The 124,343-nt window shown below is 41.7% G+C and overlaps 6 protein-coding genes, 1 long non-coding RNA gene and 1 pseudogene across 12 annotated transcripts; 5 read left to right on the forward strand and 3 right to left on the reverse strand.

The window, feature by feature from the left end:
* Positions 1-3,060: 3,060 nt before the first annotated feature.
* On the reverse strand, positions 3,061-18,263 carry LOC122614849 (annotated as a pseudogene).
* Positions 6,617-7,695, reverse strand: LOC122614850. Its single transcript, XM_043789523.1, has one exon. It carries the CDS (start codon positions 7,536-7,538, stop codon positions 6,855-6,857), a length of 684 nt encoding a protein of 227 aa, XP_043645458.1. The 5' UTR covers positions 7,539-7,695; the 3' UTR covers positions 6,617-6,854.
* Positions 18,264-18,409: 146 nt separating the features above from the next.
* Positions 18,410-19,094, forward strand: LOC122614851. Its single transcript, XR_006325770.1, has 3 exons — positions 18,410-18,654; positions 18,722-18,846; positions 18,916-19,094. It is a non-coding gene; the product is annotated as an uncharacterized LOC122614851 (long non-coding RNA).
* A 23,246-nt stretch (positions 19,095-42,340) lies between these two features.
* On the forward strand, positions 42,341-96,060 carry LOC122612188 (broad-complex core protein isoforms 1/2/3/4/5). Of its 3 annotated transcripts, XM_043785633.1 has the most exons (11): positions 42,342-43,010; positions 46,148-46,456; positions 46,533-46,697; positions 89,382-90,344; positions 90,504-90,642; positions 90,735-91,274; positions 91,625-91,819; positions 91,874-92,263; positions 92,679-92,781; positions 92,854-93,037; positions 93,423-96,060. In XM_043785633.1, the coding sequence occupies exons 2-11, from the start codon at positions 46,307-46,309 to the stop codon at positions 93,717-93,719; spliced, it is 3,126 nt and encodes a 1,041-aa protein (XP_043641568.1). In that variant the 5' UTR covers positions 42,342-43,010; positions 46,148-46,306; the 3' UTR covers positions 93,720-96,060. The 3 variants fall into 3 exon arrangements, with proteins under 3 accessions (XP_043641567.1, XP_043641568.1, XP_043641566.1); XM_043785632.1 differs by having other exon boundaries at positions 42,341-43,010; positions 91,625-92,263; positions 93,438-96,060; XM_043785631.1 differs by having other exon boundaries at positions 91,625-92,263.
* Positions 96,061-96,567: 507 nt separating this feature from the next.
* Positions 96,568-106,284, forward strand: LOC122613308 (mannosylglucosyl-3-phosphoglycerate phosphatase). Of its 4 annotated transcripts, none has more exons than XM_043787426.1 (10): positions 96,568-96,727; positions 98,744-98,852; positions 102,273-102,879; positions 102,942-103,028; positions 103,089-103,652; positions 103,952-104,466; positions 104,531-104,770; positions 104,835-104,930; positions 104,994-105,064; positions 105,145-106,282. In XM_043787426.1, exons 3-10 carry the CDS (start codon positions 102,315-102,317, stop codon positions 105,203-105,205), a joined length of 2,199 nt encoding a protein of 732 aa, XP_043643361.1. In that variant the 5' UTR covers positions 96,568-96,727; positions 98,744-98,852; positions 102,273-102,314; the 3' UTR covers positions 105,206-106,282. The 4 variants fall into 4 exon arrangements, with proteins under 4 accessions (XP_043643361.1, XP_043643362.1, XP_043643360.1 ...); XM_043787425.1 differs by lacking the exons at positions 96,568-96,727; positions 98,744-98,852 and adding exons at positions 101,083-101,201; positions 101,832-102,042 and having other exon boundaries at positions 105,145-106,284; XM_043787427.1 differs by lacking the exon at positions 98,744-98,852.
* A 16-nt stretch (positions 106,285-106,300) lies between these two features.
* LOC122613310 (ARF GTPase-activating protein Git) lies at positions 106,301-109,946 on the reverse strand. The gene is made up of 8 exons (XM_043787429.1): positions 109,838-109,946; positions 108,756-109,655; positions 108,396-108,552; positions 108,246-108,331; positions 107,894-108,178; positions 107,332-107,522; positions 106,863-107,259; positions 106,301-106,667 (listed from the first exon to the last, which is right to left on the reverse strand). Exons 2-8 carry the CDS (start codon positions 109,629-109,631, stop codon positions 106,464-106,466), a joined length of 2,196 nt encoding a protein of 731 aa, XP_043643364.1. The 5' UTR covers positions 109,632-109,655; positions 109,838-109,946; the 3' UTR covers positions 106,301-106,463.
* Positions 109,947-110,265: 319 nt separating this feature from the next.
* LOC122613391 (probable elongator complex protein 2) lies at positions 110,266-113,146 on the forward strand. The gene is made up of 6 exons (XM_043787543.1): positions 110,266-110,482; positions 110,535-111,318; positions 111,374-111,931; positions 112,003-112,306; positions 112,435-112,932; positions 112,990-113,146. The coding sequence occupies exons 1-6, from the start codon at positions 110,360-110,362 to the stop codon at positions 113,102-113,104; spliced, it is 2,382 nt and encodes a 793-aa protein (XP_043643478.1). The 5' UTR covers positions 110,266-110,359; the 3' UTR covers positions 113,105-113,146.
* A 137-nt stretch (positions 113,147-113,283) lies between these two features.
* On the forward strand, positions 113,284-114,221 carry LOC122614557 (early nodulin-75). The gene has a single exon (XM_043789121.1). The coding sequence runs from the start codon at positions 113,422-113,424 to the stop codon at positions 114,217-114,219; it is 798 nt and encodes a 265-aa protein (XP_043645056.1). The 5' UTR covers positions 113,284-113,421; the 3' UTR covers positions 114,220-114,221.
* Positions 114,222-124,343: the final 10,122 nt, after the last annotated feature.

Here is a 124,343-nt window from a genome sequence, read left to right on the forward strand (position 1 = left end):
ACAAAATATATAGTAACTGCTTAAGACTTGGGCTTTAAGTTATTCCTTTCTTCTTTGACTGCTCTGTAAATATATGCTTGTTATACATTTGAACTATGTGTTTGCGGCTGTTTAGTTAATAGTTTTAGTTAATTGTTTGTTGTACTTGTACTGTTGGTTGCGTTTCATTTGTATTCATTTGAGATCCTTGTCTGTTATCCTATCTGTTAGTCATAATCCTAGCTAGCAAAGGAACTTAGATTTTATGAACTTAATCCACAAAAGTTTAGTGTTAATTGATTTTCGTTTTTTAAATTGGAATTTCGCTGATTTGGCATGGCCTCTCTTAACTACAAACTAGACTATATCTTTTCGTTTTTGGTTTTGGTTTTTTTGGTTTCTTTTCTTAGGAATGCAAAGTGTGCGGGTCGCCGACCCCGAACTACTCTCAGTAGTTCATCCCCTCCCTGACTTAGTTTCGTTCACGTTTTCTCTTTGGACTTTTTGGCTTAGTGGACTATCAACTAAAGACTACCAATTTGAAACTTAAATTAACTTAGGAAAAAGCCAGACTAGCTGAAGCATAAGTTATGATTGCGAAAATTTCTGCGCTTAACTTAAGTCTAAACTACGAATGTTAAATAAGAACCCACACAAGTCGACTGCAATGATTTGAATTTTAAGCAGGCAGGTTGCTTGGTTTGTTGGTTGGTCGCTTGGTTGCTGCCCGCCTTTGTATGCCATCTACATAAATTAACCAAATTTATGCAAATCGTGTTTACCATACATAAAAAACAAAGTGAAAGCTGAAATAAGTTTTTTCCGCTGCCGTTCGATAAGCAAATGAGCTCCTGGGCGAGCTCAGTAGATCATTGCAGTCTGTCCTGGTTGGTTGGTTGGTTGGGCTTTGTTATAAGAACTGAATTTGTATGGAACTGAACTTCAAGGACTGGATTAGAGATGCAGATAATATGGTGTTTGGGGACCATCATCCCCCTATGCGGTGGCCTCCCATTTGGTGGCTATTCCCGTGGAGGCCTGCATCTGAAAGGCCAGCGGCAGGAAGTCCTTTTTCATTTTGGCAAAGTGGGTCTTGATGTGCTTGGTTAGGTTGTCGCTCCTCTTGGCCGCATAATTGCAGCTGGGGCACTGGAAGATGGGTCTTTCGGTGGTGAAGCGGCACTCGAACCGTCGATGGCGACTGAGACTCTTGCGGGTCTTGTACGACTTGCCGCACTGATCGCAGGCGTGCTGATACCAGGTTAGTACGAAATCTGCAATGTAGATGTGGGTGCGGGGCGGAGAGAGGGGCACACGAAGACGGATGGGTAAGTGAGTGGGTGAAAGTGATCGAGTTGAATTGGTTGATTGGTTGATTGCTTGATAGTTGATATAGAATGATACGTTTCCTGATCGTGTATGACTGGACTGTGACTGTATATTTTTGATATCTGTATCTGTATTGGATGGACTCTTCTTTACACATTTCGGATTTCTGTACTTTTTGAGCAAGTCAAATTTGCTAAGCTACAAAAAAATCAGGAAAAAATCATATGTAAATATTAAATAAAAAACTCATAATAATTACGACTTAAAAAACATGTCAAGCATTCCAAAAACAAAAGGTTTATAACTATTTTGACGGGAAAATAAAAAAAATATATATGTAAACATCGAGATTTCTTAGAATTAGAAAAGTTTAGCCCATAATTAATATATATTCGTAAAAAAAAAAAACCCCAAGTTGAACCGTCTTAGATACTAGAAAAAAGTCTGTGTGAGAAAAAACATCAAGTGTTAAGTAATTTATTTTGGTTTTGCAAAACATTTCATTGAAGGAGACACAAATATATTATCAAATAGAGAAAGATTAAGACTAGGAATTGGAATTGGAAAAACCACACAAAAAGCTCCAAGGACGCACACGCCCATACACTCGCCAAAAAAACGCACACGCATTTGAGACAACAAAAAGCAGACACATGAGAGAACCCAAGCAAGAAAGTGGAAAATAGACACGAACTATGCTGAGAACATGCTTATAGGGCGATATAGTGCGCATCGGAACTTCAAAACAATCAAAAGGCATTGCAATTGAAATTGACACAATTCAGCTATATTTTACTTTAGTACCATCCCGAAACGCACTGTATCGCACCGTATGTACGTGTAGATCAAGTTGAAACCCAGACAAAAACAATTCGAGGCAAGATTTTACACAGAACTAAGATATATATCATAGAGTATATATATAAGAAAATATGTATGGTATATAATACTGTGACAGACTTTGTTTCTTGCAGATCGTTGCGCTGCAGCAGACAGTCGAGTTTTCCAGGACAAGATACGGTTCGGTCGGCTTCATAGATAGTAGTATGTGATAGTAGGTAGTAGATATTGGAGTAGTAGTGGTAGATGGAGTAGTGGGGGTAGTACAACAGTTTTGTTTGTAGAGACATCTAAAAGAAATTTAGTAATAAAAATAGGTTAGTGAAAATTCGCACAATTTCCGGGAGCAAAAAAAGATGACAACACTGAACACATGGGGGGATGGAAACAAAAACATACACGAAAACAAAAACATTGATGGATCGTGGGGTATGAACAAAGGATGAAGTGGTGGCGATGGTAAATTGGGAATGAGAAAAAGGCTATAAAAATAAAACTTTCGATTGCTGCAATTGAATTGAATACATAAATATAGTATATTTGGTGTATTTGGTGTTTTCGTAATTTATTCAATTAAAATATAATTCTCATTTTTGTTTCGTTTTGACTTTGGATAAATTAGGTTTTAAAATTAGGTATACATGCTAGAAATGTATAGTATAGCAATAACTTAACTAGGTCGTACATTTTGGTGGCATATCATTTGGAATAAGTGCGTTACATGTATAAATCAACCTCCATGGCTTCCTCTATTCGTAAGAGGAGAGTAGGTGGTCAGTTGAGTATTTTGCGTTTTTTGGATTAAATCAAATTGAAATTACTCAACTTGTAGTAAAAGATTTGATATTCTCTCTTGACTTTTTTGGTTACATCTTAAATGACTAACAAATAGTTTAGATGCTGGACTCTTTTGGCAAAGTAATCCCATCCCTGTCATGCTGAAAAAGCGTCTTATATGTATAGAAATTCGTGACGGTTCGAGTTAGTTATCGTTCGTCTTAGGAAAGATCCGTTGGATGATTCAACACTGTAATATTGACAAATTTTAAGACACATTTTGTCTAGGGGCGACTCACAAAAATACATAATTAAAATTATCTTCAAAATGGAATGTCTACGTTTGAGATTCTCGTACAGGGCAATACATAGAGTAAAAGGGGGCTTGGGGCAAAAACGTAAGAATACAGTATGCAAATACGCAGAGCCTTGGCTCTTGACAAATGAAAAAATTGAGAGATTCTTTTGGTTTCAATAAATAATATAAATAGCTAGAAAGAGCTTAGTTATTGTTATAAGCAAATGGCATCGTGTTCATCAATCGCTCCTTGAGCAATGAATTCGATATGATCTGTAGGCCCAGCTTCATGTTCCACTCCTCGTTCATCAGGTGCTGCACCTTGCTGGGCGTCACCGGTTCCGGCTTGATGCCAAGAGCTGCAGCAGCCTCGACTTGTGCGGCCAACGCTTCGTCATCATCTGCGTCCTCGGGTCGTCCTCCTCCGGATTCATTGTTGTTCTTGGCTTGGGCCTCAGCGATGGCGGCTGCTGCTGCTGCTGCGGCTGCTTGCTCCTCGACCACGGCTGCTGCGGCAGAAATGGCAGTGATGGCACCTGTCAACCCATACGTGGGTATCGGCATGATGTGCGGTGGCAGTGGCGAAGTGCATCGCGAGCCCGACAGATTCTCGTTTCGTAGTTCTCCTTGCGCAGCGAAAGGTTCTCTGGTATGGGACTCTCGCAGCCATTATGGGATCCAGCACTGCCCACACTAGCCCCACAGTCACCGGTGGAGCCTCCTCCGCCGCTACCACCCATCTGCTGAAGACCGGCTAGACCGCCGCCGGACTTTAGGTCTAGCGAGCAGCCGAGAGAGGAACGCGAACCACTGCCCGTTGTCATCTGTGCAATTGCCGGCGGAATGCCGTGCTTGGAGACCAAGTGGCGCACCATGTGGTACTTGCGACGGAATCGAGAGCTGCAAAACTCGCAATTGAATCGCGGCGGAATGCCGATGCATTCGTCGCGCATGTGGCGCTGCAGATGGCGCTTGCGGAGATAACTCTTGTTGCAGACAGCACAGTGGAAACGCTCCTTGTCTTGATCCTGATCCGCATCATCGCTGCCAAAAACGCTGTGCTTGTAGTCGTACTTCAGGTCTGTTGGGTTCGAACCAAATCGAATCCCGACGATCGGTGGTTAGTGGTGTGGTGTGATGTGATGTGAATGGTGTGTATTTGTGTGGTTTTGGTGATGATGTCGATTTGGGTTTGATTATTGTGATTTGGGAAGATTAAAGTCGTTTCGATTCGATTTGATTTGATTGGTTTTTGGTTTTGATGTTTTGTGGGGTTGTATGAAATGAAAATGAAAAGAAAATAAAAAGAAACATGTGTGAAAAATCATAAACAAGGTCCAGAATTATGCTTAATTGTAATTGCCATAAACAAGACTCAAATTTTCGCTTTCAATTTTGTTTATGAACTTAACTTAAACTAAACTTAAATGTTAACTTTTGTTGCTTTTGTTTTGAGAAGTTGAAGGAAAACTAATACAAATTATACAATTCAATGTCTAAATCAAGTTTACATAATGATACAAATTCTTTTTCAACATAAACTACTGGAGAAGCTACTCTAAACAATTGTCAAGAAAAACAATAATTAAAATAAATACATTTAAATACTTTCTATAACAAAAATACAAAAAATAAGATTAAAAGAACTATTTATAAGAATATCAAATACTTATTGGATAAAATGGTTAGCAATAGTAAACAAAACTTTTAATTTAAGGTTAAACCTTTTGAATTAACTAAAAACCTAAAAGTTTAAAACTTTGTTTTAAATTATTCAATTGAATTTTTATCAAACATTTTGATTTTTATATTTTTCCTAAAGGGGTTGTACTAAACACGGTAATAAATGTTTTCTGAGGTCTGGTGTGGTTGGTCTCCAAAGGTAATTCTGACATCATTGGCTCTAAAAAATACATTATTCAAAAATTTATATCGGTGATAAAAAATCAACTTTCATTTCAATAAATATTCGTACACATATATTTAACTTCAGATATTGACTTAGCAGAGACACAGAACAATAGAGCGAGATTAAACAACGTTTCTTAACTAGAATAAGGATGTTTTATGTAGATGTATTACAGCCAATTTGATCTCGATCTTGGAATCACATTCCGCCTAAATCCTAGACTTTCTTCAGCTGATGAATGCCGTGCTTCTGCCTAAGGTGTAGCTTCAAATCGTATCGCCACGAACAGCTAAAGTTGCAGAACTCGCAATGAAACTGAACACTGGTCTTTTTGGCCGCCAAGGATGAGCTGCTATTGCCGCTACTGTTGTTGTTGATGTTGGCGTTGCTGGGGCTGCTTGTGTTGCCGCCGCTGGCAGAAATGTGATTACGTTGCGGTTTGTTGGCAGACGACGAACGTATGCCGCTATTCAGCAGATTGGCCAACTGAAAGGAGGCTGCTGCTGCAGACATGTGACAACCACTGCAGTTGCTGACGTTGCAATGGAGCTGCTGGTGCTGTTGACCGGTCACTTGCAAGTGGTTTACAATGGCCTCCGCCTGGCCAGAGTTTCCGCATTTGTACATTCTGCGTATCGTTACTTCTGGCTCGCATATCTCAGCAGCAGCACCACAGTTGCTATGGTTGCTGCTGTTGCTGTGGTGGTGCAAGTTCTGGTGATTGAGGTTCTGGTGGTTTGCTGTGGTGGCTGCGGTCTGATGCTCCGCCGGCTTCTTGTTGGCCGCACTGGCCGCTGCTATAACTGCCGTGGCATAATTACAGTAAAGCGTCCTTAAATCTGTAAGAATTGTGATTGGGTTTTTGTCTAAGATTTGCTGAGACTGTTTAACGATTCTTACAGAGAGTACAGAGAGAGAGAGTCAAAGTAAGGAGTAGTTGAGTTGAGAAATAGAGATATGGCGGGTGGTGTTGTGTGGATATGTTCGTGTTGTGTCCTCGCTGTTCTATTATTTTTCTTTTTTTTTTACTTGATTTGATTGGTTTGGTTGGGTTTCATTTTTTACAGTGTGTTTTTGTTGCTTGGCTTATAACTAAGCTTTGTATTATGCAATATATAATGTGGATTAGGTTAACCGACGCCGCCATTACATGGATATACATTTTGCCGAAGTTAAAACTTAAGTTAAACTTAAAGGTAAACACAAAAATAATCAACTTTGGCACCAACAAAATGTTCGAGAAAATGTTATTTACCAAAAATTATCAAGAAATTAAATTACAATTGAAACTGGGTCTCAACTTGTTCCTATTTGTCTCATGCATCAATTGAAAAACGCATTTGTTGTGGTTTGGTTTATAAAAAACGTTGCATTTATTTTTAGTTAATAGCTTTCTCCTTCTTTATTTTATACAAAATATATATATATATATACTTTCTTTTAATATTATTAGATTAGTTCTCAACTTTTGATTTAGCGCTGGAAAAAGAAATACTCATATATTTTGGTTGTGCGACAGCCAAATAAATGTATAAAACATATAAATGCAGGAAAAATAAAGGATTTTGCAAGCCAAAAGGTCAAAGTTCAACCGCTGCTCTTTGGTTAATTCAGTTAGTAGTAGAGATTTTTCAGTGGACAGGATAGCGTTCGTTACGCGTCTTTTACTCGAAATGGAGGTAGAGAGGAGAACCCGCCCCTCAGTTCAAACCGCTATCCCTCCTACAATCCCTCCCCGTTAAGCAGTTCAGTGGAGGAAGTGGAGGTGCCGCTGGCCACCACTGCAGCTGCAGCTGCCACTTGCTGAAGAGCCTGCTGTAGAAGGGCCTGCTGCCGCAGTTGCTGGCGGTAAAAGTTACTGGTGGTCGATTCCTCCGTTAAGTGCGATTGCTGGTGCTGCAAGAGTTCCTCCTCATCGTCATCTTCGACTAGGTAGGCGTGCTGATGATCCTCATCCGCAGCGGCCACGGATCCATCGTCCAGCATGTCGACCAGATCTACTATTTCCGTCTCGGGCTTCTGATCCTCTCCTTCGACGGCAGAGGCTGCCGCAGCTGCAGCTCTTTGCTGGCGCTTAAACAGCGATCGCATGGCTATCTCCGGATGCTTTTTGCGTACGTGCTGGCGCAGATGATCTGCTCGCTTCGTGCGATGACCGCATACGGAGCACACCATGCTCTTTCCCTTGCCGCACTCTTGGCGCAGATGGCGCCGCAAGGTTCCGTGCCTTCGATAAGTTCTATAGCACTGCGGACACGTAAAGCTCTCCTCCTGACCCCCACTTCCTGCTCCGCCACCAATACCATTTCCGCCGGCTAATAATCCTTGGAAGTGATCGAATTGCGGCGCATGAAAGTGGTGCAACGATCCCGATCCCTGGTGATAGTCATCGCTGCTGCCATCCATCAGTTCCAGCTTGCTGCCGTTTAGATGATTCTGCTGACTTGAGGACGAGTCGTCGATCAGCTGCAGGCCTGAAATTTGTTTTTGTTTTTCGTTTGGTATTTTCAGATTTTCTCAGTTTCGAATTCATTTTCTATAATTTTCCTTGCGATTTTCTTTTACGTTTATATAACGTTAAACGTTAATTTTTGGTCAATCATGCGATTACTTCATTATCGAATGTTAAATTGGTTTCGTTTAGTTGTTTTTTTTTTCAAGGCAAAACAAGCAATTTGTTATGTTTAGTTTTTCAAAATGCCAGATTAGTTTCGAAAGCATTATTATTTTGGTTTCGTGGTAAATTAATAAATTAATTTCTGCTTGGCATTAAACAAAAACAAATTTCAAACAGGCATATATGTATAAAAAACAATTGCACAGCAGCATGGCAAATCAAAAGGAAGGAGCGGGCGTTAGGTTAAAGATTAATCTTAGGTGGAGAAAGACGTAGAAAGGTGGGGATTTTGACAGAGCAGACAGATACCTCGTCACGAGAAAGAAGTTTTCCTTTGTTGTTGTTTGTTTGGGTGTGTGATTTATGAAAAAGGAGCGTAAATGAAGGGCAAATGTAAGTGTGGATCTGTTTGTCGAGCAAGCAAAAATATAACATATACAGATATCATATGGCTTTATATGGTGGTTGATCATGGGACGCGCGAAACAGAAGTCGAAGAAACATTGAAGAAAAGAAGAGTTCCCAGGGTAATTCATAAATTGGCATCATTAGCTTAACGTTTTTAATGGCTCTTTTTGATCAGTCTAAAACAAATATTTGGTATTGTGCTTCTTGACCTTGCAATGCCGATTCAGCGAGTCCTTGCGCTTGAATCCCGCATCGCAAACCTGGCACCGGAAGTTCTCCAGCATCCCGCACTCGAACTCCAGGTGCCGTTTCAATGCGGATAACCTGGTGTATGCGTTCGGACACTGTGGACACTGGAGCTTGCCATCGTCCCGCATTTCCGCATTTCTCGCCAGATTCGCCGCCGAGCTGCTCCGCACCGTTGGCGGTGGAATGCTCTTCTTGGTGGTGCTGCTACTACTGTTTGCCGCCTTCCTCCTCCGCGATCGCAGCTTTCCTCGTCGCAGTTGCACCACAGGTGTAACCACTGCAAGTGGTGGCGAAACTGGCGGCGATTCAACGGCCACGGGCGGCGGTATCGGTGGCGGCGGCATTTCGCTGTCATAGTAAAACATTTGATTCAAACTCAATTCGAGCAGACCTGCAATTAAATGTTTGAGCAAAGAGGAGATAGAGCAACAAAACACACAAAGTCACGAAAACAGAGAACAGAATTCAAAAAGCGAGCAATCGACAGACAAAGCTTTATATTTCAAACACACAAACTTCGAAAATCACAGTGTTGCCAACTTCACTACCTTAGCGTCAGATGTCGAGTCTTTGTCTAGTAAGTACATATCGAACATAATGCATTTAGCAAATGAAGCTGTACAGAATAATAAACAGAAGTATACATAAACTGATAACTATCAGTTATATAGCGTTATTATTTCTTGATTGTTTCTGTTTAGTAATGGTTTTAAAATCACTTGAAAAAGCCGTCCAATTTTAGGAGTTTTTAAGTTAACTACACAACCTTAGTAAATGTTTTACAAATTTTAACAATTCTATATCAATCGCTAAAAGATACTCTCATTATCCCTGCTTTAAGTAATGTAGTTTCCAATGATCATAGAATGCTAAATACTCATCGAAGTCAAATAGCTAAACTACATCTAGCAGTCAGTCTATATCTACAAGTCATGAACACAGCATGCCTAATTTAAGCAATGTACTAAACAATTGTCTCTAAGTTAAGGATAAATGTACTTTTAAAATAATAGAAACTCTTGTATTTTCTACTTCAATTGATTGGCTTGTATAGTAAGTACGTAGAATAGTTTGCTGGCAACACTTGACTCCCTTCAATCACTCAATCGAATCCACTTCTAACCACTCCACCTGCTCCACTCAACTTCCACTTATTCGCGATGTGAGATACAGAAGAACCACAGGTTGAAAATCGAACCCAAGTTTATTGCAGTTTTCATGTGGGGTGGGGTGGGGTGTGTGTTGTGTTCTAATATGATGAGTGTAAAGTACGGGTGTTTTACATCGATTACACTTTTATCCTTATATAACGAACTATTCCCTCTTTTGGGCGCCCTTGTGTACATAGTAGTAGTGATCTTGCAGCTTGAAATTATAGTGGAATCGACGGTCGCACATACGGCACACATACTTCTTCGGCTGGTTGCACTCTTTACGCATGTGACGCCTCAAGGTGCCCAGGACCTGGTAGCGACGTCCGCACGTCTGGCACACGAAAGGAGCACTCGCCGCATCCGACGCTTTGCCTTTCGATTTCGATTTGGATATGGATGCGGTGGTGGCCGAAGCGGTTGTGGACGTGGAGGGAACACTTCCACCGCTGCTGGCATTTCTAGAGGAAATGGAAAATCGGGAGGAAGAACAGCGGTTCATCATCGGCTTTTGGGTCACAGATTGATCATGAAAGGATCCGAAATCCAAGCGCCAATCGCTAGTCAAAATTTACCTGCACGATAAAGAGTTGGTTGCCATCGCCGTGCGCTTACGCCTGGACATCATGTGCGTTGAAGTGGCGGAAGTGGCTATAGCCGCAGAGATGGCTAGGGTGGCCTTTCTTCTGGCCAGACGCTTTGAGCTACCGCGCACCGCGGTGATTCTGGGCACAACCATTGTGTCTGCAACCAATGGACCAATATTTCAAATGCGGAGTGGGGACAGAAAGAGTTTGAGATTGAATTGAGGCACAAAGAAATAGACTCCAAAACCAAAAACAAATGAAAGAACAAACTGTGTAAGCTAATCCTCTTGCTGACAAACAATAGTTTTTAGAAGATAATCCACTTATGTCCAAATTTGGCTATAATTTAGTCATTTTTTATTCTACTATTCTATTTAAAGAAAGTTTTTATATCTCTCTTAATTGTTCATTGATTTGTGACAAAATCGTTTTTGAAAAAATAAATACAAAGTAGCACAATAAATTACACGCACGAAACACAGATCCTAAACACAAATTACTTCATAAGCATAAACAATACAACAACCTTAAAAAACCATTTCTTAGCAAGTTTTTAAATAGGATGTTAAATATTTTCTAGATTAATCTTTTTGCTGTAGAAAAAAGCTCTTTTCTGTGCTTACCCCAATCTTTCAAAATATACAATCTAAATGCAAGTAGAACAACAAATGTGGAAAAGGAGTAAGCGCAAGTAAGGTAAAAAAAAGTCCAGAAAAGACACATAAACCAACTACAACCAACTTAAGATGAAAATAATTTCTTGTACATAAACTACATAAAAAGCTGGAGCTATGTGCACTACTCGAAGGACACATGTAGAAATATGTTTACATTTTCGCAAAAACATTCACACACAACAAACAAAAGGCAAGGACTGAAAGTAAATAATTTGTTTTTGCGCTTGTGGTTTGCGTGATGTGATAAAAGCTTTGGACTCATTGCAAGTTATACAAAAAAAAAACAATATTATTATCTGGCGACTGTGCCTGTTTTGCGTGTGTATGCCATGTATGTGCCTGTGTAAATTGGGTCAAGGCCATGTGAACAGCTTTCAACTGGGCCAAAACCAGAAATAGGGAGGGATATAGTGGGTGTTTGAAGCGAAGAACTTATTTCATTTATAAACATTTGGCAAAATCAGGCAATACGATTTCAAGACTATCTAATTTACGCAATTAAGTTAGATAATTGCCATTTCTAAACTAGTGATTCATACTGTTATAATACAAATTGTGCTAGACATTGTGCTAAGCAAAATAAGTTTCCTGCAACCCAACAATTTTGATTCAGCACTGAATCAAGTCAAATCAAATGTCTCTAATAACGACGTTCGATAGAACGGATACTTTGCTTATACAACCTGAAGTCATGCAAGATTATAAATTTCCGTCATAATGAAGCACTCTACCAAAAGCACCGCGAATAAAGGTTTTTCGATCACCAATCAGCAACTTTCTGCGTGTGGAGAAATTCTCATCGAAAAATCCCAAACTTGATTATTTATGCAACCATTCGATTTAATTGTCCCAGAGAATCGCATCGTATCATTATTGACTTTACACGGATGCAGAACGACATTATAAAAATAGCAACGGCGAAGAAAACGGCGAAAACAAACAAAGTCAAGCAAACGAGATACATTCACACAGATATGAACATTAATATTACTGCTTCAGTCGTCAGTCCTCATCACCACCACCAACCTCACTCCCCGCTCATGAGAACAATGCTGATTAAAGAAAAAATTCACAACCTCACACATAGAAACACATTATAATTTAGCCGACCTTGAACTTGAACGAATGCTTCGGGCATTGTTGTAGCATTTGTTGTTCTTGCTGATTAACAATTAACAGAACGGGCGTAGAGAGAGAGATCGGGGCGGTTGGAATAGGATATGGGAGCTGAACCGCAGTTTCATGTACATTAAAATTAGATATTACTTTTTGGATGCCTCACCCCGCTAACGAGCGAAACGAAGAGTTTATAAATTAATTGGGCAAACGAGATTGTCAAAGAACAACTAACCAAAGGAGGGACACACAGAGGGGAAAAAAGCTTTTAAAGCTTTAAGAATTACTTGCTTTTAATGACCACTAATAAAGCAATTGGGGAAAACCCAATGATTTTTTGCATCGAGAGTACTGATTTTGCTTTTGGATCAGTTGAAGAAAGCGGTTTAACACTAATAATATATAGTTAAACTTCGTTTTCCACAAGCCTGGATAGTGTAGAGCAGGACCAAAATCCACATTTCTTGCACAAATGGATCTTTCAACGAAAAACAAACGAATGTAGAGTTTCCTACTATGTTGAATATATTCACTCATCAGAAAAATCAAAACATCAAAGATGTTAATTATCTTCTCCTCTGGTTTTTCATTTTGCAAACAGAATACATGTAGAAACGCAACAAATCAGTGGTCCATATGGTTATGTATGTAGGGATTGGTGGAATTTCTTTCGAGAAATTGTGTTTTTCTGTGTTTGGTGTTTGTTTGGCAACGCTTCAAGCAACTTTGAAAAACAAACAAACGCCAAACGCAAAATTAAACTTTAAGAAAAATATATATACAGTGTAAATTTAAGGTGTACACTTAGAAATAAATCGGAAGAGTAGAAACTGGAGGTAACACTATAGCTTACCCTGGAAGTCCATCCACTCTTTATTGAAGAAATAAAGCGCTTGTAGATATTTTTTTTTTATAATAGACATTACCTGGAACGCTGTAAAATGATTTTGGTTTCTATGAGGTATGAATGTTGATCTGGGAAGGCGGATAAATTGGTATAACATGGAGGATTATTGGGAAGGGTTGAGGAGGATAGGATATTTCGGGAGTCGAACAAAAATGAACTTAAAATAAAAAATTTACTTCATTCTTGTTTTTCACTTCGCCCAACCGATACCGTTGGGCGGAGCATACTCACCTGAACACGCACCTGAGATTTCCGCGACGCAGTTGGATGCTTGACTACAGTTGGATCTCGTCGAGTTGCCCAAAGCTGCAAATGTACCTCACCATCTCGGATGGTTACTGCTTTGTTTTGGCAACGACTTGAGACCTTCGGCAGCTGATCCTCCTCCAAAGCGGCGATCCTTCAGTAGCAGGTTCCATCCGTTCAGTCATCGGGTTTAGTTTTTCACTTTTCACTTGACTTTAGTAAGGGGTTTTGAATGTTTTTAACAACGACGTACATCTCTAGTTATGGGAAAAAGAATCCCCAAACTTACGAAATGTAAACGCGTAGGAAAGTTTCGCGCGCGTATCTTGCATCGGAAAAACTTACAATCTAGCTTTAAAACTAAAAACAAATCCGTAAGGAAAATAAACAATCAATAAAAGTCCCGTCAACCAAAATAAAGCAAAATATATATGTATATATAGAGATAGTACTAAAATACAATTTAAAACTGCATGCGTATTTTCGTAATAATATGTAGAGTAAAAAAAAAAAAACATGTGTAAAAAACATTAGCACGCGCTGAGAGTTCTAGAGTAGACAATCAAAATGGAATGGCACAAAGTATAGTATGACAAATGAAAGATTGAATGTGTTCGTTTGCGAAAGTTCGTGGGTGTGGTGGGATATGCTTTGAAAATGCAAACAAAGTTAAGGCGAACAAACATAATCGAGTTTTGCTAGAAATGCTGGAAGTGTGGCCAAACTTTGCAGTCTTCTGACGCGACTGTACTGAGAGAGCTTTCTTTGTGAAGGGAAAACACATGTGGACGGAGCCCTGCACACTCACACACACGCACTATACACACAATGGTACACGCACACAAACAGCAGCTTACAGAGGGAAGTAGCGAGCGAGAGAGATCAAAACGCACACAAATAGAACACTGTTGATACGTAAATTTAAACACTAACTTAAAAGATAAGGGCATTTCTTTGAGATTTCTGCCTAAGTCAAAGCTGCAGTGTGGGTGGTTGTGTTTGTGGGTGAGTCAGTGTGACCATGGTTTATGAATTATTATGAAAGGTACTTTCAATTTATATTTCCTGTTTCATTACTCTGCAGCTAACGGCATAATGTCGGAAAGAGAGGATTACAGGTGGGGGGAGAGAGAGGAAGAAAGATAGGGCGAGCAACTAAAAATGTTGGGAATGTATAATTATGCGATTTATATATACGGTAAGGTAAAATAAGGCAAAATTAAGAGTTAATCAAACACCAATTGTAATAAAACGTATTACGAAAATTCAACAACAAATGATCATACATGGAATCATACATATATATATATAGATAATGATAAAATGAGAATGTTAGGGGATGTAGGTGGTTGGGTTTTGTGGTATATAGCAATTATATATGTTTGTGGTGTGTGAGTGGTAAATGTTTCTCATTTTCTTTTCAGAAGTGTGTGTGTGTGTTAAAAATTAATTATAATAGATATGTACAAAAAAAGATTACTAGTTATACGAATTATGTGTGTCATAATTAAAAAAATATTAGTTTTGTAAAAAATCATATTAAGTAAAGAAAGAGTTTTTAAGTAATACTTTCAACTTGCACAAATTATTCTTGTTTCGGGTTAATTTATCTGTGACGAATTGAGCGACGCAGGCAAAAACAAAATATTATCAAAACCAGCATTTCAAAATCTCTCATGAAAAAAACAACTTAAAAAAGAGTCGTAAATTCTTGCTCTACAATATACATTTTGCTGTTTTTCATATTGTTTTTTTTTTCTCTGCGCCAAACTCTCGTTCACAAATCTTGTTATTTTGGGTTTGTATTTGTACTTTTTCTTGTTGCTTGCTTTTTTCGTCTGCTATCTTGTTGAAAATTATATTTGAACAAATTCTACGTCTTTTGCATATTTTTTCTTCTTCAACGTTTTAGAGCTTTTTTCGGAGCACGACTTTTGTAGTGTACATTAAAATGGGCAAAAAATAAATTTGTATATTTAAATGTTTGTGTGATAAAAATGAAGTTGTGACCTTGAAAAGTTGGATTTCAATCTTTAATCTGCATTTGAATTTAAGCTTGTTGTTTGTCGTGCTCGCTAGTTCGAAAAAACATCTCGTCTAATACTTCTAGGCTAAGCTATACTTTTTGCTTTTTCATTTGTTCATAGCTCATATTATCGATTTCAGAGGCAACAAACACTCACCTTGGGGATCCCGTTGCTGCGCATCCTGTGCCATTAGTCCAAGTTCATCCTGAGATCTGTCGTGCTGCCATGTTGCATATGCTATTGGAGAAAAAAACACTCATCAGTTAAAAGGAAACAAGAAGAAAAGTCTAATGCAAACTCACTTTGACTAGATCCTTCGCCACCCTGGCTGGTGCCGGCTGTCTGGTCCAGCTCTTCCATTGTCATGTCCTCCTCGTCCAGTGTCAAATCCTCAACGTTCTCATCGTGCGCATCGTCATCGTATTCGGCTTTGGGTTCAATAACCATTTCGGAGCCCACTGATGACACGCTGTTGTCTTTGATCTTATGTTTGTGATTCGACGACGATTTGTCCACAACGCTGGCCAGCTGCTTTACCACAACTCCGGCATGGACGGCGGATGCAGAGGCGGAGGCGGGATTGGGTCCGCTGGCGGCGTTTGATCCGCCAACGGCACTACCCTCGTCAATGTCCTCGTCATCGCCTTGGACGCCTTGGGCGCCTCCTTGGCTCTGGGCTTGTACATTCTCGGTGTTAATGGCATCGCTTGTGGTCTGCGCCTGCTGCTGATGCAGATGGGCCTGTTGTACGGCGGCCGCTGACGCAGATGCTCCGCTCGCTGGGGCGGCTGTCGAGGATGTTAGTTTAGCGCTTTCAGTCTTTTTGGTAACGTTGGTGCTGGTCAATGGCTGCTGTTGCTGGGTCGACGACGCTTGGCTGCTGGTTCCGGCTGCAGGTCCGCTGGACAGCTGGGTGGTGACCAAAGCGGAGACGGCCAAACCGGCGCCTGTCTGCTGGAGGATTGACTGATTCGAGGCGGCGGCTTGTAACACGGACGAGTTGGAGTTGTCGTGGGCATCTGCAAAAAGAAGAACCAATGTGTATTAAATAACTTTGTACTTAGGAAGAAAGAAAGATTTTTATGTCTTGCAAAGTGACAGCTTTAACCATAGTTTTACAATATGTATAGTAAAGCCATTTAAATGTATTAATTGTACCAAAGTTAAGATTTTTGATAAGCACGAGTTTCGTTTGAAGAACGTTCCCATATTTGCATTTTTTTTATATTTAGCAATATGTAAGATAATCCTAATCGCTTGACAACTCACCATTCTCCATGCTGCGACGTCGGACTTTTCGACGACGACGCGACGGACTCGATGAGCCCTCGCGTGAACCGGACACATCGCCAGACGTGTCCATCGCTCCGCCGGTGGCCAGTCGAGCCCGCTTCGTCTGCTCCAGTGTGTAGGCACCGCTAAGCTTACCGCCGCGATGATGGCCGGAGGACTCAGGCTTGGGGGCTGCTCCGCCGCCAGTGCGATTGTCAGACAGGCCCTTGATCTGCAGCGACTCGGCGGCCTTGAGCAGGGCGGCGAGCTGATCCTGCGAGATATTGACCTCGCCGCGGTACATGTAGTCCATCATGGCGCGCAGCTCTTGGTACTTGACATCCTTGAGTATAAAGATGGGATGTTTGTCGTACTGTTCTTGTAGTAAGGTCTGCGGAAAGTATATTTTTAACGTTAACAGAGTTTTGGGATGAATGTAGTTTGCTAATACTTACAGCAAAGTAGGGACTGCATGCTGACAGCACCACCTTGTGGGCCTTGAGAAATTTGCCCTCGGCGGCTAGCGTGCAATCGACTAGAGTCTCGTTCTCCAGCAACGTGTCGAACACGCTGATCAGTGTGCTCTGGTGGTTGTTCCACCGCAAACAAAACTGCTGATCGTCATCCATTTTGGTTTCTTGGGTGGTTGGATGGGGTTGTTGGAAATGGATCCTGGGGGTTTGGGCCCACGACCTTGGGGCCGAACGTCGCGCGCTCTCTCTGACTTGCTTTTTTTTTCGCCACTCGTTTTTTGATGAATATTGGATCAAACTTAGGTGTCTAAACAAAAAGTCAGCTTTCGCCTTTGGTTCTTTTTGGAGTTTTGTGTGTCAGCAGTTATGCTGCAAAGAGAGAGAAGACAAAAAACAAAATTAGTAACGCAAAAAACTCGCAGTAATGCGGCCCAAGGTCAAGTTCATGTTTAATTTCAGCGCAGCAATAACAATATCTTTTATCTCTTTTGCGCGCTTGAAATTTCAGCTAGATTATTATTGTTGCTTAGCATTCGCACATACACATAAGCCCGCAAATAAACACCCACAGCGACATACTTGTATGCAAATTTTGCACAGCGAGATGCAGTTATTTTTTTAAATTTCCGAGCGAGTTTCTGCTTCTTGTTAATTTTTCAACTTTGCTCTTTCCCTAGACTACACACGCTCTCGCCTAAAGAGAGAGCTAACGGATTTGTGTTACAGTTGCTGCTGCTTCTGCTTCCCGACTGCGTGTGTTTTAGTGTTGGAGATCGATGGACACGATAAAAGCCGAAGAGACTTCGTGACGACCGAAAAAATGAAATGAAATAAAAAAAACGAAGCATGAAACATAAAGAGGGGAAGTTTCGCAGTCGGCGTCGCTGCAGCGCAAACACATATTTGTGTCTGGGTTTTTTTCTCGTTTCCTTTTTCTCCGTTGTGGAAAATTTCACAAGTAGACACAGACGAATATTTATGAAGATTTTCATTTTCCCCCCTATCATCATAAACACCAACACACTCGCACTCGCTGACTGATAATTTTTAAAGTTGAAGTGTGGAGCAATCGTTTCAGTTTTTTATGGTGTGCGCATTTAAAAATAGAATGTTTTTCATTAGAAGCTCACAAACACACACGCACACAAGCCAACAAAGGCACCCATCATATAGATATGGGCGCTATTTCACAACCTCTCCCGCTCGCGATTATGCTGCTTCATTTCCACAAACCACACACACTTACTGTTGTGTTGTAAATAATTAGCACTGCAAAGGTTGGTTTTCCTATTCTAGCTCCGCTTCGGCCGTCGGATGTTGAATGTGTGTATGTAGAATTTAGCCAGCAAACCGCACGCGTTGCCTCGCGATCTGCCGCACAAAGCAGAGAACCAAACAAAATCCCCGAGCGCACGAAACCGAATGAAACGACGCAAATGTGACGGCGACTGAGCGACCCTCGAAACGACGCCTCGCTGCTGGCGCTCGATTTACGCTCTCTTTATCTCTCGCCGACGGCACGGACGCTCTGCAAACGAAGTTGCTGCCAGAGCGAGAGGACGGGAGCGAGCGAGAGTTGAACGTCGAGCTCTCTCGCTCTCTCCTGTTTGGGGGCACGTTATAAAATTGCCAAGTAGGCAAAAGGAGCGAGCGAGAGAGGGTAGGCAGAGGTAGGCAGCGGCAGCGGCAGAGGGAAAAGGAGCTCACAAGGAAAAAGGAGAACTGCAGCGGTAATAATCGTGCCAAAGTGAAATAACGGGAAATACACACACACTTTCACGAACACAGACAGGTAACGAAAATTGGCTGGAAAACGTTTATACTTTGATTTTTATGCGTTCATTTATGTGTGCTTCTAGTTTATTAGTTGTGATTTAACATGACTGGATACAACCAACCAGGGAATATAACATTGAAATGTCTACTTATGGAGAAGTACATAAAATATTACTGAAAACTAACTGTTCTCTGCGGCAAAGAGCAAGTGAGATGGCCATACACAAATGTCTACGTGACTAGAGGCTCCCTTTTCACGACCCTTTGTGTTTTCCAGTTTCATTTTTTTTTTTACTTTTCGCCAGATCCAGGCAAAAAAGAAACTAGACAGACGTGGGGGAACGAGACAGAGAGAATCACCCCCAGGCTATGCGAAACCAGCCATTTACCGTTAGGCGGAGGGATCAGTTTTTCGAGATTCAGTTATACATACACACACACACACGAACACATGGCCCATATGGAAGGAAGGTGCAAGGCATGCGCACAAAATACACATAAAGAAAAACTATTAAGGATAATGATGATCAATTCCATTTGATTAGCCAACGATTTCGTGTCATAAATTTACATTGCCTATTAAACAATCATCAAAATACATTAACTCATGCTTTCATTTTGTAGGAACTCATATGGTGTAAGTGAAAATATCATTTGACCTGCTTTTTTTTTCTCCGCATGAATCACAGCAGAGAAACGGTGAAAAACGACATCCAGCCTTACCCCAATGATGATGCATTCGAGGGGTTTTCCACAGACACAAACACCAGTACGCAAAGAAATACATAAGTCGGACACAAACACAAAGAGAAGTAGGTAAAAACTGCAGGGAGGCGAAAAAGGATCTCTCTCGCTCTCCCGCTTCCTCTCCCTTTTTGGAAACGAATGACGCGCGCTCTTTGCACATTGCAAGGTTTTATTTTTGCGCAGATGGTGGAGGATTATGAATTGGGATCCTGTGACCGAACAGAGCGAGAGCGAGCTATGTAGCCAGTGAGTTTGTGTGCGTGTGCGGAAAAGTACAGTTGGACCCAAAGGCACCTCGCACTTCTTTGGGGTTCGGTTTTCCCACGAGAGAACCCACAACTGATGTACTAAATGGGGGTGGAGTAATGAGCACTTGGTGATTGGAGACCAAATCAAGAGAGTGAGAGACTGTGCTGAGGTCTACTATCAAACGATGTCCAAAACTGTGTTTTGCGGAGCATTGTTAGCGAAAATCTCAACTGGGTTTTCATCTGGCAACTGCATTTGAAAATGTCTGGCAAAAATAAGTCCAAGACACTGTGTCAACTGCTGTTGCAAATCGGTAATGTGTTGCAGGAGAAATTAAGATCATGGTTTCGGTTTAAAGCAAGTTGTGATAACAATGCCTTAAAGTGCTCCCAAAAAAAGTTGATTCTGAAAACCCTAAAATACCAGAAATTCTGTGTTGAGATCTACTATCAAACTACGTTCAAAATTATATTTTTACGAAACGTTGTTAGCGAAAAACTCAACTGGATCTTGGTTTAGCAACTGCCAGATTGTTTGAAGAATATTTAATGCATTTTTCACACTTTTTATGGGCGAGCTGCTGACAAATAATAATTTAAATCCCTTGCATAAACATGTATCTTGTGATGAGATCTACTATCAAACTACGTTCAAAATTTTTTATTTACGAAACGTTGTTAGCGAAAAACTCATCTAAACTTTGTTTTAGCAACTGCTGGATCGCAAGAAAAATGAATAGTTAATTTCCAACTTTATAAGCTAGTTGCGCTGAATGACCCAATCTATGCTTAATATTTGCTTGTGCTGAGATCTACTATCAAACTACGTTCAAAATTTTCATTTACGAAACGTTGTTAGCGAAAAACTCATCTAAATTTTGTTTTAGCAACTGCTGGATCGCAAGAAAAATGAATAGTTCATTTCACACTTTATAAGCTAGTTGCACTGAATGACCCAATCTATGCTTAATATTTGCTTGTGCTGAGATCTACTATCAAACTACGTTCAAAATTTTCATTTAAGAAACGTTGTTAGCGAAAAACTCAACTTTTGTTTTAGTCTTGCAACCGCTGTAGTACGAAAAACTGATGGTATATTTTCCGCAATTTGATTGGGTTGCTTTTACTATCGGCGATCAATGTCAGATGTTAGATTAATGTAGTTTCTAGCATGGAGCGTGAGCTGTTAAAAAAGCGTAGATCGGTATCGGTTTACGATGAATAAAGATAGGAATTGGAATCGGAATTGCTACCATATTACCATTTCCATCCTTTTGTCATAAACTTGTTTTAGAATTCAGCCATTTGGCTTGGCCCAGCTAGGCTTCATTAATTCTGGCTTCAATGCCGGCAGACTTTTCGAGTGCCAGATGGAAATGAAAATGGGATGCGGTGATGTCGGTGGGAGGGGTAGGGGGAGCGGGATAATAACAATATAAAGGATGTCGGGCGATGTCGGTCCCCTTTTTCTAAGCACGCGCCAGACGGCAAAAGGTGAGCCCCGGGAGAACCGAAGCGGACCGGTTTGCTTTGCGGGAAGGTAGGAGGATGAGGGAGAGGGTCCTGTAGGCCGGCCGGTCCGTGTTTTTTGGGGTTGCAATCAACCCCTAAACTAAGCCGATCCCCCCTCTCCACTCTGTGTGCAATGTGCGCTGGTGTTTGCAGCAGTCTCCCTCCATTTTGTCGTCCTGCCGGCAGATGTTGGATCACAACTGTCGTCCCCCGTCCCTGCTTTCGTTTTGGGCTCAGCACAGGAAGTGCCGCCAAAGTCTGGAGCCCTCTGCTTCAGAGTAATGAAAATTCTTGGCCAGCGACAGGGAGATGGAGAGAGCTCTGAACTTGGGAAGAACCATAATGGGGCTGCTTTCAAGACTTTTGTTCTGGGTAGTACAGCGGTACATGTATGCGTGTGTGTGTGTGTGTTCTGCTGTGCAAAAGTCAAAAGAAAAACCGGTTCGGCAGAATGTACAAGAACTGTGCCATTTCGAAAAACGAAACGGAGGAGCGGGTGGTCGCCCCGTTCTCGGCTGGCAAGTCGAGTTTTGTGTGTTGGTTTAGAGATCCGAGATCCGATCCGATCCGATCGTCGCTTGGCAGAAAAACCAGTTTAAGAAACTCATTTCATTTCATTTCACATCGCTGCCAGAAAAATTGCCAACACACACACTGGGCCGCCAGAAAAACAAATTTAAAATGGAAATAACTTAAGAATAAGGAGGGGGAGAAAGAGTGACAGAGAGAGAGCGAGGGCCACGGGAAAAAGAGTGTATGTGGAGGCCAAGAACAAATATAAAACTTCCCTCACAAGATTTGCATAAAGTGGAATCTTTTTCTGCTCGAACGCATACTCACACACGCACCTACACATGTGTGCGTTTGTGAGACATCAAATTTGTATATTTACGACGTAAAAATAAACTCGACGACGACTCGACGACTCTCGCACTGACTTTCAATAATTTAATTTCTGGCAGCTGAAAATGTTGCTGAATAGCAACGCAGAACCATCAACCAACACACACACACACACACACACCATTGAAACTCTGGCGGTTCGAAGCCCAAAAAACGCAAAACTGGGGGAAAAACACCTATGAAAACCCCACGTAGGCCAACGCTCGTCCGTCCGTCGCTCATTTTATTTTTATTTATTTGTACACCCTTTCTGCCCGTCGCCTTTCTGTTTTCCCCGCTCTGCACATGTAGCAGCAAGCAGGCTGCAAGCGAAGATTGAGAAAAGCCAAGTCAAGTGTGCAATGTGCGAGGTCTGAATCTGAGTCAACATCGGATCGTGCGGGTAACCACCGAAAATAGGATTAGTTATTATAATTTCATGGAAAGAAGCTGCGTTTTTTCCCAGCTGGAGTGCCAACGAATAGCACAATGTCTGCTTTTGAACGCATTGTTTATCATTGCACTACAATATAATGAAACGTGGATATTCTTATTTAATAAAAAAAACTATTACTAATAAATCTTGTGATCAAAGTTTTAGCCACTCTATACGTAATACTTGAAAACGAAGAATTGCAATGTATTGAAACATAGCGTTTTCCATTTCCACGCTTCTTTTCCTTTTCTTTCCTTTTCCGCTTCGCTCGGTTCTGTTCGGCCGCAGAAAATGTCGTTTTGCCATTAAAGCAGCGAAAAATGTATAAAAACAACCAAAGCAAAAAAAGTCAACCACAAAACTTGTTTTCTCGAAAAGCTATTTAAAGTGAATGTTAAGGGCTTGTTATGCGCGAATGTATCTGTATCTGTATCTGTGAACGTATCTGCGAGTATTATACATTCGTGTGGGAGCGGAGGAAGTCGGTGCTTTGGTGAGGCTATCTATATCTATCATGGGCACCAATGTAGATCTGCCCCGCTGATGATGTCGTTTATTCTTTTTTTTTCTAGATTTGTTGGGCACGCTGCTTTGGTTGGTTTTTTTTTTGGGGTTTGTTTGAAGGGCATTACAACGACTGGAAGTTATGGAAGTTAACGATAAAAAAAAAACGGATTGATTGTTCAACGGTGCCGTAAAACTAGAAAGGGGATCTTTCGAAAGACTACTTACTGAATAGTTATGTTACAAGCTTAATACTTCAATTTATTCAGCTTCAATAAACTTAAGACCTAAGCTATCACAATTAAATCCAACTATATATTATTTTAGTTATAGTTTGTAAAATCACAAATTAAGTTAATTAGTTTCTTCTTATAAAAGGCGTTCTTCCATATTTAGAAGTATTTAAAATGAAGCCAACTACGTGAAAAACTTCCTTTAGAAAAGCCATATTAGTTTAACAATTTGGATTTACCCACCCAAAACTTGTTAAATACACTGGCCAATTCAAGTGAAAGTGAAAAAAGTGAGCCACCGAAAATAATCAACAATAAACCGCGAAATAAAACGCACAAAAGTTCAATGAACTTTTTTGCTAATGGCCACAAAGCGAATAAGTAATCAAAACTAACAAAAATAAAAGTCGGCCAAAGAGCAGGCTACAAAAACGGCCGCTCATTATTTCCCTGCCTTCTTTTTATTTTTTTTTTTCTATATTTTTGCTGTTTACTGTAAGACAAGAACATTAAAAATAGTGGATGGATAATAAAAAAAGTGCGACACATATTTTATTTTTTTGCACGTGCGTGTGTAGGTCAGAAATTCGATGCAAGGTCACGGTGTTTTAGAACGAAAAAAATTGATGACTTGAAAGAAATGTACAAGTTTAAATTGTAAACAAAGAATTAAGGCAAGAAACCAAAGAGAAAAATACAGTTTCTGCTTTTCTACACTTGTTGCGCAAAAGCTTTTTTTATATCTCATTTATTATTGTTATTATTCTGCACATGTGCGTAGAATGTAAACAAATGAAACTTTTGCAAAAGTCGCAAGTGAAATTTGGCAACGCCGCTGCAGTCCCATATAAAAAGATTAGGCGACACGAAAATATGAAAAATGGAAATGTGTAAACGTGTCGAAAAGAAAACAACAAAAGCGGCGTAGCAGAAGTGTAGCACAAAGTGGAAACAAAAATATGTGGCGACTGCTCTCTCTCCCCTTCCCACTCCCCCACCGACATCTCTTGCTGAGCCGTCTGGCTCTCCCAATTTTCTAAGTGTGTGTAAAAAGTGCAGAGAGGAAATTTCACGCTTGTTGTTTTTGTTTTTCGTGAACAAACATAAAAACGGATGAGGGAGTATGACAAAATGAGCGGGAGAGAAAGAAAAGGGGAGCCAAAAGAGCGAGAGAGCCTAGCATTGAACAAAATATTTTATGTGTGGGGGAAAAACCAAGATGGCGGCCACCAAGACTTTGGGAATCTATCGAAATGAAAAACGTGCTTTTTTCTAGGAGTTTAGAATAGAAATCAATTAACTTAACTCGCTCTTGACAATCTTTGTGTTTACTAATCACAAATTTTAACAAGCTTCTCTTCTCCACAATCAGTAATGAAAAGCTTATATAACTTTCCAACACACACACACACACACTCACACACACATATGTACACGTGTATTTGTTGAAAACATTTTCACTGCAACACTTGACCTCATTTGCATGGAAAGTGAGCCACTGGCAGTGTGTGCGTGTGTGAAAATTAATGAAAACCGCCCGTCATTTACTTCAGCGTTGCATTTTGTGGGAAAGCTCTCCCTCTCCCGTTCTGTCTGTGCCTGTCTCTTTTCGTGCACTGGTGAAAAGCTTTCTCCCGAGAAGTCAGCATAGGGAAAAATCGATAGAATCACCACTGGAAGTATCGATTCGATATGCAAAAACACACACAATCTCAGCAAATAATTGCCAGGTACAGTTCAAATGCAAGTTCTTATTGTATATTATTAAGCGGTAGTTTCAACATTATTGATCAATTTTATATACACACCGAAATAGAATCACAGGCAGCACGTAGTCGTCAATAAACTTTGCACATATCAAATTTTGGTGTTGCTTTTCCAAGCCATATATATATGGTAAAATATATATAATACTAATACACACACACACGATAACGCGACGGGGGGAAAAGCAATAAAGTTGAATTTATTTTTACTGTATGTGATGGGGCCCTGTATGCATGTGTATGTATTTTCCTTTCCCGCTGCCGTGGAGAGCAGAAAGAAAAGAGTAGGCAGCAGCAACAACGCACCACACACTGAAAATTGCGGACGCGCGAAGCCACTGAAGAAAAACTGACGACTGACGCGACTTTCCGCTGGCGCTCGAAAAAACGAAAGGTGCCCAAAAGCAGAGACCCCGAAGAGCGCCGAGAGAGTTGGAAACGAAGCCGAAGCGAAACCCGAAGAGTGCGAATGAGAGTGTGAGTTCGAAAAATGAGTTGACGTCGCCTGTTTGCCTCCCCTCTTCATACGTGTGCTTTTTGTATGCTTGGCGCGCAGAGTTGCCAATTTACAGGAAAAGATCGACAAATTTGGGGGAGGTAAGGAAAAAGGACACATCATAGAAGATAATTATCTATTATCCATCCCTTAGTTCAGCAGTTTACAAAAACGTTTTAACTAACAGCTAAAATATTTGCAAAATCAACAAAGTATACATTGAACTATTGATATTAGGTAAAGAATTGAGTAAGTTTTACCTTTAAATTAGGTTTGTCATTTAAAATTCAAGATCACGCGGACGTTAAGTTCTCAAATAATATGCAAAGATTTTTTAATTCCACTATGCTTAAAGCCAGTCTAAAAAAATAAACCACCATGACATCTGTGCTATTTTAAAAATGACTAATGATGGAAACGATAATGTTAAATATAATTAGAGAAAGAAAATATTAAGTGAATATTAATAATACAGAATTTTGACTTGCTTAGTCTCTAGGTGGTAATTAGTATTTGGCATTACGACTTACACGTGAGTCGTACGTACTAATTAATAAAGTTGTTTGATAGAACCTTGTATGCTGCAAGTGACAACGAATGAGGCTGGCAACTCTGATTGCACATACATATGTGGCGGAGTTCGAAAATATCATTCGCAGTTGGTATTGTGTTTGTTTCCCACCAAGGGGCGAGATTTTGTTGTTGCTTTAGCTTTTGGTTGCTCGATTTTTGTTTTTTTTTTCGCAGCAAAGCGAAGCCATAATGTTCGAAATGGTAAAAATTACCGTTGCCGAGCAAGCTCTCTCTCTCTCTCTCCCGCTCCGACACCTCTCTTCCTTTCGCGCTGCAGCTGTTTAAGGGTGTGCGAGGGGGATGCAAGATGGTCTCGGCTTGTGTGTGTGCGTGTGCAATGCATTTCCCACTAAAAAGCGCAAATTATATTTTGTGCACTCTCCAAACGTTTTTATGATCGGCGTTGATTTATTTTTGGCTTCCAGCATGACTTCATCGCCGCGCGTTTTCTCTCTAATTTCTGTGTACAAATTATGTGTACCTAAATATGTACCTTAATTTTTAACGGTTTCATCGGGTTTTCGGCTGGAAAATTAACATTCCTGTGCGAAATTCTACACGCACGCCAAATGCTCTAACCAATACTAATTGATGCGAGGAGTGTCTCTGTGGCCAAAACATAAATTCTACAGATCTTTTCAGCGGCTACAGTGTGTACATGTGAAGTGAACGTATGGAGATGATAGTCCCCGCATAACATCACGTCGTTTGACAATCGCTCACCTGAATTTCCATTGGAGTTTTCATGGCAACTCGGTCACGTTCCCTTTCTCTCTCCCTCTCTCTCTTTCTCACACGTCGCACAGGAGAGGGGAAAACACTCACAAACACCTATGAATTATTATCTATTTCGTCTCTTTGCAAATGCAGTTGAACTTTAATTACAACAAATTATAGTTATGCACTCAACACAAAAACATATTTTACATCACATTGTAGTTTTTTCCGAATGTGTTTTTCCAATCAGTACTCCGCTTGAATTTATGCAATCCGCGCTGCTTTTTAAGCTACTAACAATTTTATCCTGATTTTTTATGTGGGTGGGAAAGCAACGAGAATTTAACGAGCGGAGCGACGACGATTTTATTCCTGAGAGTTGCCGTTTGTTACTGAAAAATCGCTGCAAAAAAGTTCGAATAAAAGTCGAAAAAAGAAATAGGCATTGCGTGTGTGTGTTTGTGTGAGCACGAAGTTTCTGCTTTTGTTGTTCTTTCTGCTGCATTCGAAAAACCGAAGATCGTTCGTGCGCTAGAACAAGTGAGTGCGAGCGGGATGGGGACACTCCACGATACAGTTGATTGCTTTTTGCAACTGTCTGCTTGGAAAAAAGCGTTTTACGGGGAAACGAGGGGAAGAAAAGAAAGAAGAAGGGGTGGTGGCAAAAGGAAGTCGCGCTAAATGAAAAGGCAAAGAAAATGTGGTTTTTTCGGTTGGTACATAAGAAAATATGGCATATGCATGGAGTTCTATGTACATACATACATATCTACGTACAAAGCTTTGTTGATCGCAAAATAAAACGTACAGTGTATGGAAAATGCTGGAAAAAGTTTTGTGATACTTACATACATATGTACATATTTTAATCATCGATAATTCGAGTTTTAAGTTATATGTCATATGTTTGTAATGACATATGTATGTATACCTTCATATGTATGTAAATCATTTCTCAATATTTAGGTTGATTAATCATAATCATATATAAATTTAGATGATATTGTAAATCATTACTTAAATAAATATGCACAAAAAATTTAACAAATTATGCAATTTCATGGTCGTAAGAAACACATATTTACATATGCACTTAATTAGTAATTAGAATTTAAAATATCAAGACCAACTCTTGGGGAAACAATATTTACATACATATTTTTCAATTTGTCTCTAAATAAACATTTTTTTAAGAAGCTCACTAGCTACGTAAAATGATCTCACCATGGATGCAGAAATTAAAATTTGTAAATACATAAAAGCTAAATTAGGTAATTTTACTACAAATGAAATAAATGCTATTAGCTGAAGAAGATAATTCACCAGACACCTGTCATTATTTTTAGCGAGGCAATTAAAATTCCCGGCTGGCCAGTAGAAAGGTGTCAAGAAAAGATTAAACTTTCAATTTATGGTTCCACTCCTTTTTTTTGCATTTTGCCATTTTGCATATCTGTTTGTTTTGCCAATTGCTACTTTCTAATAAAATCGTCAATGTACACGGCATACATACATACATTCGTATAAATCTTTGCCCATTTTTTTTTACCACCGTCTTGCATTAGCAATTGCCAAAACTTGATTTTGATGCTTAAATATAAATAATTACTTGATTTGAGCAAATATATGTACATACATACATATGTACATACATATGCATGTATAAAAAAGTCAGCACAAGACCATAATTACACGAAAAACAAGAACAACAATAATGCTTTTACACGGCGACAAATATGGGTTTTACTTAATAAAAATATTTTTACTAGGAAGTAGAATTTTAATTTTATTTCATTTCATTTTCATTTATTAAGTTAAGTATGTATGTACATACATATGTATGTACATTAATAAAAATAATGAAATATTTTGTAGGAAGATATGCACATAGTGTCATCGGACTTATTTGGGGATTCATGTAAATTAAAGATCAAACAACCGAATTCGAACGATGTATGTATATTTTATTGCTTTATTATCATTATTTTTAAAACATTTTTGGCAACATAAAAGTAACTTCTAGATCCATTTGTTTCTGATATCTATTAATTAATAGGCCATGAAAACAAACACAGAACTCGTTGGAACGGGAAAGGTGGTTTAAAAGATCTTTCATTAATTTTTTGTTGCAGTGTAGCGTTGCCGACGGCGACGCCCGCGCAGCAGCTTAAAAAGCTGCGCTCAAAGAAATTAACAATAAAAGTTGGAAATTTTGTTCAACGCTTTTTGTTTATTTTTTAATGCTTTTTTTGTTGCCTCTTGAATGACGAAGAAAATATTCGCCGAGCGAAGAAGAAGCAGAGGAACAAGAGTTCCAAAACTCGTTTGGCATTCGAAATTCCAGTGTTCGTGTGCATGTTTGTGTGTGTGCCTTGTATTTTTGGCAACACTTCTACGCTGCTGTTTTTGTTGTTGGTTTGCCGCCTGGCAAAGTGAAAATTTATGCCGCACCCCGCTCAAAAAAGTAAAACACGACAAAAAAACACAAAAAACTGGAGTCTGTGATTTCACACAACACACCAAAATTCGAAGCCATTTCCAAGCCAAGTCAAGCCGCCAGCAAATAACCAAAAGTCAATATGTAATTGAAATTTTTTCCGCCTTTGCTTTTGCTCAACAATTTTCGTCGAACACATTTTTGTGGCTTTTCTTTCCACACACTTCGTTGTTTGCCCATGTATGTGTGTTTGTTTGTCTGTGTGCGTTTGGTTGCTATTTTTGATTTCCATTATGATTTCGCGCCGCTCTTTTCACAGCTCCCAATTCCAATACCAATTCCAATTCTGATTCGAATTTTTGAGCTTCGCTTCGTTTTCATTTCGAACTCGAACTCGAAACAGAAAATAGAATTAGCATGTGTCCCTTTCTCTATCGCCCTCTATCTCTCTCGCTCACTCTCTTCAGAGCAATTTTCGCGCAGAGGAAAAAATTCCAAGATAAGCTTTTTTATGCTTTTAATGACTTTGATCGTGTTAGACCTTAACTAAAAAATGCAACATTTCTACAGCCCGAATTCAATGATATTTTGTACTTGGAGTTACGAATAAAATTACAAAGTTGTATATTAAAGCAGACTCATCACCCCGCTAAAAAAGTAATTCATCTTGCGGTTGGCCTATTGAACTTTTTCCCAGTGTATGGGTGATGGATGGCCTGTGCTTTTCTAAAAACGCTCGCTCGCAATCGGGAAAGAACCCCGTAAGCCCCCGTTGCTCAGCTTCCCGGTCCGAAAAAAACTGAGGGGAGCACAAAAATTGAGGCTGCCAAAAATATTTGTTGTTAATGGAACTTTCTGGTTTTCTTTCGCTTGCAAATCGAAATTCTTTTCTTCTTATGCTCATTACTTTTTGGGTCACAGAGAGCGAAGGAGATACGCAGATGGAATTGGCAACAATAGCGACTTAATCCGAGTGAAAGGAAGCCAAACTCCCCCTGAAAATACCCGACATCATCACCATCACCATCATCATCATCGCTATCGGATTGCCAACTGCGCACATTTCCACTCCCGATCCGCCCAAGACCATCGATTTTCCAACCCTACACGAAAACCCATCGACCCATAGAGAACTGGAGTGGAACGAAGCTTTCCATACCCCGCACATCTGATGCTTTTGCGTTGGCATTGTGCAGATATAATCCGAACTCGATGCTGCTGATAAACTTAGGGATTAGCCTGGGAATGTGAGACTGCAGCTTTTGAAACCATTTGTGGGCTCTTTGTCATATCATGATCATATAGTAGTTGCTTTAATCCTAAAGTTCCCACTCTTGGTACATCATATACTAGATGGTTTCATATAAAAACCCTGAAAATTGCTCATAACTATGTACATACATATGTATAACCAGGAACTATTTTCTTTCAAATCGGCAGTATAGTTCCAGAACAACATGACCTACAGATAAGATTATGGTGTTGCAGGTTATCTTACATTTCCTGGTGTTGTTTGCTTCAACGAAAACCGACAAATTTACAAGAATAAAGAACTATTTCATGAACTTTTGACTTCTCAATGTGAACTTATTTACTTATGTAAGGTATTTATCTTTTTATGTATTTAGTGAGTATATTTATATATTACCCTAACTAATTGAAACTCATGCTGCTGAGAAGATTAAGTAGCACATACATATGTATGTATGTGGACCAAATGCTTTGGCAAAACAAAGCAACCAAATTCGCTATACTTAAGCTAGGCCCGAAAATAGCCAAGTCCTGGGAAAACTCCCCCCTGCTCCTTTTTGTGGCAGCAAGGACGCGTTGTGAGGGGTGGGAGGATGCCCGAGGGGGTGCAGGCGAGGCGAAGGGAGGGTGGTAGGGTGGTCGGTTGGTCGTTTGGTCGGGTGGCTGTCTGGTAACGACAGGCGTTGCATAGCCCAGAAATCGAGCGGCAGCCAAGCATGATCCCCTCCGAGCACAGTTGCAACCCTATAGACCTCCATCCCTTCGAGCGGATGTTGCCGGCGCTCCCTCCCCGTCTGCGTCCCCCTCTCCGTCCGCTCCCCTTGTCCTTTTCCCATTTCCTTTGGGGGGTTGCTCGGAGCAAAGAGCTTTTTGAGCTCGCTGTCAGGACCAAAAACCAACCCCTAAAACCGCGAGCACGGTGACGGGGGGGGAGCGACCGTCAGATCACAAGCGGATGGTCGGCGGGTGGTCGGTCGGTCTCGAGTTCGGGAGGGTGCGAGGGTGGCACTGTCCTTTTTCCTTTCGGGGTGGAAATGCGAACGCACACACTCAGCAGATCCTGCCGCCAGGGGTTGGTGGTCCCACTTCGTCCCCCCTTTTTATTGCGTTTGTGCAAAAACGAAGCGAACCTAACCGAAGCTGAACTGAACGTCAGCTGCGATCTCACAGGGGACTTGCCACTTGGCGAAAAGAAAAAACTGTTGAGTTGCATTCATCCCCTACACGGCGAATTAATCATGTCCTTGAAAGCGAGAAAATGCTACAACTTCGTCTAATGCTCGGGATTAAATTGTTTATCCGGCAGCATGGATAAATATCAACAACAAACAAACAGTTTCCCTTACAAGTATTAAGTTTGTATTTAGACTGTTCAATGTACTAGTTGAGTTGTTTACATCTGTTTAATTATTTTCATTGTAGCAATCAAATATTTCATTAAAGGCAAATGTTATCTCATGAAGTTATTATGATAATAACATTTGCAAAAATCTATTTTTTTTTATATTTAGAACTTGCTAACGCGTACTTTCTATGGACCATTATGCTGAAGTTATATTCTTTAATTTTGTAAAACTTTCTAGGTGTAAAGCTAATATTCTTCCGATCTTTACGATGATTGCTGGCATAATGGAAAGCTGTTCACTTGGATATAAGCCACATGTGCATTTACAGGTTTCCAAGTTTTACGATCCGTGGAGGCAAAATGAAAACATCCACAGATGGGCACTAAAATAGGTTACCGATCGCCCCTTTTGTTGCTCAGTGTGGAAACCGGGTGCATTGGATCCAGCTGTAGGATCCAGTTCCCCAAGGGTTGCATTCGTCGATTTTCCCGCCCTCCCCAAGCAGAAAAAAAGGGACACAAAAAGGAAAAGGAAAAAAACAGTGAAACCCAACAGCTGCAGATCAGGATCTGGGATCTGGGATCTGGGAGAAAAACCACCCCTAAGTATGCATTATGCACACGATCGCTGCACGCTCCCCTGATCAACTTGATCGATCAATTCCATGCCCTTCCCTTTCCCTCCCTTCCCTTCCCTGCCCACATTCCCATTCCACCCTTGGCCGCACGAACGAGCACACACACAGATACTCACCCATACGGAGGCAATGGGGTCGCCACTCAACTCCATTAAATTCAATTGACAAAAGGAAATGAACATGAGCATGCAAAAAGCGAAAAGCAAAAAAAAAACACACACACAAACACATCCACGAGCAACGAAAAACAAATGCACGTATGATATACACGAAAAACAGATTAATGGAGGAACAGCACACAACACAACAATGGGCAGTAGGGGCGCATAGAATGGGAAAACTCAAGGCACTTTCGGGGGGTTCCTGCTCGCTTCTGGATGGGATCGGTGACGCGGGAGCCCAAACGCCGCACATCTGCTCTCGGCTTCGAGGCTTCTCCGCTCCTCGGCTCCTCGGTTTCCGATGGGTTGCATGTGCGGATGTGGATGTGGATGGGGATGCGGATGGGCATGGGGATGGAAATGGGGATGGGGTGAGTCTACTGTATGTTCTTGTGGCTTCTACTACACAAATTGTGGCCATGTTGCGCCCCCCCGCTGGCTTCGCCTTTTGCATCCGCAATTTGCATTCGCATGTGAATTTCATCCGTGGGGGAAGCAAACAAGGCGATTACGATCCAAAAGTGATCGATCTTGAGCTACCCTTAACATGGTAATAACATGGTATAATAACACATTTAGCTTACATTGTCCTTCAAATATTGGAATTTGTACAAGAATCTGACTGTTTGTCTTATTTTAGATATGCTATATAATACCATCAATCCATTTTATATAATTTCCAAGTGATCTTGGAAACCAATTATCAAGCGATCAAACCAAATACTATGTATATTATAAATCTTCATATGGGCACAAAAAGTGTGAACTTATAGCTCTAACAAAACAAAGACTTTGAAGTTCTGATCAATGATTGATTAGTGATTAAGTGTAGAAAAGTATGTATATATTAACAAGGAAGTGCATAGCCTTTTCCATGCTTTTCAAATAATAAATATCACTCTCAGTTTGGATTTCCCATTAATGACGAAAGCTCTATGAAAATGTAAGTAGATGATCGAAGTTGAGGGCTACTGTATGATGTATTTAGCTCTTTTGCAACATGCACATTTAAACCCAAATATTCTGGCTTTATTGTAAAAATGATTAAGGCATTTAGCTTATATATTTTCTGAAAGCTAGAGAAACTTTAGTTTCACATTTTTAGGCGTGATGACGCCATTTGCTGGGCACGTTTGCACCGCGACTCCTTCAAGGTTAGCCCTCTTTTTGTGGCCCGGGGTGTAGAGTTGGCGTCCCACGCATTTTGCTCGCTCCCCTTTGCATTTTCTTCGTCGGCTGTCTTGTTTGTCACTGTGTGTGTGTGTGAGTGGGTGTGTGTGTGTGTGTTTGCATGTAAATGAGTTTCGAGCACAATACGAAAATAAACATTTTTTGTTCTTGCACTTTTTGTTTTCCCCGTGCAATTTCTGTGGCTAAAATTAAACGCGAAAAAGGAATTTGTATGGAACAGCTGTATTCGCCATTCCGCGGAATGGAAGTGAAGTGGAAGCCCAAGAAAACGAGAAGATGGAGGTGGGAAAACAAGGTAAAAACCCAGCATACTCATGCACTCAATCAGTGACTCACACATATCTGCGTTTTAACATGGCTTATTCGAGAAAAGTGCCACGGAAATCGAGTTAAATGCTTGCTTAACCCTTTTTTGCATAGCAATGTATTGGAACTATAAACTTTCAATTGAATAGAAAAAATCGTGTTCAGAATAAAATGTTTGAGTAGTATTTATTGTCCTGTTCTTAAAGGATATTTAAATTAGTGTCAGAGTCTAAATAGATGTGTTTAAAAAGTAAATATAATAACTACAAATAATATCTCACTAATCTTTTTCATTGACTTTTTATGAGTATAATGCAAACTTTATATGGGTTAAAAGAAATTTGGTTAAGTCTAGAGATCTCCAGAGTTTGGCATTTAAAAAGATTGACAGACTTGAGGTGCGGCTCAAGTTTTCACTTCACCTCAGCTTCGGAAATGGAAAAAAATGTTGCCAAAAAAAGCAGCAGAAAACTGAAGGCAAACAAGTTTTTAGGTTTTTCGATCTTTGGCCACAGCTTCCAATTTTCATGATGTCAGCCAATTCTTCGCCAATTTTAGAGTATATCTAGAGTAAAGCTCCTTGCATGAAAACAACATTTATTAGAAAAATATACTTCATAAAGTAAAATACAAGAATTTAATTTATAGTGAAATTAAATCAATAGGTGCCAGAAAAACCTACTTACTTAAAATTATTTATTTAATTCAGCTAATGGCCAATTTCTCGCGTTTCTTCGTTCCGCTAATTATGCGAAGAATTTTGGGATGCGCAATTATAGTTTCCAAATTATGACTGTTGCGGCTGCGGTTTTTTGATGAAACACGGTTATCGTAAGCACTTATTTTCGTACATGCTGAAAATCAAGTTTTGGCAATTGTTTTGGTAACAAAGAAACACCAAAGGAAAAAAAACAAAAGCCGCGAATAAAAGTTAATTACATATAAAAAAGATTTATACACACATAGAAAGTTGCATGCAAAAGGAAAAAAACAGCATGTTTAAAAATTATTTTGATGTTGAGCTTTTGGCGATCCCGAGCTATGGGATACATGAACACGTACAGTGGAGCTACCATAAATAGGACTTGAAAAATTTGTTGAATAACCGTTAGGCAAAGATCAAATTGCCTAAATAAGATCGTGATCAAAACTTTGAAATACATTTTCTTTAAATTTTCTAAGTTGGGTTAGAAAAGTATTAGGTATTCAATTTAAACATTTTCGGGCTAACAATGAATACTGTTAAATAAGGGTAATTGCAATTATGATTCCAAAATATCAGAATAAATCAATTTTATTGAAGAAAATAAGCTCTTTGTCATAATATTTTCAAAGAAAGATCATGTATCGTATCGTCTCATAATAGAGAAACCTATTATAATGGATCACAAGATCTACATAAAAAGTTCGGTTTTCAGGGCGTTACGTTTAGGGGAGTTGGACTGCTGTCCAGACATGTGAGTGTGTGTTGTACATTTTTGGAGATGGGTGTGGGCGCCTCACCGATTCGCCCCGAGGGCGCATCAGCGAAAAGTAATGCTTTGAAATGGAATACACGGCCAGACAATAAAGTAAATTTCACGTTGTCATGTCGGCCCACAAAACCTACAAAGCAACAACAAGAGGCAGTGGTAGGAACAGCCAAATGGTGAAACCCAAACCCAAAAAGTTCACTTCGGTTCGTTACAATGCGCCGATGATGACGATGATGATGATGATGATCCCCGAAGCCGAGACCATTTCCACCCCAAAAGAGGTCACTTTCAGGGGGGTTTCAGGTTTTAGGGGTCGGGTGGCTGGTGGCGGGAGGGAACATCGATTGCGGCAAATAGAGCTTCAGGGCCAGCGAGCAGAAAACTACCCTGAAAATAACGTTAAATGAGAGGCGTACGCAATCCCGCTATTCCAATTCCACATTCCACGCAACAACAACAAGCGAGCCCCAGATCGAAGGGATAAATGCGTGCGCTCTCTCTAACGCTCTCTCTCTCTATCTCTCTAACCCCCCTACGGCGCCTCTCTTTTTTCGGGGGAGTGACACAGAGCACGAGATCCACACGAGCCAAAATCGTGCCAAATGGGGGAGAGAAAGCACGGGGGGATTGACAAAGAGAGTACCAGAGGGAGAGAGTAAACAAATGCGAGAGAGAGAGTCCGTGCCAAAGCGCCACGAAGTATGCTCATGTTTTGCGCTCTCATTTTCACCTTTTGCCTTGGAGCGTCTTTACTTTTCACTTGTGTTGCCAGGCGAGCTTTGCGCTTAAGAAGGTGGAAGGAGGGACGAGGATGGAGGCGAAGGTAAAGAGATGGAAAAGGAGAAGGATTTGTTTGAAGGAGCATTAGCTCATATGCTTAAAAATGGCTACTTTGTGGATGAAATGAACTCAGCTTTATAAATATTTAGAGTTTATGAATTATTATTATTATTTTATCTAGTACTAGCTTAAATGGATTAGGTTTATTGATCTACTAATATTATATTAACCAGAGTTATTGTATTTTATTTTTCATAATATTTTATTTTTTTCATTAGATTTTATAGTTATAGTTTTATACTTAATTTTAATAGGTATATTATCTTTTTGACCATAACTGTTTAAAGCACGTACATATGTATGTATAAGATTGAAATGGAGACTTTCGTATTCATAAACCAACTTTAAGGCACAGCTAATTTGTTGCCGCAATTAAATTGCACCGACTATTAAATCTGCAAAATTGCAAACTGTTGGTAACTCTTTACCAAAGTTTAAGCGTTATGTCATAGCCGAGGTAAAAAAAGGAATATGGAAATGGTGTCACTTTCATGACGAATCCACATGACATGACCTTGGAACTCTCATATTCAAGATGACAGGTTGTTCAAATTATAAAACACAAATTAATATTAACCTTTTTGACTCTTTACATCAGCATTTCTAAGATCTTGAATTAGTTTTATGATAGATATGGTTCTTATGATATAACGTCTTTCAAATCAGCACTGAATAACTAATTAATTAAGAAATCAAACTTTTAGGACTGCCTTCCCTAACAAAACCCCTTTTTCATTGTAGAATATTGGGAATCCAATGCTGATACGTTTCCGAACGATCTTCATTGGGTTGTAAGTGTTTCGATTGGCTTTTAATGCATCGATTGGGGATCACAGCTACTTAAGTTGAGCTGAATATCAAAAAAAGCACTAAAGTGCAACACCTATCGCCACAACTACATATGTACATATGTACTTAGACCCCCACTCATACAAACATACAGACATACATATAGTATGCACATATGCACGTGGATAGTTCTAGAGGCTAGCTCTCTACCTTTCAGTTAAACACACCTGGGCACTGCGGTGTGTGTGTGGGTGTGTGTGTGTGTGCATCCATTGAAGGGCTTCGCTGCGAAAATGAAACACGTCAACAAAAACTGCAACTGGAATCCAGATAGCAAATGCCCAACAAGTGTGGTTGCAATTATATGTCCGTCCATTGACAAAATGAATGAAATATTGCTTAATTACTACTTTTTGGAAAATTTATTCATTTGCTTCGGCTCACCTTTGTTACTTATATTATTAACATTTTTTAAGTACTCAAGACACACGAGGGAATCTGTAAGTTTTGTTTAGGTGAATATAAATTATAAATCTCAGCATATCATTATAATTGATAATTGATTATACGTCTAAATCATAAGTCGAATGCGATCTTACAGCCATTGCCACTCAAGTAGAAACACATTCTTTATTGGATTAGTTTTAAAGTTCATTTTTGGCACGCTTAAATATGTTAAATAATTTAAATATTCATGTGTCTTTGACGCCTCTATACAGGGATCATCCTACAATAAAAAGTATCTTTTATTTTTAATTTATTAATACATACTACTATTTTACTTTCTTTATAAAAGCTTAAACTTTTGACGTTGAGCACTTACAAAAAATACAACTGACTTTCCAAGTCAGCAATGAGTTCCCAACACAGTGCATCATATGTAATCTCAGTTGGCAGTGTTGCAACTACAAGGTGCTATTGCGTTGGCCACCACTGTACTTGCATACGAACTTTTTATCTACGCGTGTGTGCATAAGTTAGTAGGTAAAAAAGTTCTAGGGCAGGTTATAGTTTTAACTATTGCAGTTTTTTTTTGCAAAAACCTCTAAAGTGAACATTAGATAATGAGCGCTAGAGCGCCCACGAAAGAGATAGCGATAGCCGAGGGAGAGAGAGCGATAGGAAGAGAGAGAGAGAGAGAGCTCTACTGATAAATCTAATGTTTGTCATGTGAAGCGAACCGCTTTTCAGGGCCTTGCAATTTTTATGCACTTATGACATGAAATTGCTGTGCACACACTCATAAAAGCTCTTCGACTCCCTCTCCCTCGCGCGCTCTCTCCCTCGCTCCCTCGCTCTCTCGCTTTTCGGCGGAAGGGGTGTCGGCAGGGGTGGCAGAAGGGGCGGGAAAAGGGGTGGCCAAGGGGTGAGTGCATGCGCACCATTCAAGAAATGCATCGCACTTGTCGCCCAACACGCGCACTAATACAACCGCACACACACACACACACGCACACATGCACACACATTTTCTGCCCACAGACTTACATAAACTTTTCCATAGAAAAAAAAAATGTATAAACCTTCCAAATGACGTCAATCGCTCTGTAAATTGTGGCTTTTGTTAACTGGTTGTTGCTGCTGTTGTTGCTGATGCTGTTTTTGTTGTTGTTGCTTCCTTTCCATGCCAAAAACAGAAGTTTTTCGGCTCTTCGAGTGGGATGTTGTATGTATGCCCATTGGCAACGCTTTTATCTGCTTTGGGAGCCCAGTTTGTGGATCATCGACCGTGAAATCAGCGCTATTTATGTTTGTTCGCTCCACCGATCTTTCACAACTCAAATTTCCATCCAAATGCTCCAAAAGTGCTGAAGTAACACTATTGATTCTCACATCGAATGTATTTACTTATTCTTACATGTGCTGATCATCAATTGCATAAAACATTCCAGACCTATAATTCACATGTTTTCAAATAATTAGACATAAATGCGGTAACTAAAGCCCGTTATCAATAGAAAATTGTTTAACAATGCCTCAATTGTCTTTGCAATTTTTATTTGTTTTCAGTACAACTTACAAGTATTCACTTCCTTAACTAGAGTTATTTACTTAATGACACTCAATAATTTTGTTAACGTTACAAAAAAAAGTTTCAAAAACATAACTTTCTATGTGTTTCTGTGGTGAAACTTAGAAGATACGCTTGTCATCCCAGTTTTGATTTAGAACCACTGGCGCCACCTGTGGGCCGCACTTGGCGGTTTTTCTAAGCAGCGCAGAAGGGCAAAAAGCTGACCTTAATATGCATTAATTGTTGCAGCAGCGCGGTTCTAATGCGCTCACTCTCATTTTCCGGCTCCCTCTCTCTTTCTCTCTCTCTCTGCCACTCTCTCGCCTCCTTTCTCACCTTCTCTTTCTCTGTGCATTTTCCATTTACGTGCTTTATGCTTTTTTTGGAGCAGCGCGCCGTTTCCATTTCGATCCCAATTGCCGTTGTTATTGTTGTTGTTGTGGCCTCTTTGTTGTTGTCGCTGTTGCTGTTGATGTTGTTGGTGTGGGGGATCTTTTGTTTTGTTTGTTTGTCCTTCTCTAATTGTGGAACCTGTGCGTGTGTGTGTTTTAGAGATGGCACTGCAAGTCGATGGGACTTTTTTTTGGTGGGCTGTGGAAAGGGGGGGAAGGGGGGATATGTTAAATCAATACTGATTAACTTGGATTACTTTGGGGAGCACAGCGCCCACTTCAATATACATAAATATTTATAGGACCATTGAGTTAAAGCTATCTATGAAAGTTGTTAACGTTAATTGTTAAAGCTAACTTTGACAACAATACATTACAACATAAAAACAAATTAATATTTATATGAACTAGTAGTATTATAGGTTACATTTACATTTATTTTACACAACTTACTTTAACTTAAAGTTTACTTAATTTATAAGCTTTTTTTAATGTAATTTATGTCTTAAACCAATTGTATTTTCCCAATCAATTCATTAAATATGGAAACACTTTAAAGATCCTCTTCAAAAGTTAAAAAATTGTATGTTCTAATACACCGTAAAGTATTTAGCAGTAACGTAAGGATATAAATCATTGTTATGTATTATAAATATTAAATTGTAAGGGTGAGCCTATGTTTTTAATCTATTCTACAGTCTTTTAGATCTTCAGATCTCACGGATCGTCGCAAAAGATTCAGCCTCGTGACACGACAAGTTCACTTAATGCATTCAAAATATTTAAAAATTTGCAGGTGAAGCACATGTTTTGAATATCTTCGGGGCAACAATATTTTGGGATAAGTATACTTATTTATGTATCTTCAGATCTTACGGATCTTCGTGACACGACCAAGTTACACCCGAAACTTAATGCATTAAGAATATTTAAACATGTGAAGGTAAACTGGTCCTGAATATCTTTTACAATATTTTGGGATAAGTATACTTATATATCTCCAGATCTTACGGATCTTCGTGACACGACAAAGTTCCACGCGCCACTCAGTCCGCGGTGCAGGTATAGTGCCTAAGCAAGTGCGATGTGTATGTGTTTGGGTGCATGTAGCATGTTTCGTGGGGCTGGCGAGTGGGGTTATTCGAATGGAGTAGGGTGCGTTCGTGGGTTTGGCGGGGGGCGGGGGCGGGATTTCGGCGGCCTATGTGCGCCTATAATTATATGGCATACGTGTACATATGCAGTGTATGTACTTGTATATGTACTTGGGCATAGCATAGCTGCGTGTTTTTCGGCGGGTAAATAGGTGCACACGTCAATTGCTGGAACGACCTCAATGGGTTGCCCCTTCCAGCCCCCTCCCAGCCCCTTCCAGCCCCCTTGCAAGGCCCACATTCGATCGATTTTTCCGCACTGGAAAATGGGAAAAGCGGGGCAATTAATTTCCCACCCGATCATGCTACAATTATGTGTGTTTGCTGTTGTTGCCGATGTTGTGCTTCACTATTCTATGGCCGCGGAGCTAGAACATGCAATTATTTTAATGTATTCGGCCTTGGGACTCATGAATGTCAATTGGCACGTAAGTTCTCCATTAGCTATTAGCTTTTACCCGCGGCTCCACGCATCCAAATGCAAATCTGTACGTATACAGATACATATCTAGATACATATATAGATACATATGTAGATACATATATAGATACATAAGCTCTATAGTTTACGCTGCAAATCAGTCGTTTTGTATGCTAGCTTCGTTTTTATGGTTTTTTATGGGGGCTAGGCGACTCCCACCCACTCGCACACATTTATACAAATTGAGGCAGCGGAAAAAGTGCAACTCATTTGAATGGTTTCGCCTTCATTATGCAAATACGAGCACTGTTGGTGGCGAATATTTATTTGCTCATTATAAATACATCGAGTTTTCGGCATTTTAGCAATCATGACTTGCACGCACACGAGCATTAAACGGGTTTCTAAACCCCAGTGTAATGATCGAGTTTTTATTTTATACATTTAATTTGAATTCAAAGGAAGTGCGCGCCAACATATCGATCAAACTCAATGCCTATCGATAGTTTCATAGCAACCAGCTTCCGATGAGCTCACTATGTAACTAGGTGGCAGCTCTGCTATGTATGTTACATGTAAAATTTAATTTTAACAATTAAAAAATAATTACAAATGGTTGCAGAAACAGATTTTAGATAAGTACGTAACGCATCTGATTTCTTAACTTGTTTTTGGTGTAATGAAAAACGTTCAACTTTTTATTTCATATTTCAATATGTTTTAATATAACAATTCTACAACCTAAGCAACAAAATCTATTTAACACTGCGAGCTGAAATTGAGGATTTCACATTTCCAAGAATGTTTTAAATGTTTTAAGATACATTATTTAATTAACATAGTCTGTACAATTACCTTATTTTTTAAATATTCGCTTGTTGCGCGCCGAAATCAAAGTCCGTAGCAAAAAAATCAATATAGCAAATACAATAGGTGCAAGCGGGACGACTAGCTGACACAAGTGGCGAAGCAAAGAAGACCCGATAAGGCGATGCCACCTAGTTATAAACTTATCAGAAAATGCATAAATAAATCAGTTTTTAACACAATGGAACATGAAAAAGAATTCAAACTCAATTTAAAAGCAAATAACCCACGGCTTAAAAACAGTAGGCAAGTAGATTTCGGCCTTTAGGCACCTTTTGCTACCTTGCAGCACCTTGCGGCGGTCTGGCAGCGCCACACGAAAATGGCGAACACGAGCACTCCGATGAACGACGAGCTGAAAAAATAATTATTATTTTAAATTCCGTTTTGCCAGCGAAATTCGGTGCGTGCGCGAAAAAGAGTGCGGAAAAGCGCGGTTGGCAAATTTAATCGACGCATTATGAAGCGGTCAAAGTGCGGCGCCAATGCAAATGGTTAGCCAAATGGCAAAAATATGTAGCGACAGCGTGCCAGCCCAGTAAAATCAAATAGAATCAAATTGAAGTTTCTTGCTTTGCGAATTATGAAAAACCAATCGCAATGCGTGTGTGTGTGTACGTGTGGTGCGTGCGCGCGTGTGTTAGTGAGCGAGCGTAGAAGCAGAAGGCGTAGCGCGAAATAAAAATAAAAACCGAACAATAATTGATTTAAAAAAAAAGAAAGAAATAAACGGAAAAAGGCGAACAAACGAAAAACAGCAGAAGCAACAAAAAACACACGAGAAGCAGCTGCAAAAACAACACAAAACTGGCGGTCAATACGCATGCAGTACGATAAAAACACAAAAAAAAGAAACTAGAAGCAACAACAAAAACGCAACGTAACGGGAACTCTTTGACGTATTTCCTCTATTATTATGCAAAAAGGCAGGCGGCAAATTGCAGCAGCAGCGAAAATCAAATATAAATAGCGAAAAGGTAAGGACAGCGGCCCCACAAACTCAACTAAAAATAAGAGGCGAACATATTTGTTGTTTGCAGAGTGCAATAAAATGGGTGCAAATAAACGGGCAATGCAGAAGCTGCAAAATACTGCAAACCTTTCAATTGGTTTCAATTGGCAATGCAATTGTTCAGCATTGCATTTGCATTACACCGCTCTCCAACTCTCTCCCCCAGTCCCTCTCTCACTCTTGCTTACTTTGCGCTCCGTTCTTGCGCTCCCTTCGCCCCTTTTACTTTGCAAAGTTTTGCGACGAACAAGAACAATAATAATCAAAACAAAAATGTTTAAAATCCATTTTCTTTCGCCTCTCCTTCACCCACTCACTCATTTCACAGCGCGCTGTCATTTGTCTTGCGCCTTTGCCTCCCCTCTTCTTCTTCTTCTTCCCGGTGTGCCCCCGCCGTCGGTTGCTCCCCGCCACATGGCTGTCTCGCTCGCTCGCATGCACACCATGCACGGGCGAAGAGGAGACGTAACGAAAACGAAGTTGGTTTGCCTGGAATGCCACAGTGGTCATAAAAGGGTTTGCTAATGGTCACAGTAGGCACAGTGGGATACGTACCAAAAAAGACTGGATTATTTTGTATTATTTTTTATTAAATCAAGTAAAATCTGTAAAAGTTTACCATTTTAAATGTGCTACAGTTTTAGCCATGAAACTATGCAAGGTGCTTAAGCAATTGATTTTGTATTGAATTGTATAAATGTTTACTTGGTTTTCGATTACTAGATTGCTAATAAAATGAACAAAAGTATATTCATTCTTTTTTAAGGATGTCAGTTAAATACGATGCATTTATATTTAATTTAAACTGTTAAAATAATAGTATTATCATATTCATTAATGTTGTAGTATAGATCTAATTAGAACCAATAGGCCGCTCGTAGGTCAGGTAGGGTGTAGACACATAAAGTGCAGTAAAGAAATATTAAAGGGCAAGGAAAAGTGAAAAAGCAATTGCAGAGACTTACAAAAAATACGAACACACATTATCCATTTGCCAAATAAACATGCACAGAGGAAGAGGAAGACGGAAAGTGCAGAAGAAGAGACTCCAAAAGGCGGCAAACCGCTGCATGAGTGTTCGTGAGGGAGATGGCTACAATGGAACGAACAATAGCAGGAAAAAAACAACGTGGAATTGGTCTAGTAAAGTAAGAAGAAGAGCAACAGCAACGGGAACAAACGGACCGCATAATGCGCGATTAATGATAAGTCTCTCTGGGCGAAACGAGGAGAGAGAAAGAGAGCGGGAGAGAGGCCCGCCGATTTTCGAGTGGGTGGCAACACCTATTCTTCCTCTTTCTTACACACCTTTTCTTGCCGCGTTTTGTTTTGATTGCGACTCTTCTGCGAAAACGAAATGCAAATACAGTGGAGCAAAAACTTACAACTTACAACTGTCTATAAGTTAAGAAAAAAAGATGTTTGGAAAGTTCAGCTAATTATTATTTTACCATTTTTCTTAACTGGACTTTGAAAGTTGAAAATAGACATAAACTGTTTATTATAAACAACATTTATTTGAGTATCCACTGTAGTTGTAAATTTGTAATGCAAAAAAAAATCCCTTGAAAATCGGACTTATTGTTCGGCATAAAATTGTGGTTGCATTCTAGCCTCCGCATTGGAAGTTGCAAGCTAAAGTTGCCATCTCTTCTTTCTCCCCCTCTCCCGCTCTTCGCCACTCCATTGCCTCCCATTTTATTTGCACGGCAAGTTGCCTCTTCGAGCATCCTTTCAGCATTCCTATTATTCTTTTTTATGTTCCTTCCTTTTTTTTGACAATGCCCCAACTAGCAAAAACAACTTGCAGCACCACAACGTGCCATTGAAAACGAGAAAGGGAATTCAGTTCGAAAACACAGGTTCCAGATACTCTATCTACTAATTTGAAGTTTTGTTTGAATGCAGGATAGTTTAATAGTGCGATGTATCCAAGAATATGTACTTGTCCAATTAAAAATATATAATTCATAATTCTACCAAATTTCATAATTATTAGTTTCTATATCCTTAATATTGCACTTATTGCATTTTAAAGTTAAATTTTTTAACTGAAATACGTGTTTTATATTGAATACCTAGTGTATATAGAGCCTTTCATTTCTAAATGCCTCTTCATTTGGTTGTAAAATAGTTACTATGTTATCATACCCTTCAAAAGGGCATGCGAAAATGAAGTTTCACTGAAAACTGGTTTCAGTTTCGGTTTTCTTCCTTCGGGCCTGGCCCAACATTTTACATGGAAATGTGCAAAACAAAACAGGCGACATGACCAGCACTAAATAAAGTTCAAATAGTTGCCATTCGTCGAGCTCTCGAGGTTTAAACATAAATACAAATTACGATCGTAACGAATCAAATGTAGATAAAATGTTTATTTAAACCCAATAGTAATTTTGATCGTCGGGCATTGCATTATTATTACACTAATTAGATTGGAAAAGCATTATAAATTTGTACTTTTAAAGATTAAGTTAACAAAAATTCATGTATTTGATACTTAAAAAGCTTATTTTGTATATCAAGGCGTCAAATGCATTAGGATATTCTGATTCAAATCTCTTTAAAGTACCTAAATCTCGGTTTGAAAATCATTAAACATGTTTTTAAGACATGATCCTTTCAATCCTATAGAGATACAACTCAATTCAAACCTTGAACTTAATGGATTTCAAAACTATTTATACATAGTTCAGGGTGCTACATAATTATCATGTGTCTTGTAGGGCATTTACTATTCGACCACGACTCCCACAGCATATTTCTCCTACCTGTCTTCGGCATAGTTTATCCACCCCCCCCCTGCCCGCCCCTCCCCTCCCCTTCCGCCCTACTCCCCGCAACTCGTTGTAAGGCTGTAAGCCTTTAAGTCTGTGAGGCTGCGAGGCTGTAAGGCTCTCGAACACAATGGACCGACTGGCTGCGACTCCTTTTGTGGCGTCTTCAACATGTGGTTGCTGGCGGTTCAGTTGCATCGGGGACGGCAATTCGCCAGGAACTCAGATAGGAGGATGCAGCCAGTGGTCCTTAAAGTCTGTATTGATTGATTTGCCATCCCATCGCATTAAACTGGTGCTTTTCTCGCCTTTCTCGCTTTTCCAGCAGGATACTACTGGATACACACATTTGGCCAGCGTGTTGAGCACGCCAGAAGCATAAACAGAAGTCGGCAACAGGAATTTAGCCAGCAGGCTTCAATCGAATACGACCAGCAGAAACATCAGAAACATCAGAAGCAACAGAAACATCAGAAGCATCAAAATGGCAGCGGTTCGAGGACATCAGTACTTCAGCCTGCGCTGGAACAACTACCAGAACACGATGACGTCAGTGTTCCAGCAGCTGCGCGAGGATCTCTCCTTCGTGGACGTCACCCTGTCCTGCGAGCACGGATCCCTCAAGGCGCACAAGGTATAGTATCTCCATAAACTGGATATACTTCACTATAGAAGCTGAAGCTAATCTAACTCTGTGTTCCCAACTGCAGGTCGTCCTGTCCGCCTGTTCGACGTATTTCCAAAAACTACTGCTCGAGAACCCGTGCAAACATCCCACAATCATCCTGCCCGCCGACATTATCTTCACCGACCTGAAAACCATCATCGATTTTGTTTATCGTGGCGAGATCGACGTCACCGAATCGGAATTGCAGGTGAGTCGATACTAGATGTTTGTTTAGCCAGTGATTCTAAAATAACTTTAGCAAATAACATCACTAGCAAATAAGAACGATTTGTTAGAAGACGTGGAATACATATCAATGCAATACCAAATATGACTTCCAAAGTAATTTCATCTGAACTCAAGATCTCTGTCTAGATCTAAGACTAAGAAACTATATTTATGCATATATTTGTTAATATATTTCCAAATACGATACCATACGATGGAATACCCCTATTCATAAGAATTCGTCTTTTAGCAATGGCGAGCAATCTATATTTATGTATATATTTGTTGATATATTTCCAAATACGATACCATATAATAGTATTCATAGGCTTTTTATTTAGGGACTGCGTTTTGAAGGCGGTATTTATTTATATATTTCTCGCAATTGAAAGGTACCATATGCCATCTGATTTTTTCCGTTTTGTGGATAAGATAACTAAGGGGAAGACTATTTTTGGGAGCTTTCTTATCTGATAATCGTAGATCTTTATCTTTTGTTAAAACCCGAATAAATTGAAATACAAGCGTTAAATCGTACAAATATATCATCTGGAGTTAATATCAGTTGCTGAACAGTGCTACAATATATAAATTCAATTCAAATTGGCTGTTCCCCCGAATCGAGAAGGTAATATTGTTCAAATTCCAGTGGTCATCAGAAATACACTGCACCCACAATTACCACCTGCTAATCGGTTTGTCAACAAACAAAGCAACATCGAACTATCCAGACCACAAAAGTGGTTCTTTTTTAAATTGAACGCACAAATATGAAGGGGTGCCGTATAGCACATATGTGCACAATTACTTTCAGGGTCGTTCTTATCTGGGCAGAGCCCCCACCCCCACCGAAACCCCCCTCTGTCCGAGCTCCCACTTTTCTCCCGCATTTATCTGAGTGCCACCCACCGCAACCGATCTGCTACACTGCGCGAAACACTCTCAAGCGTCTTTTTATTTGAGTCAATATTGATATAAAATTAGTAAATATGCAAAGAATTTGGCATTTCAATTGAATATGTACTAAATTATTACATTGAATATTAAAGCGTGAATCTAAGTAAAACTGTTTTAAATTCATTTATTATGTTTTCACCTGAGATACAGAAATTGTATGCATTCTGAAAGTTATTAGGTTTTTAATGGATAGGCCGATAATCTGTAGATTTCATACTATAATATTATATGTAATACTATTATGTTTATTACATTTTAACATTTACTTGGCAGTAAAGCTATGTGATTTTAGACGAATGATTCTAGGATCCACACCACTTATTTAGGTTATACTCGCCTAAAACAGGGCATATTTTGTTTCCAGTGCAGCAACGTGCCTCGCTTTGTTGCTTTTGCATTTGACGACAACGCCCCATTGTAATTGTCATTTGTGCGCTTCATTAATTCTCGTTGTTCCGATTCGCCCGGACATATAGACATATAGACTATATATATTATATGGAGAACTACACCGTGGAGAGTTTGAGGGGGGAATGTGGCGATAGGGAGGGGATGCACTTGGGGCTTGTTGTTGCCAAAACTGGTAATTAATATTGATTTGCATGCTCCGAGCACCGCAGCTCTACAAGTTGATCGATTTTAGGCCATAATGGGCTGGCAGGTCAAAGGGTTTAGGTTTAACCTTTGGGAAAACTGTGGGAACAGCAAATTGGGCTAATCAATTCCGAAACTAATTGGATCGGTGGGCGAGTCCACTCGGTGTCCTTACAAGTTGCTTATACATTCAAAAGTCAATTAGTATTGATTGACCCATTAAAAATACAATCTAATACTCTAAATCGGTTGCCTTTTGATTTTTGAGATTGTCACTGATAAACTTTTTAATGCTGAAACATAAAAGTTAATTTATTAATTTATTTTGTTGTCAAACAATTTTTTAGACATGAGTAATTGAGTCTGGATAAAAATCTTAGTATTGGTGAAAAACAATCACGAGTCGACATAAAATATTATTAAATCAAGGAAACCCCTTTTCCGAGTATTCGTACATAAGTAAAGAGTAATAAAAAGAAAAACACATTATAACTTGATAATAATGCCCTTAAAACATAACTTTAAACAAAAATCGCATTACTTACACATAATTAATGAAATTAAACATTTATAAACATTTCATCCATTTGAAAGTAAACGAAATGTTAATGCTGTACAGCGGAAATCCGCTGCGCTGTTAAGTGTTAACATTAACTTATTTGAACAGCAACCGCTTAAGCGGGGACAGCAACCGCATTACACTGGCGGCCAACGTGCGACGTTTGCTCGCTTGAGCAAATAGCCGAGCGCTCAACTTGCTTCGCACTCAAGTCGCCGTCGCTGAGAAATAAAAAATTACTCAAGCTGAAAGGGGGCAAGCGAAAACGAAAAAAATAACTCAAACGGCGGTCCATTTCCACCCGCTCTCCCTCTCTCCCCCACTTGCAGCCACACACACACACACGCAAAGTCCTCCTTCCGCCGCTGCTTCTTCTTCTTGCGGCGACTGGCAGACGTCGACTTCCCATTCATGCTCTCTTTCCCCCTCTGCCACCCCCCACACCGCCGTCACCTTCATTTTTTCCACTCTTGTTTTTGTCACAGACGTGCGCTCCATTTTTATATTTTCGCTGCAAAAGTTTTGCCGGCCATCTGTCCACCCACCACCCTCCTGCTCCTTCTGCGCCTCCCCCGCCATTCACTTCCACAAGTTGCTGAATTTTTTTGCGCCTCTATTTTCTTTTACTTTTTGTTTTTTCTTCTGTTTGTGGGGACTTTTACAACTACAACTACAACTACAGCTTGTATCTCTTTCGTTTGTCGCCGTTGTTTCTGCACATGTTCTTGGAGTTTCCTCCTTCTCCTTCACTTTATGTACTACGTTTTTCTTCTTTTTCTCCTCTGTTTGTTTTTTTTTTGGTTCCCCATTTTTATTTTCGCCGCCTTCTGTTGTTCTTGTTGTTGTTGTATTTGCCCTTGTACTTTTGTACGTTTCAACCGCAACTTCTGTTCGCGTGTGTGTGTGTATGGGTAAGCTGGAGCTTTCTTCTTGGTGCGTACTTTGTGTCATTGTGTGTGTTTGGGGATATTTTTTCTGTTCCTCTGTTTATAGAAATGTATGTGTGTGTTGCCCCCTTTTTTTGGCGCGTCCATTTCGCCTTGAAAAATTGTTGTTGCGTGGACTTCAGATTGGCAATGCTAAGGAAAAATCGCTGTGGAAAACGGGGGGGAAACGAAAAACTTTTCGTACTTTTGGACGCTGTGCAGTGGAGTGTTCCCAAAACGAAAATGAAAAACAAATTTTGTTTTGCCAAACTTGCTCATTGTTATTGCGACTGCCCAAGAATATGAGTTCTTGTGCAAACTTTTTTAACTACCCAAATGAATTACAAAGTCAGCTTAATTAGTTAACGTTTAAGTGGGACTATGTACGTAAATTAATTCTTTAAATTGAAACGAAATATAACTTCTTAGGAAAAATATAGTAATGAAGCTTTTGCAACTTTAAATTAAGTTAATGGCTCAAGTTCTTGGATCTATTTGTGTAGTATTTGTTTTGTAATTACCAAATATCCTTCCTAAAATGTATTCCATATTTTTCAAATGTTTTTTTTTTAAACTTTAATTGCTCTACAGTTGCATTTTAAAACAATTAGTGCAACTCCTTTTGCCGCAAAAAAGGTTCACCCCAAAAAAAAAAGAAAAGGAGAACTGCACAAAGAAGCGGTTTCTTACGCTCCAAGGCAGGCCATCTCGCTCGCACTTGTGCCGGTTGACCCCGGCGTTGCCACACTTCTTTCTTGGTTTTATTTTCTTGTGCTCTTTTTGGGGTTAAGCTCAGATTCGATTTTCGCTAAGCGTTAATTAATGCTGGCGCTGCTTTAATGCTTTTAGCAAACGTGGTCAGCCAACACACACGCACACATGCGCAGATGATTTAGTGTTGCCAGTTGCCCTAGCCCCCCTTAAGCCCCCACAACCCCCCCAAAACCCCGCATCCGCACCCACTTTTAAATGCATGTGTCTGCCACGCCATGTGCTTTGGTTATATTTATTGCTATGTATTTTTTGTTTTGCTTTTTTTTTCGCTATTTTTTTCTTTTTTTTGCATGCCAACACTTGAGGGTCTTCCCAATGCGTCGTGCCTCGCCCACCCAACCACCCACTCGGTGCCGCTCCCTCCTTTGCCCTCATTGCATGTGTGGTACACGGAAAGCATTTGTATTTGCATGTACATACACATATGTATGTATGTACTTTTTATATCGTAACTACTAAATCATTTAAAAAGTATGATATAAAAGCATTACAAAGCATAATAACAATATATAATTACAAATTTATTTTAAAAATAACAACTTACAAATAGGCTCCTAACTTACATTAAAAATTCATGTTAATTGTTGACCGAGTTAGACCAAGTTCATTTTATTTTACTTACAAGTTTTTCTTTCTGTGCACTTCTCTCTTTCTCCCTCGCTCCTTCACCTTTATCTTTGGCCAACTATGTGAGCAGCTGAAACGGACAGACACACGGACAACTACAAGACAGAGACGGGGAATAAGGTGGACATCAGTTAGTGGGGTGGCTCAACACCACCCGCACTCGCTCACTGTCCCTATCTCTCTCTTGCGCTCTCATTTCCCCTCCCTCTGTCTGAAGCACTTGGCTTGCATTTTTTCCGATTTTTTCTTTCGTTCTTTCTTGCAAACAGAATTACGTTTTTTTTTGTATTTTTATGCTGAGTGAAAGAGCGAGAGCGCGCTTGCAACTTTGAACTTTTCGAAGGAAACGGACCAAAAGAAAAAAATCGAAATTGAGTGAAGCGCAAAGAAAAAATTTTTTTGCCCGCCTTTATGTGTGTGAGAGTGCCCCCAACAATGGCCGCTGCTCACACACACACAGATACAGCTCCATACACTTTCATTCTCAGTCCAAGTCGTAGCCTTAACCACCCAAAGCCCCCACCTTCCCGCCTTCCCCCTCCGGGGGCCCACCCCCTCTGCGGACGACGCTGCGTCTGTCCAGTTCCATCAGAATTTTTTTCCCCGTGTTCAACTTTTCGTCCTGTTTCTTGTCTTCGCCGCTCTTCTTCGTGCTCGCACTCCTTGCTGCTGTTGTTGCTGCTGCTACTTCGGCCAGAGAGCGCAATTTTTTTGCGGTACACGGAACGTGCATTGTTTTTGCCGCACAGTGGGATGAAGCGTGAGAAATTGTAACTGAATTTTAAAATAGCTAAAATATTGAAAAAATTGATTTTTGAATTTAATCTAATATGCAAAGTGAAACATGTAGGAAATAAAACTGTCTTTGTTTAGTTTTGACAATTTTTTAAATTACAAAAAGAAGGTTTTTCTTTTTAGTTTATCTAAAACTCATATTTAACTTTTCTAATCTATTCATACGATGGGACACATGAATATTCAAAAACTTGGGGTCTTATGAAATGAGGCGAGGTATTACTTTATTTATTAAAGCGATTAAAAATAGAACGGAACCGAAAAATAAACCGAACCTCGCTTGAAAGTTTTAAAATGGCTCAAGGAGTAAAACCAAAAATCAATTTCCTTGCTTTGCTTTGGCTTTCGGTTAACTTTCGTCCAGAAACAGCTTCCAATTAGGACGGCATGGGACCAGTTCGAATTTCCAATTCATCCGCGCAATGTCCACACCCATTTTTACATCCATGTTGCTTGTTCTCGCTTATGGTCATTCTGGAATACAGCAACAACAGTCATGTACGTCCTTCCATCAATTGCCGCACTATTCCATTTTTTTATTCTTGCCCATTGTTTTTGCTACTGGCTTGGTGTTCTTGGGGAAAATGGGGAGAAATGTCTACGCGACACCCAAACACAAATCATGGGGTCCTGAGAATGGGAATTCATCTCCAGTTAATGGGCGTCGCGAGTCGGAAGTCTGAGTTTGAGTCGGTTTCTGCGCTGGGGATTTTTTTTTCGGGGTGGGGTTTTCTGTAGATGGTCAGTGTGCTGGTCATTTTCTAAGGGTGCTATGTACTGTGGGTTGCGCTATGTATAATTTGCACTCATTCGTATTTTTTTATTTTTTGTTTTACTTCCTCGTTCTTCTGCTTTCCCCGAAACGAGTTTGTTAAGAAATGTGTTCTACTCATCAATAATGCAAATTGTTTTCAGTGCACTTTTGTTGCACAAGTTCATTCCAGTGTCACTCGTTTCACATGTGGTACCATAGTTAGAAAATGCATGGATTAATTTTGAACCTCCCATTGTTATTTGAAACCAAAATTCTTTATTTTAACCGTTTTAATTTATATTTAACCATCAACATGGTGTTTTTTTTCTGCTTTACTGTTTAAAAAAAAATAAATTAGGCATGTTTAATTTGTTAGATTGTGTACTTATTTAAGAAGGTATTTTTCAACAGCCTGAAAATACATACACTTTTTGTGCAGTACACCACAGCGTTTTGCCCACTGTGCGCGTGATGCGCCGCAATTTTTTTCCTCGGCTTTCTTGCCCGCAGTTTTTTTTTGCTGTCGTTGTTGTTGTCAGTTGGCGCTCAGGCTCAAAGTTTCTTCTCATTTTTTTCCAGCCTGCTTGAGCACTTTTCTGAGCTTGTGTGTGTGTGCGAGCTTGCTTATGTTTAATTTTTTCGTCTTCTCTTTATTTTTTTTTTTATGTGCAGAGAGAGTTCTGCCGCCGCTGCTGCCGCCGCCGTCGCTGCTTTTGCATTTTTTCCGATTGCGACCGATTTTTTTTCGCCACCGCTATGTATGCTATGTGTGTGTGAGTGGGTGGGTACGGGTGTGTTTGTGTGTATGTGTCTGTGTGTGTGAGTGCTTTTGCTCCTTTGCTTTTGCTTTTGCTAATCGCTGGCGTTGTCGTCGTCTTTTGGCATCATTCTTTTTATTTGTAATTCGGTTCATCATCATCGTTCATCGTTCTGTCGCACATGTATGTAATGCAAGCAGCGCGGGAGCGAGCGAGAGGCAGATAGATCTGAGTGAGATTTCTTGTGTTGTTGTTGCTGTTGCCGCTGCTGATAAATTTTTTTCTGTTTTTACATTTTTTTGTTCGTACATTCCGCCTCCTTCTACTTTTCTTCTGCTTCTTTCTTCTCTGCAGCGGCGGCAGCGGCGACGACGGTCAATTCTGCCAAGCGCTGCGTCGCCAGCCATCAGACAACATTTGTATTTGTAGTCGGTGGGTCTCGCGCTTTCGATCTCTCGGACAATCGGAATTAAAACGGTCTTGAAAACGCGAAACCCGAAGTGGCCGCAAGCTTACAAATATTCCTAAAAATCGGTGAAAAATTCAAGGAAGGAACCCTGTAAAGCGCATTAAAGCCCCATTAAAACCTTTTATAGCAGTGCCAAATGAAATCATAAAATTAAAAACTCACATGTGCTGAAAATAAAACTCGGTTCGGTCTCTCTCTCTCCCACCTGATCCCGTTAGTTGTGTAGCCTGCTCTCGCGGGCGCTCTTTACCGCGTTCTCTCCCACTGTCTCACTGGCTCTCTCTTAGCAAACTGCCGGCTGCATACGTTTTAAAAATTTGCAAAAAAAAAAGCTTTACGTTTCACATTACGTAGTAAAAAGGCATTCCCACACACAAACAAACAAATCGAACAGTACATGTGCGATTATTCGTATTATGATAATATTCCCGTACAAAATTTTGTAGAATAAATATTTATTGTGCATTCGCCTTTGGTCGCGTTATTCGCGTGTGTTTGCTCTCGCGCTCAATTGTTTACTCCTCTCTTATTGATTTCAGTTCTCCTTTTTAGCAAATAACAACAAATAAAACGAAACTCCACGTGCTGATAAACATTATTGAAAAGGAGACATAACCAAATATAATCTGCCTACTTATCGCAACGATTGCGTCCCACAATAAAAATATAATACACTTTGTTGTCATTCATTAATTGCACGTTATTTCTATAATTTTCTCTAATTTGATTTTGGGTAAAATGTTACCGTTTTTTGTATGAATTTAATTCCGTCACGTCGTCTACTACAATTTGTCAACTTTAAAGCGAAAAAACAAAACGAAATCAACTAGGCTTGGTTCCCTGGAATAATTGACCAGCAGTCCTTCGATCAAGGTAAAAATACACCTTTTCAATTTCGTTGCTTACTTCTGGGCGTTCCTTGTGGAGCCGCCTGTACTCAAAATATTCGTATTTTTTGGGGGCTAGGCCACATAAAATAATGCCATTAATTAGATATACCTAACCCAACGCACCAACACAACCGCACAAAACACACCCTCGCACGCACACTCACACACACACACTCGCAATTAGCGACCATCAGAATAACGGCAAAACTGAGACATAACAAAAGCTCACGACAAAGAAATGAAAGAAATAACTGTAGTGGAAGTTTCGCCGGATTTCCCAACTTGGGCGCACCCAAAATGGTCTTTCGCGTGGCCTTACTTTGGTTTCAAGGATCGTCCTTATCGATAGCCAATTAGAACTCGAACTAACAGAACCGACCAAAAACTACTCAGTACTAAAAAACGGATTTTTAAAATATTAGGATAAATATGAAAAAATCAAATATACAACTTTTGGTTAAATTGTTATTTTATATTTCCTATATATAACCTTATTTAACTGGACTTAAGACCCTCAGCTGCTACAGCTAGTCCAAATTTCTCAATAATAATAATAAAAATAAAAAAAACTGGACTTTGTGAAGTATAAAAAATTTGGGTTAACGATAAAAATAACATTTAAATAAATTTGGAATAAATATTTTAAACTCGTTTTTTATCTATTTAATTTTCTTGTCTTTTCTTATCTTAGTAAGTACTAGTAAGTAAGTACTAAAGTTAATTTGAGGTATTCAAATGAAAGCCTAAATAGCCACGGTTTTGAAATATTTTCAGTACAATGTTGCTTTTGTTTGTTAACGGTGTTCAAAAATGTCCTAAACTGAATTATTTATACGAGGGTCGTTTGATAAGTCCGTGACTTTTTGAATAAAATATATTTTTTTCGTCAAAGAAGCGTTTTATTTCTCAACATAATCTCCTTTTAGCTCTATACATTTAGTCCAGCGTTTTTCCAATTTTTTTATTCCTTCCAAATAATAGGTTTTCTCAAGGCCCTCAAAATAGTCGTTTGTTTCTGTGATGACCTCTTCATTTGACCCGAATCTCTTACCGCCGAGCCATTTCTTCATGTTTGGAAACAATTTTTGAAATTTATGAAATTTTGCCATGCTGACTACACACGTGTGCACCCGTGCATTGTCCTGATGGACGTTAAAATTCACGAGATCGTCTGCTTTCAATGCCTATAAAACGCAAACCAAAAAACGCAGCTTTCTCAAAATTTTACAGTCAGCTGTTAATCGATAACTGCTGACAGGAGCAGTGTTGTATTTAGAGCAGGTGCGCGGCAAATACAAAAAGTCACGGACTTATCAAACGACCCTCGTAATTTGAGGTCCGGAATAGTTGATTTAGGGAAGATATACGAAATGTTTGCAGTTTTCATTGTAAAGAATTTGTGCAAAAACTTCCAAATTGGGATGTGACAGGTTTTCAGGTGTGGCGTCATAAAATCGTAATAAGATCCTTCTGAAAGTTTCCCCTTTTTCCCAACTGCTGCTCGCTGCAGCAGCAATTAAACCTGGTCATAGGAAAGAAATCAAGGTTTTTGCAGCATTTCCTTGCTTTGATGTTGTTTGCTGAACTTGGAGTACAGATTTCCACTCGAGCAAACTACTTCGAAGTGGCCTCGCTGAACTCCAATCGATTACAGTCCGGCAAAAAGAAAAGTTCACACATCAAGCAGCGCCAAAGTTCGCCAAGTGGCCCCAACAAAACTATGCGCCTCTTGTATTGCACATATAGAGAGGGCCAATCACCAGGGGGAAAATCGGGGAATGTATACGTGAATCAGAGAACGATCGCTAAGAGTTGAGCAAAAACTCGATGACCATGATGATGATGCCGCGATGGTAATGATATAAGAACAAAAGCTTTTCAAATGATATAAAGTCCAGGCAAGTGCAAGTTGTGACGAGGTATCTGGGTGGAGTCGACCAAGCAGATGAGCTGAGTATGCCTGGCAAACTATGACCCCAGCGCATCAGCGCCCCCACCCCCACCTCCACACCCCACTATGCCCCCACAAACCACCTCCACCCCGTGGCCCTCCATGCAGAGGAGCAAGAAATCGGTTGAGGGCCGACCGTCGACGACGGCGACGATTATGCGCCGGCTTGGCCTCACTTGTATACAATGGCGGGGTATCAAGTCCAAACAGCGGCCCAACCACTGAGCCCTTTCCCCCTTTCGTGCACTGGAAATAATGGGTATGCAGCTGCTCGAATGTGGATCGAGAAGAAATTCGTCTCATTCCAGAAAGCTTTGCCAAGGATGGTTTATGATTAAGGGTCCAGTTCCAATATTGTAGTTCTAAATGCAGTTCTTAATATACTTCCGCATGTGGTTTCATACTACAGATTCAGATATTTAGGATTGTTATGGTTTAGTTGCCCACAGACACCAGGAATCCCAAGAAGCGAATGCGAATTATGTTCCTTTGGTATAAAGTCATGTTGTTAGTTGATAGATAGATATAGATTGAGCCTGGGAGGGTTCAATAATATCATATCAAAATACTAATAATACAAAAATAAATATTATTTATGTTCTTGAGTGCCAGAACTCTTATAGTTCAAAGTATGAAAAAGTATCTGGAAGTGGATTGATATCTTTATATTACAAACCAGTATCATGTCTGAAAGCTCTGTTTGGTTTCAGTTACATTTAAAATAATGTATGTATGTTGTAATTTGGCAATTGCCATATACAATGTGTTATTTGGACAGAGCCTTTGGAATATGCGTTCATATATGTGCATTTTGTAAGCTGATATTCCTGAATACTTGGCGACTACAGTGTTAAGATCTATAAACACATTAATCCGGACAATGGGCCTGTTTTTGCGAGTGTGGGTCGGGTCCGAGTGGTTGCTATGTGGGCTATTGGATGGTGGGGTTTTGGGATGCGGGTGTTTTCTTTTGGAGGGAAGGGCAGGGAGGAGGAGGGTCAGGGAGGGAGAAGGGACAGGGAGGAGGACGAGACTCGCTCAAGCATCGCTTTTGCTTATCACAAGCCTATTGAGCGGCTCTAGTTGTTGTTTTTGTAGTCCGACGATGCAGGGGGAGGGGGATGAGGAGGAAGGGTTGGGTGGGGGTGGTGCAAGGCGGCTTATTGCCCCTCTCCGCCCCCGTTCGCTGCGCCTCACTCACACAGTTACAGATAGCGTAATCAGGGTATTTCCGTGCTGTGATTTTTATATTTTTCAATTTGTTTCCTTTTTTTCTGTTTTTTTTTTCTGTTATTTGCCCCATTCCCCATTTCATTTCACTCAGGGAGTTTTCAGATTTTTCCCTGCATTCATTTGCCACTTCTTAATTTCTCTTCAGTGCTTAAATGAGTCGCTGGCGAGGGGTGGGTGGAAGTTGTAAGGCCAAGAAAACCAACCCCCTGGGTGGGAAAAAGGCGAAAATTTACTCAAGAAAATCAGAAGAAATGTAAAACAACTGGACAGGCATTTTTATTTCATTTCATTGCTTCTCCTTTATTTGTTGCTTTATTGTTGTTGCTGGCATTGCCTCACCATTTTTTAAGGGTGCTACTTTTTGTCTCCCTCGCCGCCTTCTTTTCTCTATAGCTTTTCTTTCCCGCCCTCCGCCCTCTCCTGTTTTTTAATCGATCGGATTGGCGAGCGTTGCGGCGCAGCCAGAACATCAATCACAGTCAGCGGCAGGTCAGCAAAAGCAAAAGCAAGAGCAAAAAATAACCGAAAAAAGTCTCGCAATCCTGCAGTCAAATCAGATAATAGAAATAAATAAACTTCTAAGCTGAAATTATGGCAAAGGCAAACAGCTTAAAGTTCACCTCGATGCCTCCAGGTATGCTTCATCGTTTTTCCTACTGCCGCTGTCCGTGGAAAATTCATATTTTTGCTAGGGAAAAGTGCGTGGAAATGGCAGAAAAGTCAGGATTTATTTTTCGACCAAAAAGGATTTTCGTTTCTAGTGTAGACGCATTTGAATGGCACCTAATCTTTAGTGAAACATAATTCTACTTGATTAGATTAAATAACTCTTTCGTTGATGCATGCAACTGTTTAAGGTTAGTAGGTTGTACCTAACTGCAACATGGTGTAAATTTTGGATTTCATAACTACTTCGTTTAGTAATCAGTCTACGGATATCAGTCCTAGCCATTGCCAACAAGTAATAGGTGAAATCAATTGGATCCTTTGCACAATCGGATGTTGCAAATAGCTTCATCCGATTCTCGTTTCTAAGGACTATTGTCCATTCTAGAAACTCCACAATACTATATCCCATGCATTGCACAATTCCCGTTTGGAATTCAAATTTCAAACGATTGCATTTATTTTTTCCCTACAAATTCACTGGGACTCACCACCAATCACCACCCCCAACGATTTTCCCCCCGAAGACCCGAAGCCCCCAACCCATGGCATTCATTGAACAATGCTATATAATTACATAAAAGTCAGCAGCTTGCTGCTTGGCTTGGAAGTGAAAAAAAAGTGGCGAGGAGAAGGAAACGGAAGAACTCTCCTTCTCATTGGTGCCAAATGGAAAAGTCGCTTGTTTTAATTTCTCTTTTTCCACATTTTTTTCCCGAAGCACACCCAAAAAACCAAAAAAACAGAAGGGATAGAAACAAAACAACAGAGAAATCCGCAAGGAGGAAAATATTCTCCCAGTGCCGCCCACACAACTACTAAATAACCGATTTTTTTCGGGTACGTTTCCAACTCATCAGCAGTTTTTTGCTGCTGGATTTTTTTCCTTTGGCTTGGCTTTGGGTTTTTATTTCTCAACTAATCCCACACCTCCGAGGCACCGAACCTCCGAACCACCGGGCACACCCAGTGATTTCGTGATGCCTTTCCCTCCCCAAAAGTGTACATATATAGATTTTTTTTTTTGGAACGAACCTCTTCGTCTTCGTCCCTTTCTCGATTTTGTTGGCCACGTTTAAACTGGATTTGTTGTACTACAAAGATATAGATTACAAATGTTGTTGTCCCAAAATGGTATATAGTTGTTTGTTTGTATGGACGATGGTCTAGGGGCATATTATATAAAGAAAAGGTTTAAGTTTTGTTGTGCTCTGTTCTGTTTTTTTTTTTACTTCGCAGACCGTCCCATTTTCGCCGTGCTTCATTGGACAAGCCTCCTTCCCATTTTCCGCCTTTCGGTTGTACAGTCGGGCCACCCCTTAAAAATCGGTCCTTTTATTGTTCCGAGGTCCTTGAATCGAACAAGCAAATCCTCCGCTTTGGGCATTCAATAAACTTGAACCCAATAACTTAACTGATAGTTCGCGATAACAATCTAATTTAATCCGGAGATGATACGTTCTTAATGAATGATGAATTATATTACTACTATGAACTACGTTGTTCTCAGTCGAAAGTTCTGCTTGGTAACAATGTTATAATCCCTAAATTGCGTTTGTATCGCATTATAATAATATGCATTGTAAATGTAGTGATATGTGAAATTTATAAAATTATTTGAAACAAATTCTTGCTATACAGGCTGTATACTATACAGCCTTTATATATTCTATGTGTCACACAAATGGCAAATATTTTGGGGCTATAAGTCATCAATTAGAAACTCAAATACTGATATATGTAATATGTATATAAATATATACGATTCTTAACCTTACAATCAGTATGCAAATGTGGCATTTCGAAGCATCTAACAGTCATTCAAAGTCCTTCTATTTTCTGTATTTTACTTTTTTATAAAGTCCATCAATCTTTCATTTTTAGCCTGTATGGGCGTAGTACATTGTTTATTAATGGACCCTTCACTTGGAACACGCATAGCTTTAGGAAACAGGAAGTATTCGCTTTGAAGCGCCTAAATGTAGGCAATAAATGCTTGTGGGAATAAAAGTGGAGAATTATGAAAAACGAAAGCGTTATTTGAACCTGCGGCAATGTTTTTGAAGTAGTTGAATCAAAATAAAAGCCACGAAAAGGGCGAGAATCAAAAAGAGCTCACACATATTCCGCCAGGAAGAAAGCACAAAGCGGAGGCGCGGAGAAGAAACACAAAGCAAAGAAGACGGCGACGGAGACGGAGACGGCGAACTCCTCATGTGACCGAGTAATAAAATAGCGACGTTGCGCACAATGTAAATAAAAGTAAAGTGTGAAAGCGGCCAAAGCCAAAGGGGGGAAGAAGAATAACAAAAAGCGAAACGGCAAGCCAAGGCCACATAACATAACATAAAATAATAATAAAAATGCCGGCCGCTTTAAGCGGCTGATTTCTGTTCCCGTCTATCCGCCATCTCTTCATCTTCTCTTCTTTTCCCCCTTTTATTATCCTCCACCTCCCCCGCAAGCACTCACATACACACACACACGCGCGCGCGAATTTTCTATCGTCGCGTACTATTTTCGTCAGTCAGCTGCTGCTGAGTCCCGTTACTTACTTCAGTTGCCCTCTCGCTTCTTTTGCCTCCTCCGGTGCTTCGCCTTCTTTGAGCACCTCGTGCAAGCTCTCATATGTTTTTCCGCCGTCTGCTTTCCGCCGCTTTTCCCCCGCCTTTATTATGTATTTTGATAATACTACCCCAAACACCAACTTCTCGGCAGCAGCGAATTTGTTTTTTTTTCATATCATTTTTTCGTCTTCCTTCTTCACGTATGCTAACTTTTCTTCTCTTGCCGCATTTTTCCTGCTTGTACTTAAAGGGGGCCTTAAAGCTTCAATTTTCCGCACTGGAAAATGTGCTGCATTTGTAGACTGACTTTAAACTGCAAACTTAACAAAGTATTACTGAACTTAAACAACATTTTCATTTGGCAATTTAACTTGTGATTTAAGTCTATTTCTTCTCTTTAAGAGTTTAACATTTTTCTGTACCTTTTCACACTTTTTTTCCTTTACTGCCATTTTAAGTGAGGAAAATGAGGATATCATTTTTAAGGTAGAATTTTAAGGTAGAATACAGGAAGGAACTTCTCAATAAGTGGATAATATTTCAGTATTTTGCTTGCTTACCATTTTAAGGTGATTTTCAAATAAAGAGCTACTATATTTTCTGACTCTTCAAGTTAAATTTGTAATTTGTATTTATTGATTGACCATTGTTAAAAACGTTAACGTGGTAGACAAGAAATTGGTAGTTGTTATCCAGTTTGTATAAGTTTTAATCACAAGGGATAAAAACTTGTTCGCTCGAAATGTAAACCAAAGTACACAATTAGCATTGGAGTATTATTTTATATTTGGAAAGCCAAGCAGCAGTTCTTTCTAGCATTTGATACGTCCAAATTTTCCTGTTTTCTTTGCCAAGTTTTCTTTTCTCACCGCAACATTTTTTCGTTTATCCTTGCTCTGCAGTCAAATTAAAAATATGTGGTCTACTTTTGGGTGGCATGCAGCAGCAAAATGGCCAACAACAAGCGTATTATTATTGGTAGCAGCCAACGAAAAAAAATGGACAAAATTTCAGACCCAAAGAGAAATGAAGCAGGAAGAAAGTGGTCGGAGAAAGGGGTTGGAAAATTCACGAAGCAAGCACAAAGCAAATTTTGAAGAATTTTTAATTAAAATGCAAGGCAGCTTTTATATGGTTGTTGCTGCTGCTGCTGCTGTTGTAATTCTGTAAACTAAACAAAGAAAATCGGGGAAGGTGAGAGAAAATGCTGCGGTTTTTGGCCACGAGCAGAGCGCGTAAAAGTAGTTAGTAAATTGCAAAACATAGAGACAGAAACAAAAAATACCAAAAAGAGAAAGATATGTGCACACCTGGAATATAAAGATGCATGTGTGTGCATATGTGCACGTTGAAGCCCCAAGCACGTAACCGGAAGTTCACGCAGGCAAAAGTCCACCACGGAAACGAAGCTCAACCAGAGAGGGAGAGGGAGGGCAAAAAAAGTAGGAAAATCGCCGAATCCGAGAAAGCAAGAGGGGAAGTCTAGGCCGGACCCTGGACTCTGGACCCTGGCATTTAAGCCAACATCATTCACAAACATCGGGCCCCATAAGGGACAATTCTCCAGGCTCTATACTCTCTACTTTTTTAAACCCTTTTTCCTCCTCTGACATTTCATTTCCGTAACTCAAATGCTGCCCTGTGTCCCTGTATATGGATGTTTCTTTGTATCTGTGTGTGGAGACAGTTTATAGCCCAAGCGAATCTTCATTTACTTCCGCGCCGCAGCATTCTCCGGCTGCTCCTTCGCCGCTTTTTGTTTTAGTTTTTCCCCACTTTTTTGTTCGTCTTCTATTTTTCTTTTTTTTTTGCTTTATCCCGCAGCAGTGGCAGCATGCAAAGTGCAATTTTCCCGCTCCCTGAGCTAACTATGCTGGGCCTTAGTTGGGGAAATGCCATCATCATCATCATCATCATCAGCAGCAGCAGCAACACAAGCGGCAGCTGGGCCAGCTTGCATCCTAGTCCCCAGCACAGCGGGAAAATCTAAACGAAATTGCTCGTCAATACCATGGGTTTCTATTCTCACAATAGACAATGTGTGATGGGAGCGAAGTTTCCCGATTTTAATGGATTATTACGATCAACACTTAGTTGGGTTCCTTTAAAAGCTCAATACATCAATCATTGGTTTTTCTGTTCTCTTTACAAATGTCTTAAAGTATGCATTAAATAGAAACAAGTTGTCTCTAGTACTTCTCACAGAATTGTTGGCATACTTTTAAACACTTCGAGGCTTGTATGTCTTTTGTTAGATTTGCTAGATTGATTCAATTTAGCCTGGCCAAAAGCGCAATCTTTCAAAGCTCTTTAAAGCGATTTTTGCAGTGCAGTCGTTGTTCATCTTTAGACACACACCCAAGCGGGCACACACCAGCTGACAATCAATGTTTGGTTTAGCAGAAATTTTTCCTTTGCAATTTTTGTTGCAGCAAACTTGAGGGTAAAACAAAACATTGCCAAAGCAACAAAGACAAACACAACCAGGAAAAAATGAAGAGCATTGGAAATGGTTAGAATGAAAGAAAGTCGAAAGAGAGAGAGCGCGGGCGAAAAAAAATGAAATTAATTTCTTTTGTGCTCCGTCGACGACGTCGCAGTCGTAGTAGTAGTAGTAGTAGTGGTAGTGGTAGTGTCGTCCCAGTGAAACCACCCAGGATCCCTGCTCCCAAGTCCCCCAGATCCGCGCCAGAAACCGAAACAGAGCCAGGGCCCAACTCAATGTTCATTTCCGGCAGTCAAACTGCGCGTCCTGCCTGGAACTCCCCAATCCAATCCTTCCCGTTCACTGCTGTCCTGTCCCCATCAGGACTCCGCTTGCTGTTTGTTCCCGCTCCACCGAACAAACCAACGAAGCTCACGTCATTCCACCTGCACTAGAAAAAAGAATCCTTTGTAGTTCAACCGATTGCTAATCACAACATCTTAAAAATTTATATTAATCTAAGTTCATTTTTATAAAACCGATTTTTATCCGAGCTGCTGCGTTCTTAGTGTGCTCAAATTTGAAACTGTAACAAAAATCAGGACTAAAATTAGATCTGCTTAAATTTGTATTGCTCAAATAACGACAAAGTAATTGTTGCAAGGTCACACAGCACTTTTAGAGTGACCAACAGCTCAAAGTATGCATTATGCAAATGGAAAATATTTTCAGTATGAAATATGCAGAGGGAGGTAGCTTTGTTCTATGTGTATCTGCAAGTTGCGGCAGGTTGCTCAGGTGGCCTTTTTTCGGGCTGTTTCGGTGCCTCGAGTTTTGAGTTTGAGTTAGTGGCATCTTGCGTCCCCCGGAGCATACTTCATTCCCCCGCCGCCGTCCTGCGTCTCTGCTTCCCACTTTTTTCATAGTTCAACAATGTCCTTTTTTTCTGCACCATACCAGCATCAGGACCAGAAGGCTGGGGAGTCAGGAGCGTGAGGAGCATTCTCCTTGGCGTTTGTTCATTTGCCGCAACTGTAGCCAGGCGGCAATGGCATGGAAGGAGTTTTTGGAGTTGCTGGCGGGAAGGCGTGGCAGGTTGAAGGAGGGAATGGGGTACATAAGCCGCACATGCAACGCTCTACTTCGACGTTTCTTTGTTTTGCCATTTCTTCTAGCCCATACCCTATACCCTAGCCATACTGCAGCTTGGGGTATGTATGACAAGTGAGAAAAAAAAACGAACTGAGAGGAGAGGTCGAGCGACAATTTATCGATAAAACAATCTATATCCTTGTGCTGTAAAAGCTTTTGGGAACTGGCCAATATATTATCTCAATAAGTTAACTATTGCTGAGCAGTAGCATCCTAAAGCAACAAATTCCCAGCTAGCTGTCATCCTTTTTACTTAAAGGTTAAGTTTTTCACGATCCAGCATCTTTTATCTGCAATACTGTAGATTTTTGAAGATTTCGCGATTTAGTCGTCTGTGACTTTCATTCTAGAACTCTTGAGAGTGGCGCATTTCCGCCAGGATATTTCCCCCTCCCCCTCGCCCTCGTTCTTTTCGCACTCGAGCACTCTATCCTCTATGCTAATGAAGCCTCTTCTTTGCGTTCCCACTCCGTTTTTATACCCGTTACTCGTAGAGTAAAAGGGTATACTAGATTCGTTGAAAAGTATGTAACAGGCAGAAGGAAGCGTTTCCGACCATATAAAGTATATATATTCTTGATCAGGATCAATAGCCGAGTCGATCTGGCCATGTCCGTCTGTCCGTCCGTCTGTCCGTCCGTCCGTCTGTCCGTCTGTCCGTCTGTCCGTCTGTCCGTCTGTCTGTCCGTATGAACGTCGAGATCTCAGGAACTACAAAAGGTAGAAAGTTGAAATTAAACATACTGACTCCTGAGACATAGACGCAGCGCAAGTTTGTCGATTCATGTTGCCACGCCCACTCTAACGCTCACAAACCGCGCAAAACTGCTACGCCCACACTTTTGAAAAATGTTTTGATATTTTTTCATTTTTGTATTAGTCTCTTAAATTTCTAACGATTTGCCAAACAACTTTTTGCCACGCCCACTCCAACGCCCACAAACCGCCCAAAGCTGCTACGCCCACACTTTTGAAAAATGTTTTGATATTTTTTCATTTTTGTATTAGTCTTCTAAATTTCTATCGATTTGCCAAAAAACTTTTTGCCACGCCCACTCTAGCGCCCACAAACCGCCAAAAACTGTCAGTGCTGAAGACTCCTTCGCACTTTCACTAGCTGAGTAACGGGTATCAGATAGTCGGGGAACTCGACTATAGCGTTCTCTCTTGTCTTTTTTGTATTTTTCTGTATTTTAAAGGTTGTGTGTGTCTGTTTGTGTGTGTGTGTCTGGCAGGCAGGCAGGCAGGCAGTGCCATCATCATGGTTTCAATGGTCGTCCAAGAGCTCTACGCCTAGCTCATGCCATTTGGCTCCTCTGTTAATCCCTGCCACTAAAGACCACTGCCCCAGACTAAGACCCAAAACCCCGAGCCCCATCCAGCTGCAGCACATTCGTAGTCCAAGGACCAGGCAATTCCTGCGCAGGCTCAGCTGTGTCCTTCCGCTACCCATTGCCCATCGCCTGGTTTTCGGACCACCCACCCATCCACTCGTGGCATTTCTTGTTCTTGCAGTGCAATCTGCACGCCTTGTTGCGGTATTAGTTTGCTTTACGTGATTTCGTTGCATTTTTTCTGCTACTCCACCTCAACGGACCCGTGGCCCCATGGCCCCACTGCCCCATAGCCCCACCCACTCTCACATTTCCTTTGGCGTCCTGTGTGGAAAACCCCATAGATTTAATTACAGTTTTCCTCTCGCAGATAATCGAATTTTTTCTGCCTTTGCTTGGCTCTCTACGCAATCTCCCAACACCACGCCCTTTGGCCTGTCCATTTGGTTTGTGCAACTTCCTTTTAATCTGCATGTCGATTTCCTTTGCACAGATTTTTCCTTTTTCCCACACAGCGCAGCTTCTACACACCCTGGGCATTCCTTTTCCTTCAATTTCCCCAGCTTTCTTTTGCAGTTCTTGCAGCTTCGTTCCTTGCCGGCGCCAAGTTCGCATATAAATTTTCAGTTCAGTTGTAATTAAAAATTGCTTTTGAGGCTTCGGGATTCTTACTCCAAATTAGTCTCTGCCTCTAAAAATATCATTTCTTTTCTGGGGCTACAAAGAGCGCTAGCTTTGAAGCCTGCTATTGACTAGCCAAACACTTTGAGAACGGAAAATGAAACCATTTTCCATCTCGCTCGGGTGAAAACTCATTTCAAATCTATAAACATTTGCACTAATTAGCCGTAAGCAGTTTGTAAGCTGGAGACCTGAAAAACCTCTTACTAATGACCTCAATTTTACACTCTATCTTTCTCTTTGCAGGTAAGCCAAGTCGTGACAATGTAATGCCCAGCAAATATTCAAAAAAAATACAAAACAAAACACGAAATAAAAGTAAAGCCAACAAATGAACTGTAAGTTTCACTCATCGATGGCCAGCGGCGGATACGACTAAAATTGAATCCAATATGAGCCAAGCTGCCAAGCTGCTGAGCCAGAGCAAATATTTTCGATAAATGCGCAAAAATGCAAGCTGAATCACAATGCAGCCAACGAGCTGAGATATTGTTTTTCGATCGCGAGAGGTCGAATTTGGAATACATTTCGTTTTGGGGTATGAAGTTATTCAGTGAACGATGAAGTTACTTAACTTGAGCTTAAGAGGTGGTACTACAAGTCCTTAGCGATTTAAGTCAGCCACATTCATTCATAGAGATTAGTTACCAATCTTAAATTAGTTAAAATACTACAGAAGGCATCATACTCATAGATAGCCCCAAGTATTTAGATATTAATATAACCAGTAGGTTAAATCACATTCACTTTATTCAAGTAAGTTCTTCGCTTGTTTTTTCCACCCCGGAAAGTGTATAGCCAAAACTCCATTGAGGAAACAACGAAATTCGTGTCAAAACTAAAAATCGCAGACGTACAAAATAAAAACGAAAGCAGCTGGACACTCGAACGCCGCGCTGGGTCTGCTACGATCCATCCACTCCCAAAAAACCACAGATGTACAAACCTACATATATGGGCGATACTGTGTATATATTTTCATATATATATATTTATTTAAATGTATATATACGGTGTACAGTGGAGATTTACCTGTTGGACGAACGCTGGACTAAATCCGAGGCATTCACTTCATGGGCGTGGCGTATCCCCAACCCTGCAACCCTTGCCCCAAAAGTGGTTTGCGGTGGTGTGTGTGAGTGTGGCCGTGGTGACTTGATATTTGTTGTTTGCATGATCAGTTTGGCGTTTTCCAGGAACCGGCGATTGCATTTTAGCTCCCGAACATGTGTACTTGGTTCTGTTTGTTTGCCAGCCGACTGACGGAGTGACGGACTGACTGACTGACCAAAGACCAAAGAAAAAGAGCGAAATCCCCAAACTGTGGCAAGGTCCCAAAGGCAGGCGCCTCTGGGAGACTTCTGCTTGTTCCCACATCACGTTTACACGATGTGCTAATTGAGTTAGTATGCATGATGCCAAAAAAATAAGAGAAACAGACGGACAATCACACGTAGATACATTTTCAGGTGGTGCTGCTCCGGGGGTTTCGAAACGATCCGTGGCTGGTTAAATTGTGTCTAGTTAGCAAGATTGGGTGGAATATAACACCAGCAGCACAGAAAATGCAAAAATTAAGGGCCATTACACACGGCTCGATTTCGGTTTCGATACGTATTCTGTATCGTTTTTTTTTCGCTTGCCATATGGCATCGAAAACCGATAATTACCGCCACCATACAAAAGTATCTGTATGGCTTGGATCTGTATCTGTTTCTGTGTGCCGGGTATCTGCCCCAGTATGTGAATGTATGTATGTGTGTGTGTGCCTACCTGCAGCAGAAGCCTCACAAGAGACAAAACTGGACAAATGCCACCATACCACAGCGCATACCCCACCCTACCCCTCCGCACATCGCTTCAAAACACCATCCATACAACACAACACTCATAGTCAACAAATTACTCACGCGCAAAAATCGCCATTCGTTATTGTTTGTTGTTTTGTTAGTGGTTGTTCTTGCTGTTTTGTTGTTGTTGTCGTCGCGTATTTTTCCACATACAATTTCACTGTATGACGTATGCTTTCTTGCCGCTTATGTGTCTGCGTTCCATATGCATAAACGCCTGGCCGTTTTTTATTTCCCCACGTTACCTGTATGCGGGCAGTGGGATTAGGGTGACCCACAACGAATACTCAAAATTCCTCAATTTTGGTGACCCTAATTATGTGTAGGATAAGTACAACGGGGCGTTGCAACATCAGAGTTTAGTCGCTTTCATGCACCTTAAAGATCAGTTTCCGTTGAGCTACAAGAGATATTTTCCGATAGTATCTTAAATTTCTCAAGATTCTGATATTCCGATATTTCGCTAAGATCACATTTCGCAGATCATTAAGAAAACCTGGGCGCGCACTACATGCATTCTTGGGCCTCTTGAGTTCTGAAAACAATTTTCCATTTGACTTCATTAGCACAGATTGTAAACCCGGCTTATGGCAGCCACACTTTCCATTGTCTTCTGAGCGGCATTATCCCGAAGTCAATTTATTTGCCATAAGGTGAGGCACCCTAATGCGCTGCCTTTTTGCGTGTTTGTGTGAGTCGTATTAGTATTCCGTTCGACGAGTGTGTGTATGTGTGCATTTAAGCCGCAAAAACCAAGTCGACGCCGCTCCGTCGCTTCTGCCGCCGGCTAATTCAGCAGAGGCGACAGCAACAACAACTAAATGGGAAAATAAAAGCAACTACTTACTATGGAAAAGTCAAAAATAACAGCAGAAACACTGAAGCAACAAAAACAACAGTAACAGAAGAAACATTAACATTAATACGGCAACATTAAATTAAATAACAGTAGAGTGTCTATAGCAACATAATGATCAGCATAAGCAACAAGATCTCCATTAGCCATGACGACTGCAACATTAGCAGCAGCAGTGATAAATTTGGCAACATTCTAAAGCAACATCAGCAAGAGCAACATCATTAGCAGAAGCTACAATGTAACAGCAGTAGAAGCACGAGAGGTGATTCATTCTACCAATGCGCGTAACAGTAATATCAGTAGCAGCGTGGGCAACCATAGCAATAGCACTAGCAACATTGAGCTTATTGACAGCAGAAACAATATGAAACACAGAAGCAACATCCCTAACAGAAGCTTAACATCCCATCCGAAGAGTCAACGGTAACAGCAGCAACATCACGGTTTACAACAGCAACATGAGCGGCCTTAACAGCAGCAGCAACAACAAGAGCCAGAGCAACAAGAACAACAACCGGCATGTGAGCAGCGGTCTACCTGTTCGCCGAAGTTGGAAACATTTTCTTTGCTTACCTAAGGGACACGCACGCAAACAGATGCAGTTCACCTCTACCTGTGCACAAATCACACGAATACTTGTGCCAAAAAGAGAAGAGGATCGCTGTCGGCGGCAGTTGTGTGCTCTCTCGTTCGCACCTGTGCGCCGGTGCCAAGCCAAGCTGAACGGGCCACGCTAAGCTGAGCCGTCGTTGTTGTTGTTGCCGCTCCGCCGGCGGCGTTAACCACACGACGTCGACGACGCTGGCAGCGCAGAAAAGAAACCGAACCGAGCGAGCGAGCAGGGGCGACGTTGAAAGTCTTCGGTTCGGTCGGTCGGTTCTCTGGATATTCAGCAGAGCGGTCTACAGGTAAAGCGGGCCAAAAGCAACAACAACAACAAGAACAACAACAGCTACAAGAGCAACAACAGCAAGCAGCGGCGGCGACGTCAGGCAGCAGCGGCAGCGGCGTCAAAACTTGGGTTTTGGAATTTTTTTCTTGCTCTTCTTTGGTTTCAGTTCAGTTCGATTTTTATGCACAGTCGCAACGTTACCTTACCTGTGCGCTTCGCTTTTGTTTTCTCTTCGTTTTCTCGTCTCGTCTTCGCCGCCGAAACATGTGGGTTCTGTTTTCGATTCGTTTCCACCTCTAGTACATATATCAATTAAAAAGAAACGAATATTTCCAAAACGTCGCGAAAATACGCGCAAGAAGTGCAGCAAAAGCAAATGTACTGAAAGCGAGAAGGAGGAATACGTTCTTCTGAAAAAATACCATCACAAGAAAGAAAGAAAAAGTTGTTTCGTACAAGGAAGCTTAAGTAAGAAAGAGCAAAGGATACCGCCAAATAACAGGAGTTAATCCAAAACAAATACTAAAATACCAAAACCCAAAAAATACCAAACTTGCAGTGACAGCGAAAAGCAAAAGTTGCAACGCCAACAAAGAGAGCAAAGAAAGTAAGTTGATCGGTTTTACATGAATTCGGCACACTTATTGCGGGCAATCAGACTTCTTAGCGGATTAGTTTTCGGTGCTACCAAGATTCTGGGTGGGTTATGTGGTAAGAGGTGAAGTAAGGTTAAATCTAGCCCATAGACTGACCGACCCCTCCCTTTGAACACTTGCTCGATGGATGGTCACCGGATGTCTGTTTGTTCGGACTTAATGGGCTTATGTGTCGGCCATTTTGTATGCCCTGTCATTAGTTGAACGTTTCTCTCGCTCGACGTCTGGATTTGTCTTTCTGTCGGTGTACGAGTGTGTGTGTCTGCGACACTGCGACAGTGTGTGTGTGCTCAAGTGCGAGTGTGTGTGTGTTTGTGCCTGGGCTGCCTCAATTATTGATTGATTAATTATTGCTGACGCGTATGTGACTTCGCCGCGACGACGACCCTTTGCAAACCGGTTCGTTGACGCCTCTGTTTTGTGCCTGCGTGTGGCACTCTCTCTTTTTGTGCCCCCACGGCCATCTCTCCCTCCTCCGCCCCCAGCACCCAATTCGGGTCCAATCTGACCATCAATCCTCCACTATAATCCAATTGCCGATCATCATCATTATGGACAAGAGCCGTTTCTGTACAGACAAAGAAAAACTTAAGTTGCGCATGCGCTTGTGACCTCTGACATCCAATACATTTTGGACTGGGTTCTGGCTGATCCCTTGAGCGGACAGATTTCTTGAGCGGACAGATTGAGCGGGCATTTCAATTATCTAAGATATGAACACATAACTAAGACTTTGAAGGAAGAATTTTCCTTACGGACAAGTCATCCGCGGACAAATCCTATAATTAAAGTCTATCCACTGTCCGTCTAAAGAATCGTTCAGTGTATTTAGCCCCAGCGATCCATGTGCCACATATCCAATGTATTGGCACCTCTGCAACTCGGAGGCTTCAACCCCAACGCTACTTCTTGGTACATTTGCAATTAACACTTCGGTGTACGTGCTTGGTTTGATTTCGGTTTCGCTTTGCTGCCACTGCTGCTGATGCTGATGCCTAATCAGCATCCATTCACGGGTGCAGCAAGAGCCATGGATATACAGATATATAGATACAGCATCCAGCCAAAGTCGGGGCTCAAGTCGGCGGTAGCCACAAAGCTAATCAGCGTGCAGCGGCAGTGGCAGTGGAAGCAGCAGCAGCGACTTTCTCGTTATTTTTACTTACTTCCCTCCGCCTCAGTTCGGTTTGTAATTATTGTTTTATAATAAACTTATTAGTGCAAAGTCGCCAGCATCATCTCCCCTAATGCGTTTCTGTCTTGTTTGTTCGTGCCTCAGCTTCGGTTTCGGCTTGGCTTAGTGCTTTAGACCAAATTCAATTAAGAAATCGAGTGCAGATAAATGTGTATATATATATACGTATATCACCGGGTGTGTGCTATATCTTTAGCCCCGCACGCACTTGTTATGTGTTCACATTCTATTTCTCAATGGGGTCTGCAACAGAAATTGCTGCTGCCACTTCTGCCACAGATGCTGCTCTTGTAATGCCACTGTATCTTTCAGTTTAATATGTTGGCCACTTTGTTGTCCAGTTGAAGTGATTGATTTGGCCATTTCGAATCTGAGAAAGCTAATTACACGAGAGGATTTATAAAAGTGTTCCTATCATTCTGCGAGTATTAATTCCTTTGCACATAACAAACGAATTTCTTATATGATCACATTTTAAGTGGCACCATTATTTCTGTTGATGGTTAGAATGTTTGGGTTTCGTTTAGGGCTCGTATTCTCCTTCCCCAACCAGAATTTCAAAACCCTTTTCACTTGTCCACCAACCATTAAGCAATTCAGTTCAAAGAACTTTGTAGACCAATCCACGAAAACTTAATGATGGCACCCAAAGCGAACTGCCCCTATATTATATTTCAATATTCATATTTTGTTCGTTTTGCCTCGAACCAAAAATGAGCTCATCTCGCAGCCATAAACCAATGAAAGTATTAAATAAAAGCCAAATAAACAGCAAAAACGAAGCTCAGACTCAGTCCCCCAATTCATTCATATTAAAGGCTTATGTAATCGTTTTACAATTTGCGATTTTCGTTGATTTCGTTCATTTCATTCGCTTCGGATGGCAGAGATTGTATAAGGTTTTAAGCAAGCCTTACGAAATGCTCGCCTGGACGACATTGTAATTAACACTAATTAATCACAAAGAGCTTGCAAAAATTATAACCGAAAAACATATGTGTATATGAGCAACAGCAAATCAATCTCCGCAGAAACTTGCCAAATACTAAAAGCCGAGTTTCTTCGAAATTTGATAAAAGGCCTTGAACTTAAGTTTTGGCCGGATGGAAAACCTCCTTCTGCCTCCCCTCCCTCCCCACAGCTTGTGCTTAAGATCGCCAAGAAGTTGGTGGTTCCGAGTTGTAGGCCTGAAAGCACCGACTACAATTATAATAATGAAGCACGGAAGATTATGTTTACAGTGCGTCACATAAACGAATAGAGGTTTATGATAGGTTGAGGAATAATGGAAAAATATTTAGGAATTGGTTTTTACAGGGTTGTAAACCTTATCAAATACATATGATCTCAGTTAAGATCTAAAACTGGAGGTTTGTCTGATTATAAAATTAGTTCCCACATAGTCATTGTTTTGCTCAAATTACTCACTTCAAGAACCTGATATTTCACCTAATATTCAAGAAACGCACTGTTGGCAAGGCAATTTAATCATTTATTTCTATGATGATTATAATTTTTCTTCGGCCAGGCTCATTATAGCCAATGGTTTCTCGCTCGGTGGCAACAAACTCATTAGACCTTGAAAATCCAGTGCGTGGACTTGGTTGGAAATTATAGCGAACACGGCGACATTGTTGCGCAAGTGCGTAGAATTAATTACCAAAAAAAAAACAACAAAAAACGTAAAAAACACAAAATTTCAAACCGAACCGAAAACCTCAAAAAGCGGGAAGTGAATTAGAAAGAGAACGTTTTGTGCTACGCTCCCATGACAATTAAGAATTATTTTTCATTTTTGTGGTTTCTTGGAGAAGGGCGTTATATGCTCTTTAATAAAGAAATTACCAAACCATGTGCGGTGGAGTTACCAATGGTTTATGATCATACCATAGTTTTGGTATATTCGATATACTAATAGCAATTATATTACATTTAAAGCATTCAACAAAAATATATTTCTGAAACATTTTTCTATCTGATTGATGCAATTGTCTTCAATTGGGAGATTTCGGATATTATGATTTCAAACTCTTTCCCACATTATAATGGTTTTTGGTATATGTCTTCTCCTAGTTACATCACCGCCTTATAGCTATAAATACCATGGGGTGACTCAAAATAAATTGAGCTCATTGACTTTACAATCTTCTTATGTGCAGGTGTATACGAGGGTTCAGTTTTGGTTAGTTATAAGAGGGTTGGTCAGTCTTTTGTGTTCCTCTGAAGTGACTCTTAGTTTTTTTTTGTACCGAATGCAACAGGTAGCAAAGCAGGTAGAACATCAAATTTTCCCTTTCGCGGCAACCTGAGACCATTAGATTTGGACAATGCAGAAGAACCTGTTTAATGGAACACGTTTTCTTATTTGGCCCTCTGCTCCTTGTTATTATTATTATCTCTTTTGGCTTGAACGGAGTAACAACGAAAGATACAGAGAGTGTGAGAGAGAGAGAGAGGGGTGAGGAGTGAGCGAAATAGAGACCTTGACCTTGTCTTTGACTTTGTCAGTCTGCTGCTTTGGTTCTTCCTTTTTCCACTGGCTGCGCTCTTCCTTTTTCTTCTCCTTTTCGCTGTCTGCTCCATTTCTTGCATAATTTATGTCCGTAAATCTAGGCTAGACATTGCACACACATACAAACACACACATGAGCGGGTTAGGCAGGGAGGACAAGCTGAGAGGGGAGGGGGCTAAGTAGACCGTTATCAAACTGGCTTTTACTGCACATTACGCGCACGTCGTCTCCTTCTTCTCCTTTGGCTTGCCTCCTTCTTTGGCACATTTTCAAATGTTTGCCTTTTGATTACATTTTATGTTCACACACACACACTGACTCCTTTCGGTAAGAAGAAGATAACGAAGCGGACGACGCTATAAAACTTACCTACATTTTGTTACTCGAGTTATTCCTGATTGTTGGGGATTTTCCCCCACCCTCTTCGTTTTGGAAACGAGTTTTCCTACACTTGCTTTTCACATCTCCTTTTCAGCGTGTTTGTGTGTGTGTGTTTGTATGTTGCCATCAAACAGGTCGCGTTTTCTTTTGCCGTCTTGCTTCTTCTACTTTTACTTATTTTTCGTGCCCCCCGCGCCACTCTCCCCCGCCGTCGTCTTCCTCCTCTTCGTACTCTCCTTCTTTGGCTTACATATGTGTGTCTGTTTACCTTGGCATACGTCCTTGAAGATTTGTCTTATATTTTGTTGCTGCTTTTGCGCCGTTTCTTGGTCTTTATAGGTTTTTGTGTCGTCACTTTGGCGCTTTTCATCTCGTTTTTGACACTTGCCGCTGCTTCGCCGGGTTTCCTTTTGCATTTGCTTCGCTTTCTTCACATTCCGCTCCCTTCCCCCCCGTTGGCGCCATATTCGTCGTCTTCATCGTCTTCTTGGGGAAATCCTTTGTAGCCAATTTGCTTCTCGCTTTTGCGCTCTTATGTGTTCATTCACTCCGACTTTACGCTTGATTACTCAATTGTGGCCCAAAGAATTAAACAACAAACGCTACAAAATGAGTGTACTTTGCCGGTTCGCCGGATACTGGAAAATAAACTAGTGGTTAAAACAACAACGCCAACTGAAACCCGATTAAAAATGACTAGCTCAAATTGGTTTATATTCTAGTATATATTTTCGTGGTTGTAAGTTCTTAAAGATTATTCGTCAAAGCTGTCAATTCATAGTTTTAGAATCTTTGTTTTAAATTATTTCTAAAAAAAGTTACAAATCATTTAAATCCACCTTTAGCTATCTATACATCAAAATGATTTATTAAACTTTACAGTGTTCTGTGACCTTTCATAAGTAATCCAAATCGCACTTCTAATAACAAATTATTTTGCAAACCCAACCAATGATGGCTTAAACATGGTTTACTTATTTCAAGTATAACAAATAAGGTCAATGGGTATATCCTGTTTATATTAAGGAAAATTCCTAATGGATTACAATATTTGCTAATAAAGCTTAGTTAAACATTTGTTTTATAAAATACTTATCGAAAGAGTATTTCGGTTTCTTGGTTTTAGAAAACCCCATGTAAGCCAACACTTAGCTGCGCTCTCTTTCACTCCCTGGCCTCTCTTTCTCGTTCTGCCCGCATTAGAGCCCCTTTGAAGAACCAGTATCGTTCTGCTCCTCTTGCTGCTGGCGTCTTCTGCTGAATCGCCTTTAAGTTGGGCTTACTTGGCTGGCTGCCTATTATTAACTCGACTGTGCTCGGCCTGCTCTTCTTTTATGGCCCGGTCCGACTTGGCCTGGCCATACCCATGACTTGGCCCGACTTTGGCTTTGGCTAGAGCTTCAGGCTTTGGCTCTGGATGTGGCTCTGGCTTTGACTTGGGCTCTTTGAGGTCAACAAACAGCTGGGAAAACGGCGCGTCAAAGTATTTCTTTCTCGTGTTTTTCGTATTTTTCTCGTATTTTTGTGGTTTGCTGCTGAAGTCATGCGTGCCGCCCTGCACCTCCCCCCTGTAGCCCGCGGTCGGTTTCTTGCCGGCAATTGGAAACCAGTTTCTTGTCTCACCAATCGTCAGTCAGCCAAAAATTAAGTTTCTCAGCTCATGTCCGACTTGAGCCGGCATTTTCTTGTTTGTAAGTTTGGTTCGCACGTTTTTTTTTATTATTTTTTTTTAGCCTTTTGTTTCTCACACAAAATGCTTCCGCTCAGCTTGTTAGAGCTTTATTGAAAGATCTTGCACAAGTGGGATAATATCAATTCTCTCGTATCGGCGAGGAACTTGAAAAATGGTTTTCGAAAACGGATGTCTGCGTGCTGTACGTTTTTTCGTCGGTTTTTGATCTTTTTAAAAATATATCTCTTGTGGGCACCGAAAATGATTTGGTGTGCCAAATGGCCCAAGTGGATGACTTTTGCTCCTGCTCCCTCGTTTACCCCCCTCCCCCCTTCCTCCCCTCTGTGCGCCGTTTCGCACACGATATGAATTTCAATTTGTTTTATTTCGATCCGCCTGTGCATGTGTGTATACAAATGTACATATGTATATGCATGTAGAGCGGTCCGATACAGATAAAGATATATTTGTACTGTACATAACCTTATATTTGGGGTACCCACAAATACACACGGATATCTGTATGTAAGACAAGAGCGTACGCTTGTTTCCCAATTTAATTGTATACCCTCGCTGATTTCGGGTTAAAAGGTTCCTTCCTTCCTTAAAGAGAAGTTATTGGATTGGTTGTATTGAAAAAAAAGAACTTATGAACAGAGAGTTATTATATGTAGAAAAATGTGTAAAATGAGTATCATTACCGCATATTAGCCTATTCAGCAAATGCAATCGAGCAGGGCAAACAACGATTGGCAATTGAGTTGTCCCACATTTCCTGCCTCTTAATTTGGGATCCCAACTCCCTTGGCACCAGAAGATGAATGGATTAAGTGGTTGTACACCCCCAAGTGTATTCCAATTTCGGCTTGCCAATATTTGGCTGATTTTATTGTGTTTTTTTTGTTTTGGTGTCTGGGATTGGGATTCCGAGTGGAGCTGGTACGGGTACTGGTGGTGTTGGTGCTGGTGAGACTGATGGGCCCGAGTTGGCTGGCCTGCCAGGCAGAGTTTGATACGGTGACAGTCGAAGAAGAATACAATTAACATAATTTACTAACAAAGCCATGCAAACACACAGCAATTCGCACACATAGAAACTCGAGCGGAAAATACAGAGAATACCCATCACGACATGGCCATCAGTTTGTAAGTTTAGCAAATTTGGCAAATCGTCTTCGTCGAGGTGCCATTTCAACGGTCTTGGGATCGGGTGGTGGGCTGATAGCCCCTTTGTAGGTGTCGCTTCCCCTAGATATACATACATATACACACATATATATACATTTATACATAGATTTATATGGTATACCTCATTGCGAAATCGATTTCGATTATAGGGTTCGCTCGCCACTTTAGATTCTTTTATTTTTTTCGTTGGCTCGTTTCGGTTTGGTTTGGTTTGGCTTGATTTCGTTTAGTACTTGGTTTGTTCTCATGCCGGCCACAAAGTTTCCTATTCGGTTTTTATTTTCTAGGCGCTCAAATTGCAGTTGTCTTGTGAGAAACTCTGCGAAAGCGATTGGCGAATAAGTTGCCAACGAAATTTATCAGAAGACCGAATAAAAAGACTTGCTCTTTGTATATATACACATATAGTTTATATACACATGTATGAAATGCATAAATATTTCATTGGCTGCGCTCTTATCGCTTTGTAAAATCAGTCCGAAAAAGTTCCAATCACTTTTATTTTTATTTTACTTTCAAAAAACACCCAAGAAAGAAAGTTTTGCTGGAAGAGGGCTTTAAATTGATATGTATGTCTGTGCTCGCTTATGTATTTATGCATGTGTTTCGATATAAAAAATACAAATTTGCATTGCAAAATGCTAAAAAAAGGGCGGTATGTCGCGGGGATGGCGGGGGTGTATCTGAGTTTCGAGTGGAAGTTTTTTTCTGACTCTGATAACGTCCAGTTATTTATGCTTTATTTTTCACATTTTATGCATATCTAAGTGCGGATACAGTGCGTTTGGAAAAAGTAGAACTATGTAATATATTTTATTGTAATTTATATTATGAAGTCAAACAATTTTTAATTATTTAGATAATTATTATTTCTAAAAACCACGAATATATTTGCAATCCGAGTACAAACTCGTATTAATCCATATAGAGATGATGTCTCGCATGTTTTTTGATGTTTCTGTTTTTGGACCTAAAACGATCTTACACCGCTGAAACGCACTGTATGGTCAGGGCACAAACTTGCCTCTATACATATGAACTTTAGAGCTGGGTTCTGTCCACAGAAACATACCCACATAGATATGAAACGTATCGCATGAATCCCATCCCCCCGCAAATCAAAAAAAAGGCCGCACACACTCCAAAAACTGTCGCTATCACTGCCTTGAAATCTGCATAAATGATGATGATTTTCGTGTGGTGCTGAGGCTTCTTCTTTTGGCTTTCGTCATCCCGTGTTTTTTCCTCCCAAGTTTTGCATACCGACTTACATATAGACACACACACACACAGAAACACACCCACTCATACACATGCACATGTACAGAAGTCCCTGGCTGCCCAGGGGAGAACTTCAGATTGAGCTTGGGCTTTGGGCTTTGGGCTTTGGGTTTTGAAATTGAAATTTTTGGTAATTTTTTTCCATTCCATTTCTGCGTCTGAAGAGGGCGAAGTTTTTGATTTGTGCATAAACAGCCGACCGACGGGATATACGGTATATATATGTATGTACATATCTTCCTATCTGTATATAGTAGGAATACATGTGTCCGTATGCATAATCTGTTTCAAGTTTGCTTTATGAAATTTCTTTGAGCAGAGTTGTGGGATTAAATACATACACTTCGGTATACTATGTAGTTATGTAGTTCTGTTTCCGTTTCTGTTTAGACTGTCCAGGCCAAAGGCATGAAACCATAAAAATGGCAAATTAACCGTGTATTTTCACAACGAGTGTGTGCTGGTGTGTGTGTGTGGTGAGTGTGTGCGTGTGTATGTGGAGTGTATGGTTGTGCTTGTAAGGGCTGGCGAAACCTTTGCCCGAGAGAAGCCACAAACAAAACGATGGCCCCATGTAGCATGCATACAAATATATGTTTCTCGCACTAGGGTGGACCTGTACATATAGGTTTATAACAAAAAAAATAAATAAAAATACATAAAAATAACAAAAACTTTAGATGAGATATAACCAAAAACGAACACGGAATACATAACCAGTAGGCTTGTAATAAAACACAACATTGCGTATAAGCGATATATCTTAAAGCAACTTAACCTCAAGTTATTATAAGTTTATGTTGATTCGATCGTAATAGTAAGGAACCAACCAAAAAGAAGTCCTCGAATATACATTGTTTTATAAAGCCTTACAAGATATTCTGGTATTTTAATGAGAACCTTAAGCAGCGGATAGTTTCTCAAAGGCGATCGGCTTTGCCTTTTGCCTCGTAACTGCAAAGGCATCCCAAATATTGGCCTGCAACGCGGACCACCCTAGGGTGCATATATCCAAGCTGGGAATCGGCACGTTTCGAGGTCCGTCCAAGTCCAATCAAGCAGACTCGCTGAGTGACTGACTGCCAGCGTCGTCGTAGTCGTCGTCGTCGTCGTCACCGTCACCGTCACCGTCATCGTCGTGGTCGTGGTCTCCTCCGTCGTCGTCTGAAGCCGCCCCAATGGCATGTTGTGTTCAATAACGGACCCCCCTTCGAATCCCTACCGCCCAGCGACCCACTGTTCTTCCTTCCCCGCCTTAGTTTTTTTTTTTTCGTTTTTTTTTCCGATTTTTTCCAGAGTTCAGTTGAGCTGAGCTCTCGCCGACTGCCTTCAATCAGCAGAAGCAACGCTGGCGACGACTCGGGGCAGCCAGCAATTTATCCAGCCATGCATATTAAGCCTCACGATTTGTATTTGTATTTGGCCTCACCAGCATATCGGTATATGGGGTCTACACACACATGTGTACACACATAGTGTGTGTGAGTCAGCCAGAAGGTGGAACCTATCTGACATCGCAATCCGCAGTCCGCAATCCGAAGTCCCCAATTCCATGGCATCCCGTCGTCCCCCAGTCAATCCAATCCCCATCCCAGATGGCTGCTCATTGCCCTTTTCCCCCCGTGAGATGCGAGTGCGAGTTCAATTTAAGTTTAGGTTCGCTCGGATTCGATTTTATATGTTTTCAATTTCAGCTGCAAGCCTTATTTCCCCGCTATCCAACCAATAAATATGCCCTTTTCTGACCAAATGACCGACACTTCCTGCTTGCCTCGGTTCGCTTGTCTGCTCCTCTCATTATGCCTGGCTATTGTTCGCCGTTTGGCGATTTGTTTCTGGATAATTCTACACTTTGCCGGTTAGTTTACTTGTGATATTGGGCTTACTCTTTGGGTGGTTTCAAACAACAAATGCCACTTTTTAAACTCCCACGACCAATCTTCTATCAGTTTTGAGCGCTGAAGATAAGGAATAAGCTACACTAAATGCGATTACCACTACAATATTTGCGATACCCCGCATATATATTCTTATTTCAATGCCAGCTGTTGGGTCTGCTCCATCTGTCCTCGATCTCGGGCTTCCTGCCTGCCAATTTCGCAAGACAGTTATCCCCCAACGTAGCCCCATCGGTTGACTTTGTGGTACACATGAAGCCGATAAACGTTTTCTTGTGTGGGGGCTGCAGTCGAGAGTTGTTCCGTTATTCCACCTGATTTTTGAGCCGTCTTGTCTCCCACACCCAGAGATGCAGGAGCACAAAGTGCATATGCTAGCAGCTGCCGGTGTCCGCTTAACAGCTGCTTAACGTGCTTAGTGCTGTCTCTTTCGCCAACCATACACCCCTCTCTTTCGCCAACCGTACACCCCTCTCTTTCCCCAGCCTTACACCCCTCTCTTTCGCCTGCCCCCTTGCAATCTCATCCACTTGATTCCGTAGTGCTGGATTGTGTGTGCTCAGTGGACCCTTGACACTTGTGCAACTTCTTGCAGAACCCTTGCTAGAGGTATTTCACTTCTTGTCTTGTCTTATCTATTTAGATATTTACCCTAATAAAAATAGCATTTATTCTGTATCTTAAACAATACTTTTGCTGTTTTTAAGTATTATTTCATTTGCATTTTTATCATAAAAATAGGTATCATATCCTACAAGGTTACTTTACTGTAGATATTATTGAGCAAACACTTAGGTTTCCTAAACCGAAGGATACCAGCTTAGCCAGCTCACATGTTATTTAAGCTTGGGGAACCCCTCTATTCGTCCTTTTCGTTATGGTGTGTGTGTGTGAGGGTGGGAGCCTTTCTTCTCCCCACATGTCTGCCTTTCCTGCTTTTCCCGTCTGAGACGACGGCGTCTTATTGTGCCACGTTTTTCTATATTTTCCACTTCCTCGCCCGGTTTTTTTTTCTTTTTCTCATTTTTCGCGTAGACAGGGCTATAAAAATGCTGCTGCTGCGTCTGTTTGTCTGACGCGTACTTGCGTCACACCTTGCCGCCCCTTCCCATAGTGGCAGCCCCCTCCACCCCGCACCCCTCCAGTGAACCATCCCCCCCCCCCCACACACACACACAGACACACACATACTTACTGACTCTACGCTCCCACACGTTATTTGCTTTGTGTCTGCCTTGGCGTCTCTCCTTTTCGCTTTGGTATTTTTATTATTATTATTTTTCGCGTAATTCTCTGTTTTGCTCTGCAGTTTCTTTGGAAAAATTCAACTTTTACTTTTTTTGTTTTTCGTTTTTGTTCTCTTTTATTTGCCTTCTTCATCTTTTTCTTCTATGCCCCCGACTGGTTGTGTGTGTGTTAAGTATTTTTATGATTATTTTTTGTTACTCTGCTCCTCTGTTTTGCTCGTGAAATTTAGCATTCACTTTGCTTTTCCCCCTTTTCGTTCTGAGTCTATCAATTTATGTTATTTTTTGTTTATTTTGTTTTTCCCCTCCTTTTCTGCCGCATTCCTCCATTTCAATATCAAAAGTTAAGCGCACACATTGGGCGTGAGTGAGATGGAGTGATGTTGGGGAAATGCGAGCGAAAGAGAGGGCTACACGTTCATTCATACATTTTCACGCTTTTTATTACGCGGAGCGTATGTGTGCGTTTGTTTGTTTGTGTGTGTATGTGTGTGTGCGCAAGAGGGGTTAAACCTAAAATTGCATTTTCCCCCTTTTTCATTCAGTTTGTTCTCACTCGCATTTGTTTTATTTGATTTTTATGGCACTTTTCAAGGTTTGTCTGCTTTTCTTTTATGATTGAAGGTCGTTTAGTGGCTGGATTTTCCCTGTTAGCCTAGCTTTTACAGGTTTAAAGAATTTTCGGGCTTAAATTCTACACAGCAACACATCCAATATTTTCGATTTCTCTAAGGAATTATTAGTCTATTATTTAAAATAAGTAAAAGATTAAAAATACATGCTGTTTATATTTATTTTATCAGAATTAAGTCGAATTTAAATGCAAAGTATTCACTAGAGATGTAAAATGAAAATGAAATGAAATGCGCTTAAATTTGAAGTTTTCTTTGTGTCCAATTTTCAATAGGTAATTTCTTTCGTTACCTTTGTTAATTGGCTCGAAAATGCCTTCCGCACGCGCACACACACCATGGAGAGGAAAGCCAAAGTCGCGTCGCATGCAAAACTCATTAATATGCGTTGCTTATTGCTGTTGTTGTTTGCCGATTTTATAACTTTGGCGTACACCTTACCCAAGTCGGGCAACAACAATATAATGGAGCCATAATGAGAGTCGAGCGAAACGTCGAAAAAGTTCAATAAACTTTTGCAGCTAGCGAATATTTGATTTCGTTGCTTTTTTTCTTTATATATACATACATTTGTATATATTTTGTGTCTTCCTTTTCTTTCGAACACCTTTGGATTTGTGTCTGTGTGTATATCTCAATCAGCAATTTTGCAATTTACTTGCTTACCAATTTGCTTTTATTTGCGCCCATCTACGGCATTTTCTCTGAATGAATGAAGATCGTTCTTTGCAATTAAAATAAAAGTAAACTGAAGACTGAATTTCATATTAATGAGACCAAGCGGTTTTTCACTAAGATTTCTCTTTATGTAAGGTACTAAGCGTATTTTTAATTCTAGCCTCAACAATTTGGAGAATCTTTCCGGCTTAAATGATTCACAATTTCTCAGCAACAATTTTCTGCAAACTGCACCCAATTGCCAGCTTTTTGTATATATATTTATATATATTTCTTTGTATCCATATCTATCGCTAACTGGGCAATTAGTCGGCGCTGTTAACGTTGCGATGGTTCGACTCCATTTTGCTTTTTCTTATTGATGATCAAGCAAAACTCAGCCATCGGAGCAACTGGTTTGGTTCCGCTTTCGAAAAGTTTCCCCTTCCTTGTCTTCTTCGGCAGCTGGAATTTCCCCCCATTCCCCCCGCCCTGCCTACACGCGGTTATTCTTAAAAAATATTATTAATTTCTTACTTTTCGCTGCCTCATCTGGCTTGGCTAAACACAAAGTTTTACAATTTAGCAACCTAATTATGCATTTCAACTAATTTGCAAATTTTCTCTTTTCTTCCGTCTCGTTGCAGGTAAATATCGAACGTTGTAGAAACTGGCAACTCGAGGCCACGACTCTCAATCACAAGTTCCTCGTTAGTGAGTGCCCACTGTTGATTTTTTTTTTTGTTTTTTTTTTTTTTGTTTTTTGCTAGCTGCTGGGTTCAAAGTGAAATGCCAAAAGGGTAATCAGCGGGGTCCCAAGATCGAAATTGATTTGTGGTCCACTGAATTTATTATGTCTCTTTTTTGGGAACATAAAATAAGGGTTAATGAGGGTTATTGCTACTTATGTAAATTATAAAAATTCGCTATTCTGTCAACGAAAATATCTAAAATATTAATCGGCTCAAATGATTGTATGGGGTATACATAAAAGTGCTATGTTAATTAGCTCTCAGTTTTTATACCCGCTAATCGTAGAGTAAGAGGGTATACTACATTCGTTGATTAGTATGTTACAGCTGAGTACGGGTATGAGGTTGTCGAAGAACTCAACTATTCCATAATCTAAATTGTACTTTATTAGTTACATCGACTTTTATTTACAATAAGAATCATTTTAAAGATATAACTTCCATTTTATTCCTAAAGATTAATGTGGTCTACATTAGGATTTCATTGGAAATGTGTTAAAATGCAAATCAATGGATGTTTCCCTATGTAGTACCATCACTTTTTCCCCAGAACTTTGCTCATCACCCTTACCAGTGGGATAATAACGTGGATTTTCATGCCGCACGTCAGTGGCTCATTTGCATGCAATTATTTTGCTGCTCTCTGGTGGAAAAACTTCAGCCCTTGGGTGGGCGGAAATCAGGATATAGACAAATTGTGACATGTACTTCAGTTTCAGTTACAATATTGATGCTTTTCCCGCTGCCTTGTAATTTCACATTCATCTTCAAGGGGCATTTAATCAAGCTGTGAATTCGACTCCCCAAACTTCAATGACAAATGCATGCAACCATAAGGAAATGTTGAAAAAAATAATCAAGTCGAAGATAAGGATGATAGGAACGGCTAGAAAAAATGGTAAATGAAATGAAATTACTGAACAGCAAAATCGGATGGAAATGGAGGGGCGGGGCGTTGGGAGTCGAGGAAAAAATGCAAATGGTGAAATTCTAAACCCTTGAATGGGCCCGCTATTGTCTTTGATAGTCCGCGGAAAACCAGGAAAAGCGGTTCACGGGGTGTGGAAATGGTGCTGGGATGGTGGATGGGCTAGCATCCTGGTTTGCCCATTTGCCAACTGGGCTGTAAGTAAGCGCATTTCCCGATTTTTTCTAGCTTCGGCCGCTGTTGTTGTTGCTCTTTCTTCCGCTCATTTGTCTCTGCATGAAAATGCCCGCGATTTTCCCCCTTCTATGTGTATGTGTAATTTTTTTTCGGTCGTGCTTTTAATTGTATTTAGTTACATTAGTAATTATCGATTTTTCCTGGGCTTGGGTTGCTGGCTAGGACCGCTGGATGGGACTGTACCCAATGTCGAACGCAGGAAGGGCTTAAGATGTCCAGATTGTTGATGAATTTGGGGGTGAATGGGAAACCTTTCAAGAAGGTAGCTCTTTGAGGGAAAAAGCGGTCGAAAAATAAGTAAAATGGGGATAATTAAATACTTAAACGAGATGCGCGTCAATTGAAAGAAATAAAAAATGCTACAGACAACATAACAGTTCTTAAATCCTAGTACTTCAGTATAAGTATTTTCGGAAGCTGACAAGCCCAATATTTCAAACATTTATCAAAAATACTATTCCATATTTTGAATGCATATTCGCCTCCACATGAAGTTTTTCTAAGTAGACGAATTTAGCAATCAAGCTCTTTGCTCCTAAAATGTAGAGAAAGCTAAGAAAAAAACAATATAAATAAACAATCACAATTTTCAAGGTTATAAATATAATTTGGCATATATATTATTATTTTTATTATTATTTATTTCAAGATTAGGAGTTAAAAGATGGATTGTATATCATCCTACTAATTAACGTTCGGATAACGTCTTCTCCTTTGCATTAATGCCATCGATGTGGATCGAACCTTGTTCGTTTATGGTTTAGACAGATTTGGCCTCTTTGATCATTTTGCCATTTGAATTTTTTTGCATTTCACCCATCCCCGGCATTCTGAGCGATGCTTGTTCACTAGCCATTTGATGCCACTTTTTTTTTTTTGCTGCTCCACGTGCTTGTTACTCTGCTTGTCAGCCGGTCTCGCTTTTCAATTATGCCTGACTGGTCGTGGTCCTCGTCCTGGTCCTCGTCGTCGTCTTCGTCCTCGTTTTGTAGCCCAGGGAGCTGAGCTAAGCCGAGATGAAGCGGACCGAGCTGAACTAGCCATTGTAGCATTTAAGCTATATATCACTCATACGCAGCATTGGCGCTTTATTTTCATGCACTAATTGCGTTAGAATTTCAATAGAAATGGGAGGGATATAGCCGGCCAACGACCAACGGCCAACCCGCCTGTTCTGAGCTCTATCTCTTTGATTTGACTTTAGCACATGAAGAGTTTTTAATTGGAATTTGCAGTGGGAGATTATCAAAACCAGGCGAGGGGCAGTGATTTTTCTTTGCTCCTCTTCTTTTGATTTTTCCGCCCATTTTTTTGTTTTTGGGGTAGCAGTTCTTGGGTACACACGTATATATACCTGCCCAGTGCCAATTTTTTCTTCAACTTCCTTGCCAAGACTTTGCCACGCAGCCTTTTTTCAGGGTCTCTCTGTGAGTGTGTGTGTGTGTGTGTGTGTGTTTGTGCGAGTGTATTGCTTTACATAAGACCCGGACAGTCCGGAGAAGTCCGTAGTCCACTGTCCGCTGTCCGTAGTCCGGAGTCCCAAGTCCGGGTGTGCCCTCACGGCCATTAGAGCGCTCTGTGCTCTGTCGTTGTCGTAATTAAAAACAAGGAAAATTCTGCACGGAGAGAAAAAAATGGTGCCAAGGAGGCACATCACAAGGATTGTGATTGGGTCGGGTCGCCTTCGGTTTCTCAGTCGGTCGGTCGGACGCGCACCCTCCTTCCAACCCTTGCCGCAATTTATTTAAATTTCCCGAGCCGAACTCTTTGGCTCCTTCTTAATTTCTTCAGCCCTTTTCGCTTTGTACTTGTTGTTTTTAATAAAGTGCGCTGGACACGGGAAAAAAGGTCCAAGAAAGCGCTGTGAAGAAGTTGCGTAAATTTGTTATGTACTTTTTTCTTTTTAAATAAATAAATATGGGATGGTGAAGGAGATGGAGAAGGAGGAGGTGGGCGGCAAAGTCTTCATGGCGTTGATGAGCAGCGCAACCACAGCTGCCCCTCCCCCTCCCGCTGCCCCACTCATATATAGCCGAGCAATCATGCATCCTTTCCTGACGGTGCACCCCATCCTCTTGGCCTGTAGTTCCGTTTCCGGCGCCTGCCATTTGCATCTACTGCAGAAAAAAATTCTTTCATTTATTCGAAGGATTCTTCAACCCCGCTGCCCGCACTGCCAGAACTGCCCGCCCCGCCCCACAATCCACCATTCTTGGTGATTTTTTTGTTTTTTTTGCTGTCGAAGAAGAAAAGATTTTTTTCGCTTTTTTAAAACACACAAACTGCTGGACGACGACCAGGGCGAGGAGGAAGCAACCCGAGGGGGTGGTGCTGGGCAGCATTTCTTTGCGGCTTGAGCGAACCGAAAGAACGGGTACACAAATTTCAACCTACTCAATTTTTGCCTTAATTTCTTTTCTGTTTCGCCAGGAGACCTCGGGCCACCGGAGCCATTCCCATACCCATACCCACACCCATTCCCAAGACCATGCCCATGCCCATGCCGAAACCCATGGCCATCCCATTCCACCCGAAATCCTTCTCGCAGCTTCATCCTCCTGCCGCTCCATCTTTGCAAAAGGCGGTAATAAGAATTTTTTCTTCGCTGCCGGAGTGTGCGTGAGCCGTAGTGTTTTTTCCGTATTTTTAATTTAAAATGCGAAGCATGGAAAAAAATATATGTATAAAAATGGGAAGTAAGCGTGTGGCTGTGGGTGTGGGGGTGGGAGGGCTTTTGCGCACTGCTTAAAAGAAAAACTTCTGAAGTAAATATTTGTCTGTCCAATTGCTGCGGCGACTGCCAACTGCAGCGGATTGGGTTTGGAAAAGGGGATGGCAGATGAGGGTGGCCGGCCAGAGGGTTTTGGGGCATGTGGGCGTTGTCGTTGTCGTTGCCGTTGTCGCTGGAATTGGCGATGGGCAATGGGCAATGGGCGAAAGTGTTGTTGGACGGGTTGGGCAACGGACACTGCTGTGGACACTGGTGACCGACCATGCCAAGACAAGCGACGCCATAATGACTGTCACAGCGCTCCATGGACAAACACGAGGCACCACCTCCTCCAACTCCTCCGCCTCCACCACCGCCTCCAAGGCAACAACATCCCAAAATGGAAAAAAAAATAAGATAAAAAAAGGAATGGAAACAAATTTCCATCACCTAAGCTCGGTTATATGTATTCCCCCGGGCGGGCGTCTCTCTGTCGGAATGGGTGCGGCTCTTGGAAACTCTTTCAACTATCCGATATAGGCTATTTTTCAATCAAATCACCGCATTCCATATTCAGTGTGTGTAAATCACCAAGGGAAACGCACTCACACTCTTCAAACAGCCTTGGGCGAAAATGCTGAGGTGATGCATACAATTATATCCTTGAAACGGGGCAGCTAGCCAGCCTTTGTATGCGATATGAAATGAGTGCGTGAATCCAAATTTGAATTGGTTACGAAACCACTTTTTCTTACTTGCGAACTCTGTGGTAACGTGACTACCTCTGTTTCACATTTATTTGGCAATAACCAATGAATCATCCATTTTAATCTTTACAATGGGCTACCAAATGCAGAAGAATTTAATATAGCAGAGCTTGTAATGAGGTTTTGTTTAGTAGCATTTCCTGTTTAGTTCTAGTGGCTCAAGAGCATCAAAATGAAACCCCTTCTGAAAAATGTCCGAAATAAACTAACAAATTTTTTGTTCTCGTTTTCTTACAGGGCCTCTTGCGCACCGCCGAGCAGCTAAAGATCAAGGGACTCTGCGAAACCGCCGAGAACGCGGATGACCTGAACGACGCGGCCACTGCAACGATCACGGTTTCAGAGAACATACAGCAGGCGGTCGTTGGCAATATAGTGAATGCCACCATAGTTCCCGGAGCCCCGTCGCCCTCCCTGGAACAGCAGCAGCAACACCACCAGCAACAACAGCAGGCACAGGAGCAGCACCAGCAACAGCAGGTGCATGCCCAGCAGCAACAGCAGCAGCAGCAACAAATCAACGCTGCCCTGCTTACGCAACACGGAGTGTCCAGCGGAAGTGTTTCTCTTTCCGGGCAATTGCTGAGCTCCTCGGCCAGCGGCAGCAGCGGAAGTTTAGCCGGCGGACAGCAGGCTCCACAGACGCCATCCGGTTTGCAACCGACGCCGCGCAAGTCACGACTAAAGCGCTCCAAGTCGCCGGATTTGCCATCAGGCGGAGGAGCAGGAAGCTCTGTAGGAGGCTCGGGTAGCGGCTCATCGCAGCAGCAACCGCAGCCGGCGCACCACCACCACCCGCAGACCATTCTCATCCAGGGCCAAAATCCGAACTCCATTGTGAGCCTTCAGCAGACGGCCGACGGCAATTATATACCAGTTTCGGGTGCTGGCGACGATTCAGACGCCGAGGACCACGACCACGAGCACGAACACAATCACGGACACGGGCACGGAGGACATTCGCACGGACACGGCCACAGCCACGATCACAGTCACGATCACGAGCACGAAAATAAGCCGAACAAGATCTGCAAGACCGAGCACTCGGTGGCCTCGCCGGCGTCCAATTCATCCAGCGCCTCGAACAATGCAGCGGGCGTGAGCGGCGTGACTTCCACCGGCCAAGCCATCGTCACACAAATTGTAGTAGCGCGCGACGGAAAAGATACAAAAAATATGACTAGTTTAGGCATGGGCATGGTAAGTTGGTTAGCTAGTTTTGGTTTAGTTAGCATTCTCAGCAATCTCTCAGTTAGCCAGAGATCGATCCCAGATCGGATCTCCCCGAGCCCAATGAATCTTACTTTGCTAACCTGACATTCCTATCTCTCTCTCCACCCGAACCTGGATTGCATGCAGAACGGCGGCCTGTTGGGCGTGCCCATGGGATTCCTGGACTTCACACCCGAGCCACCAGCACCATCTGCCACCCCAGTCACCGTCACGGAGCACGTCGATCTGTCCTGCAACCCCAGCACGGACACGCGCGATCTATCAAGTGAGTTATCGGTAGTGTTGCCAGCGGATCTACCGTCCCACATCCTTGAAGAGTTCCAAGCTAACATCACTCAAATTCGTTTCCCCGAACAGATCCCACCGAACCTCTCGATATAGACAATCATCTGGCTCAGCAGATCCATCGGCTCGATCAGTCCCCCATGCACTCGATATCGCACCACCATACAGGCGATGAGAGCAACTCGAATCTTGTGCAGCATATCAAGAGCGAAGTGATCGAGGCCAAGCACCTGGCAGCTGCCCAGCAGCATGCACTTAACCAGGCCCAGCAGCAGCATGCCCATCACCAGGCCCACCAGCAGCACCAACAGCATCAGCAGCAGCAGCATCAACAACAGCAGCAGCAGCAACATCTTCATGCTCAGCAGCTCTTGGCCCAGAGTCAGTTGCAGCAGCAGCAGCAGCAACAGCAGCAGCAGCAACACCACCAGCAGCAACAGCAGGCAGCAGCCGCCGCAGCAGCTGGTGTGCATGGCCAGCATGGGGGACACGTGACGCACGCCGACATCGGCGGTGCCACAGTCATGGAGATTGATCCGAGCCAGATTAAACACGAGCCGGGCATGATAATAACGCCAGAGATTGTCAACATGATGTCCTCAGGGCATATGGGTGAGTTGTGCATCACAATATTGGGGGTATCAGCCAGAAATCTATTTAAAACACAAACAAGCTTATATGTATATGTAACTTTGAGAGTACATAAAACGAAATTGTGAAGCAAGAATTAAAAGTTGTCCATCTATACATCTTGGTATAGCTTTGAATCAATAAACAAAGATAATATGAGTAACAGAAAACGATAAATAGTTGCAAGAGAATTGAATCCTAAATAATTAAATTCAATCAATCAAGAATACCCGAAACAAACTGGTGATACATAGATCTTTATAAAAACTAGCTAAAATAAAAAATCAAAAAATTCAATTAAAATAACTATCTTCTCTCTTCCCCACACGTAGACATGTATAACTCGGACACGAGTGAGGATTCGATGATGATCGCCAACGGCTCGCCGCACGATCAGAAGGAACCGCACTATACGAATTTGGATCAGCAGCACGGTCTGGGTGGCAGCGTTTGCGGCCCGGGGCCCGGCGGTGCTGGTGGCGGTGGGGGCATGAGTGGTGGGGCTGGCTCTGGCTCTGGCGAGAAAGGTCAGTTTAATGGTCCCAAAGCTTGGACACAAGATGATATGAATTCAGCTTTAGATGCATTAAAGAACCAAAACATGAGCCTGACGAAAGCATCCGCCATTTATGGCATCCCATCGACCACCCTGTGGCAACGTGCTCATCGCCTGGGCATCGAAACGCCCAAGAAGGAGGGCGGCACCAAGTCGTGGAACGAGGATGCCCTGCAGAATGCCTTGGAGGCGCTGCGTTCTGGCCAGATATCCGCGAACAAAGCGTCAAAGGCCTTCGGCATCCCCTCCTCTACGCTCTACAAGATTGCTCGGCGCGAAGGCATCCGCCTTGCGGCGCCCTTCAATGCCGCCCCGACCACGTGGACGCCCGAGGATCTGGAGCGTGCCTTGGAGGCGATACGGGCGGGTAATACTTCGGTGCAGAAAGCCAGCGCTGAGTTTGGCATACCCACAGGTGAGTTGTCTGCAGATCCAGTTGCAGATCGAACAATGGTGGCCCTCTGTCATTCGACGATGCCTTGACTTCTATTTGCCAATTTGTTTTACATAAAATGCCTAACAAGTGAGGCAGGTATTCTCCTTGTTTTTGTTTAAAAAAGGATAAAGAATAATGCTTTATTCAAACATAAAATTAAATAAATAAGATAGAAACTGTAATTGTATATGTATAAGAGTTATTTTCAATCGATCCTTTCAAAAGTTTTAAAACGTCTTGTACCTTAAAAGCAGTCTGAAACATGATTTTCGAGCTCTTCTAACCCCTTTGCTTCTGAAAAAGTGGACATGACTTGTTCCATTCCCTTTTTTCTGATTTGATCGGATTTTGCCATGACTAATCCCACTCTTCCACTCCATCAACCGCCTCAAAGGAACACTTTACGGACGCTGCAAACGGGAGGGCATTGAGCTGTCGCGTTCGAATCCAACACCCTGGTCCGAGGATGCCATGAACGAGGCCCTGAACTCAGTGCGGTGAGTGTGTGAGCCGAACTGGTGGCGTCAATTAAGTCGCTAATCACCATTTCCGACGTGTATCCCCCACAGCGTTGGCCAAATGTCCATCAACCAGGCGGCCATTCACTATAACCTGCCCTACAGCTCGCTCTACGGCCGCTTCAAGCGCGGCAAATACGACGTGGTGGCCAACACGAGTGGCGTGGCGCTTTTGAACACCTCGGGCAACACCACCGGCAGCATTGAGATTATCGAGCACAGCCAGGAGAATTCGGTACGTAGCCACGGCAGCTGAAAAGCTAAAAGCAAGCGCAACACAAACGCAGCCAACCAACTCTGAACTCCGCCTGCAATAGCACAGAGATAAAAACCAACGCCTATATAAAGACATTTTTGTTTAAATGATTTGATAAACCGATTTTTAGTTACTTTAAAAATCTTGCCTATTAACTTTGTTAATTTAAATCGTTTAAGATCGATTTGTCGGATCTTTGAATATGTTTGTCATTTTCACAACGATGCTAATCTTATTAACAAATGCGCAATCAAGTTCTTATTTGCATCCAAACTCGCATCTGCAACTCTGATCTCCCCCACACAAACATCACACACAATTGCCAGCTTTGACTAACCAAGATAATCAATTTATTTATGCAAAGTTGCATATGTTACAGCAACAGTTCCCGTACAGTCCGTCGCCGCATCCGCCAACGCCGCAGCATCACAGCACGCCGCAGCACCACAGCTCGGCGCAGCAGGGTCCGCCGACGCCGCAGCACATGCAGCAGCACGTGGTGCACATGCAACAGCAGCAGCAGCAGTCGCCCCACCCGGGCCACCATCCGCAGCATATGCAGCAAGACGTGGTTACATCGAGCAGCCAGGTGGTGCACAGCCAACAGCAGCAGCAGCTTCAGCAGATCTATCAGCACCACGGGACGCCGGAGCGTAGTTGAGAATCACTGCATGCTGCGACAATAATGGGCAGCACCGGCGGTGGCGGAGGTGGTGGGGTTGGAGGAGTAGCAGCCAGTACTAGCGGCGGCACGGCGGCCAGTAGCACGCCCTTCGCCAGCATCTCGGCGCTGGTCAGCGGACCGTCCAGTGCCCCACCACCGCCGGTTACTGCCAGTGGCTCGTCGGCAGTCAGTGGCGGCACCAGCAAGCGCAAGAAAGCCAACAAGCAAAAGCGTTGAGAGCAGGAGGATGATCAGCCACAAAAGGAGTTGGAAACAATTGCGGCAGTGGCCAGGCCCGAGGACATCAAGTTTAGATTTAATTGCAAGCACTGGAAGCGCAAGCTGCGGCAGTTTCATTTGCTATTGTCCAAACAGTAGTCAGTCAGTCAGTTAGGAAGATATACATATATGGATGACCCACAGACCCACAGACAAAAATTCCCAAGGGTAGGATAAAGCAATCACAAAACCACTTTTCAACTAGATGGACATTAATTACACAACCGAGATGTGTATAAAATGTAAATATATAACGAAATATGCTTTATTTACATTATACGGAACATAGTTATATAGGTTTTAGGTTCGCAAAAGTCCTTTGTTCTAGTTAAGTAAGGTGGAGAAACGAGAAAGATAAAAACATACCTAGATCTTAAGAGAATGATGAATTTTAGATTTGCCTAGACTCGAAAGTTAATGGGCTCGCAGTTTTAAGAGCACTTTGTTATCAATGGATATAGACACGCGTATTTATTTTGGACTCGTGACCATTCTGAGGACCTCAAATCAGTAGTTGATTGCGGAATTTCGATATAGATTGCTTCCCTTTCAAAGTTTTGTTTTAATTTTCGCTTAGTGTGAGACTGAAAGTGCGCCTAAAACTGTAGAAATCCAAGCCCAATATTATAGTGAAGACGCATACAACACAACCCATACATGAATCAAATGCTTTATAACCATATTGTTTGAACGGATAGAACGAAGGGGGAGAATACCTTAACGTAGAATTAAACCAAATTATCAAGGTTCTAGAACTTAAATCATTAGCTTGTAACGACAACAGATCAGATAAGAGAGAAGAACACGAGTTATTTGAATTTAACTGGAGGCGCCCTGAATCAATGAATATTGATTTGATTTCAACTGAATTAAGAACATAGCCAATAAATAAATGTAGAAATGAAGTAATTGCAAGGAAACAACACATGGAATGTATTTTTGATAGAACCGGAAACATAAGCAGCTGAAATTAGCGAATCAAAACGCAAATGTTGTTAATGCTAAGCTCTAAATAATGTCCTTTGAAGTCGCATTCAAACAAAGATTTAAAACAAGCTTGTAAGAAAAATAAACCAATAAATACACACGTATATATATGGATACACAAACCTCTAATTGAACTGTAAAATGTCTTAGTGTAGCAGTGAATGAAAGTAGTTATAATATAACTTTCTTTAAACAAAAAAACATTATTCGAGCGAGTTTTGGTTACCCTTCGAATGGTGATAGACCTAATTGTTCTATATAAAACCCAGACAACAAATTTACCACGAGAAAATATATTCAAAATTTTGAATTAGAAATTTAAAAACGAAAAATGTATAATAGCTTCCACTAGCGTATCTACATATTTAGGAATCGAGGAATGGATACTGTAAACACCCATCTGAAGTAACTTCAAAACTTTTTGGTTTCATCTCAACTATGCGTGTGCGGAGAACGCTTGGATATCTTTGTATATACATTTGAATAGTTTTTTTAGTTGTTAGTTGACCTAGGGGAACAGGTATCTGAATATTATAAAAATCAAATGTTGCAAATTAATTTATTTTAGCGTTATAGACCCGTAGAACTGAATGCAATATGCTTACCTTAAACTCAACATAATTTAATTCTATTCCTATTATCTTTAGTTGGATTCATTTTAATGTTTTATAGCAAAACTGTATATCATTGTAAATTAATTAAAGCATACGAAGTAGCATCTACAAGAGTTAGAACAACAATAAAAAAGAAATATCATTATAACTTTGTTAAAATTGTCGCAAGAGCAATTAAAAAATGAACCCAGCAACTTGAAGAATCGAAAATGAAGGCGAATCACAGAAACGTAAAAATAATAAAATATTACATTTAAAATTTTAAGCTAACTAAATGTGTAAGAGTAACCTTTAACCACACAATATTATAGCACATTTCGGATTATCAAGTATGCATATGCAGCAAATATCTATTATAAACGGTAAATGTAAACCCAAAAAGAAACACTGAAACAATCTATGTAACAGCCGAAATAGCGAAAACAACCCATGTAATAAACAAACAACATTTAATGTAATATTGGTATAACGTAATTTTTAAAGTGAGGTACTATAAATAAAAATTATTGAATAATTACAAATATTGCGCATTTTTCACTTTATCTGAATTGTTAGAGGGATGGATCGTTTTTTTTTTATCTAAGAACCCGAGTGCTTAAAATGATCGAATTCTTGTGTTCTTTAACTGATTAACTATATTTATGTGTACATTTATCTAAGTTGGGGATATTTTGGATGTTTATAACAGCGGCCTTTAAGATGGTTATTTTGTTTTAAAGCTGGCATTCATGGAAACTTGACTTTTTTGGCGCCCATTGTTCAAATTTAACTGGCTGTAAAGCTTTGTCTCTGTTAACCTGATCTTGGCTTAGGGAGCCGCACTCTTGGCCAACAATGTTAGGGGAGCTTTTCTGTTAGGCGCCTCTCCGTTTCCGTCTCCGCTCAGCTGGCGCATGCTCTCCCACATGTTGAACTTACTTTTGACCGTGCTCACCTAGAAGCGGAAGATGCCAGTCAAAGTTCTGCTTCCCATGTGAACGGTGGTGTTTTGTATTCCGCGTTCCGATCGCCTGCACCGATTCCTTTCGCTACGCAGAAGATTTTTTACCAAGAAAAGAAAAAACTTCGCAGACTCAGCTCTTTTCGCTGGCTTCAGAAACGGACTTGATTTTGGAAAAGTGATTTGTAAGTCTTGGTTATAAACAAATCGAATCGCAATCGTGTCGAATGGGAAATCCAGCTTATCAGTGTTGAATTAGCGTGAGCTAATTGATTAATCAGTACTAATCTGTTTATATTCGATTTAAATCAGCGCAATTGAATGTGATGACTTTGTTAAGTGAAAGTGATATGATGTGTGCTCTAATTGAGTGTGAAAATTGTGTGAATTTGCAAATTTACTTTCCCACTCGGGAGTGTACACTTGTACATTTGAGTATGGCGGAAGTGTCAATTCCAGAATTCGCATGATTGCGGATAATTTTCGAAAAAACAGGACTGTGCGTTGAATAAGTAATGATAGGCGGAAAATGTGGGGCTAAATCGGGGCAACGAAAGCACGGCCCCAAAGTTAACTGCATAAACAGTTTATTTTTGTATGCCAGAGGACAGCTGCAAGTTCAAGTGTACAAAACTCGTAACCCCCATGAAATTACATTACGCATGATACACACCAACACACAGATATGTATTTATGTAGATATGTATACATATACATATGTATATGCATGGGTACATGGGGAGTATGACGTGGTGTGCGAAAGCCCGTCGCTCAACACGTTCTAAAATATTAACTTAAAAGACAACAGCAAAAAATACGCAACAATAATAACAGCTACCAAACAACGTGCTTATTAAGAGAGCCCAGTGAGGGGTTATAAATATTGGGAGAGAGCGAGAGTTCGCGGAAGCAGCCCCCACGAAAAGCTTCCTCTCAAGAGAGAAATGCTCTCTTCCTCTCGGCCTCTCTCTCTCTCTAGAAAACACAGCTGATTGTCAGAATGTTGGCCTCAAATACCCCTAGATAACAACCCACCTCCCACCTGCTATTGCCTCCTCCCCCCACAAAAACCACCTCATACAACCCACTTTTGTTCTTACAACAAGTGCCGCTGCTGGCGAAAAGTGTTTGCTGATGTTTGCCGTGTTTTGGCCATTTGAACTTGGCACCAAGAAAGTGGGTCTTGGCTACTCGCACGTAGTGTGGCCACATTTTGGGGGTCTTTTCTAGGTTGCTTGACCTTGAAGTCCACGAAATTTATTTCGTTTTAAAAATAAACACCTGAAATGACATGTTTCAAAACTTTCTCTTGTTTTCAACAAGTGGGAAATTATATGCTTGGGGTTACTTTTATTTAATTGTTCCTTTTTATTTAATTTTTTGACGAATTTGTCAGCAATTGTGATGGACTGGCTTGCCATCAAAAGGCAAAAGCCTTAAGTTACATGTTTGAAGGCGTTTTGATTGATTACCTAGCAATTGGAAAGTTAAAACAATCACTTTCAAAAGTTTTTAATAGACAAGACAAATAATTAAAGACCTTACGCTAAATAAAAACACAACCCACAACAGGTGCGATCGAATCTTTGACTTTGAAATTCCGATTGGCGGCTTGAAGTGAGCAGCCAGAAAATAACGAGTATGTGTGTAGTAAAATTAAAAGCCAGTCAAGTCAAGTGGTGGTGCGTGGCTGTCATAATATACTATGTGGCTGATGGGAGTCTTGTTTTCTGTTTTCAAGAGGAACCCCATAGTGTACATAGGGTGGGTGGTAAAAATAGACCATCGGTGTTGCAGGTTACAATGTTTCGGCGTCGTAGAAGGGAAAGATGATACAAAATGCCGGGGAGGGGTCCAAAAGAACTAGGTACAAAACTAAAATGAACTCCTTTTGGTTAGAGCAAGGGATAGATACTTCACATGAGTTAATTATTGACTTAAGATGATATTAACTCGTCATTAGATAAAACACTTATTGTTATATATTTGACACATTATGTTTTAGTTTAAGTGAACTAAATTACTAGAAATAATAACATATATAAAGGCAATATATGCTGTGCCATTCACATATGTGGGGTTGCCTGTAAAGTGTACCACAATTTATCAAAGTTAGTAACTTTAACTTTAAGTTAGCGTAAGGCAAGTTGGTCCGAGTATCCTTTTTCCTGAATTATTCAGCAAGTTTCCTTACTTTGCAGTTTGCTGGCATCCCACACAACGAACGCCCCGAAAATCAGTTGCTGGGCAACCCCTACTAAAGAACGGAGAATCGAAAAGGGAGAAGGACCCACTGAAACTTACACGCAAGTGAGTAAATAACCGCCTGTAACTGACGGTCGTTAGGTGAAATTATCAATTATGCAATTAAAAGGGGTGGAAATTGCTGAAGCCGAGTATCTCAGCTGAAAGTTATTAAAACTTTCGCCCGCTGCAAGTATTGATCTAAATTAAATGCCAAGGCTAGAGAGGTATTAAAATAGTTGAACGGCTTGGTTTAAGAACCTATGGTCATAACGTAGTTTAAATAGTTCTAAGGGTTTTAAGGATTTATTTCAGTAACTTTTTCGTCATGTTTGAGAACCATATGTGCTCACTTGTGAAGTAATGGAAATGCCCTTAATAATTTATTCCTGAGTTGCTGTTTGAGTTTCCGTTTTTCTCATTACACATTTCATTTCCGTTTCGCTCGGCCCCAAATGAAAATGTTACAGGGCAATCGGACGTATACGTAATATGCTAATCAACTGTTGTTGCCAACAAGCTGGCGATAAACCAAGTACAAACCCCAACCTTTTGGCCCAACGGTTGCAAAAGTAACTTTTCGCTCGTGAGTGAGAGTGTGAGACAGGATAACAGGGCTCCTCCTTCGGATGTACATATGTGGAAAATCAGGCGCAATTCTGCTCACTTCACAGCCTAGTCTCAACCTTCCCTGTGGCCCTGCGCCTTTGCCTGCGCCTTCGCCTTCGCCCAATTGACCCTTAACCCTTGCCTTGGGGTGTCTCTCACCTGCCGGAACGTAGCTTGCTCAGGAGTCAAGGGCATCAGACACACACACTCATGCAAATTGCATGCCTGATTTCCCCAATTGATTGCATGCAATTGTTTTTCCTTCGACTTCCACTTGTTTGCTCATCCCGAGCCAAATCCTTGCTAAGCGAAAACAGAACGAATGCCAACGTTAAGTAAGTGAAAATGCTCAAACATTATTCAGCAGTGTTTCCAGCTGGTTGATTCAAAAGGGCAGCCCTTGAAAATGTAATTCTCGTTTTCGGGTCCCACTTCAACTGTTGCACATTCGTAAATCAGAGCTGTCATGTCCGAATACATGTCTCATTTTGGTCTGAATTCATTTATAAATTCGCATACCCTTTCAATGGGAGCTACTCAGGAGTAAAATAAATGATACTATTTGAGGTCAAACAATGATTAACTATCCTGAGATCCCCCTGCATAAAGGAAATCAACTAGTGAAGTCTTCAGGGTTAAAGCCCCTTCTGTATAAAGAAGCTTCAAATTAATAATTCATTTTGGGAAGTAAACTGTGTAAAAATAAACAATATTTTTGTGAGGGTGTGCGCCACTGTGCTACCCCAGCGAAGTCCAAATATTTACGGTGTTTGTTTGGTGTGCGCGAATTGTGAAATGAGATTTTGCGGTTGCCACTTTGTGTTTCGCTGGATGTTTCTGCATGAACGCTTGATGGGCATATCAGTGCAGTTTGAAATGTGGTTCCGGGGTAAACAGCACTTGTCTAAAATATGAAATTAATTATGTCTGGTTCGGTGGATTCGATTATAGTGAAGTTCTGCCAACGAAAACATTGACACTGAAACGCGAAACTCAATTCGGTGGGCCCTAATTAGGGCGATAGCAAAATAAACTAAGCGTGTGTGTAATTAAATAGTCAACTGATTGGCCTGTGGCCACCAACAACTGCTTTTAAAGTCAGTTGAAGCTGGAAACTCACTAGTCACAAAGTGGGGCTCTTTAAAACGGAACCCATCCGCCTGCCAGCTTGCCATTTCTGAGCATTTCCTGCCCGGTAGCAAGTCATTTCCCATGTCCTGCCAGAATCCACAGCTTATCTTTTGCCGTCAGCTTAGTGCACGACCTGAAGAAGATGCCCAATCACATTTGACCTTGTTTCGCACGGCCAACGCTGCGTATGAGTGATGTTGGCTTGTTGCTTTCCCATTATCAATGTCAATGTGCTCTCTAAAAACTCGGTGTATCCGTGAGATACTTTCCGTCCTAATCTCTCTGTATCGCACATTGCTTTTGCCATTCGCTGATTTAATGGCAAATTTGGCAGACAGAATAAGAGCAAATAATGAGGGTTCCCATTCGTAGGTCATGAGCAACCTTCCACGTTGCAAAATTGATTTCCTTCTGCGCTTTATTTGCAATGTGTACCTCTCTGTGCACTTTTATGCTCTCAGCCTTATCATTGTTTGTATATTTTTATATATTTTGCATCGAAGAAAATTATATTCATTTTGCTTAAGCAATCGCACTTGTGTTTTGCATTTCAAGTGGTGCGGGTCTCGTGTTGTTTTTATATTTAGCGCGAAATTACGAAATTTGCCTACCTTTTTGTTTTACAAATCGAATAAAAATGCACCTAAGTCGCTTTCGTTTTTTGCGAGGCGTTTTGTGAGTTCAACAAAAGCAATATTTTCATGATCTGACACCTCAGTTTATTGTTTGACTTTTTCTCCCTTGTTGTGGACTCAAGAGTGCACAAATTGGCAGCTGAAAAAACTGCAATTCAATTTACATATACGTGATATGTATTCTTCTTATTTTCGCTGCTATTTTGTAATAATAATAAAGTGGTTATATGTAGAGCTCGCAACTGAATATTATTAATGATTGAAGTTTTTACTAATTAGTTTAATTTTCCTAATGTTAATCTTTTTATATATTCCGAAAACAACCTTTGTTGCTTTTCACAACTTTTCAATAATGAAATGTTTAGTTGTTTTTCTTATTGCTTATCTGCAAACATATTGCTTTCTTTTTTTAATCATTCAGTTTATATATTTTGATTGTCAAATCGAAATTAATTAATATATTAATTAAACGAATATTAAAGTTGAATCGATTAGTATCAGTAGCATAATTGCATTGTATAATAAGTAGGCGCGTTAAAGTATTACACCTTGCTCACAATATTAACTATCAGATCCTGAAAACGATTAAGCATTAAGCTCACCTCTCAAGTCGAGTCTATCACCAATCTCTTGTGTGCCATTTCCATTTCGATCTTTCCTAACCAAGCAGCGTCTGTAGGATGAGCAATGCGGGAATCGACGGAGGAGGAGGCGGCGGTGGAGGATCGGGTGCCGGATCAGGATCAGGATCGACAACAGTGCCGCCCACAACGCCACCACCCACTGGCCATGGATCCACGCGCCGCCTGAGCCACCTGACGGGCAGTGGCCGTTCGGGAGGAGCCGCCGCCATGGGCAATGTGGTGGGCTGGCTGAAGCAGGTTCTGTCCACACCCAAATATCCAAAATGTGTCCCGAATCGATGTTGAACCACCCAGCACGATACACAGTGTATTCACACCCAGATATGATATATGTACCTGCACCCCTTAGCTTTTGTGTTGTATCCACCCGCCTGATTCTTCTTTTGCCCCTGATGTCCTTCGATGTCGTTAAGGATTCCCTCCAAGAGCACTTGGTGATTTATGCATCGCTTTCCAATCTCTTGCAGGCTTCCATTGAGGTGCGAGACGCCGGCACACGAACTTTGTCGATGCTGCAGAGCAGCAACCCCAACTTTCGATCCCTGGACCTATCTCTGGGCACGCCCACACCAACAACACCCACCTCCAGCGAAATTCCAGCTGCTCCAGCCAGTGCCACCGCCTCGTTAAGTGGCTCCACGCTGCAATTTGGACCGGAGGAGCCAGAGGAAGGATCCGCTGCCGGAGGAAGCCAATCGCTGACGCCACTTGATGCCAGGGAGCTCCTGACTAGACCCACACGCGCCTACGCCTCCGTCAGCCAGCCCCAAAGTCCGAGACATCGAGGATCCGGCGGCGGGTCCGTTTCCGGATCTCGAATCATCACACACGGCCTGACCGGACGCTCCACATCGATATCCTCGCAGCTGGAGAAGACCAAGAAGCTGCTGAAAATGACCGAGGGCGAGGACAAACCGCTGACCATTTTGCACTACAACGATGTCTACAATATTGAGTCCATGGCGGAAACGGAGCCTGTGGGAGGGGCAGCCAGATTCGCCACGGCCATCAAGAGTTTCGCGCACCTTAATCCGCTTGTGCTCTTCAGCGGTGATGCCTTCTCGCCGAGCATGTGTAAGTATTCAATAGATATATGTATTTATATTGAGACTAAAAGGTATGTTTTGACATTGCAGTGAGCACCTTTACCCAGGGTGAACAGATGATTCCTGTGCTCAATACGGTGGGAACACACTGTGCCGTCTTTGGCAACCACGACTTTGGTAAGAAGGCGACTATCCCAGAATTTCAGAATGCATTTTCTAACCTTAAATCCTCTTTAGATCACGGCTTGGATGTGCTGGTAAAGCTGATTAAGCAGACGGAATTCCCCTGGCTCATGTCCAATGTGGTGGACAACGAAACCGGTCGTCCATTGGGCGGTGGAAAGATCTCGCACTTCATACTACACAATCAGATATCCATTGGCTTGATTGGACTGGTGGAGCGGGAGTGGTTGGAGACCCTGCCCACCATCGATCCCAATGAGGTGACCTACATCGACTACGTGGAGGCGGGAAATAAGCTGGCCCGCGAGCTGAGGAACGAGGGATGTGACCTCATCATTGCCCTTACCCACATGCGTACTCCCAACGATATTAATCTGGCCGAGAAGTGCAGCGGCATCGATATCATTCTTGGTGGTCACGATCACGTCCGCGAGGTGACCGAAATCAAGGGCAAAATGATCGTCAAATCGGGCACGGACTTCCAGCAGTTCTCCGTCATCACCATCGAGCGGGATGCCGCCAATCGTGAACACTTCACAACGGACGTCAAGTGCTTCGATGTGACGGCCAAAATTCCGGAGGATCCGGAGCTGAAACAGGAGCTCTCCAAATATGCCAGTAGGTGGACCAGTGAAAGGAATACCTAGTTTCTTGATTGCTTTTGGGTTGCGTGCCACAGAAATGTGTTTAATATCTGACAGTGATTCACATTATTTAAAGATTTATAAAGAAATTCGTTTTCGCAGCATACTTTTTGACAAATCTGTAGAGATATCTGTGGCACGCAAATCAACCGAGTGAAGTTCTTTGCTCAATGCATCGCTATCCTGGAAATCATTAGAGAAGATTGAGTTTTAGGAATTAGATTCTCCTTTAGATTACTGAATCAAGCTAATCAAGTTCTTTGTTCCTTACAGAGTTCATCGAGAGCAAGCTTTCGGATGTAATGGGTGTCTTCAGCGTGGAATTAGATGGACGCTTTTCCCGCGTGCGGACCCAGGAAACAAATCTGGGCAACTGGGTGTGCGACGTGGTGCTGGCCGCCGTCGGCGCCGATGTGGTCATCTTGAATGGCGGCACCTTCCGTTCGGATCGAGTGCATCCGGTGGGTGCCTTTACCATGGGCGACCTGGTGAACGTAATACCCATGCGGGACCCACTAATCCTACTCGAAGTCAAGGGTAAAATACTGTGGCAGGCGCTGGAGAATGGAGTGTCTGCCTATCCCAAGCTGGAGGGAAGGTTCCCTCAGGTGTCGGGCATCAGTTTTGCCTTCGATCCGCAGGCGGAGCCCGGCAAACGTATTGACCCGCAACTTATCCAGGTGGGCGACGAGTACCTCAACCTGGAACAGTCCTACAAGTTGTGCGTCAAGAGCTACATCTTCATGGGCTGTGATGGCTACACCATGTTCAAGGACGCAACTGTGCTGGTGAGTCGGGAATCGTCATTGGTCTTTAAGTTCTAGTTTTCAAGCAACTATTCCCTCATTTCAGATGGATGATGATGCTTGTCCGGAGTTGGGAATTACCCTGCAGAACCATTTCAAGGCCATCAATTCCAGGAAGTGCGGACAAAACACCAAGCACCGCCAGTCGCTGGTCACACTCTCCCGGAGGCATAGTCTGGTGCAGTGCTTGGATAGTATGGATCTGGATGGACCATCACCCATCCGCAAATTGTCCGTGGGCCACCACAACAAGTCGATGGACTTGACGCATGGCAATTCTCAGAAGGTATTTGGGGTTGGATAGAAATATGAGTAAATAAAACATATAACTAATATTTACTCCTTGAAAGATGCTGCGACGTGCGTCCTTGGATGACCTGGAGCAGTCCACCTGCGATTTGGCGCCACAATTGGAGCACCGTATCGTTATGATACAAAACGAAGAAGTAAGAAGCAATATATTCTACATTTAATAGATCAATTGACAATAAACAATTCCTTTTCCGCAGCATCACCGACAGTTGCTGTTCAAAAAGGAGACGCACATAATGAATTCCACAATCACCGAAGCCGAGGACGAGTAAAGAATTACCAAGAGTCATTTGATTAACAATTTGCATTTAATTTATTGTATTTTTTATTTCTTTTCCGTTCTTCTAGTTACAAGAAAATAAGACAACTTGATTTAGGGGCAGGTTCCGATGTGGAGAGAAACATTTGAGTAGGGGTTAGGCAAAAGCAAAGCGAAGATATACCCTTTAGCTAGTTAGATAGTTGGCAGATCTGTGGGATCGTGTCCTATATTATTACCGTTTATTGTTAATGCTCCTCTGTTTTTTCGGCTAAGTTTTGTTGTGAACGTTTGAAAGACTTCCCCAGAGATGTACGAGTAGTATGAACAGGATATTGATATTGATATTGTATATGAAGCATGTGTAGTGAGTACGTGTACCTAAAGCTTACCGCTAGTTTAATTTACTTTTAATTAGATAAACTGATTTACACCAGCAACTGATTATTGTACTGTAATTACAGAGCAGCCCTTATGTTTTGTGATCTAGATAACGAAAAGAGTTTGAGCCGAGCTTTGAGAATCCTCCAGATATTCCAAGTAGTTGTTTTAAAAACCCCGAGTCCACGAACACAATCAAATACTGTAGGTTGTACGCAAGCAAATAGAAACACTGGACCGCGACGAGGAGGACTACGAGTAGCAAACTGAAGGGGCACGCAGATGTAAAGTGAATGTTAAGCAATATTTTAGACAATGCACCTAGATTTTGAATGTCAAAATGGGATGTGTATATTTTTATGGACGCTTTTGGTGCGCTTGAACATGGCAGAGCATATTGTTTTTTAGAGAACGCGAGCACCACTCACGTGCAACACTCATGGATAAATGCTTTAATCTTAAATAGTTCCTTGAACTTGCACACCACCAACACGAGTGTATTTTGGTCCATAGGCGAGGTCAGAACAAAAGCCAGAGCAGTGGCAGCTACCCACTCAATTACACAAAGTTAAACAATAAGTAGAGGAAGCCACTTATATGTACTCCATGCTTAACTGATTGTCCATGCTTAGAACGTACAGTTAACTAAAGTGAACAATATACAGGCTCAACGTGCACCTGATTATTAAAATTATAAAGGACCCATATATATATATATATATACATACACAGATATCGTAAATCTGTCCACCTCCTTTGTCTCCCTTTAACTTTGAGGGCCAATCCTTCAACACTTTTAAACTATTTTGCAATGGGTCATTAGCCCGTAGAAGAACGCATTTTGTGTATATTGAACGAAGTACATTGATTTATGTAAACATTTATTAAATACATAAACTATATGTAAAGGGGATTCTTTAAATTATTTGGCGGAAGCACTTTTGTTAGTCGGCAGGGCACTAAAGTGGTTGGTTAATACTTCAAAAAGAGTGAGTTAAACTTCTACATCGATTGCGTTTTGGGCGCCTCAATAAAACTGCAACACCAAAGTCTTTATGGCACTGGCAATGTGGAAGGCGCAGTCGCGCACCTCCAAGGTGTTCTTCTGTATGGCCTGCTTGTCATCCGCCTCGATGGCTTTCTGCAGATTCTCGCACTCGTGCTGGATGAGAATGTTCTGGCGGGTCAGCAGTTTAAGGGTCTCGCGAGTCGGGTCACTGGCATTCGGTGGCTAAAATATGTTAATAATTATAAAACATCCTTTTGCCTGTACATGGATATATGGATCTCTGTATCATAAATTGCTTCAAAAGTTGTTTTTGAAAAATCATATCTAAGTTAAATAGGTTTGATTTTTGATTTATGATAACAAAAACAGATCAAGAGACATTTACGCGAAACCACTAGGTATTTCTGTCCATCTTACCAAGTTGGCATAAAGGGCAATTAAATCAGTCACGGCACTGCGAATAAGCTCTCCATGTGGAGCAATGGATTGTTTTTGATCCTCTGGCACTGGCTGCATTGCTCTTATGAGCTCCTTTAGACAGCGCGTCACCAAGTCGGAGCGCACTTTGACCTCCTCCCCGAAGGGTTTGCCATCCCCAGCCATTTGGTACATGCTGGTCGTATTCCGGATATCCGTGTGGCCCTTGGCCACATTGGGAACCAAACGACGCTCGTACATGCTGGCTGGACGCTTGATGGTCGACTGATTTGATGAATCATTGGAGGAGCCGCTTTCCCCATTGGCATTCCCACCTTCAGGCAGCGACAGAGGCTCGTGCTCTGTATCCGGACTGCTCAGGCTCAGATCAATGCGACTAAGCAAAGGATAATCGAAAACAAATCATAAAATTAAAGCTGGCTAAATAAATCAAAATGTAAAATCTCACAGTGGCTCATCGTACACGCTGTTGTTGGATGCGCTCGAGAACTTGGACTTGAGCTGCGAGTTCTCGCTGGACAGCATCTGCACCACGTTCTTTAGCTGATTGATCTCCGATTTGTAATCGCTCAGCTGTTTGCGCAGCGTTTCCATTTCGTTGTGCGAATTCGCGTTGCGCGGTGGCGTATGCACAATAGCCTAAGTAAAATAAAGCAAAAAAACAAGGATAATAAATCAATATAAAAAAGTAAAACAAAAGAATTACAAAATCTTTTAAAATAAACAATGCACAACAACAAAAGGCGAGGAAGACAAATCAAGGAACCAACTACTACTTATTTAAACTACATTTTCACAAGTATCAGCTAGTTTTATTGAGGCTTATGTTCTACATTTGGACTTCTAGCTTCGAAAATGGACTAGGTTGCCTAAAATCAGGGAGCTATAGTGCCCTGGCCTACGGATGAACACAATGGGTACAGCACGGGTTGTCTACATGTCAGTCTTCGCTTACGCTTCTAGCCGAAGCTATTGTTCAGCTTGAGTATCTTTTGCCGCATTAGGTTTACCTGCTGGGCCATAGGTGGCACTGGGGCATAGTCATCATCGCTGGCCACCGGATCGTATATGGGCTCGTCGTCCGACAGATTCGGATCATGGCCGCCCTGCTCGAACGAGCCGAGCAGCATGGAGTTGTTGGCATACGGCAGCGATTGCAGCGACTGGTGGCCGGGCACTGGGGCATCCATTGGACGCAGGTTGGCCATATTTTGCCGCCTCATTGCATCCACGAGCACGTCGGTCAAGAGACCAGTGAACTCGGCGCGATTGAAGCGTGCCAATTTCTGACGACCCTGTAGACGAAACCATGTCAATGAATGAAGGTTCGAATCATTTCATTAATGTATCGCGAGGTCAAACCTGATTGCGCGTGGCGCTCAAAAATGGATTAGCCGGCAAAAATGGCACAGTTGCATGATCAGCATTCAGGGTGCTTGTCGACCAGACTGTATGGTTACGATAAATAAAATTAGTTTCTCTAGTTTTGTTATGTTTTGTACTCATACTCACTGGCTTCGCACTCGCGTCTGTCCACCTCATCGTAAAGGTCCATGACCAGCTCCTCAAACATCTTATTTGGCACGAGTTGCAGCTTTCCGCGGGCAATCTTCAGCTGCTCGCTTATGTCGGCGCCATTGGCATCCGGAATAATCATGTGCCGGCCACTCTAATTATGGAAAGATGAATTGAATAGGACTGAATTATGAAATGGGTAGAGAATAAAGTAGAGAGCTGCAAAGGTGAAGTCATCTTAAATATACTTTATTTAGAACTAGCTGTTCTGCTAGGCTATCAAATGATGCCATGAAGTATAATTTCACTCTTGCTGGACTCGGAACAAAATGCAATAGATGAAAGATCTAAACTCACCGCGTGATCGGGCTTCTTGCCACCCAGGAAGGTGATGATCCTGTCGGTGACATCGTACATGGCATCAAGCAGTCTTTCGGCGATGGTGTTGTGATTGTTGGCCCTGGCCAGTTCCAGAGGAGTCATCCCATTGCCATCCAAGGCATTCACATCGGCTCCATAGATGAGCAGCATCTCGATTTGCGATGCCTGGCCGAACTTGGCAGCCATGTGAAGAGGCGTTGATAGCTTGTCCTCGTGGTAGTAATTAGGGTCTGCACCCTGGACCAAAAATCGCAGTGAGGTCTCTAGATTGCTGGTCCTCACGCTGGCGTGGAGTTGTCTACTCAGTTCCTGTTCCAGACTGCCCACAGAGCCGTTGCCATCATCATCATCTTGGAGACTGGGCTTTAGCACGAACGTAAGATTCACATGCTTGGCCTTGATGAAATCGGATTTGGTGGGATGGAGTGCATCCTTGGGCGTGGGTTTCCGCCAGCGTGGCACGTGCTTTCCTCCAGTGGAATTGGTGCTGCCATCCAGCAGATGGTGCTCCCACACGCTGTTGGCTCCATGGGCGTTCAGTGAGTTGACAAAGTTCAGAACCGAGGGCTCCCAGTTTCCCTGGCGCAGAGACTTCACAATGGAGATGTGCCTGCCCAGACTGCGGTGCACGGAACAGCAGTCGGCGCAGAGCAGGATGCCCCGGTTGATGCTCGCCCAGGATGGATCACCAGCTCCGCAATCGCCACAAACTTCGGTTTGCAGGCGGGATTTCCCCCTCGACATCTTGGTTCTGGTCGAAATCGTGGGCGTGGCTGGATCGGAATGATCCAAATCCGGCGGCGCTATAAATAACTTCCTGTGCGCTTCGATTATACTGCTGGCGAAACACATTCAGCATTCCAAGACGCTCACAAGCTGCAGGGGAGATACGAAAAATAGAACACCGAAGTTGAAAAAAACTCGGACAAACTCAAGTGGCTTCGTTGTGAGTCAGTTGCAAACTGTTTGCATTCTGATTGGAAATCGGGAAGGCTGACGGTGAAAGGTCAAATGTGAGCAACTGGGGCTCACCCCTGGCCATCAATTAGGAAAATTACTTTTAATTAAACGCGGGGAGCAGCAGAGGAAAACATTTGCGGATGCCTTTTTAGAATTTGTTTTATTTTTTTTGCGAGCCAGTGTGACCAGCTAATATCACTTGCAAAGCGCCAGGTTTGAAGAGAAAATGCTGACAAATGAAGCAGCTGTGTTGGCTCGCTTTCAATCAGTTTTAAATGCTTCAATTGAAAAGCTATTAAAGAAGAGCGAAAATTTATTTAATCAAATTTTAGGAATGGTCTACAATTCCTAAAAATCAAAAACCAAACAAATGTACCTTTCAGAACCGGCCCTGCCAGACTTTTCAATTTTGACGGCTGGCCTCACTATTCCATCGTCTTCAGAGCATATAGTTGTCTCACTTGCACTCCCTTAAAAAACATATGTTTATAAACAGATGTGACAGTTTTAGAACCACTGGTGCTTTTGGAGCACATGTGCCAAAACAAAACAATTTTGCCGACTTTCAATTCAAATTTAATTGTTATTAAACATTAAAAGCGGTCATAAAGAAACGCAGCATGCACGTGGAGAATCTGCATACTTCAGTGGCCTGCAACCGCTGCACGGAATGTGCGGATTGGGGTCCAAATGGTTGGATTGCCTATGGAGCCTGTAATGCCATAGCCATAATGGATCCAAAAGTACGAACTGGTGGTTTCACTTGAAGATATAGTATATTTAACCATGTTTTAGTTTCAAGGCAACTCAGCCAAAGTCCTGTTCACTTTGGTGGAGCACACAAAGCGAGTGAACACTGTGAGGTGGTTGGATTGCAACAAACTTCTCTCCGGCGGCGATGATGCAAAGGCGGTTCTCTGGGAACTGGATGAAGCGGGAACCACCAAGAGCTTCCCGCTCGATGGTCACACCAGTGGCGTAAATGCTGTGGATGGAGTCCGCCAACAGGATGGCTCCTGGCTTTTGGCAACGGCAGCAGCAGATAGCACAATCAAACTGTGGACTTTCCAAGAAAATGATTGTGTGTGCTTTCAAACCATATCCTTATCCGGCGGATTTTGCTTTTCTCTTCGCCTGAAGCTGCTGCCCAAGAGCAATCAGGTGTTGCTGGCCTTCAGTGGCGATGATGAGACAGTTTCCTTGTGGACGGAACAGATAGAAGCCGCAGGTGGTGGAGATTCACTGGGTCGGCAGTTTCAACGCGTACACAAGCTCACTGGCCACGAGGATTGGGTTCGAGGTCTGGATTTCGTTGTTGATGGAGAGGATTTGCTGCTGGCCAGTGGCTCGCAGGATAACTTTATTCGTCTCTGGAGGATTGCGCCGCGCAGCAAGGAGCAAATGGAAAAGAATCAGGTTGATCTGCTCCAATTGAGCAAGAACGACGATGAGCTAAAGGTGGAGGAAAAGATACTGCAACTGGGAAAAGAGGCCTGGTATGCAGTGAGCTTGGAATCGGTTTTATATGGACACGAGGGATGGATTTATGGGGTTCACTGGCACAAGACACCCGAGCAAGGTAAGTCACAACAATTGATCTCCACAAAGTCCTTTCACAATCCTTAACCTTTTAGAGCTCCGCCTGCTATCCGCCTCTATTGACAAGACCGTCATAATTTGGGCACCGACGGAGGAAGGCGTTTGGTTAGAAGATGTTCGTGTGGGCGAAGTGGGTGGAAACTCCGTGGGCTTCTATGGTGGCAAGTTCTCCGGCGATGGACATTCGATCATGGCACACAGCTACCAGGGAGGATTTCATATTTGGAACCAGGATCCAAATCGCCCGCAGCTTTGGACTCCAAATGTCATTGTTGGTGGTCATTATGGCGAGGTGAGGGATCTGGCTTGGGAACATAGCGGCGCCTATTTGATGACCGCGTCTGCAGACCAAACAACTCGACTGCACGCTCCGTGGCTGCAGGATGGAACTAATCCCACTTGGCACGAGTTGGCGCGCCCACAAATTCATGGCTATGATATGCAGGCGTTGGCTTTGCTGTCACGTTATAAATTCGCCAGTGGAGCAGAGGAAAAGATTGTGCGGACTTTTCAAGCGCCAGCCAACTTCATTGAAAACTTCCGTCACATCAGTGGGATAGAAAATGATGACGCGGGAGACGTCCTGCTGGATTGTAAGTCAGCTGATGGATTACTTTCCTAACCTTTGCTTTACTTACCTTTTAATTTATTTAACTTTATTTAGCCCTTCCCAAAGGAGCTTCCGTGCCTTCTTTGGGATTATCCAACAAGGCTATCTACAAGGTCGAATCTGCAGTGGAGTCGACCAGTAAGGGTAAAGATGAATACCCCGACAATTACTTTGTGCCTATTGCTTTGGAAACGCCACCGCAGGAGGAGACTTTAATGCAGAATACACTTTGGCCCGAGCTGCAGAAGCTTTATGGCCATGGCTACGAAATCTTTGCATTAGCTGCCACTGCAGATGGTTCCGTCTTGGCCTCCACTTGCAAAGCCAGCAATGCCGAGCATGCTCAGATTATTTTATGGTGGGTATAACTGCAGCAGTTAAAGCTTGATATACAATTTCATTAAGCATGCCTTAGTTTGCTGGTGAATCATTGCTTAGTGGTGCACATTAGAATGTTAAGAACGAACTGATGTTCCTCTTTTTCAGGAACCCTTCGAATTGGAAACAAATGCAGAAGCTGAGTGGGCACCAGTTGACAGTGACGCAACTTAGATTCTCCCCCGATGGACGATATCTGCTATCGGTTTCCCGGGATCGTCGCTGGTGTCTCTACGAGAGGCAGGACTCCTCGGTGGGTTATCAACTGGTGGCCAGCACTGACAAAACCAACGGAGTTCATACGCGCATCATTTGGTCTTGTGATTGGTCGCATGATGGTCAATACTTTGTGACGAGCTCAAGAGATGGAAAAGTAGTGGTTTGGAAAAAGGAAGAAGACTGCAAGGAGTCTTCGCTAAATGGCTGGCAGGCGAAGGGAGTTCTAGACCTTAAGAATGAGTCAATCACAGCTGTGGCTTTTTCCAATGCTTATCTTAGTGGTACAGATGACACATACGTTCTTGCTTTGGGAACGGAAACTGGTCTGATAAAAATATATCAGTTTGTTCGAGGGGATTGGAAGTTACTCAGCGATTTGAATAAGAGGTTGGTTTAATTTTCCATTATTAATTGCTCTAGTATATATGTTTTGTAAACTTCTAGCCAAGCTCATCATCTCACAGTTCGGCGTCTGCAGTTCCGCCCTGGAAAACAACTCCAGCTTGCGAGTTGTGGTGAGGATCACTTGGTGCGCATCTACGACATTAAGCTCACATGAGTTTGACTCCATGTGCATTAAAGTAGCCTTTTTAACTCCAAACCGCTGCGTTTAATTAGAAGTCTATCATCTGCAGACAGAGTGGATAGGGGATGGGTCTCGCTCGTCTCGCCTGATTTATCTGAATGTCGCTATCTAATCTGCTGCAATTAGCTTTGTTCAGGGTTCTCCCCGTGGCTCCTGTTATACGTGCTCTGATAAGAGATGTTATTGACACCTAATTAGTTGCAAAATATTGGCGCTGCAAGAACTTCGATTTGGGTATTTAAGTAGAATGCTAAAATGCTTCATTCACAGTTTGTTGTGAACAATTCAACATGAGGGCAGCAATAGTTTTGGCACTTATCGGTACAGTTTTGGCTGCTCCGCCACTCAGGCTGACGCCGAAGCAAGATAGTGAACATGATCAGTACGCTCATATATTTGCGAAGGTACGGCCACCAGGCCAGAAGCACCAGAACATGGAGCTTGAATTCCAGCCAGAGCACCACAACTCTCAGTCGAGCAACCAGGTCGAAACGGAAATCCAGCATGTGGAGCACAAGCAGCCTCAGCACCTGGAACATGGGATCAAGGAGCAGAGTTCTTCTCCAATTTCTCAGTTGGAGTCGAGACCTACTCACACCTTGGACTTTGAGATCAAGCCGGTGGAGCAGAAGCCACCTCAGCGAGTGGAGTTTGAGGTGAAGCCGCAGCACGACCAGAATTCTCCCCAGGGGCATTTGGTTTCATTGGGCGTCAAGCCAGTGGAGCAGAAGCCTCCTCAGCACTTGGAGGTCGAGATTAAGCAACAGCAACATTCTTCGCCAAATCACCAGGTGGAACTGGAAATCAAGCAGGTGGAACAGAAGCCTCCCCAGCACTTGGAGGTCGAGATCAAGCCGGTTGACCAGAAGCCACCTCACCGTCTGGAGCTTCAAGTCCAGCAGCAGGAGCAGCACCAGAACTCCGAGCACGGACATTTGGTTGCTTTGAGACCTGTGGAGCAGAAGCCCCAACACATCGATCATGAGCTGAAGAATTCCCACAAAATCGATCTGGAAATTGCTGAGGAGCATGAGCCCATGGCATCCCAACTCCAGAACCAGCATTTCAACCTCAGTCTGCACCAATAGAACGGTGGGCCACAAAATGTATCCGTTTTACAAAGTGCATTAAATATGTATAATTACAAAGCGAGCGTTTCCACTGACCAGTCCTCCCAAGGTGGTTGTTAAATGAGAAATAAATAAAAACGCTCTGGAGCGAGCACAAGGAGCCGCAGTTTGCAATTTCCGTTTAGCCGGGGCTGCATAGTTTTGGGCCAAGACAGCAGCCATGGCCACGTGTCCGGGATCGGGAGTTTGAAGCGCGGCGAAGTGAGGAGAAGTGCGGAGAAGTGAGGAGTCGGGAGTGGCGCCCGGAGTGGTGCGGGGTGCTGAGTTATGGCCAGAGCGTGCCACCTTTTAAACCGCAGCTTGCAATTTCCGTGCTCCAACTGACTTTATGATTGCCATTGGCTTCTGGCTAAAGCTTCAGCAGCAGCACCATTGTTGTCCAAACTTTCGGGATGGGATGAAAAGGAGCGGAGTGGAGCTGGAAATGCGGTTAATTGGCTGGCGGCCATCTTTCACTGGCACTTTAATTATGTTTTCGTGGAGTCCACAACTCCACTTCTAGGCAACTTCCATATCTCTATCTCTATCTATAACTCTATCTCCTTCCCGACGAATGTCGTTGAACCGCCTCATAGATAAGCGCATAAATCTGCACTGCATTGTTCCGGCTGCCACAATGGGTAGAAAGTTAACTATTGAATTGCATTTAGGCCACGTCGGAGGTCGATTGTCCTCGCACCTATTCAAAGTCGGCAATATCCCGCGGGGGGTGGTTTCACAGTGCCATGGAGCCACGCTGCTCCCATGGCTCGCTGCTCGATGCTCGATGGATCCGGGACTGCCTTCTACACTTGTTCACATCGCACGGGGCTGATGGAAAAACCGCGAAAAATTTGCCTCCATGATTGGTTTATTTTCGGGATTACACATAAAAAAGTTTTAGTTCCTGTTCAGAGGAACATGGTTTTTTTTGAGAATGAGCACTTCTTTTGTTAACACTTTTGTATTGTTTATACTATGTGGTCTAAAAAGTACAGATGTCCTTTTTATATTTTTCTTCGCTTAGGCAGGAAAAAATTCCCCCCTTTTGGCTATTTTCAAAAATGTTATGGTGAATTTAAGTTCAATTTTAATATTATGTTATGTTATCTTTAATATTTGGCTAGAAACCTTTCGAAGATTTTCATAAAAATTCCATGTAAATCATTTTGACGTTGCATGAAGTTATTGGTTTTGAAAGAAATATGGCTTGAAATACACTATAATACCCCTTTTATTGTTACATTATTATTATTATTTTTAAAGTTTTAAATAGTTAATAGTCAACAGTTAAAAATGGCTAATTTGTTCATTTAGTTACAAATGAAATGCCACTATATTCACATACGCATTCATATAGTATAGTATAGTAGTATAGTATATAGTGCAATCAGGATACATTTTTTACAGTGCAGCGCTGTTCGCACGCGTTTTATTTTGAGTCAAATATTGGCAAACAAAGCGGCCATTGCAATGGCGCTACACGCGTTTCCGCTTCCGCTGAAAGTTGCACGGAAAAAATCCATACATTCATGCATTTGCGCCGAAACTTTTGTTCAACTTGCATTGTGCTGTGGCATGATTCCACTCTTTATTTATTTTCTTAGTCCCGCCATTTGTTATTGCTGCAACAATTTTGCATTCTGCGGAAAAAGTTTAAGTTTCAATTGCAGCGAACGTGCCCCAGAGTTGCTGACAGCCACTGGAGCAGTGGAAACTGAAGCCATTCTAGCCATAACATGTGTAAACATATTGCCCCCTCCTCGAAAACACCAGCATACAGCATACAGCATCCAACATCCAGCATCCTCCATCCAGTATCCTGCATCCTGCATCTACTTCCCCACCGAAGTCCTCAGATCCTTTCGTTTGCATGTGTGTCAGTAGTGGATTTCGCTCGGGTTGCGCTTTCTGTTTGTCTGCCATAGTTTTTTGTTTGACTTGACGTCCAATCTTGCTTCTGCTGCGAAAAAATTGCTCTAAAATTGTGGGAACTAAGCGGTTTCTAAGATAAAATGCTGCACATCCTAGAATCAGGTGGATGGATTAGTACGAACAATTAATCCTGTCGAGAAACAAACTTCATCGCAGGCAAAAACTAAGTTGACACTTTTTGGAAAAGCACTTCCTTAATGGAGTTATAGGGTTGCATTATTTTTCCCTATTCCACTTTGGTTTTATTGAAGCCATGGTTATTTGGGGTTGAATGCATAACGTTGAATGAATGAATTTTTCACTAACAAATATACAAAAATCACACCATTTGTAATAAAATGGAATTGTAACCCGTGGTTCTGCAGCAGCTGTTCTACTCTTGTTTGGGTTACATACTGATTAAACAAAAACGATGACCCAAGTCTGTGGGGTCTCCACGACTCCACTGGATCCCGAAATTCTTTGAAAATTAATTATTCCGGAGAGTTAGCGTATGCCAACCATATCCATATATTTCCCCCCTGCTATTCGCCATCACAAAGGCACCCCCTTTCCCCTTTGCAGCCGCACACCCCCACATATGTTTCGCTCGTATTTCCGCTTTGGCTGCACCAGCAACAATGTCACGCGCTCCATGATTTGTGCATTTCCTTTTTTTTGGCAGCACGCACGCGACATGCACGAACATGCAGGCGGGGGCGAACCGGAAGCTGCCGAGCAGCCATCGCCGAGGCCCAAAAACTGCGACAAAGCCTATTGATGCGAATGGAGCAGCGCATTTGGCCCAGTTCGCTGTGCTGCGGGGGACTGGAGCTGGTGGCCCAATTTAAATCGCCAATTGATTGAGCCACCAATAGCACTGCTCTTTGGCGCATTTGCCGTTGTAACAAGCGAAACTTCAAATCGAAAACTTTCGGCCTGCTAAGCCCAAAAGCCCAAGCGTTCAAAGTTTTTCAATTACCTGACCACGCTGTGCTCCTGTTTCCCCAATCCTGCAGGACCCCGTAGCAAATTCCCATAGTTTTGTTTGCTCGGGATTGGTGGAGGAGGTGGTGGGGAAAAGGGCAAGTTTAACAAGACAACAGGAAAAACTGGTAAAAGTAGCAAGTTAAAAGTTTTGGCGCAACGGAAAACGAGGAAAGGGAAAAAATGGACTCGCGATGTTGTGGATTTTGATTATAAATATTGTAATATAAAGCTGTAACCTGTAACCCGTAGCCCGTAACCTGTAGCCTGCTCAATTTAGTGTGCTAGTCCGTTTCCATTTGTCTACGGAGCCTGTGAAAGTGGGTAAACCTTAATTGTTTTCCAATTAGTTTTGCTGCAAAAAGTTTGAAGTTCATCTAGCTCCTCCCACTTGCCGTGTTTTTGCCCCCGCTTCATTTCCTGCTCTTTTTTTTGCTCGAGTCGTTCGGTCGCAGTCAACATGGCGTATGATGAATTTTTAATTACGTGTGCTGCAAGCTAACCAGACAGAAAAAGTGAGGAGGCAGAAAAAAGATTGGTAACAACTGTTTGCCACTTGCAAATTGCAGCCACCCAAAAAAGTATTCGAAAAACTCGAGAGCCCCTAGAAGATAGTTTTTCCCCTATTTTTTCGGGCTGCAACCTGCAACCTGCAACATGGAGCCAGCATATATACGAGTATTTACCGGGGCGTTGTGTTCATAACTGCAAAAAGATAATTACACAGTCGGCTTGCAGCATTTAGAGTCCTGCTCTTGACAATGAGCCCGAACTGGGGTTTGGCTTAAACGTCGGACTTATGCCGTGATGTTTGGCCGCCACTTGGAGCCCTGTTTAAATTCCGGCGCTATTTGTGTTTGCTGAATGGAATCGAAAACAATTTCAATTGTTTCATGCGCGAATCGCTTTCGGCCATTTTCAACACGCCTTGATTGCAGTTGTAAATTTGCAAAAAATGTGAGAGCAAACGCTTTTGTGTACTGTCAACAGAGAAACAGCCCCATCATCACCTACCGGGCTGGGCTCATCATCATGCCAGCAATTCCACAGAAACCACTGCACCACCGCAGGGAAATGGCCCGAATGCAGCAGCCAACGGGCGTTTTTCCAGCATTTACGATTTCCCATTTCCCTTATTGCCAGCGCTTTCATTTCGCTTTTCGGACACTTTTCCTGCCCGCTGACAATTTCATGTTTTTTATCAATATGCCCGCCTCGAAATGCCCCGCCTGAAATGCCATTCGGCTGGACATCTGTAATGCATTGCATCCATAACTTTTATTTCGTCCTGAAATTATCCTATTTGCAGGCTGCTGTGATCCAATTTCACGCGACAGACCGCCGTTAATGGTATTTTCAAGGCTGCCTTCTAAGGAAAATAAATGAAGATTTAAAGTCGACGGTGAATTGTGCCAACTGCCGACTTTATTTACAATAGGCCAACATATCAGCTGAAATGGATTATCGAATTGATTTAACATTTTTTGCATTCTTTCGAGTTAATTCGTTCAATTGATTTAAATATTTTTATGGTAATATAAAGAATTTATCATAAATACTTGAGGAGAGAAATTGAAATATTTTTCATTAAAATAGTTTTAAAGCGCAGTTAACAAAATATTTAGCATAAACTTAATGCATTTGCAGTCAAATAAAATATGCCCGCTGGCAAAAAAGTGAGCGCGATTCAGTGTGCATTTGAAAACGAAAGAAAGTGTTAAATATGTTTTTTAATTAAATATGTCCATGCGTAATAATCCGGAGGGCATTCGGTTTATGGCATTTAAATCGAACTGGTAACTCCGTGCATCCGCCTCAGTTCGTTCAGCTGTCACGGATTTTTTTTTCGCATTTCCGCATTTTTTTACGGCTTTCACTGGCTGCAGCTGCAGGGCGTTAAAGTTAATTTGTTTACGCTGATGTGTCAATATAAAAATTCGCTTTTTGCGACTTCATCAAGGGCGGCGGCGAATAGATTTGTCAGTCAAACAAATTCGCGCCATATCACGGGGATTTATAAATTCAATATTCCGCTGAGCTCGTTTAAGAGCAAAGCTGTGCCAGTCGATTGATGTGGTTGGTCGTCTCTGAAAAAAGGGACAAAAGAGAACCGGGTTAAGCCGAGAAAATCAACTTTGACTTAACAACATTAAAAGCGCACTGCTTTAAGGCCTTTAAGTTAATTTCCACGGCGAGGACACCCCCCCGCTCCCAACTGAAAAGATGATAAATTTTTATGCCGAACGACTCCGACGGCAAGTTTATAAGTATGCTTGTGTGTTGTTGCCGCTCGAGAGTGGGAAACTTGGAGGAAACACAGCCGCAACTTTAGCGGCGACATTTCCTCGGGGCTTTGCCGCAAATTATGCGGTCGGGGACGTCTTGCCACCAGAAGCAACTGCCTGGGAACACTTAAAAAGATTCTCGAATCGTCATTAAAGGGGAAAATTACCCATCATTTACGAGCGTTTATTCCTCCTTAATTTGGCAAACATTGTGCAACGATGAGCGGCAAGTTGCTTACATATTTTTATTGCTTAACAACTAAAAGTTTAATAAACACGGTCGAAAATCTGTCTCTATTATGAAAGTGCTGAACCATATTGCACATAAAAATAGCTGGATGTTATTAACAATATTCCACATAACAAATGCTGAATGATTTTAACAATATTCCACACTTTCTTTACAGTATGTTTTACCACCAGCAAAACTTAACCTTTCTTGCAATGATTATCTTACTACAGACTGCTAATAAAGTTCTTAGATATTTGCTTGTAATATTGTACACCTTTTTTTTTAATGAAGAATTCGTGTTAGGTTTTTAATTCTATATTTATTTCTGTTAAAAGTTTTCTAGCTAACTGAAATGCCAAGTTTTATTCTAAAGGGTATTGGTGCGACGACCTCTGAGGTAAATCATATGAGTGTTAGAAATCTTCTTGAAGCTACAAGATACTGAATCTAGAGACCAGCTCAGTGCTTAGTGCTATTATGCAAGTTCTAATGTCTAATCTATTGAGCAGTAATGTTTTTCTAAGTGGAGTTTAAGGGGACTACGGGCGACTGGCGACTGGCGAACGGCGAATGGCGAATGGCAGCACCTGCTGCTGTCAGAACGGATGGGCTGCCTCGGCACTCATCTGGGCCCCCATATCCCCCACTTGCATGAGGGGGGTGGGGAGGCTAGACCCCCAAAATCCCCCTTCGGAGTGAGCGATGGCTGTTTGAACGGCGTCGACTGTCATATTACACGCTGCACGTAATTTGTATAGAGCGCTCCGCCCGCGCCGTGTAATTTATGCATCCATCAATCGCACGAGTGGCGCTAATTGATATTACTCTGGTGGGCGGGGGAAAGTGCATCATTGGGTGGGGCCAGTTGTTTGCCAACCGTATTAACAGCAGCGGCCATTTATTTGCCCAACAAATTGCTATAATGCAAAATGTTATGCGGAAATGCGAATGCGATTTGCAAGTTCAACTTGAGCGGACTGCTAATGGCGAACATGCACTCTCCGGCATTAACAAATATTTCTGCAGCGCTGCAGTATTGATTTTTAGCCCTTATCTAGCGGGTCCTTTGCATGTCGCTCTCGCCGATGTCAGAGTTCAAATTATGAGTTCATCGCAAGTCGCGAGCACAAAGCAACACTTGCCAACAAAGCTCGGATACACTCGACGTCAGACAAAGGCAAATGCAGCACTAACAACCAGTGGCGTATGAGGAGGACACAATTCTAAGATACTTCAAAAGTCTGCATTACAAAGAGAAACCCTTAAACACCTTTATAATTAGGTTGTTTTTAAATTCTGCAATAAATATTAGAGTACAATTTAATAGGTATTAGTTGCAATGGAAAATCTGCATGCTCCCCTGCCAACTTCCTGGATGCGCCACTGCCAACAACTACAGACAACTCGAGTGCCATTGTGTGCACATGTGTTTGATGTGTGTGTAAGTGAGTGGGCGGGTTAAATGGGTGAAATGGTTACTGATGACAGGGTGGGGATCATTTTTGCCTTGGCCAAACGGTTGTCAGTGCTGAGACAATGCAACTGCAGTAACTACTCCTCACTTCGAATTCCGAGCAGCAGTCACGGCACTCGACAAGGAAAGGCCATTTCATTTAGCAATGAATGTGGAGAGTTTTTGCCAAATCCCGAAAGCAATGGATTTCTGGTGAATGGGAATATTCAGTGAAAGGAAAAGCATTGTGCGTTGAAAATACTCAACTTTTATTGATCAGAACGCTTGCACTTATTCTGGAAATCAAAGCATTTCGACTTTGTCTCTAATGGAATTTATTAAAATCAATGTTCGGGCAATAAATGTACAAGTCCAACATTTTAATTTTTGATTTTGTTGAAGAAATAAGTATATAAGTTAAAAAAGATGTTTATCAACCCTTTTGACCTTTTTTGCGAGCGAGAGTCCGTGATTGAGCAATCACAGCCAGCTCCTCCGGTGACAACACTTCATTCTGGTGATGGGGATCAGCTGGGACTTGCCCACACCCGGAGCCGCCGGCGGGAGTGGACTTAGGGGCCACCTAGTTGACCATAAACTAGCTTTGGCCGCCCGCCGGGGAGTAGTGACCTCGCCCTCGGTTTGACTCCTGTTGTCAAATGTCACCGGAGTGGGTCTGGGCTTGGGGATGGCACAGAATGGCACGGAATGGCACAGAATGGAGTGGAGAGGATGGATGGTAATGGAGGAGGTGTCGCCTCAACTCCACTCGGAGCACTGGCTTTTGTCGGCTCACCTGATGCAGATGCATCCAGCTTGTTGTCTGTTTGCTGCTCCTGGCAGCAAACAATGCCGAAGGGAGGGACACGAGCTTAGTCGAGCTATTATGATGAGCTGGCTCCGAGCTCGGGAGCTGTGTTAATGACAGCGGAAGTGCACTTTATTTAATTAATATGTTATAATTATAACGTGCTTATGTCTGCTCATGTGTGCCGTGGGTGGAGTTGGGTGGCGGTGGGTGGAGGCCGTGTTTGCCCGGATTAATGGGTGAAAAAGTAATCAAGTGCAGCGCACTCGGGCAATTCTGCGAAGCAAACAAAGTGCCAGTGCAAATACTGCCTGGGAATTAATTGAAAGATCATTAACTTACTCGACGGCTGATAAGGTGCCGCAGGTGGTACTAAAATGAAATTGGTTAAGCTTTCAAACCATTAACCACTCGGAGAGCATGATATTAAGTGGATATATTTCTGGCAGGGACTGATTAAAAAAGCATTTGCAATGGAAACTCTGTCCTCTGTCTATTTTGCATGATTGACAAGCTTGCTCCTCGAAATTAAGTGATTAAAAAATTATATACATACATGTTTTTTTTATCGAATTTTTTATTTATAGAAAATTGGTCGATTGATTGGTTTTCAGTTTCTATCGAGTGCATTTCAAGTTGGTTGTTTGGAATCAAGAGTTCCAAGTGCTACAGAAAAACTGCAGTAACTTGTTGTACACTCGTTTCCTTTATTGGCGCATAAATTGATTATGAATTTGATATTAACTTTTAAGTGCGCCCCTAATTGCGCTAATTGCTGGCCCTCAGATTGCCAGGGAGTTTGGAGTTTTGTGCGGTAGTAATAGCATTAATTATGGGGCATATCAAGCAAAGCTACCAGTTAACACGAGGAACTTTGCCACATGCGGCGTAAAATGTCAATTATTTCAATTAAACAGGCTTTCGCCGCGCCGAGGTTGCCAATGGCGATAGCATTCAATCAGCATCAAATTCTATGCACTTAAAAGAAATACGTTGCCACATGGTATTTTCGTATTTAGTCTGATGCCCTGTCAGGGCCATTAAAAGTTGCTCCGTCTCACTTCTAATAACCAATTAAAGTGCAAAAATAAACATTAATTATGCGTTAGAGTGGCGCAGTTCGAAATGTGTTGCAACTTTCTCCTCGCTTCATAGTATTGGTGTGTGTGTGTGAATGTGTGAGTTATTCACAGGGGCGTAGTGGCTGCCATTTTAAGGTTTGGCTAAATTTATGCACATTGTTGCACTGCCTCGGTTGGCTTACATATGTGTGTGTGTGTGCGAATATGCGGAGTGGCATAAGTAATCAAGCAGCCAGAAAAGTGGCAAATGTGAAGTATTTGCCAGCCAAATGTTTTGGCCAAGTTAGGAATGAATTGCCAGGATGTCGTTGCTGCGAAATTTATGTGCATGATTTGCATAAGCTGCCCCTCGAGTGTCTTAAATAACTGCATTTTAATATAGTTTAGTCCTCTCTGCATAATACACACCGCAAAATATTTACGACTTTGAGGATTACTTTCAAAAAGGTTTTCGGTAGGAGGTCCAGACGATCTTAGTTTTCAAAGGCTACTTGCCCTTAATTGAGGAAGTAAGTAAAATGGCAGATTGAGTTTATAAAGCAGAAAGCTCCTGCATAAATTCCAAACCAAATGATGACATCCTATAACATTGTGGTCAGAAGTTTGTGTCTTAATAACCCGAGATTTTGATTTGCAAGTGTATGCATTAAAACCAGTCTTTCCACGTGAACAGTCCTTCATCCTTAAGTATAACTTGCACTTTGCTCGCCTTGCCGCCCCGCCCGTTCAAGTGTCACTCGAAATTGAACTGCAGTCTGGACGGGGCATCTGGAGCATCCGGATCATCTATTGGCCGCTTCACAACAAGATGCAATTATTACATGACCGGCAACTGCCCCTTACCTTTGGCAAATAAGCGAAATAAGTGCTTTGGAGCAGTTGTTTGTCGTATAGTCCGAGCACGGCAAACTTTTCGCTGGCAAAGTTAAACAGCAGCGACTGAATAAATTGTCAAGGCTGCGCCATCAAAGATACTGGAAAAGGATGAAAAAGGGGGTAAGGGGGTAAGGCGGTAAGTTGCCGAAAAAAGTTACCTAACGACGAGCTCCAAAAGTTGAAATAAGCTGAGCTCGGCAGAAACAGGCAAGTGAGGGTTGCGTTATTATTAACTTTATTAGTTGATATTCAATTGGGGCATCATTGTCGGCACTAACGAGGCAGCTTTATAGGAGGCAGCGAATTCTTCCTTAACAAAATCGCACGAATTATGATTATGCCGTAACATTATCGATAAAAGTACATTTCTTGATTTCCAGGAGTTTTGGTACGTGGAAAATGAATTTAAGTCAATAAAAATAATATTAATTATTAGTAATTTCCTAGAGGAAGTCTCTATAAAAGC

This window comes from Drosophila teissieri, chromosome 2R, assembly GCF_016746235.2.
Source record: "Drosophila teissieri strain GT53w chromosome 2R, Prin_Dtei_1.1, whole genome shotgun sequence".
Taxonomy (NCBI): Eukaryota; Metazoa; Arthropoda; class Insecta; order Diptera; family Drosophilidae; genus Drosophila; species Drosophila teissieri.

Coding starts and splice junctions, on each gene's coding strand:
- LOC122613310 (XM_043787429.1), bottom strand. CDS start 109,631: ATGTGTTTCGCCAGCAGTATAATCGAAGCGCACAGGAAGTTATTTATA. Junction 108,553..108,755: donor GCAAGAAGCCCGATCACGCG/GTGAGTTTAGAT, acceptor TTCCATAATTAG/AGTGGCCGGCACATGATTAT. Junction 107,260..107,331: donor AGCGTGTACGATGAGCCACT/GTGAGATTTTAC, acceptor TCCTTTGCTTAG/TCGCATTGATCTGAGCCTGA.
- LOC122614850 (XM_043789523.1), bottom strand. CDS start 7,538: ATGGATGGCAGCAGCGATGACTATCACCAGGGATCGGGATCGTTGCAC.
- LOC122612188 (XM_043785631.1), top strand. CDS start 46,307: ATGGCAGCGGTTCGAGGACATCAGTACTTCAGCCTGCGCTGGAACAAC. Junction 46,457..46,532: donor GATCCCTCAAGGCGCACAAG/GTATAGTATCTC, acceptor TCCCAACTGCAG/GTCGTCCTGTCCGCCTGTTC. Junction 93,038..93,422: donor AGCACAGCCAGGAGAATTCG/GTACGTAGCCAC, acceptor ATTTATGCAAAG/TTGCATATGTTACAGCAACA.
- LOC122613391 (XM_043787543.1), top strand. CDS start 110,360: ATGCACGTGGAGAATCTGCATACTTCAGTGGCCTGCAACCGCTGCACG. Junction 111,319..111,373: donor GCACAAGACACCCGAGCAAG/GTAAGTCACAAC, acceptor TTAACCTTTTAG/AGCTCCGCCTGCTATCCGCC. Junction 112,307..112,434: donor CATGCTCAGATTATTTTATG/GTGGGTATAACT, acceptor CCTCTTTTTCAG/GAACCCTTCGAATTGGAAAC.
- LOC122613308 (XM_043787425.1), top strand. CDS start 101,164: ATGCACCTAAGTCGCTTTCGTTTTTTGCGAGGCGTTTT. Junction 101,202..101,831: donor CGTTTTTTGCGAGGCGTTTT/GTGAGTTCAACA, acceptor CTAACCAAGCAG/CGTCTGTAGGATGAGCAATG. Junction 102,880..102,941: donor TGCCTTCTCGCCGAGCATGT/GTAAGTATTCAA, acceptor TTGACATTGCAG/TGAGCACCTTTACCCAGGGT.
- LOC122614557 (XM_043789121.1), top strand. CDS start 113,422: ATGAGGGCAGCAATAGTTTTGGCACTTATCGGTACAGTTTTGGCTGCT.